This window comes from Pipistrellus kuhlii, unplaced genomic scaffold (genome assembly GCF_014108245.1).
Source record: "Pipistrellus kuhlii isolate mPipKuh1 unplaced genomic scaffold, mPipKuh1.p scaffold_m20_p_18, whole genome shotgun sequence".
Classification (NCBI taxonomy): Eukaryota; Metazoa; Chordata; class Mammalia; order Chiroptera; family Vespertilionidae; genus Pipistrellus; species Pipistrellus kuhlii.
The window spans coordinates 3927347-4037071 of NW_023425493.1; the positions used below are offsets into that span (position 1 = coordinate 3927347).

General features: G+C 48.0%; 2 protein-coding genes, 1 long non-coding RNA gene and 1 other non-coding gene across 4 annotated transcripts; 2 read left to right on the forward strand and 2 right to left on the reverse strand.

Moving 5' to 3' along the window:
• Positions 1-2620: 2620 nt before the first annotated feature.
• TRNAR-UCU lies at positions 2621-2694 on the reverse strand. The gene has a single exon. It is a non-coding gene; the product is annotated as a tRNA-Arg (tRNA).
• Positions 2695-37135: 34441 nt separating this feature from the next.
• CADM3 (cell adhesion molecule 3) lies at positions 37136-68499 on the forward strand. The gene is made up of 10 exons (XM_036442720.2): positions 37136-37456; positions 56223-56324; positions 58273-58413; positions 59163-59315; positions 60024-60161; positions 60484-60654; positions 62853-62943; positions 63310-63479; positions 66299-66424; positions 67406-68499. The coding sequence occupies exons 1-10, from the start codon at positions 37375-37377 to the stop codon at positions 67522-67524; spliced, it is 1293 nt and encodes a 430-aa protein (XP_036298613.1). The 5' UTR covers positions 37136-37374; the 3' UTR covers positions 67525-68499.
• LOC118721600 lies at positions 59807-69325 on the reverse strand. The gene is made up of 3 exons (XR_004988777.2): positions 69192-69325; positions 65309-65313; positions 59807-59818 (listed from the first exon to the last, which is right to left on the reverse strand). It is a non-coding gene; the product is annotated as an uncharacterized LOC118721600 (long non-coding RNA).
• Positions 69326-70702: 1377 nt separating this feature from the next.
• ACKR1 (atypical chemokine receptor 1 (Duffy blood group)) lies at positions 70703-72563 on the forward strand. Its single transcript, XM_036442739.2, is given in 3 exon segments — positions 70703-71060; positions 71063-71121; positions 71540-72563. Coding segments are annotated over 3 exon segments (1416 nt in total). The 3' UTR covers positions 72539-72563.
• Positions 72564-109725: the final 37162 nt, after the last annotated feature.

Sequence of the window (109725 nt, forward strand, 5' to 3'; positions counted from 1 at the left end):
GCTATCTGCTGAGATGAAGTCCCCGGCTAAGCAAGGTACAGAGGGGCCATCTGTCCTCTAGAAGAGTCCAATCCGTCCTCTTTCTTAGGGGAGCACAAGCCCACATCAGCCCCCACTGAAGGTATGCAGGCCCCCTGGGTGCTCCAGGCAGGGGCTGTCATTCAGACCCTTGTATTTCCCACCTTGTGGCCTTGTACCTTTCTCACAGGCTGAGGAGAGAGACAAAAACCACTAGAACCGTGGTCGGAAAACTGCGGCTCTTTGGCCCTTTGAGGGTGGCTCTTCCACAAAATACCTCGTCCTGGGCGAGTCTATTTTGAAGAAGTGGCATTAGAAGAAATTTAAGTTTAAAAAATGTGGCTCTCCAAAGAAATGTCAATCGTTGTACTGTTGATATTTGACTCTGTGGACTAATGAGTTTGCTGACCCACTGCACATTAGCATGGCTGGTATATCTGTACAGAGCTGCACAATGAACTTTCTCATTCATTTCATGTTTGAAGGGTAGATCATATAAAAAAGCAAAATAAAGTTTGAAAAGGTTTAGCAACTTAAACCAAGATCTTCTGATTCCTAGTTAGAAAATAAAAATGATTGACTAGAATCAGGTTTGAGGGGTTGTCTGTGGGTTTTCATTCTCACTGGTACAGAATTTCACCTAAGGAGCTGGCTACACTGCACCCTGGTCAAACATTTGAACAAATATCAGTTTGGTTCATCTAGCCAAAGACCTTGTATGTATACATGCATAACCCATGGACACAGACAATGATGTGGTGAAGGCCCGGGGTAGGGAAGAGGGTGCTGGCTAGAAGGGGCCGGGGGGTGGGGGGTGGGGGTAGAAAAGGGGAATATATGTAACACTTTCAACAATAAAGACGAAAACACATAGATCGGTTTGATGTCTATTTGGATACACATCCCCTCTCAGTTCCTAACCCCCCACTTCTAGCCTCCCCAGTGTCATGAAGTCTTTATTCCTGGAAAGCTTCTAGAATTGAGCAAAGCTTAATGTGGGCCATAATGACCCTAGACCTTTGCCCCAACCTTTAAGAGTGACGGAGGGACGGTCTCCTTACTTCTCTTTACTGTTGAGCAGCCCAGTTGCTATGGAACGATGCCAGGGGGATTTGCACGATGGAGGCTTCTGGGTGCGGTTGAAAAATGTAACAGCCCCTTCTCTGAACGCACTACCTCACCCTTATCCACACACCCACCCCACTCCCGATCCCACACACCCATTTTTCCCTTCAGGCCAAAGCTCACAGCAGAAGTTCCTAGGACAGGCCGAGCTCACAGGACTGACCGACCGGGAGTTATCTCCAAGTTTGCATTCCACCAGCGAAGCTCGAGGGAAAGCGATGTGGGCTCTTCCTGCAAGAATCATAAGTCCTGTAAAGCACCGCCCTTCAAAAGAACCGCAGGAGTTTCCATTTGCCACAAACATGCACGTGCCCCAAAGGCAAACATATCAGTCTCCCTCCAGAGTCCCCCTGTCTGCTCCATCAGCTCCCACCTCTTGGGACTGTGGCGTGTGTGGATTCTCCCCCTGCTCTTCCCACAGCGTCCTTCGGAGAGGCCGAGGCCGGCGTGTCCTCTGGCCACCCATCCAGAGCCCCAGGTGGGGAAGATGTGGACTCCCCGGCAGCGGGAGGAGAGATCTGTCTTCTCAGACTTCCTGGTTCGTGGCAGGTGGGGGTCAGCTCCTGGCCTGGGTGGCACCCTCTGGCTAACAGGCTGGTGATTGAGAGAGAGCCAGCCCAGCCCCAAATAGAAACCCACATTCCCTCCCCATCTTGCTGAAGGTGAGACAGAAAAGGGGGGCGGGGAGCAAATGCGGGGTGGGGAGATGGGAAGAAGGGGGCTTGCTGGAAACCAGGAGTTATCAAAATATTAGATACGAGCCTCAAAGCTTGCCCGGCAAACAGGACAAGCTGGAAACTTTTCACAGGAACCAGCATGGAAGTGGGACATTTGTGAGTTTCAGGAGACAAGTTCATGGGCCCCTGGCAGTGAGTGCGCCGCCCTGTAGGTCCTTCCATGGAGACAAAGAGCAGTGATTACATCTCACCCCGTGGGAGGGGGAGTGAGGGATGGGGACATTTCACCAAAAAGCCCCAGTAATGCACATGTGCAGGTGACAAAGATGGCACAGGAGATGACCTTCGCGTGACCCCATCTATTGCCTGACCTGTCTGGGTCAAAGTGGGTGTCACTTGAGAGGACAACCGGGCATGTCCCCATTGGCATAGGGGCCACTCTGCCTCTTTGTGTGTTTTCAGAGGTAAAAGGAGGGAGCCATCATGGTCCCAGAACCAGCGATTCTGGCATCTCAGTCACCATGTCCCAGGATTCTCCTCTGAAGCAAAAGATGCGAGAGCTGTGCCAGGCAGGAGGAGCAGAGAGGTGCAGCCGGCTGCTGAGCCTTTGCTGACAATGACAGCTAGGCAGGGAGAAGCAGAGAAAGAATGAAGAGGGAGGAAGGGGAGAGGGGGAGGAGGTACCAGATTCCCAGGCAAATGGGTTTCCTTTCTCCATCCCAGAGCCTCCAGGGAGGGATAAATATAATTATGAACCTAGCATGACAACATAAAAAATAAAAGAGAGCTTGCCAGGTGACCATCTCTGCCGGGACTCGAACCCGGAACCTCTGGATTAGAAGTCCAGCGCGCTCGTCCATTGCGCCACAGAGACCTCACCACATACACAGCATCAGCACCAGAACTGAAAAAGCACATACCTTCTGCATCACAGAGCCATCTCAGCATCCTGCTCTCTCGGCAGTGTGGGGACAAGGACAGCTGGAAAATCTGGAGTGGAGATCTCCCAGCCGGCTCCCTCAACGCTTTCCTCCACACTGCGGGGTCCTCCGGTCCTCGGAGGACTGGAAGAATGTGAGGGTGGCCACTTTCCCAGCACCAGAACCTCAAGCTGGGGAGGACAGTGCCAGAGCCTCCGCTGTCCTTTTCTCTCCATCCCTAAGGGCGGACAGGGGGAAAGCTTTTATCTATTCTTATGCTAACTACGCAGAGCACGCCCTGCCAGCAGCTATCTCTACCTCCACCCCTCCCTGTCACTGTCCTTTCATCCCAGGGCCACTATTCTCAGACCAAAACGCTGGGGGATTCGGGGAAACCCTGGGTCCCCGAGACAAAGGACTTGTTCCTGTAAACTAAAGAAACAGTGTGAGCAGCAGCAGCAGAAGTCAGCAGGGGAGCTGGGTTCCAGGAGGCCAGCCAAGCTCTCCGCGTGGAGAGCTGTTGTGGTCAAGCCCAAGGAAGAGGTACTGGGAGGGTGATGGGCTGTCCCTTCAGTGTCTTCACTGGAATTAAGGATGGAGGAGCAGACAGAACAGCGGTGAGTGTGCGTGTGTGTGTGTGTGTGTGTGTGTGTGTGAGATGAGAGAGTGCGAGCCAGCGCTTGCATGCAGGGAGGAGGAGGGCGAGAGTGGCAGCTAGCTCCCTAATGAAATACAGATGGCCCTCACACAGCCCTCTGTGAATACCTGCTCCCCTCCCCCGCCTTCCCTGGCTCCCAGCCACTGTCATTTTTCTCCCCAAGGCTGCCTTAAGTAAAGAACGAGGGTTTCTCAGCCGCCAGGGCTGGCCAGAGGCCTCCTGGGACATTCCAAGTGACCATCCTTTCATAACCATACACAGGGGCGGGCAAACATAGGGTTACAATCGCAACACGAATAAGTAACACAATAATGAATAAAAAAGAATAATACAAGAATAAGCCCTGTGTTTCACATGCTCACATCTGTAAGCTTAGTTTTGCCCACCCCTGTATGAAGGCCTTCATAGCAGCAGGCCAGTTGAAAAAAAAAAGAAATAGTTCCTATTTTTAAAAGCTTCCTAGAGAAGACAAACCCATAATCACTGTTGGTTTTAGGTTCCACTATGCCAGTCCTTCTGAATGCCGAATCTAAGTCCTTCTTACCTCACATCCAGCTCGGGTATTTTTTCTATTTGGTTCCCAGATGTGTCAAGAGGCAATTGGCCTCTATGTGCCAATGATCATGCCTTAATGTAAAGCCCTCGGTTCAGTATTCACCACAGCACTCCCGCTCAAACGGTTACAATAAAAGCAGAACGCAGGCTCAGGCTCCTTCCTCTTTCTCCTCAGTATGTGCTTCTATGGCCCACAGCTCTGGGCACACCAATTGACTTCCATCCTAACACAAAATAGCCCCCTCCAACCTGAGGTCAGCTGATCGCCAGGTGAAGAGCAAGAGGCAATATGAAGAGCCTCATTGGACAGATCTTTAAGGGCCTTTCTAACTCTAAGGCACATGTGTCAAACACAAGGCCCGCGGGCCAAATCCGTCCCGCCAGGCCTTGCAATGTGGCCCGCACCGCGCTGTCATCACTGCACTCCGCTGCGTTTCCATCACAATGACAGTTTATGACTGTTCAGTAAACCATTCGGCCCGCGATTTAGGCTGGATTTTAGATTTTGGCCCCTTCTCTGATTGAGTTCGACACCCCTAAGGTGATCATCACAATATCTCCCACTTCCCTGCCCATTCATATGGCCCCAAGAACGAGATCTGAGAGAGAGAACAGGACCAGCGTGGTGCGGTCAGGATGCAAGGAGAAGACTCTAACATCTGGGGAAAAGCAGAGTCCAACCAAACTTGCCTTTCACCTAGGACCTAAGGAGGCGCTCAGAAAAGCGAAACTGGCGGTGTACGTAATAAACCTACAACAAGGACGCAGAGAATAGGCCTTTCTTAGTGCCCAGGACAGCTCCAAGAACCTGACACACAAAACGCAGGGCTAGTCAGATGTTGTATTGCTTTGAGCGGCTAGTAACAGGTGTTGGGTAAAGAACTTGTGAGGAGGCCCCTGAGTCTGTAAAAAGGAAGCTCTACTCTAGAGGCTGCCATGAGCCACTCACTACGATACAAGTTCTCTGTTCACTTCCCACTGGGTGTGGTCAGTGGTCTCTTACATGCAGACACATCCCCCTCTGCTTTTCATAAATCTGTTGTCCCATGCCTAAGGAATCTATTAGACCTGAGACCAAATTTTGCCCAAAGCTTCATAGTCTCTTAAGAGATCATATGTTTGTTCTCTTGCATGTATACATGCATAAGCATAACCCATGTACACAGACAATGGGGTGGTAAGGACCTGGGGTGAAAGGGCCAGGACAGGCTGGAAGAGATTAATACGAAGAAAAGGAGGACCTATGTAATACTTTTAACAATGAAGACTTTTTTAAATGATCTTTTTTTTCTTTTTTAAAAAAATATACTTTTATTGATTTTTTTAAGGAGAAGAGAGAGTTAGAAACATTGATCAGCTGCCTCCCACACATCCCCTACTAGGGATGTGCCTGCAACCAAGGTACATGTCCTTGACCTGAATCAAATCCAGGACCCTTCAGTCCGCAGGCCAACACTCTATCCACTGAGCCAAACCGGTTAAGGCTAAAAAATAATAACTAAAAAAAAAAAAAAGAGAGAGAGATGATGTGTTCTCCACAAGCTGAATGAAGAGACCAGCTCTTCAACTCCCTCCAGCTGCTTCATTCTGTGTTTGCAGTGTTCTTACTGGACATCGGGGCTGCAATAGTAACAGATAAAAAGTGACATGGTTCCACTCTCAAAGGACCCTGTATGTAAATACCAACGTAGCAACTGCCCTGAAAGACATATGGGAGAAATGACAACATCAGTCTCACTGCCCACCAAATAAGATGTCCATTTTTCAGGTCAGCAACCAAGACCTTACCTCTGTTAGTAGAAAGATCAAGCTTCAATAGTAAGCTGGGCTCCTTGCTTTCTTGAAAAGCCTGAGAACATGACTTAACTGCTCAATCTTCCCTTTGCAAATTATAAACGGGAGCGATAGTAAGTGCTATGCATAAAGATGCCCTGAGACTTCCTGGTACTTGGTGTTGTCCCTTCCGTCCTCTGTTCCATGAGTTACAGTTCTTGATCCTACTGCCTGGGTTGCCCCTTCTTGAATGGCCTTCCTTTATCCTCCCTCACAATCCCTCCAGCACCACCATCCCTTTCCACAGCAGCAATCTCAATCGCAGCAAAAAACACTCCTCTTCCACAGGTTTTTCCTGGACCCCTAGATTAACAGCCTGTACACATACAGACACTCTGGGCTTTGTCCCAGGCTGTTCTTCTTTTTCTTAAAAAAAAAAAAAAAAAAAAAAAAAAAGTTTTTGCCGGGACCGGTTTGGCTCAGTGGTTAGAGCGTCGACCTGCGGACTGAAAGGTCCCAGGTTTGATTCCGGTCAAGGGCATGTACCTTGGTTGCGGGCACGTCCCCAGTGGGGGCTGTGCAAGAGGCAGCTGGTCCATGTTTCTCTCTCATCGATGTTTCTAACTCTCTATCCCTCTCTCTTCCTCTCTGTGAAAAATCAATAAAAAATATATTTAAAAAAAATGTATTTATTTATTTATTTATTAGAAAGAGAGAGGAAGGAGGAGGGATAGAGAGAAACATCAATGATGAGAGACAATCATTGATTGGCTGATCCTGCATGCCCCTGACTGGGAACCAAACGATGACCTCCTGGTTCATAGGTCGACACTCAACCCCTGAGCCACATTAGTTAGGCTCTAAGACTTTTCTTTCTTTCTTTCTTTCTTTCTTTCTTTCTTTCTTTCTTTCTTTCTTTCTTTCTTTCTTTCTTTCTTTCCTTCCTTCCTTCCTTCCTTCCTTCCTTCCTTCCTTCCTTCCTTCCTTCCTTCCTTCCTTCCTTCTTTCTTTCTTTCTTTCTTTCTTTCTTTCTTTCTTTCTTTCTTTCTTTCTTTCTTTCTTTCTTTCTTTCTTTCTTAAGAGGTGTCTCTCTTGTTTCACTCTACCATCCATAAATCAGATAAAGCTGCCGAAGCTGGTTTGGCTCAGTGGTAGAGCATCGATCTGCTAACTGAAGGGTCCCAGGTTCGATTCCAGTCAGGGGCATGTACCCGGTGGGGGGTGTGCAGGAGGCAGCTGGTCGATGTTTCTCTCTCATTGACGTTTCTAGCTCTCTGTCTCTCTCCCTTTCTCTCTGTAAAAAATCAATAAAAAATATTTTAAAAATCAGATAAAGCTTCTTTTTATCTTTATTGTTGAAAGTATTACTTGATAAGTGTGAATAATGTCTCTAAACTAGGTTTTCAATTAAAAGTAAGGAGGAAACAGTCAAAGAAAGTGAAAGTTTTAAAGGGACAGGAAAGTTGAAGCAAGCCATTCAAAGTGATGGAAGACAGTACATCTTTTCCTCCTTTCAAACCAGGTGTGCCCTTTGTGTTCCTGTAAACCCTTACAAAGGTGAGTACATTTCCCCTCCAAAATGTTTTTATGATTTAATTCTCCAAAGATCTGTGACTCAAACATTACTCATGTTTCTAACTGAATACAGGTCTGTGACCCCCACAGACACACTGTGATGCTGATTCATTATTTCATTCATAAAGCATTGCTGGGATACATAAAATAAATGCCAAAAATTTCTCCTGTTGTGGCCCAGAAACAAAAACAATTACATCCCACATCCGGCTGTGGTCCTACTCACAGCTTCCCTAAAGGTAACAACTAGTTCATGTTTTGTGAATTAGAGGATGAATCCTTAAGAAAAGATATATATATAATCTTTAAACTACAGTTGACATATCTTATTAGTTTTAGGCATAAAACATAATAATCAGACATTTATATAACTTACAAAGTGATCACCCATTAAATCTAGTACCCACCTGATACCATACATAGCTGCTATTGTAATCTTATTGACTACTAGAGGCCCAGTGCACAAAATTTGTGCAGGGGAGTGGGGAGGTATCCCTCAGCCCAGCCTGCACCCTCTCCAATCTGGAATGGGCAGTCGGATATCCCTCTCACAATCCAGGACTGTTGGTTTCCAACCACTCACCTGCCTGATCTGCCTGATCACCCCTAACCAATCCCCTGCCAGCCCAATTGCCCCTAACTGCCTTCCACTCCTGGCCCAGTACCCCTAACTGCCCTCCCTTGCCAGCTTGGACACCTCTAACTTCCCTCTCTTGCCAGTGTGGTCCCCCTCAACTGCTCTCCCCTGCAGGCTGGTCCCTCCCAATTGCTCTCCCCTGCTGGCCTGATGGCCCACAACTGCCCTCCCCTGCCAGTCATCTTGTGGTGGCCATCTTGTGTCCACATGAGGGCAGCCATCTTTGATCACATGGGAGTGGCCATCTTGTGTTAGAATTATGGTCAATTTGCATATTATCTCTTTATTAGATAGGATATTAAACTAATTACTCTAGTCCTGAAGCCAAAGAATTAGAAGATGAATTTTTAAGGGGTCAATGATTCTATAATTATAGATCAAGGGATTAAGAGCATTGGTTTTACCCAATATTGGAAGAAAATGGGTCCTTCTTTCTCTCTTGCCCACCTCAGCTCTACTTCCCATTCAACCTGGAAGGACACTTGAGGAGAACATAGTAAAGTAGACTCTGTAATGGCAATAGAGAAGAGGTCTTCACCTTTTAAAATGAATCCATTTAAACAAAAGATATGACTATGAAGTGCTCAATTCCAGGGACTGTACCTGTCCTTACATACCATGTTTCCCCAAAAATAAGACATCCTCCGAAAATAAGACCTAGCACATGGAAAAATAAGACATCCCCTGAAAATAAGACCTAGCGCATCTTTGGGAGCAAAAATTAATATAAGACACTGTGTTATTTTCGGAGAAACAGGGTAGGAACCTCTGACAATTTATTGCCAGGTCAACACACAATTTATCCCACACATGTCAGTCATTGTCTACACAGAACTGGGCCTTCCAAATTCTGTCCTAAAGAACATTCACTGAAAGCATGGTTAGAATGAAGAGGAGGCATTTTACCTTCAGTAAGCCAGTTGATCTCCTTCAGGCTGGCTCAGTTTCTCCTCATGTAAAAAGTGGTAGATGAATGTCAAGGTCCTTCCTCATGCTGTCTACAGTTCTGAGAAACAGTATTAACAGTAGTCATGACGATGACAAAAATATATGTTTTATTTTAATTTTTAAGTAGATTATTTTTTTAGAGCAGTTTCCAGTTCACAGCAAATTGAATGGAAGATTTAGAGATTTCCCGTGTACTTCCTGCCTCCACACATGGTTAGCCCTTTCCCCCCCTTACCAACACCTCCCACCAGAAGGAACATTTGCTTACAATTGATGAACTTATATTGATACATCATCACCCAGAACTCATAATTTACATTAGGGTTCACTCTTGGTATTGAACATTCTGTGGATTTGGACAAATGTATAATGACATGAGCCTGCCATTTCAGTATTACATAGAGTAGTTCGCCCTAAAAATCACCTATTTCTTCTCTTCCCACTCACTACTGACAACCACTGATTTTTTTTTTTTTTTTTTTTTTTTTCTGTCTCCATAGTTTCGCCTTTTTCAGAATGTATATTTTTCAGACTGGCTCTTTTCACTTATTTAGCAATATGCATTTAGATTTCTTCCATGGCTTGAACACTCATTCTTTTTAGTGCTGAACAATATTCCATTGTCTGGATGACAAAAAATATTTTCAAAATTTTCTCTCATTTTATCATCAGAACTATCCCAGCTTATAAAAAGAGTGATTATCATTATTCTCCTTTTACAAAAGTACAATAAAAACTAAAGTGGATGGGCCGAGAGGAGCCCTAGGCAGTGTTCTGACCACTGTCACAATGCAAGCAGGTGTCACACAGAAAGCGTTCATGAAGAGGTATAGGTGCCCTGGCCAGTTTGGCTCAGTGGATAGAGCATTGGCCTGTGGATTGAAGGGGACGGGGGCATGCAGGAGGCAGTTGATCAATGATTCTCTCTCATCATTGATGCTTCTATTTCTCTATCCCCTCTCCTTTCCTCTCTGAAATCATTACACACACACACACACACACACACACACACACACACACACACACTATCTAATAAAAGAGTAATATGCAAATTAACCATCACTCTGCTACACCAACAAGTCATGCCCACCAGCCAATCAGAGCTAGTATGCAAATTAATACCAACCAAGCCAGCTGTGCCTACAGAAAGTCAGGAGGGAGGCTTAGGTTTCCCTGACAATAGAAGAAGCCAAACTTTCCACACATCCTGGCAGGCCCAAGGCTCCATTCAAGGGTACAAAGTTTCAATTATAGAAGGTAAATAAATTCCAACAGAAATGGCGGCAGCCACTGAGCTGGAAGAGTAAGAGGAGAGGGTTGCCCCCGGCAATGGAAGAAGCCAAGTTCCTGCAGCCCTGGCCTACTCAGATCTTCACTCCAGGCTACAAAGTTTCAGTTGTACAAGGTAAATAAATTCCACACACCAGGATCTTCGCTTGGGTTTCTGAGGGGCATGGCTGGCCTTCAAACCACCACAGGCCCCTCACCCAGGCTGTCCCACGCCCCAAGAGAACCCCCACCCTGATCTGGGACATCCTTCAGGGCAAACCAGCTGGTCCCCACCCATGCACCAGGCCTCTATCCTATCTAATAAAAGAGTAATATGCAGATTGACCATCACTCCAACACACAAGATGGCCACCACAAGATGGCCTGCAGGGGAGGGCAGTTGGAAGGCATCAGACCTGCAAGGGAGGGCAGTTGAGGGTGATCAAACCTGCAGGGGAGAGAAGTTAGGGGTGACCAGGCTAGCAGAGGAGGGAAGTTGGGGCCAAAAAGGCTGGCAGGGGAGCAGTTAGACATCAATCAGGCTGGCATGGTAGTGGTTAGGGGGTGATCAGGCTGGCAGGCAAAAGTAATTAGGGGCAATCAGGAAGGCAGGCAGGTGAACAGTTGGGAGCCAGCAGTCCTGGATTGTGAGAGGGATCCCAGATTGGAGAGGGTGCAGGTTGGGCTGAGGGACAACCCCTCCCCCCATGCATGAATTTTGGGCACCAGGCCTCTCTCTCTCTCTCTCTCTCTCTCTCTCTCTCTCTCTCTCTCTCTATATATATATATATATATATATATATATATATATATATATATATATATATAAAGAGGTATAGGCTACCTCATTACAACTTGTCCCAAGAAGTGAGATTTTGAGACTTTTTCTTACTTCTCTTTGCAAAACATAGAAAACTGATGTCCAGATAAATAAAATGATTTGTTCAAGATCAGTCAGCTAGTTATTCCCAAAGCTGGTACTCAATTCCAGGTGTTCTGACTCTCACCCCAGTGCTCACTTATCCCACCATAGCATCACCAAACCACTCTTGAATACCCAATGTAGTCTCTATGCTCAGGGCAGGGAAGGGGAGGGAACAGGAGAGCAAAATGCTTAGCATTCAGTCTCAGCCGATAAAGAGAAAAATAAAAAAGATCAAATAACCTCTTCCTGAAGCCACTGAATGCTCAAAATGGAAAAGAAGATTCTAAAATAATTAAGTCTCTATTTTTAACCTAATGCATCAGTTGAATTTTTACCATATACTCTAATTACTTGTATAAATGAAAAAAGCACCAGTTTGAAAATTAAATTGATAATGCTAAGTGGTGAATGTTTGCACTTTACTTTCTGTATTTCTGCAGTCTATAATTTTTGTCAAGCCTCTTCATCTATAATTACATAGATTAGTAAACTCACACCCCTAGAAATTAAATTACTTATCAGTATTATAAAAATATTCAGACTGTTTTGGTCCAATTGGCAAACTACAGACTTTACAGTCAAGACTGACCACGGGTTGAATCCCAGCTCTACAACGTACTGTGTGGTAATGTACTGAAGGTTCCTAAGCAAACTCTGAGCCAGAGGCTCAGCCCTAGCCCATTTGGCCCAGTGGGTAGAGCGGTGGACTGTAGACCGAAGGATCCTGGGTTCGATTCTGGTCAAGGGCACTTATCTCAGTTGCAGGCTCCTCTCCTTCCTGGGCCCTGCTCAGGGCTCATGCAGGAGGCAACAGGTTGATGTATTTTTCTCACATTGATATTTCTGTTTTTTCCTCTATTTTCCACACTCTCTCTCTTTTAAAAAAAAATCAATGGAAAAATATTCTTGGGTGAGGAGTTAAAAAGAAAAATCACAACAGTAATAATGCCTACCTTGTAAGGCCTTTATAAGCAATAAATGAGTTAAAAGATGAAGAAAAAAAAAATCCATCGTAGATTAGTGCCTGGCAGTCTCTATTTTTAGAGAGAGTGGGTCTTGCTCAGGCTCTTTCCCTTTACCCCTCACCTGCCTCCAACCTTGCAAATGCTAAAATGGCACTAAAGTCACTAATAGCTTCCTAATCACCATATTCCGTAGTCATTCTCACCTTTCTGTGGCATTTCACACGAGCAGCCACACCTTCCCTCCCCAAAATGCTTACTCCTCTGGTTTCTGACACACACTACCCTCTTCTGACTTCTCTCCTATTTCTTGGCCCCTCGGTATCAGTCTCCACCAGCATTCCTCTTTCTTTTTAAATGTAAGTGTTGCAAAGAGCTGTATTATCAGACTGCCAGTCAGAATGCTAACAGCATTTTATGTTATTAAATAGAAAAAAAACTGCGGGTGGCTGTTTCTCTGTTTTCCTTGTCCATCACGGAAAACGACAGGTTCCTGAGTAGAGGAGCTGGGGATTAAGAAAGAAAGAGACCAGGAGGCAGAAATAGATTCATCAAGCTGGGCGCTAGGTGGGCGCCATCTCTCTGATGAAGAGGCAGCAAGGTGAACCCCCAAGCCACGCAGCAGGTTTATTTATAGGGTCAAAGGAGCTTATTTGCATTCTTAACTAGGCCCTAGCATTACTGGATTTACATATCTAGACCCACCCCTGCTGACAGAAACTGAATAACACCCCCAGCCCTTGGGCTCAGCTGACAATTTAAAGGATGTCCATGTGCCTTCTCAGGTGGTCCTCTACAAAAAAATAATAGGACAGGACAGGGTAGGATAGGATAGAATAGGTTAGGATAGAATTTTTAAAAAGAGGGAAATAACAGAAGACGTCACCCTTTAATAGTGCACACACAGTTTCATGAAATATTTGTTTCAGTTACACAGACGTATTTGTGTGGATATGTGTGCTCTTGACTGATTGCTTCGGTGGGTCAAAACATTGCCCTAAAGGGTGCATTGGTTATCTTCTGTTTTCTCCCTGGATTTGATCTTAAGTAATAACACAGCTCACACTACCAACTAGGAGCTGAAAACTCTCAGATCTGTTCCTTAAAACCAGACGTTTCACCTAAAAGCCAAGTTGCTTTATCTAGCTGCTTCTACACAGACATCCCTATATGATTTATAAACATCTCAATCACAAAATGTACAAATCTGAACTTCCATAAAACTTATTTATGACAGAATCATAAATTTTCCTTTTTATTCCCATAATTCTTCTACTTTCTGTAATACGCTAATTTAGTTAATGGTAGCACCACCCACTGATTCATTTATTAATTTGTTTATTCCACAAACCCACAGACATGTACGTGGTACATACCAAGATATGTGCTAGGCGTTTGAGACACAAAGATAATGAAGACATCATACCTGCCCTCGATAAAATCATTCAGAAACAGAAAATAAGTAGAATCATAAAACAAAGTTGCCCAACTGAAGAGACACATCCAGAAAACTATAGTAACAAAGAAAATGGGCAAACTAACCTGTCTCTAGAGCTACAGACCTAGCCAAGGTTTAAAGTGAGAACAGTTGTTAACCTGAGGGGGGAAGAGAAGAGAGATTGGGGTGGGGAGGGTGTGTGTGTGTATGTGCTGTATATGTGTGTTGGGGAAACTGAGGAAGAAGGGCACTCTACGAAGAGAGAACATCAAGAGCAAAGATGGCCTGCCGGGTGGCTCAGCGATTGAGTGTCAACCTGTGAACCACAAGATCGCTGTTCAATTCCCGTTGGGCGTGCAGAAAGCAGCCAACAATGATTCTCTCTCATCATTGATATTTCTATCTCTCTCCTCCTCTCCTTTTCTAAAATCAATAATACATATATATATAAATATTTTTAAAGCAAAGATGTAGCCCAAACCATGTTGTTTGTATAAGAAAATACAAGAAATGAGGAGCTGCTGAAGTCCAAGGTTCCAGGCAGGGAGTAACAAACAATGTGTCCAGGAAGACCAGACCACGGAGACCTTCATCTATCGTGTAAAGGCCTTGGATTTTAATCCTGCAGGCGCTGCAGAGGCAGGGAGAGATTCAGGTAAGGGAGACCTGTGACTTTATTTGCATTTTAGACAGATGGCTCCGGTGGCTGTGTGGGGAGTAATTTCAGGACGGCTCTGGGAGGCAGCTTTTGCCATGGTCAAGGTAAGTTATAATGGAGATCTGGGCTCCGGTAATAGAACTGGCCACACAACAGTAAATTGAAAGGGGATGATGGATTTGATAAAAATAGTATTAGAAAGAATTGGTCACCCAGGCTCTTAAATTGGAAACTTGAAGCTTGTCAAAGCGTCAAAGCTTCTTCCCTTACCTTTATCTTCCAAAATTAATCAACTACAGAGTTCTATCAATTCTGCTTACCACTTTCCATTTCCCTGGCTTAGGGCATAGCTCTGATGGTTCATCCTTTGTAATCGGGGCACTTGGAATATTTCAATGCCCCCTCACGTGTCTACCTGCAGGCATTCCTGCTGTCTTCCACCTGATCGGCCATACTGCACCCAGAACAATCGTGTTTTTTCTAAAAGGCATCCCCTCTCCATGCTTGTCCATCCTTTGCCCAGAGAAGAGCCTACAGGTCTGATTCATGTCCTTCTTCTCAGCTTCATTTATTATTGTCTACCACTCCCACCCCAGGTTTAATGGTTTGCAATGCCAAAGTACTTACAGTTCCATAAACAAACAAACAAACAAACAAACAAACGAAAAACTGTTCTGGTCCCATAGTAACCTGCCTTGGTATGAGACATTCCTCTTTCTGGGACGCCCTACTCTTCTCCCCACCCTCACACCTGACTGGAAGACTGCTACTCTGGGAAGTCTCAGCTCAATCACCTCATTTTTTCAATTTCCCCTGACATCCACCATCACCCTAAGCAGACTGGATCTCACCCATCTTCACACGGTTACACACCCTGGGCATGCAGCTATTGGCGTGCTGACAACACGGTATTGCAATCAGTTCTGCGCATGTCTATCTCCCCAGTTGGTGAGCGCCTTGAGTTCCTTTTACTAGAATGGATCTCTGTCTCCCAGGCACAGAGATGGATCCATAGAGCCCCAATTACTTATTTTTATGACGGGAATTTTAGATGGAAACTGTTAAAATGAGACCCGAGAAATTGAGACTTCTGCTGTCCTACCTTGGCGAGGGAGCTGAAACATTCAACTTTCTCCAGCCTGCTGAGGATGTCACGTTAGATGGGTTCCCATAAGCTTAAACTCAACATACTTCAAGCCATACTAATCTTCCTCCATCCTAAAGTACGACACCCCTCAAATTGGTTCTCCTGACTCCACTGTTTCTTTCCATGGCTCAGCATTTCCCAGTCACTCAAACCCCCAGGCTGAGAGCCACTCCACCTTCTTCTTCCCTCTGGCTTCCCATAACCAACATCACATGTTGTATCTCCTTTCTCTCCCAATGCTCCTGCCCTGGCACAAGACGTTTGACTTTGTTCCTGGATTTCTATAATCACTCTTGAACAGACCTCCTTAGGTAAGCTTTTAAAAAATATATTTTAGTCAATCCATACATAAGCATATGGTCGCTTTAAAAAATTAAGCATACAATATAAACAATTATTGCCCTCTCTTATGCCTTAAATCTTTTTTAAAAAATATATTTTATTGATTTTTTACAGAGAAGAAGAGAGATAGAGTTAAAAACATCGATGAGTCATCAATCAGCTGCCTCTTGCACGCCCCCTACTGGGGATATGCCCACAAAAAAGGTACATGCCCTTGACTGGAATCAAACCTGGGACCTATGAGTCCACAGGCTGACACTCTATCTACTGAGCCAAACCGATTTCAGCGCCTTAAATCTTTTTTTTTTAATATATATATTTTATTGATTTTTTACAGAGAGGAAGAGAGAGAGATAGAGAGTTAGAAACATCGATGAGAGAGAATCATCGATCAGCTGCCTCTTGCACACCCCCTACTGGGGATATGCCCACAAAAAAGGTACATGCCCTTGACTGGAATCAAACCTGGGACCTATGAGTCCACAGGCTGACACTCTATCTACTGAGCCAAACCGATTTCAGCGCCTTAAATCTTTTTTTTTTTAATATATATATTTTATTGATTTTTTACAGAGAGGAAGAGAGAGAGATAGAGAGTTAGAAACATCGATGAGAGAGAATCATCGATCAGCTGCCTCTTGCACACCCCCTACTGGGAATGTGCCCGCAACCAAGGTACATGCCCTTGACCAGAATCGAACCTGGGACCTTTCAGTCCACAGGCCGACACTCTATCCACTGAGCCAAACCGGTTTCGGCAAATGCCTTAAATCTTATTGTCACCACAGGAATAATAATTTCTCTGCCCAAGTTCAACATGTACCTGAATATTAGTGTTATCAGGAAAACTGGGGTATCTCTTTCCACACTGAGTGCTGGGGTTGGACACCTTATGATAGCTCAAGAAAAAGAATTTCCTGAGAATCACATGGGAAGATGAGTGATTTTTATTTTTGTGGAATTATACCCCTGGGTTCCCAGAATCCCATTTACCTTAACCCAGTCCTGGAAGAAGTGTAGCTGGGGTTTCAGTACCACCAGAAGCTAAGCCAGGGTCCAGCGTTTCCGTTCCACACTGCAGCCGGGTCCAGCTGAGCCTGAGGCCAGTTACCGTCCATGAGTCCGTTGTGTGAGGGGTCCACATGGCCGTGGGCATGTGGGCAAATGCAGGGGAGCCAAAAGAGCATGTTCCCTACAACAGGAGGCCCAAGAGAACCAAGAGCACAAGAGAGCTAACTCCTCTGTTTAGGGGATTAAAGATCCTAAATCTCACGCCCTTGCAGTGGCCACGCCTCTTCCGGTCAATGGCCTGTTCCCAGCTGTGACTGACAGACAAGCACCTTCCCTGTCACCCCAACTTGACTGGGCAAGCTTCTCTCTCCTCTCCCCTCTGTGGGATTTTTGGGGTGTGGAAAGGTGTAGCTTCTAGGCAGAGCTGCCCAAATGGCATGCTTATAATAATTGGCCTTCCCTCTGCTCCTTTCCTGTTATTGATATCTATGTTAATGACAATGGTTTCGATTGGATATTATCAAGTACCTACTATGTGCCAGGCACTACTCAAAGCACTTTTAAAAAAATTTAAATTCTTTATTGTTAAAAGTATTACATATTTCTCCTCCCCCCCCCCCCGCCATTTCAAAGCACTTTAAATAGATTAATTTATTTAAGCCCCATCATACAACCCTAGTGAATATGGACTATTATTATCTTCTCTTTCCATACAAGGAGAATAAAATACTGAGAGGTTAAGCATCTAGTCCAAGGCCATACAGCCATTGAGTAGCTATTCATTCGCTGAGACACACATTTACATTTATATGAAAGGTAACATATGCAAATGTATGTTAGAAACAGCCTCCCCCCACCCCTCCTATTCCAGGCAAAGAGAATAATAGTATGTGTATTTTCTTTGTAGTTTTACTTACCAATATATTTTTCTTGGTTATCTTTCCACGTTGGCACATAGACATTTACCTCATTATTTTTAATGGTTATTGTTATTATAAAGTCTGAGGGTGGTAATAATTTACTTAACAGATTCACTATGGAAGGATATTTAGGTTGTTTTCCTTTGCTACACTACTAGAAACAATGAGGTGAATTACCTCTTTCTACGTAAATCGCGGCATTGGTATGTGAATAGACCTAAGAACAGATTTGTGGAAATAGTGTAACTGGACACCATAGGGGCTGGGCTGCTTAATTGAGCCAATTGAGCAGAAACAGGGTTAAATCCTATATGAGTGTTCATTCCAGTACTGCGGGCAGCATGGAGGGCAGTTGGTCGCCCACAAAAATCTGCTCCACCCTCCTCTCCCTCCCCTCCCCCCCCCGGCCAGTGGGCTGGTTACACACACACACACACACACACACACACACACACACACACACAGGAGGGAGAAGACAGTTACGTGGAGCTGCAAGCTGTACACGTAACAGGGAAAGAGGAGGGCAGGGCCTGCAGTCGGCCTTGCCTTCTGGAGCTCAGTGTCCGATAACAAGGTGGCCAGTCTGTGTTGTCAGCGTCCCTGAGAAAACTCCCCGAGGGGGTCAGGGTCAACACAGCAACCAAATCAGAGCGTGGCCTGTCCTTGGTCTGTTCTCAAAATGTAGTTCCTTTCTGAGTCATGGGCCCAGCGAGGCAGGGAGGAAGCCCAGAGCCTATGCAAGTATCTGCAAGGTGGATGGCGACAAAGATAGCTGGCTAGCTGGCGCCTTCCTAGGGTCTTCCTAGACCCGGAGGCAGGAATTCCACACCTCTCATGCCCTCCACCCTCTCCTCCCTAAACAGCTGTATAAAAGAAGTACCTATGCTGCTTTTTGGCGCGAACTTCCCTGGCCCACCCTCAGACCAGTGAGCTTTGCCTGAGCTTTGCCCGTGAGCGCAAGATTAAAACCTTCCCCCTTTTTAATCGCCTGGACTCTGTGTCTTGCTTCTGCGTTGCAAACCTCTCAGCTGGAACCTTACACTTTCTACCGCCTGGCTTCATCCACCAGGGTCCCGGGTCTGTAAGAAAACTTCTTAGCTACTAGTCTAGTTAGTGAGGTGAGTAATTATCGTATTAGGCAACTGTAGCTTTTTCTCATTACATGTCCTTCCCCACTCTCAATAGCACTGCTGGTATTTTTGTATTTAACTTTAAAAAAATGTATCCTTATTGACCCCAGAGAGGAAGGGGGAGAGAGAAACATCAATGATGAGAGAGAATCGCTGATTGGCTGCCCTCTGCATGTCCCACACATGGGATTGAGCCTGCAATCCAGGCATGTGCCCCTGACTGGAATTGAACATGGGAACGTTCAGTCTTCAGGTTAACACTATCCACTGAGCCAAACCAGCCAGGACTCCATATTTAATTTTTATACATACTGTCAAAATGTCTCCAAAGATGCTTCACAGATTTACATTTTCACCAACAATAAATGAAGATGGTCATTTCGCCAAATACTTGCCAACACTGGATATTACTCATCATTTTAATTTTTAACAACCTAGGGTCTCTTAGTCGCTTTAACTTGCTTTTCTCAAAATTCAAATGCAGTTAATTGTTATGCCCAGATTTCATGATCCCCAAGGACCACCAGGGAGCCGAGTCCGATGCAATAGCAGAAAACCTGTATTCCATGCTAGCGTGGGCTCTGTTCCACTCACACCAACAGCGGCATGGCGAAAGAGAGAGAGCTTCAACAGATCAAGGGGTTTTATAGGGGTGGTGATGTCACTGCTTTGGCTGACCCCGATTGGTTGGATGAGGGCTAGGGTCCAGTTACATAATGGAGGATCAGGAGTTTGCCCCGCCCTGCCCTTTATTCATCATTTTTTCAGATGTTTATTGGACAATTTTATTTTTTTTTCTAAGAATTTCTACATATATCTTGTGTCCAATTTCCTCTTCAATTGTTTTTCTTTTTATGTGTTGTCAACATAAGAACCATTCAAACCTGTAAAAAAAAAAATTGTGAATTTATTCAAGCAAAACTGTCAACAATTGCTGGGAAACAAAATCTCAACGGATTGAGATCATGCTCCAAAGAATGGCAGTTTTGCATCTTATTTTATATATTACCATTAAAAGAGAAGGTTTCCAATCATTGGTGATAGAATGAACATGATAACAAAAACAATAAGATTTATGGTCTCCACCCTGGTGCATTGGTTATGGCCCTAGCAGTCTGGAAAAAGGGGCATTACCCTGACAATATAAAGATGATTGACTTTTGTCAGAGAAGTTTCCAGCCTCAGACATAGCTTACCCATCACAGACTGCTTTTAGTTAAAAAGTTTTCATTTCAGACCATCTCTTGTTGTTACTTTGGGCCTCTGAATTTTCAAGGTCATCACACAGGCCCTCCCTGAGCTTGTCAGCTTAGCATGTGTCCTCTCTTTATCCACAGAGTATTTATTGGCTATTCTTCATGTTATCAATTTAGTGCATTGCTATATATGCTGTAGATAAAAATTCCCCACTCTGTAATCTACTTTTAAACTTTATCTACGGTGTCTACAATATATCAATTTTAAAAACTCATGCAGTAAAACTTGTCAGCGGTTTCCTTTATGGATTCTGGGTTCTGTGTCTTGCTTAGGAAGGCTTTTCCCACTCCAAGATTAAACATTTTTCTACAGTTTTCTAAAATGTCTTTTAGCCCTAACCAGTTTGGCTCAGTGGATAGAGCATTGGCCTGAGGACTTAAAGATCCCAGGTTCAATTCTGGTCAAGGGCATGTACCTTGGTTTCGGTCGCATCCCCAGTAGGAGGTGTTCAGGAGGCATCTGATAGATGTTTCTTTCTCATCGATGTTTCTAACTCTCTATCCCTCTCCCTTCCTCTCTGTAAAAAATCAATAAAATGTATTTAAAAAAAATAAAATGCCCTTTACTTGTGTTTTGTTTATAAAATTGAACACTTCAATACATCTGAAATTTATTTTTGTATATGGTTAGAGCACATGTGTCAAACACAAGGCCCGTGGGCCAAATCCGTCCTGCCAGGCCTTGCAATGTGGCCCTCACCGCGCTGTCATCACTGCACTCTGCTGCGTTTCCATCACAATGACAGTTTATGACTGTTCAGTAAACCATTCGGCCCGCGATTTAGGCTGGATTTTAGATTTTGGCCCCTTCTCTGATTGAGTTCGACACCCCTAGGTTAGAGGGAGGGCTCAACACATGACATTCACTAACCAGTCCAAGCCCCGGTAGTATATGATGAAGGTGGCACTCTTCTTTGTACACGAAGTTCTCACGTCGATTTGTCACTATGCTCTCTCTGCTTTCCCATGCAACTACTCGTATATTCCTGTGTGATACTTCAATGATTTCCTTGCTATAATTTAAAGTAACCTAGGATAGTTGGAAAACCCTTTCTACCCCAAACCCCAAGTGTTTACAATTGTGGCTATTCTTCTGACCTTCTTTCCCACGAATGTTAGAATTGACTGGTCAAGTTTCATAAGATAAAATTATTGGGGTTTAGCATATGATTACATTGAACTTAGAGAGGAAGAGGAAGAAAAAAATTAACATCTTTCCCATCCTGATTCTGAATGTTAGAGGCAAGAAAGGAATGATGGGGACTGGCTATGGTTGTGGGAAATATTGATCATGCTCTGTTAACCATATTGCCTTGTGTTGGTTAAAGAAAGGACATTCTGACCTGGCTGGGAGTTGTATGCCCTTGAACCTGGGAGTCAACCTACCTTGAACCTTGAACCTGGGAATCCGCCTTGGATTGTGGTCCATTCTCATGGAAAGATTAACACTCTTGCTTCCCAAACAATGGAGTCCCACTGCAGCCTCCTACCTCCAGGCCTGCAATCCAGTCTCCCTGAGTGATCTCTGTCCTGCCCTATATAAGCAGCCGGCTTCTGGGGGGTGGCAGAGCAGATGTTTGTGGACAACCCGCTGCTTGCCCATGCTGCAGGCAGGATTGGAATAAACAGTCCTTTTCTGAACCCCTGAGTGTATATTGTTTGTTGCTTCCTGCCGACCTGATTTTTGCCATAAAATGAAGATTAATCTTTAAATGCCAATTCAATCACATAACATTACGTTAAAAATAAAATTCTTCAGTGTCTGGTTTCCAGTCTTTTCCTCTCAAATTTGGTTTAAGGCCACTTCACCAACTTTATTACCCTTTATTCTCATCCACAAATTTTTTCAAACTGGTGTACTTACCGTATCCTAAATAATAATAATAATAATAATAATAATAATAATGATAATAATAATAATAATAAATCCTTCATTCCCCTTGCTAACCACACTATGCAATTAGGAGAGGGACAGAGCAGATGTGTCCTTTGTCTATACATCTTCATTCTTAAGCACTGGCACGTTGGGCCATCCATGATCCACTACTACCCTTTAGCAAGACAGAGATAGCTGTGTTTCTCCGTATTAACTTAAAGAGATCTGACTTTGAGAGCAGAAATAGGGCATTTCTATGATTAAATAATCAATGGCAACATACTGCCTTTTCAGCATTCATAGGAGAGCGCGATGTTGAGTAGGGCAACAGATAATGGGATTTGAAATGTAGAAACTTACTGGCATCCACACTCTAAAAATGCATAATGTTTCCTACAGAATCTCTGGCAGATGGGATAAATATTAGAAAGAAATGAGAAAAGGTTAGGACTGAGCTAATGCTACTTGAGAGGAGGAGGCTGACATTCCAGAGATACCATCTCATACCTGTGAGAATGGCTGTTATCAATAAGACAAGTAATAACAAGTGTCGGAGAAGAGGTAGTGAAGGGAACCCTCAAACACCATTGGTTAGGATGTAAATTAGTGCAGCCACTATGGAAAACAGTATGGAGGTTCCTCAAAAAATTAAGACCAGAACTACCATATGAGTCAGCAATTCCCCTTCTGGGTATCTACCTGAGAAAATGTGGAAATAATTATTCATAAAGTATATGTACTCTTATATTCATCATGCAGCAATATTCATGGCAATATAGTAATATATAATATGATAATATATTACCAAAACATGGTAGCTAAATCCTTGGATGGATGATTAGGTAAAGATGATGTGGTACATACATACAATGGAATACTTCTCGGCCATAAGAACTGACAAAACACTGCCATTTGTGACAACATAGATAAATCCTGAGAATATCAGGATAAGTGAAATAAATCAGTTGAAAAAGGACAAAAAACATATGGTATCACTCATTTGTGGGATATAAAACAAAAAGCAACAAATGAACAAACAAACTCATAGATACAGACAACAGAAAGGTGGTTTTCAGAGAAGATGGGGTGAAGGAACGTTAATTGGGTAAAGGGCATCAAATATATGATGTCTGAAGAAAATTCAACTTTGGGTGGTGAGCACACAACAAAATACACAGATTATAATAAAGTTGCACAGCTGGAAGTTATATAATGCTATTAACCAATGTAACCCCAATACATTCAATTTAAAAATTAAAAACAGAGTCATATATTTAAAAATAATTAAATAAACTTAAACAATGTTTTATGTGCATGTTCTTTTTTAGAAAAAATGTTTTTATTAATTTCATAGATAAAGGGAGAGAATTAGAAACATCAATGAGAGAGAATCATTGATCAGTTGCCTCCTGCACACTCCACTGGGGACGAGCCCACAACCCGGGCACGTGCCCTGACCTGGAATTGAAGACTTTCTGGTTCATAGGTTAACCACTGAGCCCTCCGTCAGGTTTATGTACATATTCCTAACACAGAGGAGTTGAGAGCTAGGTAGATTGGCCAAGAAGCTGGGAAGAGGCTGCATTACAGCAAAACAACCACACTGAGGGAGCATAGGATCAGGAATGGCGAGGGATCAGCGTAGCCACCGGAGGGCAGCAGAGAGCAGGCTAAACAGAGGCGCCCTGGGTCAGAATGAAGGATTTATGGGAACTTCAAGTCTAGATCCAAGCAGTATTTTATGTCTATTCAGACAGTGGGCACAGAGCAGGATTCCGTGGCACACCCAGTAGAGCAGGGAACACCTCATACCTGTGCCCCAAAGCAAAGGGGCATTGACTAACCTGCACTGATTTCTCAACAGGGAGTTTTGCATAAATGTTCTCATTTAATCTTCACAGCATGCCTACAAAACAGACAGTAATAATGCCTGATTTTGAGCAAATGAAGAAAAAAAAGAAAACTGACCTCAAGGAAAGGAAGCAGCCCAGTTGGTATTCAAGCCCGGTGAGTCAAACTGCAGACCCACGCTCTGTCTCACGCCTGTGCTCTCTCTTCGAAGCGCTGAGTCAGGAGTGGCTCCCTGCAACTGCACCCAGACCTGCTTACTCTTCCCTGAGCAGGTCTCACAGTCACCCCAGAATGTCACAGTCCTCACCAACAGTGCCTCACAGGATGCAGCGAGAGCCCCGCCATGCACCTGCCTCCACTCTGGCCCGGCCACAGGAGCAGCAGCAGCAGCAATGGTCAGCCGGACAGGGATGTGCATGTGGGGACACGAGTCCACCAACAAGCCATGGGATTGGAAGCTCTGGTGGCAAATCGCATCAGGTGTCACCTGGCTAGGCAACACTACCCTAATAGTAGCAAGCTCTGGGCTCAGAAAGACCTTAAGACCAAAATGGACCACCAGTAACCACCAGCAAGCCAAAGAAAACAGATTTAAAAAAAAAAAATCAAGAATAACTGAAAAAACATACAAGAGGGCCTGAAATATCCTGTTTCCCCGAAAATAAGGCCGGGTCTTATATTAATTTTTGCTCCCAAAGATGCGCTAGGTCTTATTTTCAGGGGATGTCTTATTTTTCCATGAAGAAGAATACGGTACACATTTATTGTTAAATGAAAATAAAGGAAATTTATTACCTGTATACGGTACGGTAGTACGGTAGTTGTCAACACAAATTAGACAAACTGTGAATCCTAAAGTATCAAGAATTTACTCATTTATTCAATGACAATCATGTCATCATCTTCTGGAATATCATCATAACAATCCAATTCCTGAATTTCCTGGTGAATTTCTTGTGACTCCATTTCTTTCAGAATCAGTGGACCAAATCTCTCATGTTTAGCCTAGGGGGGCCTTATTTTCGGGGGGAGCCTTATATTTCACTCAGAAGGAAACCTGTAAGTAGGTCTTATTTTCGGAGGATGTCTTATTTTTGAGAAACACGGTAGCATCTCATGTTCAACCCATAACCATCAACCTTACTACCTACCAGGACCTGTTCTGAACCCAACTACCTGAGAAAAAAAGGATCAGGGAAGAGATTATGAACTGATAAGAGCATTGGCAGGAGGTGAAGACACTGCGTCTCTTACACAGGAAGTGTAATTTAATAACAGTTTTCACGCCTCTGGGGGACATTACTTAGAGGCTAGTGAAGAGAAACCGTAGGGGAAAGTCTTTTACGGCGGTAGGAGGTTTATTTTGGGGCCTAAGAAAAAAGGTCTTGATTGCAAAATCAAAATATGTGGACACACTTTTCCACACGTGCTAAGTGAGAGTGTTCTCTGTCATGCATTCCTGCAAACATTTAATAAGCACATGCTATGTGCCAGGCCTTGTACGCAATGTCCTTTTGGTTTCCGGTGATACAACTCTGGACAACACGGAGGTTACTTTTCTGCTTGAGCCTGTGTTTACTGGGAAAGGGGTACAGACGACAAATAAACGAAAGAGGAATGATTAGTCTAAAGGAAATAGCAAAACACCAGAAAGGTTTGTGAGGGAAGGCGGAGGTGACGTTTAAATCGGACGTGCTGGCAGAAGAAGCTGCCCAGAGCAGGGAGGGTGGGCCCCGGTTCCGGGGGACGGCCTGTGCAGAGGGTGAGTGTGGGCCTGAGCCCGTGTGTTAGAGATGCTGAGGGAGGACGGGTATGACTCCAAGGTCACCCAGGTCAGAGACAGGCAGGGGCCAGACTGCACAGCGTTTTATAAACAAGCGTAGCGATTGCTGGCCAGGAAGAGCCAAGGAAATTATTTGCTGAAAGACTCAGTGACACATGTTGGTTTTAAAACTTAATATAACCGTGTCCTAATGGACTATCAACACACGTGGTTCTTCCCGCAGGCAGGAGCTCTCTGGGAGGAGATACAGGCTGTGGTGTACTTATTGCTCTTTTTTTTTAAATTGATTTTTTACAGAGGGCAAGGGAGAGGAACAGAGAGTTAGAAACATCAGTGAGAGAGAAACATCGACCAGCTGCCTCCTGAACACCCCCCACTGAGGATGTGCCTGCAACCAAGGTACATGCTCTTGATCAGAATCGAACCCAGGACCTTTCAGTCCACAGGCCGACGCTCTATCCACTGAGCCAAACCTGTTTTGGCTACTTCCTGCTCTTCAGGAGTGACAGGGCCTAGGGCCCAGCTGGGAGCACTGGTTAACAGACAGCCTGGAGAGCTTCGTCCTTAACCTTTGGAGTCAGAATCTCCTGGGCACTTGTATCATTTTTAGCAGGTGCCCCATGGAATTATTATGATCAGGCAAAGGTGGACATACTGGTTTGCAGGAACAACGAGGACTTTGGAGACACACCTAAGTTAAGATCTCAGCTCCACCATTTCCGGAGCCTCATTTTCATCACCTGTAAAATGGGAATAATCCTGTTTACAAGTCATCGGACTGTGTTTGGAGACTAAGCTATAGAGCATATGTGAAGTGCTGGACACACAGTTGGACTCCCTGAATGTTGAATGAATATGCGATACCTGTGCATGAATAAAATGCCAAATATGTATAGTTCCCCTTTGGGATGGTTGCCGTTTTGAGTCTGTAATGTCCCTTCACACCGGTAGAGAGCCCCGCATCCTGGACTAGATACCAGCCTCCATCCTCTGGCTCCTCCTTAGCCTTCCTCCTTTCCTCCCTTTCAAATGGCCTAGCTTTTGTCATCACCCGTCCCTACCCCTTCCCTCTTCGACCTTCCGCTAAGACATAAATTAGCTCACTCAGTTTTCCTCCCGCCCCCTCCAGTCTGCCCTGGAGCTGACCCCCAGCTGGTTGCCAGGGAGAAGGTCTGAGGAACGGTGGCCACGGAGTGCAGGCTGTTCCTCCGGGCCCTGCCCCAGGTGACCATCAGTCCCCATTTGTCAGGGACGTCCTCAGTGTCAGCTCTTAGACCCTGGCAAACTGGGAAAGCTGGCCATCGATCCCAACCTCAACCCCACACAACTCCAGGCTGCTGCGCACTGCTGGCTGCACCTGTGGGCTCCGTCCCATGGGCCGCGCTGTGGGTTGATGTCTGGTTCTACAGCCATGTTCTAAGTGTCCTGTCCACCTTACCCGTAGGCTCAGACAAGACCACACTCAGCGGGTCCTAGGTAATGTCGTGATACTGGATTGGTGGTCCCCGGAAGGGTCAGGCTTCTTAAGCAAATGAGATGTATCCTCCGGTCCATCCACCCAGCGCTGCCAGAATTATCGCTCTAAAATGCAAATCGGGCACTGACATTTCCCAGCTTAAAACCCTTCAATGACTCCTTGTCTGCAGAATAAAGAGCAAGCTCTAGCCTAAATTCCCTTCACAGTCTAGCCACACTGACTATACTGTTTTCCCCTTTCCTGCTTTTGCCTATGCTGTTCCCTCTTTTGTAATGCCTGGTCAGCTCTTAGTCATCCTTAAGATCTCCCTACAGATGTGAAAGTCCCTGACAAACGTAATCTCATTCTGCAGCATTTATCCCAAGGTGTAATAATTATGTGTTTGCTTTGTGTCCCTACTGGACTAGAAGTTCCCTGAAGGTATTTTTCATGACTTATTGACTCATCTTTGTATTCTCAAGATTGCAGTGTTTTGTGTGTTTGTGTGTGTGTGTTATTTTTTTTTTTTTTTAACATTCACACCTATTTTATGCTGCTGAAAAGCAAAGCCATTGCTATCAGATTGGTTTTAGTAATCAAGTATTTTACATCCCTGAATATTATCTTATCCTTGACCCTTGCATTATTCTTCACAGATAAAATGAGGCTCAAAATGGTGGGAGTTGAAGTGAATAGTCTTTTTATTTTGTAATCCTATATATTAATAAAAGAGTAATATGCAAATTGACTATATCTCTGCTACACCCACAAGTCATGCCCACCAGCCAATCAGGAGAAATTATGCAAATTAACCCAATCAAGATGGCTGAGGCCACGAAGAGAGTGGGATTCTTGGGTTTCCTGGCAATGGAGTAAGCCAAGATTTCCATGCACCCTGGTAGGCCCAGGCCTCCACTCAAGGCTACAAAGTTTCAATTATAGAAGATAAATAAATCCCAACAAAAATGGCAGCAACCATGGAGCTGGAGAAAGCAGGGGGCTTGAGTTGCCCCTTGCAATGGAGGAAGCCAAGTTTCTGCAGCCCTGGCCTGCCTTGGCTTCCATTCAAGGCTACAAAGTTTTAATTATAGAAGATAAGTAAATCCCAGATACCAGGGCCTCCACTTGGGTCATCAGGGGGTGTGGCCAGCCTGCAAACCACCACAGGCCTCTTGCTCAGGCTGCTCCATGCCCCAAGGGAACCCCACCCCAATCCAGGACACCCTTCAGGACAAACCAGGTGGCCCCCACCTGTGCACCAGGCCTCTATCCTATCTAATCCTATCTAATCCTATCTAATCAAGAGAAAATATGCTAACTGACCCTCACACCATTGCAAAGATGGCGACATCCACAGCCACAAGATGGTGGCGCCCAGTCCCCTCAGCCCCGCTGGGGCAGCAGGCATGCAATAAGGCCAGGCCCACCCCCAGGTGGGTCTGGCAGCTCCACACACCTGCCTCCGGAGTCCCACAGTCCCCTCAGCCCCCCAGCTGCCCAGGGCCAGCCTGAGGTGCAGGCAAGCCTCGGATTGTGGCTGCCTAGGCACCCAGGGCTGCCCAAGGCTCAGGTAACCAGGGCTGGCTAAGGCCTGCACTGCCAGCAATGACAGTAGCAGAGGTGTGATGGGGCATTGCCTTCCCCTGATTGCTGGGTCACCTCCCACCCCTGAGGGCTCCAGGACTGTGAGAGGGGGCAGGGGAAGTTGAGGGATCCCCCTCCAGTGCATGAATTTTCATGTACTGGGCCTCTAATAAAATAATAATATGCAAATTGACCGTCACTCCAATACACAAGATGGCTACCCCCATGTGGTCAAAGATGATTGTCCCATGTGGACACAAGATGGCCAGCAGGGAAGGGCAGTTGGGAGGGACCAAGCCTGCAAGAGAGGGCAGTTGGGGCAATCAAGCCTGCAGGGGAGGACAGTTAGGGGCAAGCAGGCTTGCAGGCAAGCAGTTAGGCATCAATCAGGCTGGCATGGGAGTGGTTAGGGGGTGATCAGGCTGGCAGGCAGAAGCAGTTGGGGTAATCAGGAAGGCAGGCAGGTGAGCAGTAGGGAGCCAGCAGTCCTGGATTGTGAGAGGAATGTCCAACTGCTCATTTAGGACTGATCCAGGTAGGATTTGGCCTAAACGGGCAATCAGACATCTCTCGAGGGGTCCCAGATTGGAGAAGGTGCTGGCTGGGCTGAGGGACACACACCCTGTGCATGAATTTTGTGCACCAGGCCACTAGTGGAAGAATAAAACCTGAGAGTTTATAATTTTTTTATACACAGCAACAAAACAGCTGGGACAAAACATTCAATTTCAACTAGCATTGTGCATTTCATATAAAAATTCAATAAGCGATAAATGAATAATCAAGAGTTCTATTCTGGACACATGATGTTTTTGTGTTCTTATACATTTACCAGATGTGACTATAAAGTAATAAAACTCTTGTTTGATTTTGTTTGTATTAACAAATAGACCAGAATGACACTGTTCAGAAATAGCTAGAACTACTCTTGGGGAATTGCCTTAAGAAACAACATATTAGCCGTAACTGGTTTGGCTCAGTGGATAGAGTGTTGGTCTGCAGACTGAAAGGTCCCAGGTTCGATTCCAGTCAAGGGCATGTACCTCGGTGGCGGGCACATCCCCAGTAGGAGGTGTGCAGGAGGTAGCTGATTGATGTTTCTCTCTTATCAATGTTTCTCTCTATCCTTCTCTCTTCCTCTCTGTAATTTATCAAAAAACTATATTTTTTTAAAGAAAAAAAGAAGCAACGTATTAGTCCACCCAAAAGCCATTTCTTATTACTTTACAATCAAATCTTGTTTTTGTGTTACCCAACATGACCCTGATGTTGAGTAATACAACATTTATCCTTAAGATTTGGATCCTAAAGACATTTGACTATTTTCAAAATTAAAAGCCAGTCTGAAAGGATGAGAACTTCCCACATCTGATCAACTGATGATGAAGGCTCTAAAGTCAATTCCAAGAATTATAAAATGTTCCTTGAATAAGTAGATGATTTATCACAGGAATGTCCCTGGCTCCCACTCGTATCTGTTCTATTCCCCGACTGCTCTCTCGCCTCTTACACACACCTACCTTCTGGTGCCATGGGAGGTGGGGCTAGTGTGCTGCACAACCAACTCCCATGATGCCCCTGGGTGTGCCCAGTGGCCACATATATTACAATGATTCTCCTTATTTTGGATATATTATATCCATAAGAACATATACATACCTATAGGGGTATCCAATGAAATGTGTTATATAAATACTAGAGGCCCGGTGCATGAAAACATGCATGGGGGGGGATGGGGATTAGTGGGTAGGGGTAGTCCATCAGCCCGACCTGCACCCTCTCATAATCCAGAACCTCTCGGGGGATGTCCAACTCCCAGGTTAGGCCTGATCCCTAAACTGGCAGTCAAACATCCCTCTTGCAATCTGGGACTGCTGGCTCCTAACCACTCACCTGCCTGCCTGCCTGCCTGCCTGATCAACCCTAACCACTGTTCCTGCCTGCATGATTGCCCCTAATTTCTCACCTGCCTGCCTGATTGCCCCTAATCACTTCTGCCTCAGCCTTTGCCACTATGACTTTCTCCGGAAGGTCGTTAAGTGTTCAGTCTAATTAGCATATTATGCTTTTATTATTATAGATATGTGCTTTTGAAATGAAATTTGTACACTCTGGGGAGAGCTGTGATCCCTCAGCCTGGTCTGCACCCTGTCTCATAGTCCAAGACCCCTCAGGGGATATCCACCTGCTGGCTTAGGCCTGTGAGATCGGGCCTAAGCTGGCAGTTAGACATCCTTCTTACAGTCTGTGGCTCTCGCAGTCCTAGATCCCTAGCTCCTTACCGCCTGCCTGCAGCAGAGATGGGAGAGACTCCCACCTTGCTGCTGTGCTCACCAGCTGTGAGCCTGGCTGAGTGGTGCTCCCCCTGTGGGAATGCACTGACCACTAGGGGGCAGTTCCTGTATGAGCGTCTATCCCCTGGTGGTTAGTGTGCATCATAGCAACTGGTCATTCCGCTGTTTGGTCAATTTGCATATTAACCTTTTACTATATAGGAATATTTCAGCTTAATCTACTAGAATTAACTAAGAATCTATTCTTTTTCCATTTCTACACTAAGCAGGATTAACAAGAATCATGAATATATCACTCCTGACCTCTAAGAGCTCACAGCGAGAGAAGGAAACCACATAGACTAATTATTGCAACACAGCCAAAGATACGTAACCGTGGAAGTATATGGTCAGTGTATGGTGGTGCCCAGCAAGGAGGGACTCTCTCTGGGTAGAAGGCATCCCAGAGATGGTGGCATCTCATCCATGTTTGAATAAATAAGCACACGCACGAATTTCACCAGGCTTCACAAGGTGGACATTCCAGGTGTAGGGGACAGCATGTGCGAAGACACTGAGGCACGAAACCACATAGTGTGCTTTGGCCATTACAAGTCCTTTGATATTGCCAGAACACGAGTGCGAGGGGGGAAATGCAGAAGCTGGAGATACAGATACACATAGCTGAAAATGCGTATTTTTGTTTGCAGATAATTATGAGTGTCTACTGTCTTTCCAAAATACATCAATCAGCCCGAAATTGAAGCAATAGTAACACTCATATTTACAACACGGTTTTTATTTTCTTTTCTGAATTTATCACAGGAATGTCCTTGGCTCCCACTCGTATCTGTTCTATTCCCCGACTGCTCTCTTGCCTCTTACACACTCCTCCCTGTGCTCTGGTTCCACCGCTCCTTTCCCCTTGTAATGTTTCCTCCCACGTCGATACGAGTCCAGTCTCATAGGTAATTCTTCTTTCTATTTTTCCTTCAGAAGCAAGATCAAATAATCTGTCCTTTTATAAGCCTTCTTGGCTAAGTCTACTGGTGAAAAATGTAAGCTTTGGAGTAAGACAGATCTGTATTTGAAACCCGGTTCTCTCATTCACCGTCTTTGTGCTCTTGTGCCAATAGCTTGGCTTCTTCAGGCCTTGCTGTCCTCATGTGTAAAGTAAAGTATCCCGCTCAGAGGGTGTGTGAATATTAAAAGGCATAATATATTGAAGAGCTTAGTATACAGAACCTTGGCCCTTAACAGTCATTGCTAATCGTAAATTCAAATTGTCCGGTGATCTGCATGTCTAAGTCCTGTACATACATAGGTGTTTCCACTGGCGTTTACCTTGACTTTCCTACCTTCTGGTGCCATGGGAGGTGGGGCTAGTGTGCTGCACAACCAACTCCCATGATGCCCCTGGGTGTGCCCAGTGGCCAGGCTGGGAAGGAGAAGGAGGCTTTTACTTTCACTTTGCTTCTTTCTAGTTTGATTGTTTTAACTTTATAAATACACTAGAGGCCTGGTGCACAAAATTTGTGCAAGGGGCCCGGCCCTCGCAACTGTGGCGGCTTGCTTCAGCCCTTGTGGCCCTGGCTTCATCTGGAAGGTTGTCCAGAAGGATGTCCAGAAGGTTGTTAAGCTGTCTGGTCTAATTAGCATATTATGCTTTTATTATTATAGAGTATTTTAATGTTTTCAAGTGTCAATGGGGTTTCTGGGCAGAGAAATTTGGGCTTTGTGTTTGTTAGGTTGATTGATTGGTTGGTTGGTTGGTTTCTACTTTGTACTACTAGTTAGAAACTCAGTATGTTAGAAATCACTCCAGTCAGAATTAGGATTTTGAAAAAAGTATTTGTTGGTGGGAAAAGGAATGAATACCAGCTTTCTAGTCAAGCAAGAATTAAACAGGGGATTTGAATTTAGTATTTACAAATTGCACAATCTAGTTAAACCTTGTTTCCTCATAGTTGTAAGGCAGCTAATAGAGCCAACTGCATTAGGATGCTTTCAGGTACCTGAATGAGATCGTGCCCATGTAAAGTACCCAGGGCAAAGTCGGCACACAGTGGGCTCTCAATCAATGCTACCCGTGATCTTTTTTATTATGTGCAAGTTGCCGCCCAGGTTGCTGGCTTATAACAGGTTAGAATTAAGATACTGGTTAAAATTGACAATGAGTTTGGGTTTTGTATCAGGATTAGTTGGTTGGAGTCCCTGAAAGATGAAGGCTAAGACTGAAATTAGAACTCAATGAAGGTTAGAATGAAAACCCATACAGAGCTTACCGTTAAGGACGGGGTTCATTAAAACTGGATAGCGGAAGTAAGAAGCGGAATCGGGAGTACTGGTTTAGTTGGGTGGAAAATTAAAGTGGAAAATCCATGTAGAATTTACTGGTAAAGAACAAGTCCCACAGGGAAGGGTTAGTGTGGGAAGCAGGACTGAGCCAGGTTGCTGAGTTGTTCCCCCCTCCAGGTGCTGCCCCCCCCCCCCCGAACATGTAGTATTCACCCCCTCAGGCTGGGTCCCCCCTCTCCCTCCACAGCGGCCGGCCGCGTGGGGAGCTGAATGCCTGGGGCCCACACAGCTGTGTCCAGCCCGGCACTGGTGCCAGCTGCACATTCCACGCCCCCAGTGACCCAGGCTATTGCTGAGTGGACGGGGCACCCAGGAGCCAAAACCTGCCTTCCCTCCACTCCCCTTCTCTCCTCCCAAGCCCCCGTTTTAACTGTGGCTACCAGGTCTTTAACCCCACCGACCACCTCCTCCAGACTTTGTGCAAATCTCTGGGAAACACATATTGTAGCCACAGCATTTTCTTTCTTTCTTCCTTTCTTTCTTCCTTTCTTTCTTTCTTTCTTTCTTTCTTTCTTTCTTTCTTTCTTTCTTAATATATTTTGATTTTTTACAGAGAGGAGGAGAGAGGGATAGAGAGCTAGAAACATCAATGAGAGAGAAACATCAACCAGCTGCCTCTTGCACACCCCCTACAGGGGATGTGCCTGCAACCAAGGTACATGTCCTTGACCAGAATCGTACCTGGGATATTTCAGTCCGCAGACCAATGTTCTACCACTGAACCAAACCGGTTTTGGCGTAGCCACAGCATTTTCAAGTGGTAGGCAACTATAGAGACCACAATCCAACATGGATATTTCTACTTTACCTACTTCTACTTGTAGGCCAGTCTTCTTTGTAAAGCCCCATTCCTGGAGTCCCTGAAGAGGGCACCTGTAAGATGCTGGAGGCACAAGAATGGTTACAGATGAGGAGTTATGTCGGTGTAGACACCCACATCTGCAGGAGAAACTACCCTCTCGCTCTGAGTGAGGCGGGAGGGAGGGACAAACTCTACAGATTGGGATTGTTTCTACTTATTCCTCTTGCCTCCAAGGGTGGGGTGTGTCTCCCCTTCCCCGTGCTGGTAACCCTTCACTGTGCAGCTCCGCGAGCACAGGAAGTGACCCAGGGTCTCCGAGCTTCCTTTTCATCATCAGTTCAACAAGGGGCATTAATTAGGTAATCTTAAAGGTCTCTTACAACGCACATACTCTTTTATTCTGTGATTCTAAAAGCCAACGACTGCTTACAATTCCCAGGGCCTAACGCGCTGCCAGACTGATGCTGATGATGCAGAAAAGGGAGAGGGAGCCAGGAGGAAAAGAGCATTCCAGAGTCTCATTTGCTTGTGCTTAATACTCTCTCTCCAAAACAACGCTCCTCCTCTCCACCCACACTTGGTTCTCCTCCCAGGCGGTTCCAGTATAGGGCAGGGCTGGACCAGCAGAGCCTCGGGAGGAGGAATTAAGAGGGAACAGGCAGAGGGAGGCCACTGCAGAGCAGCAGAGGCAGAAGACCGTTAGTCAGAGGTGCTTGGAACCTAATCCCACATCCTGCCACCCCCATCCCATTGGTCCCCGGTCTCACCCCCTCACCCCCCACGCCCACACTAACCTGTTCTCTCTTCATCCCCCTTACATGATCTCTAAGGTTTCTTCTAGCTCCAAAGGCAATACCCTTTACCCATCAAGATCCTTTAACTAGGATAGCCTGGTCCTTCCCCTCCGAAGTCCCATTCTCTTTTTGAAAACATACCTGCTCCTTGCTTTTCTCTGCCAACGTGGTCTCACCTCTTTAAGATAGTCCCATTTTCCTATGATTTCCCCCTCTTTCATCCCATGGACCATCCTTTCCTCTCTCTTACACCCAGGTCTTTACATCCCTCAATCACACTACTCCCTCCATCTCTGCTTCTCAGAGATTTCAAGGGTCCAGAGCAGGGGTCCTCAAACTTTTTAAAGTGGGGGCCAGATCACAGTCCCTCAGAGAGCTGGAGGGCCAGACTATATGAACTACTAATTCCTACTGTAACACCTCGGCTGCGCTCACTGCCCAAAAAACCTGGCGGGCCGGATCAAACTCCTCTGCGGGCCGCATGTGGCCTGCGGGCTGTAGTTTGAAGACCCCTGGTCCAGAGGATCCAGGGAGGAGGACTGGTTTGGAATCACTGGCAGGTGCCAAGGCAGGTGGCCCCAGGTGGTCAGACAGGGTGCTGCCAGGGGTTCTTACCAACTGCTCAGCCTCCCAGGGAACGTCCAGAAGGCAGGCAGAGAGCTTCTCCCAGAAGCCACAGCTCAGCTCTGGGAGCAGCGAGGGGGGAACCAGGGCAACACCTGGCCATCCCGCAGGATGCCCTGGAGAGTATTCTCTCTCGGCCTCTCCATCAGTGGCTAGCATTTATAGAGAGCTTTACTGTTTACAAAGTACTTCCCACCTTCTTGTCCCTGCATCCATCATGGAGGCGGAGGAAGCCTGTCCGAGAGGGAGAAAGGACCCAGACAGGAAGGATTCGCAGGCCGAGGCCAGGCATCAGCACAGGAGAGGACGGGCCCAGGAGTTGAAAGACATGGACCCCAAACCCTCCTCTAGGGACAAAATATCGCCTCAGAGAGAGGGAAGGTGCTGTGGCTGGAGATTGTGCTGTTCCGTGTCCTAATAAACGCTTGTGTTTCCTCCTGTTAACTGTCAGAGTGCCCTTGGGTAGATCAGTTAATACCCTTTAGACCCCAGCTGTACTGGAATAAGAGGCCGGACCAAATATGTTAAAAGAATGCTTACACGTGCGAAATTATTGGGTTCAGAGATCACAAAATTTAGAAGCTCTGTTTGAGCAAATTGGCTCAGAAGGATCCCTTTCTGAGACACACCAAGGCCCTCCCAGAGGCACCCACACTCAGGAACAGCCACCCTGGGGTCTTGGCACTCCTGAGTCGAGGGGAGAACAGACTCCCCGCCTCCTTCCATACTCTGTCTGGCCTCAAAGCCCAGAGCTGCATTCGACCAAAACCGGTTTAGCTCAGTGGATAGAGCTTTGGCCTGTGGACTAAAAGGTCCTGGGTTTGATTCCGGTCAAGGGCATGTACCTTGGTTGCGGGCACATCCCCAGCAGGGGGTGTGCAGGAGGCAGCTGATTGATGTTTCTCTCACATCGATGTTTCTAACTCTCTATCTCTCTCCCTTCCTCTCTGTAAAAAATCAAATATATATATATATATATATATATATATATATATATATATATGCTGCATTCGTCACATATACATTGGTCCTTAAAGGGGCAGTTTCCTGAGGGTTTGTAGAGCAAACCATGCATTCAGGAATCTCACTCACCAAAAAAAACAGGATCCTCTGAAAGATTAAGAAAAAACGGGAAAATATTGGAGGGAAGGACTGGGAGTAAAGGGGGTCATAGGAAAGGTGAAGGGGGCACTACTGAGCTAGGCCACTGGGTTGGGTAGGAGTGGGAAGGGAAGCCACTGCTTAGGGGGAGGGGGAATGTGACAAGGATGCAGGGAAATGTGAAGTCCCATGACCTGTGGGCTTGCTGAAAGATGCCTGTCAAGGGACATGGCCTGGGGCCACCGATTGTTGCCCGGTGCTAATGGGCGCCTTTGGGTGAGAGGAACTGGGGTGCTAGTGTCTAGGAGAAGGTCAAGGTAATGGGCTACCCAATGGGATGCTGCCCCTGGGCGCACTGTTGATGGGGGACCCCCAGGGCTCTTGGGGCTCCCCTTGCCAAAGAGAAGAGGGAGGGGCTGGAAGGCCTCGGGCGAGTGGGCACACCCTGGTCCAGGCCTGCAGTGGCCGCTCCCGCCAGCTGGCCCCGGGCCATGCCAACTCCTTGCCTCCACCCCAAGCCTAAGAGGGGTGCGCACGGGGCCGCGGCGGAGCCGGCTCCCTCCCCGGGCTCCACACCCGCGCCCGTCAGGCCGGCGGGGCTCCCCCGGGAGCGGGCGGGAGGCACCACGCCGGCGCGGAAGGGGTGCGGGGGGGCGGCGGGAGCGGGGAGCGCTGCAGCCCGCGCCCCCCCGCGCCCGGCCCAGCCCCCCGCCACCCCCTCCGCCCGAATGGTTTGCTCCGAGCGAGCGTCCTATTTAATCCCCGCGACTGCAGCAGCGCCAGCTCCCTCCAGTCCAGCCTCGGCCCCGGGCTGCCGCCGCGGCTCCTGGGCGCCCTCCGGTCGGCGGCGTCGCTGTCCCCCAGCCCGGTGGGTGCCAGCCTCCGGGGACCCGCCGCCCGCGCCCCGCGGGGAGCCTCCGCCGGCGCCATGGGGGCCCCCTCGGCCCTGGCCCTGCTCCTGCTGAGCGCCTGCTGCGGGACGCCGGGCTGGGCCAACCTCTCCCAGGAAGGTGAGTGCGGGCGGGGCGCCGGGAGGGGGTGGGTGGGTGGGTGGGTGTGGGCATGGGGGTGCCCGCGGCCCCCGGGGCCGGGCGTTTGTCGGCTTTGTCTGAAACCTGTGGTTCAGGTCGCCAGCCCTTGGCAGTGCCCCTGAGTCTGTCTGAGCATCTGTGTCTCTGTGGGTCGTGGGTGTGCCGCCGGGCGGGCACCCTCCTCCTGGCACAGCCACCGGGGTGCCTGCGCGGGTGCCCCGGGTGGGGTCTGCCTGCCCCGGCGGCCCGGGTCCAGTCCGGGTGTGGGTGTGGGTGTCAGCGCGCCTGGGTGTGCGCGTCTGTCTGTGTTGGTGTCTGTGCTGCTGCGTCCCTGTGTCAGCATCTGTGTGTGTGTGTGTCAGTGTGTGTGTGTGTATGTATGTGTGTGTGTGTCAGTGTGTGTGTCAGTGTGTGCCGGGGGCGGAGGGAGACAGCCAGGGCGTGTGTGGCTTGTTTGTGTCTGTGTGTCTGGAGGGTTGGGGCGGCCAGGGCCACCCCCCCCCCCGCCCAACGGCTGTGTGCAAACAGTCCTGCCCCCCCCCCCACCCGCGGGGGCCCTGCGTGGCCGGAGAAGGGGCCTGAGCGAGGCCGGGGCGGGGGGCGTGGGCAAGAAGGGGGTTCTCCTCGGAGCAAAACAACAACACCGGGCGGACCAGGCTGGGAAGGCGGCGGCCAGAGCTGGGAGAGCGAACCGGGAGGGAGCGGGGGAGGTAGATGGGGATGAGGAAGAAGGAAGGACCAGGTTATGGGGGAAGCAGAAGCGGGGTGCATGGGAACCCCAACGCTTCCCAGAGCTAAACATTGATTCCCCCCCAAAAAAATGCGGGGTGGGGTAGCCCGCCTAACCCCCTAACCCCGCTCTGCAACTCGCGCCTCCTTGGCTGTGTGGTGATGGGCGCTGGGGGGCGGGGGGGAGTGCGGGAGGCAGGAGGCGGGGCCGGGCGAGGGGCCGGGGAAGCCCCTCCCGGGCGGGCCGGCTATGTAGGTCAGCGTCGTGTGGGCACCTCGGCTTCCTCAGAGGCGGCCGCCGGCTAATTGGGGAGCAGGGACGGTTTATGGGGAGGCAGGGAGGCGGCCAGAGCCCGGGGCCGCGGGTCCCAGCGGAGGGGGGGCAGGTCGCGGAGGGACTGAAGGAATGCATTCTCCAGGCACCAGCCCGGTGGGAGCTGGGCAAAGGGGTGGGGATGGGGGGGGGGGGGAACGGGACCTTTGAGAGGAAAGGGATCCGGGGTGAGTGAGGGGGAGGATGGTAGCTGTGCCCAGCCAGATGCCAGAGGAGGGGGGGGGGGCAGAAAGAACCAACCGCAGGGGAGGGGAAGAGGGAGGAGGTGCGTAGGTGATGGTCTGAGTGGCCAGGAGGGAGGGATGGGCATAGGGCTAGGGCGGGGTCCGGTTGGACGGTAGGGACTGAAGCCGGGGAGGATGATGTAGAGAATTTCATGTGAAGAAAACAGGCCAAGAGCCAGGGTGCTGGAGAGAGAATCACTCCACCCTGACCTCCTCCTCCCCCCTCCCCTCCCCGTCTCCAGCATGATAAAGCCCGCCCCCCCCCCCCTCTGGGGCCACTGGGATCCCCCTCCCTGCAGCGGGCTCCCTGCCTGACTCCTTCCACCCAGGATCCAGCAACACACCCCGAAGGGAGCTCCTGCCTGAGTCACCCAGGCACAGCAGCCTCCCCGCTGTGTGGATCCCGTCCCCAGAGGCCTGTAGGGCTGACCCAGCTCACTGAGGAGGTGTGGGGGGGGAGGCAGGAGGGAGGGCAAGCTAAGGGCAAGGTCAGGAGAGGCACTGGGCATGAGTACCACAGAGACAACCCTCAACAGGGCTTTGACTTTCAACTCGGCCCCTTCCCATCCTGCCAGCTGCCTTTGGGAAGGGCGGGACAGGGGTGGCCCGCATGGGGACTGTCCCACAATGGGATCCGGTGGTGCCAGGCTGGGCCCTGACCAGGAAGAAGCCATCCACCCCCTAAAGCGGTGAGCTCTTCAGTCCTGGAATGTAAACACTGGACATTAGAGTACTTCTCTCTGCTGGCTCCGGCTCCACCCACTGCCCTCTTCTTTGCTGGTCCTCAACGTGGGGACCCCGCCGCCACCCAGGCGTAAGGCTGAGAGGAAGAGAAATGCTCTCTCCGCACATTTAAAGCACAGCCTGGATGGGGAAGACAGACGGGGAAGAGGTCTGTCAACTAGGAAGAGGCAAGTCAAGCATTCTTTTCTTGGTAGAGCATTATCTGTCTGGAATGTGGGCTCCTGTCCGGTGTGCAGTGTCTCAGGATGCTTGGATGTAGGAGAGCAACAACCACTTAAGATCTTTTATCTAAATGAATTCCATCTCTTCATGTTTGGATCTAACCATGCCAGCTCTGATAGTGGGAGGTGGGCGCATAGGTGTGATGCTCACTGATGAAGCCATGAAGACCAGGATCATGTGGAAAGGATGTCTGGTACCCCTCAGTAGGTCTGGTTAGGGGTATCTGGTAGCCCTCAGTTGGTCTGGTTAGGGACATCTGGGACCCCTCATTAGGTCTGGTTAGGGGTATCTAGTACCCCTCAGTTGGTCTGGTTAGGGGTATCTAGTACCCCTCAGTAGGTCTGGTTAAGGGTATCTAGTACCCCTCAGTTGGTCTGGTTTAGGGGTATCTAGTACCAGCAGTAGTCTGGTTAAGGATCAGTCCCCTCAGTTGGTCTGGTTAGGGATATCTAGTACCCCTCAGTTGGTCTGGTTAGGGGTATCTAGTACCCCTCAGTTGGTCTGGTTAGGGGTATCTAGTACCCCTCAGTTGGTCTGGTTAGGGGTATCTAGTACCCCTCAGTTGGTCTGGTTAAGGGTATCTAGTACCCCTCAGGTGGTCTGGTTAGGGATATCTAGTATAACCCTCAGTTTGGGCCCTGGTTAAGGGTATCTAGTACCCCCTCAGTTGTCTGGTTAGGGTATCTAGACCCCTCAGTTGTGGGCTGGGTAGTGTATCTAGTACCCCCCTCAGTTTGGTCTGGTTAGGGGGTATCTATACCCCTCAGTTGGTCTGGTTAGGGGTATCTAGTACCCCTCAGTTGGTCTGGTTAGGGGTATCTAGTACCCCTCAGTTGGGCCTGTTAGGGGTACTAGTGCCCCTCATTGGCTGGTAGGGTAATCTAGTACCCCCATTGGTTCCGGTTAAGGGTATCTAGTACCCCTCAGTTGGTCTGGTTAGGGGTATCTAGTACCCCTCAGTTGGTCTGGTTAAGGGTATCTAGTACCCCTCAGTTGGTCTGGTTAGGGGTATCTAGTACCCCTCAGTTGGTCTGGTTAGGAGTATCTGGTGCCCCTCAGTAGGTCTGGGACCCCCTGGGCAGGAAGCTAGGCAGTTCAGAACACACCTGGCAATGTTCGACCAAAACATGGAGGTCTGTGGTAGGAAGGTTTGAGGAAAAGATACCTTAACGCACTGATGCTTGAGCGCTCCTGGGCATGTGGTAGAGCGGCTCGTTCCGCTTCCTGGTGGAGTAAGGAAAACAGATTTCATGTGCTGCCGAGGCTTGTTGCTCCCTGGAGGACAGCATGCATTGCTCAGTCTCCTAAGGCTGAACCAGGAGGAGAGGCTGGCGAAGGGCAGCGGTGATATCTGAGCCTGGCCATTAGCGCCGTGGCCAGAAGCGCAGGAACAGTGTAGACATTCAGAGCTTTCCACCTGCCCCTTCCTTCTCACATTTCCCCACGGGGAGTGGCGGCAGTCAGCAGCTCCAGGTGTGGGGGGAGTACAAGCCCCAGGAACTTAATTTGTCCTGTGGTTCTGTCTCTGGTGAGCATTTTGACATTCAACATTGTGACCAGCCTTCCCTGGGTTCTTCCTTCTCAAGCACCTTCTAGCACCGCGTGAGGTGATCCAGTGCAGAGAGAGGAGTGGGCAGCCTCACGTTGCTTTAGACCAGGTCATGGCAGGTTAACCTTGCACTGCGCTGCCCCACACATGCATTTCCTTTCCCTTCCCAATGACCTTCTGTCCGCTGCCATCCGTTCTGCAGCCCCCTGGCCAGGTGCCCAATGTAGAGATCATGCCCAGTGTGCCAGGGGAGTCCAGAAGGCATTCGCTCCAGAGCAGCTTCCATATCTGCTTGGCAGACCTGCTCCACCCACTTTCTGTTCCTAGTTGTGGTTGTCACTGCTCTGTCATCTCTTCCTGTTTCTGTTCTCTTCCGAGTGGCTGCTGTAACTCCTGGGAAGGGTACACATGCTCTCCCTCAGACAGATGCATTTTCTGGTGCAGAGAAATTGAGACCATCAGAGAGAAGAGAGACACTGGTCTCCAGTTTAGCTAATTCTGCGCAGAACCAGCCTGCCTGCAGTGGGGCCCGGCGGTGGACGGTCATCCATCCATCCAGCTGTTACATCAGATTCTCTCCCGGGGTTCTCGCTAGAACTAAGCACTTTGGTTTTAGCAGTTTCCTCCAGGAAAGTGGTTTTTGGACTCTTATTATTTTTTTTTAAAGATGTAAACTTCTTTCCCAAATAAATAAAACACATAAAAGGAAAATTATTCTTGTTGAAAGAGAGAAGTAAGAGTGAAAGTAGTCCTTTTACTCTTCTTCTTGGCTTCCCCACACTCCCCATGATCCTTAAGGCACAACCTGGAGTTCTGCTACATAAGGTCTGAAATCCTGGGCCAGAGACTGACAGTAAAATGAGTCAACTCACTACTCTTGGGCTCTCTCTCCCTCTCCCTCTCCCTCTCCCTCTCCCTCTCCCTCTCCCTCTCCCTCTCCTCTCCCTCTCCCTTTCCCTCTCCCTCTCCCTCTCCCTCTCCCTCTCCCTCTCCCTCCCTCTTTTTCCTTCCTTCCTCCCTCCCTCTGTCTTCTCTCCTCCTCTCTCCTTCATCTTCCAACTGAGGGAGAAAGAAGGTACAGATCTAATTTCAAGAGTACCTTGTTGGAGACATTCACTATTCACTTGGAGGGTGACTCATAGTTCTGCAGCCATCAAATTCTCTTTTATTTGGGGGGTGGGGTGGAGGCTGTTCTGGTCATTTTGAAATAGCAGATTGGGTAGTTGAGCTATTGCTCTGTAAAACTTCAGGTTTTACTTTGGCACTCCTTGCTGTCACTACTTTATTGCAGTCCAGGTAACATGTAGAATTTGATCAAAAGGTGCTTTTCCTCAAGTGACACGCTAGGGAAAAGTATCTTCTTAGTTATGGGGCTGTGACTAGTCACCTCCTTTGTTGTTTCCTCTTCTAGTAGAACTATACTGGCCCAGCCATCCCTTTTGTTATCTACTTCTCAGTAATGGAGTTTCACCTAAGGATGGTTTCTAGACTCTAGATTCTCCCTGAAAACAAAGTGTGGACTGGACCAGCTCCTTACTTACTAGTGAATGAAAAATGTTGGGTGTTAGAACGTTTTGGTGATGGTATTTCCTCCTTTAAGTTCTCCATGTTAAAACGTAATATTTTCAGTTTGACCATTGGCTGTAGGTTCCTCTATTGGAACATTTTGTTTTCTGGATGAGGTCATGTCTTAGAAGCCCATCCATAAACTCCAAAATCAGCAGCAGTGGTGATTTCTTACAAGGGCAGAAACAGTCAATGCTAAGGACTCCTATAACCCAAATAAAAACCCAGTTCAATCTTCTTTTATGACAAGGAGATCTATCTCTTCTAGCACTGAGAAACCAAGCTCTCAAGTGTCTTGAACACATGAAGCTGTTGAGGTTTTTACAAAATAGAGGCTCAGTAAAGCTACATACACTGCGTGGCCAGATTATTATGATCTCTGAATGCGTAATACTCTGGCCACTCAGAGGCCTGGTGCATGAATTCATACATGAGTGAGGTCCGGCCAGCCTGGCCAGGGGGAGGGGATATGGGCAGTTGGCCATCTGCCTGCTGGTCGAACTCCTGGTCCAGGGGGCAATTTGCATATTAGCCTTTTATTATATAGGATATACACTGAGTGGCCAAATTATTATGCGTTCAGAGATCATTATAATCTGGCCACTCAGTGTATTCTTCACTGAAGCAACAAGGATTAAAGACCAAGTAGTTTCTCTTTATCAAAATTTCCCTCAGCCCAAGAAAAGTGACCAAATGCCCCAATTAACATAGCAGCCTCAAAATCCTGAAAACAATACCCTTCTTAAGAGGCATGCTCCATTTCTCCTTTTCGTGTCTGACCAAGACTGGAATATTCACATCAATTTTGCATACCTTGGAGCACTCTAATTCAGATCGGACTCTATCTGACTGCAATACATTTTGTATTACATTTTGACTTCCTCGTGCCCCGTGTCTCTGAGGGGGCACGGGCTTTGTGGCACTGCTCACCTCATTAGATGATAACTGCAATTTCATTCCTAATTGGTTGTAGCAAATTAAAACCCTTTCCACCACTAATACTTAGGTAATTTGTCGTAATTACTGTAGCTCATGTTGACAAATTAAGTCTGGTGGTAGTCCTCATTTTAACATCCTCTTGGCTGTACGTATGACAGGTTCAAACAAAGTACTTCAAGGAGGCCTATCAGAGCGAGTGATGGGTATGGAACATGATCTTAACAGAAGCCCTGGTGTCTGTGCCTTTAGATTGATTGTTAGAAGGCTGGCTGCCTTCACCCCTGGTCCCCCTTGCTTCCCTGGTTCTTTGCGAACAAACTACCTGTGCTTTGAGCTCTCCAAGGTGCTGGCTCCTGATGGCGACACGCCAGATTCTCCTTGTTGCTGTCCACGGTCCTGCTCTCCCTCCCCGCTTTATAATCTCTGCTCTCCACAAGACACACCTCAGAACAGTGTTGGAATCTCCCTCCTCCACTACAGACATCTTGGTGATGGTCCCTGACTTGGTCCACCAGGAAAAGGGGAACAAAACCTTGAGCTATATATGTGGAGAGTCCTCACAACCATCTAGCCAACTGTAGGAGGGGACAGGAAAGACAAGCAATTCTGAGGTTGGAAAGAATTGTTGTTGGAAATGTTCAGGGCACTAAGGCCTAGAGAGTGACCTCAAAGGGCCTCAGAAGAACTGGATATTTTGTCTTCTATGGACTGATATGCTAAAAGCAGAACTACAAATAGACATGTTTTAGACGAAGACGGGATTGCTCATGTACAATAACCACACATACTCTATAAATGGGGAATGCAACATGAGCCTTACTCGGTTTATAAGCACAAACATTTTGAACTTAAAGCCACTTGAGTTTGATGACCAGTGCTAGCTGTCTTGTCATGGAGCTTCTCTTCCCTTTTCCCTCAATCTTAGAAGTAAAAGCAAAGACAACCCATAATGATGGGTTATCAGAATGGATCCTGGAGGGACTCGGCATATGACAGGCACCGAAAACAAATATCAAAACCCTGAGTCATGCCCCCTCTTATTACAACCATCTTGTACAGAACTAAATGGGCCTTAAATACATTAACCATCCCATCCATCCAGAGCACAAGTGCTTGGCCGTATCTCAGGAGATGCATCTTTAAACTGGATTCTGCTACTCTCTTGGGGTATCTGCCAATAAGTGGATGACATCAAGGGTGGCAAGGAGCCGAGAATGCTCAGCCCCTGCCAGTCTGGGACGAGGCAGCTAGTTCCTCCCATCACAGAAGAACTGCAGGAGCTTCTCTCCTTCTCAGTGCTGACATCCCTGTGTCAATGTCTGCATAATAGTTCATGTAAGAGTTAATACCAATGAACGACTTACAGCAGAGTTTGGTTTGGGAATCAGGCTTCCAGAATGAATTTTGGGGGACCCCCCTTTACATTTCCTCATTTGAACCCAGGAGAAACGCCATTCTTCAAGGACAGGTAATAGAAGTGATTTATCTCCATGAGCAAGCCTTTAGGAAGACAGAGTTAGGGTTACAGTCACAGCTGGGGTATCTCCCATCTACTCCTCTCTCTGTGCCCCTATTCTCTCGAATGGCAGATGTGTCTCAGAAAGGATTCCAGCGCAGAGGGTCCAAATTTTGTTCAACATGTGTGTCATTCTTCTGTGTGAACTCTTACCTCTGGGATCATTTAACCCCCTCATGTCTCTCCATCTTTCTCCTAGAGGTCTTCTCTAAGGATTTGTGTGCTGTTTTGTTTTGTTTTTTTCTTAGCTAGACCTACACTAATTGTGTATTGATTAATAATCATAAGTGCCTTTGGCTCATTTACTTCCAGGGTCAGAGCAGTCAGATGCACCGCCTTGTCCTATGGGACAGAAAAGGAAATGAAGGCTGGTGTCTCAGCCAGCCATGCCCAAGCTATCCATGACTTAGCTCTCCACACCTTTCATCTAGTCCCGGTTATTGGCAAGGCAGAATGAAAACTAGTGCTTCCAATACCAGGCTTCAGTGGGAATTAGCAGATCCTTGATTCACATATTCCTTTTTCTTCTGTGCCCTGGCTCTCTGCTTCTATTCTGATTCTAGAATTCGGGCCAAAGCCTCAGGCAGGATAAAGAGTTACAGAGGTAAACTGGTTTATTGAGTCCCTGGCTGAAATACCTGGTACTTCTTGCAAACCCAGCAAGACTCTAATAAATACATTGATGACAAGTAACTTGAGACTTAGTATAGCCTAGGTCAGCCTTTGAAGAGCCGAGGGCCAAGCTCTCTTCTATTATTATAAAATGCGGGGCCAGTTATACCATCTGCTCCTAATCATCTATCATCTGTTCCTCAGAAAATGCAAAAATGACAGCGGGACGACCATACTTACTCGTTCCTACCAGTTCTTAACTCTAGTTCTTAACGATGAAATCTTCCCAAACACATATGTTTCCTCTCCCCAATTTCTATCCTGTAATATCAGGCAAATATAAAAAACAAAAACCACCACAAAGCCCCTGGGCTCACATATTCTCATTTATCCTCCGTGGCTGCTTAATGCCAACGCTCTTCTGCTCTCCAAGCCCTGGAGTCCAATGTCAGTAACAGATGGACTGAGCCCCAGCCCCGGGAGGAGAGGATCTGGCCGTCTCCTGGGGAGTGTGAGCAGAAAAGAGAGCCTAGATTCTGCTTGGGGAGAAGATCTGCACTGAAGCCATATGGCTTTCTGGAAGGAAGAGGTTCTGATTATTAATGGGCTTGTGGAAATGGCTCTGTATCTGGGTCATAAGATAAGCTGCGTGTGTATGACTGAAAAAAAAAAAGAAAACTGATATAGGAATAGCGAAACTTGTAGTGTGCCATGTATGTTGAGGGACACATATGGAAGGGAAAAAAAGAACATAGCCAAGTTGGAATATATATGCACTTGGGCACAAAAGTGAGTATATCCTCATGTTGAAAAAGAGACACCCAGTGGAGATTTAAGAAGAGAGAGGAAGAGAAGGTCTTTGGGTCAGAATAGTGCCAGTTACCGCTCTGGGCGGGACTGTGAAGTCTGCAGATTTAGAAGAATGTTTCTATTTCACAGAAGAGTTAAGTCCCAGGAAGGCACAAAGTAAGGCTGATTGAACAATGTGCCCCCTCTGAAAAATACACATTTTTAAGTGGGGAAAAAAGTGAGGGGAATAGACCGAATCACAGATAGAATTGGGAGGCGAGGGGAACCTGAGTCGTGTGGGCGTGGAGCATGGAACACATTATTTCCCATGTAATGTCCTAACCACTGCCCCCAACCGGTCATCCACACCCTGACAGACTGCCCAGGGAAGGGAAACCATAAAAACAAGTCAGTAAAATCAGAACCAGCAGAGATAAATGCCTTCTTGCCTGACTTCTAACAAATTAAGCTTTTTCACAGCATAGTAACCCACCGCCCCAGGTCAACAGGCTGAGAAAGACAGAGCGTGTTGATGGAGGGGATTCATCCGTTCACGCAAACAGCCATTCGGGAGGGTCTGTGCAGGCTCCGGAGCCCAGACTGAGATCTCTCTCCCTCAGGGGGTCAGTCCATCCTTTCCTTCTCCCCGATGCCTCTGTGCTTGCATGCCCGTTTGCAGCCCCGAGTTTCCCACGGCTGCTAGGAAGCATGTTTTCCAAGGGGGCGAAACTGAATTCTGCATGACAAGTGACGCCGTTATGTTTCCTTCCCAAGTGTTTCCTAAGATGGGGAGGTGGGGATGTCCCCCCAGTTTGACTACATCCGTGTGAAAACAGCAAGATACACTGAGCGGAAGGATCTAAGTGCCTGCGCTTGGTTCAAGGGGCATCTCAAAGTCCAGATCAGCTCTGGCCTCCGGCCTCCATGGTATTAGAATGGAAATCCCAGGTCGTTCTGGTCCTGATTTCTGAGCGTGTGAGCCTGGTGGGAAGGAAATGAGGAAACGGGGCAATGGACAAAAAACGTCTCGGGACTGAGTGACTGCAAGGCCGGCCTTAGGAGCTCACCTGAGAACAACAGACTAGAATCAGACCCCGCACAGGCCCTCTCCTTCCAGAAGCAGCAGGTCCTGAGCCATCCCTCTCCTGTGTCTTGTCTCCCTGCAGGCCTTCCTTCAGTCTCAGGAGCAAGGAGCTGAGGCTTGGAAGAGGCTCCTGGGGAACAGATCTCCTTCCTTTAGTTTCCTCTCTGCAGTCTTTGGCGCAGGATTGGCTGCAGAGGGGCTTGATTTGGTTGGGGGCAAGCCCCGGGCTCCCTCCCAGCACTACCGCATGGAGAACACTGACTCAGTATCAAATCAAAGCAACAGCTGTCCCCCCTCCTCTGTGCCACCCACTTCCCCGGCTCTGCTCCGAGGAATCTTAACTGAGTGTCTCAGGGCCTCCTCAGCCTACTGCAAGCCCCCTCTGCCTCCAGCTTTTCTCCCTCTCTCTAGCTCAAGGATAAGACATGCTTTTCTGCTTTTTTTTTTTTTTTTTTTTTTTTTATCTCTTCTAGTCTCTGAAAAATCTCCTCTAGTTTCTGTCTCTCCTTTTACAGTCAGGCTAGCATTCCTCCAGCTCTCCACTATGCGGATGCCAGGACACACACACACACACACACACACACACACACGCACACACGCGGCCTGTCCTTGTTAACTCCCGAGGGCAGGGAAGTGGCTTCTGCTCCTTGACCTCATCTTTTGTGAGAACTGAAATCTACCCGTCAGGTCCTGGGTTTTGTGAAGATGCCATTCTTTGCACCTTCAGGGATTTCATCCTTAGCTCTTAGTTCGCTACAACTTCTCTAACCTGCCTGGCATTTAGTTTAATTTCCTTGGGGTCAAGGAGCCTGGGGTTTCTCACAACAATGCATAGAGAGATGGGGATCAGAAAGGGTAGATGCCACTGGAAGTGAAGTTACACTAAATGGAAACGTAACCTTTGAATTAGCTGGTGCAGAGACCTGCTTTCCAATGGCAATGAGTTCAGGAGGCCAGGCTACGACACAGCTCCCACCTGCTGCCTGTTACTGAGCTCAAGTCCGTAAGGCCCTCTGAGCCTCATTTCCTCATCTTTAAAATAAGAGGGTTACCATGGCTGGTGCGGCTCAGTTGGTTGGTGCATCTTCCCAAACACTAAGGGGTTATGGGTTCAATTCTTAGTCAGGACACATACCCAGGTGAGGGAGGCAACAACTGGAGTTTCTATCACCTGTGTGTGTGTGTGTGTGTGTGTGTGTGTATCTACCCACCCACTTCCTTCCCTTCTTCTCTCTAGAACCAATTAAAAAATAAATAAATAAGAGGGTTGCGTTAGATGCTACTTAGGATTCTAGTCAACTCTACAAGTTTATACTTCTAAGAATCACAGGAGGGAAAATACTTTGGGAAGAATTAAGTGTAACAGAAGGAGGTGAGGAATGACTGAACTGTGGTAACAGGGGTTTAAAAGGATATCAGCTCCATCCTGTCTGGCAGAATAAAAAAGATCTTAAAAATAACCACAGCTGGCCATTAGGGGTTGTAAAAAAGTGACCAGACATACAAATTGATGGCAGGGTTTTAGGAGATACACAGAATATTCATGACATAGTAAAGTTGGAATAACTGAGTTATTGTTTGTTGTTTGTTTTGTTTTGTTTCAGTGAAAAGGGGGTTAACACCTAGATGAGCTTCTTGTTTTAACCCCACCCTCAGGCCCACCACAGGCAAGCTAGCCAGCGACCTGCCAAGTTCCCTTCTGCCATCCGGCCTGGAAAAGCTTAGCCGCAGGCCAGCCCAGGCCTGGGAAACAAAGCCTCTCATTTGCAGCAACCTGCTTAGGATGGAACCAAAGGTGTCTGCCAGTGCCCAACAATAAGCCTGTTTGAGCGCCGATCAGCCCCCGGCGAACCTAAGCCTTGGATGAGCTAACCGTGCAGGTTATGTAAATCCCGGCCTCCTCGCCCATGCTCTTCCAGGCTGCAGGCTGAGCAGCAGGTGAGGGTCTTGGAGGGAAGCTTCTCTTCCCACCTGTTTTCACTTTCTCCCCAAAGCCTCCTGGGAGAGGAGAGTAAAGCTGAGCGTGGTGACTTCGGGCCCAGGAGGCTGCTGGGAGCAGAAGGAAAGTAGGTAAACAAGACTGCGGAAACACCAGACAGCAGCAGGAAGAACAATGGAGGGAGGGAACGAGGAGGGGCAGGAGCTCAGTAGTCCAGCCAGAAAGAGGGTGGCGGGACATGAGTGGGAGAGCAGGCCTGGCTCAGGGAGGCAGGCGGCCGCTGAAGCGTGTCTGAGCCCTGAGTTGTGAAGGAAATGTGACCTGGAGCATAACCGAGCTCAGCAAGGAGATCCTCAGGGATCACACAGCCCTGTCCCCGAGGAGCAGCAGAAAGAGAGGGAAATGCACAGGCAGTACCTGGAGCCACAGATAATCTCAGATGACAGCGTGACCCCCACCTCGGTGGCCCCAGCTTTTGTTCGATTGCCCTGTAATGCTGGGAATATCAGGGAGCTGGGAACTTAACCTGTTAAGGACAGACAGTTCAAAAGGAATGGAGAGCAGAGAATAAGAAATATTTCGACGCTCAGTCCCTCAAAGTCTTATACTAAGAAACTACACCATGACTTCAGAGGAGTAGTGTGATTTCTGCAGTCCGAGGGCATCTGGAGAGTTAAGGGGAGTCCTTGTTCTTGATCAGGGTATTGTGCTCTGAAGTCTCTCAAGACAAAGTGACTTCCCAAGTTTTTTTTTTTTGCCTAAATCAGGACTCAGATGGGATTGGCTTCTGGGCATAAAGAAAAGCTCCAAGGCTAGCTCTGATTCTGATTTTGCCATGGCTGTTCTCTTCAGTGTGTGGCATAAGATTTTGCTATGTGTCTGAGGTCAGAGAAGAATCAGGGCCCCAGCATGGGAGTGAGTAAACCTTTCTAAAAGTGCCTCTCGTGCCCTAGCCGGTTTGGCTCAATGGGTAGAGCATCAGTTTGATTCAGGTCACGGGCACATATCTGGGTTGCGGGCTCAATCCCCAGTAGGGAGCATCCAGGAGGCAGCCTATCAATGAGTCTTTCTCATCATTGATGTTTCTCTCTTTCTTTCTTTCTCTCTCTCTCTCCCCCCATCCCTCTCCCTTCTTCTCTGAAATCAATAAAAATATATTGAAAAAAAAATAAAAGAGTGTTCCTTAGTATTCTGGGCCACAGCTCTAAGCATATTTTCCCCTTGGAGATAGCACTCCTCCACCCACCTGTCACAGTACTCATGAGAAATAAGTAGGCTGAGATGAAGATTATTTTTAACTCAGCGGTTAGAGAAATGCTGACTCATCATCACCATCACCATCACCATCAACTCTTACTCAGGGAGCTGATTTTCTCTGGTCTGTGAAGTGGGGGTCTGGATCCAAGCACAGTCAAGGACAGCAACAGTTATGTGGGAGAGTCCTGTCCCCTTGTCCCACCATCCTAAATGTGCACCTGTGCACACTGACCCTCTGTGCACCTGTGCACACTGGCCAATGTACCTTAGATTCCCAAGACAGGGCAAGGAAGATATAAGACCCAAGCAATCAGAGATTGTACTGGCTCAGAGCCTTCCCTACTAGCATCATCTAAATTGGAGAAATAATACATTCTTATTCATTGGAGTCACTTATTTACTTATTCAACAAACATTTATTGAGCACTTACTATGGGCGAGGTGAAAACCTCATCCACAGGTGCCAGTGTATGTTTAAGGAGGCATATTAGTAAGTTTCCAATTCTACCTCTGATACTCTTAATATGAACAATCAGTCAGGGCTCTGTTGTCCTTTAAAATGGTGGGAATCCTAAAGACACTTGAACCCATGGGAAAATCAACCAAGAATTCAGAACCTCCAAGGCAACTGAGGGAAACAGGAAGATGATGTTAGCTGTTAGCATAGGTGTTAGAGTGCTATGAAAACATGGGACCATAGTTTTAACTGGACACATCGTAGCTTTGATAACTGAAGAGGCCCACCATGCAGGGCTCTTACAAAATAGCCCCCAAAGGTATAGGTGAAGATATGTTCAGAGACCCAATAAAAAATACAACCAGTGGGCACAGATTGTGCCACCATCACCACAGGCACTCATTTCCAACTTGCTTTCCTGTTGTTGTTTGTTTTTTTAAAAAATTTTATTGATTTTTTACAGAGAGGAAGAGAGAGGGATAGAAAGTTAGAAACATTGATGAGAGAGAATAATCGATCAGCTGCTTCCTGCACGCCCCCCCACTGGGGACGTGCCTGCAACCAAGGCACATGCCCCTGACCGTAATCGAACCCGGGACCCTTCAGTCCGCAGGCTGACGCTCTATCCACTGAGCCAAACCGGTTTCGGCCCGGTGGTTGTTTTTTAATCACATTGCAGGTGAGGATGTGAATACTGTTTGGGCGAGCCACCCTTGGCCAACAGTCTTCCCTCTGTAACCCTTGCCCCACAACCACAGATATTATACAAAGGCACGCTCTGTGAAAGAAGGCAGTGCCATGAAGATGTGAAGGAAGTCTGGGCTTCCTGGTCAGAGAGATCTATCTAAGTTGAAAGCCTGTCCCACCTCAACACTTTTGAGTCCATCATCTAGATGAGTTACTTAGCTTCTCTTAGTCTTAGTTAGTCTGAGTCCTAGTTAACTCATCCTTAATGTGTAGAAGACCAACTAAAGGGGTCATCCTGGAGTAATGAATATAGAACAACTAACTTGGATCTTGAGACACAGAGAGTGACCGATGAATATTGATCCCCATTACCTTGTGTACTTTCAGAACTTCACCTCTAGATAGGGGACCCTCTTGGATGGCCTATTCGTTTTTACTGTGTTTTGTTTGCTATTGCCTCTTTGCTGGCAGATGTTGAGCCTAGTTCTTTCAGTAGAAAATGCTCACTCAGCCTCTCTGTTTCATTTATTAAATACATAATTTTCAAGCACCCTCTATGTGTGACATGCTGTATTAGGTCCAGTGCTGGATACAAAAATGAATCAGATATCAACCCTACCTGCACGATCTGAATAATTTTGGAGGGAACCCAAACATGCAGTACAAAGTAGAGTGATGCATAATTTAAGGAAGGCAGATAACGGGTTGTAACTCCGGGAAATGAGAAATTATTTTCACCGGGGACAATCGGGGGAGACGTTTTGAAAGTGATGCCACAGAAAATAGGCCTCAAGAATGAATAGTGCTTAGATGTGTGGAGATGGGTGAAGGGCATTATCAACAGCTATTGTAGAAATAGGGATGTATGCAAGAAAGCAAAGCGGTTACAAAAAGGATTCAAATAGAGTCATCTGTCTGGGATATGGGTGAGTGAAGTAAAGGAAATACAGCTGAGAGGCACATTGGCATCAGCCCATACAGGATCTTAAAGGCTAGGCTATCAAATCTGGATATGATCTGTAGACAATGGAAGTCAGTGCATGGAAACTATATGATCAATATGACCACCTATTTTTCTATGAGAGGGTCCTCCCCTCACTGACAGTTTTGTGGTTTCAATCTCTTCATTCCTTCCAAAGCCCCTGCCTGAGGAGAATTCTCACGGTTTCCACTTCCAAGTCCTCGGGGCCCTTTCAGAGTTCTCTCAAGTTTTCCTTTCCAGCCTGACTCTATGGGTGGAATTGTGTTGATGTCATAAATAATTGGCACGATCTAAATTCAAAGAAGGCACTAGCCTTTCACAACCCAGGCAATAATTTCTCCTACTTATCCTGTTGATAGAATTATAATTACCCCTCTGCTCCCACGGAGTGGCCATTCATCATTATCATTACAGGTGTACAATTTTGCACGAAGAGAAAGAAAACTTAAGTATTTCTCAAAATTAGAGGAAGAACCGTTACCCCAGGTGCGCAAATAAGACATCTAGCTCTTCAGCAGTTTCTTAAAACACATACAAACCAGTTTCTGTTAGCCTACAGGGGATGATACATCAAGCATATCACAAATATTGCCATTTATTGGAGATCATTTGTTTAGTTATCAGTCCCGTCACCTGAACAATTTAGTTAAATTTGAATGACCCAATCACCATTTCATTTATACATCCTAAGCAAAAAAAAAAAAAAAAAAAAAAAAAAAAAAGCCAACAAAATGCAGGAGGAGGGAAGGAGCAGAAGTGAGAATGCAGGGGGAAAAGGAGCAGAATGCCCACTCTGCCTGATTAAGAACATGCATAGCACCGTGCCAGCTGTGACAGAATGAGTGACCAGACCAATTAAATATGCCAGGGCCCGCTATGAGCTAAATTTCAAAGATACAGACATGAATAAGGTAAGCCCCCTGCTCTCAAGCAACTCAAGGCTTAAATGAGAAGACTGAGAATTAAACAAGTAAATTGCATGACAATGGCCGAAATGCTATGAGGAAAAGGAGCTGTTGAAAGGCTTGGAGAGTACCAGCAGAGAGAGAAGGAGGGTCCTTGAGAGTTGTTATGTGTTCGCTTTGAGGTGAGTCCCTGAACCTCTTTAAACCTCGTCTCTAAAAAGCGATTATGTCTAGTTGCTTATCTTTCAAGGTTGTTTTGACATTCAGTGAATTCACGGTTGAAAAAATCCACTCTGCAAACTGCAAGCCCTACGCCGGGGTCTGAGATGGCTATTTTCTCTGTTCTTTTGAGCAGAGGCCTACTCGGGGCTTATTTTGTGCCCCTGGTTCTCATACCGTGGGCTGAGCACTGACCCTCCCCGCTGCCTCCCTTCCCTCCACCACCCCAAATTTTAGCACAACCTCTTGGCTTCCTACGGGGTGTAGAAGCAGCACACGCGCAAACACACAAGCCACTGAAAAATAAGAGGAAACACTCACCGACCTCCAGCTGCCTCTATCCTTGATGTCCACAGAAGGCAGCAGGGTGAGGGCCCGACACCCAGGGAGGGTCTCTGCTGGGTGGGAGGGCCCTGTCCTCCCTCCCCAGGCCCCCTTTCTCTCTCTGGTCCTCATCTTGGCTGCCTTTTCCACCAACATGTGCCCTGTCCCTTTCTGCCTGCTTCTCTCTACCTGTAACAGACTCTTGTTTTCTCTGCTTTCCTCCCCCTCTCATTTGCGCATTAACACGTCTGTCTGAGAACAGAGTAATTCCTAAATCTCCAAGAGCATGTCTGTGAGGAACTCAGGAGAGGGGGTGCTTCCATGAAGGCCTGCGAACCCTGAAACTATCTCTTAGAGCCCCCATCCAAACGCAGAAAATCTCTTTATCTCCCCTTTCTTCCCCTCTTTCCCTGTCTCCTTTCCCTTCCCCCCACCTTCCCTCTGATACATCAGTCCTCTGTCCCCTTTCTTCTCCAAGGACCCTAAGCCCCTCTGCCACTACTCTTTTTAGTGCCATTCTGTCCCTCCCCAGGCCTCCCCTACGCATCTCCTAGGTGCCAGCTCCCCCTTCTCCTCTCACCCTTTCCTCTCCCACCACCCTCCCCAGGTTCTCTACCGAGCAGGCTGCCCCAACTGAAGTAGTGCAGAAACTCCAGGTCTGGACAAGCAGCCAGCAGCTCAGAACTCTGCTCAGCAGCTGATGACCTCACTGAGTTCTGCGCACGTGATTGGCTACTTCTGGGCTTATGGAAGGAGACTGAAAAGATCCCCTTGTTTCTTTGTCTCTCCGCCCCTTCAGGTTGGATTGGGGAAATAGGCCCTGGGCACAGTGTAGGTACAAAATGGTTTGTGGGCTGCATTCTAGGAAGAGAGGGATTTGTTGTGCCTGAGCAGTGAGCAGAGTCGGTGATATAAGTGGGCAACTGGACTGAGGAGGAAGGAGGCAAACTTGAGAATTTGAGCACCCGACAGAGAGGTGAGACTCTGGGAAGGCTGTGGGCAGCTTCTGCCCTCACTGTGGTGTCTGTCTTTAGAGGCAGGGTCTTAACGGAAGCAAGCAGAACTTTGAATTTGGATCAGGCATTTAATTTCCGGTCTTTGTGTTCTGTTTATATGACCTTGGGCAAGTCACTTCATTCTGTTTCCACCCTGTAAAGTACAATAGTAATAATGCCGGAGGGCTGCTCTGACAGGCCATTTAAAAGGAGTAATGCAAAAGCATTTTCTAATTATTAAACCTCTCATTATTTTAGTAGATAACAGAGTGAAGCAGAGAGAATCCTGGATGAGGAAAGAGAAGTCTTTGGTTTTCTGTAATTGTCACTGTAGTGACCTCCCCCAGGTCACATTTAACCTTTACACGCTGTGAAGTGGGAGAACTGGACCAGTGACCTTTGGGAGCTCTTTTGGCACTAACGTGATCTGATTGGCTGTAAACCTTAGCGTCCTCCTTGAGCTCACCCTTGGAAGGAAGGACTTGCTTCCTTTTTCAATACTTTAGTTAATGTCACTTTTTTTGGTGAGAAACCCGCCTTTTCTTGGGCTATCTGGTGGACCTACTTTTCACAGGGGCCTAGCTCTCTCCCACCTCCACCAACGAGAGTATAGATCCCACACGACAGCAGCACATCTGTAGGGCTCATCCTTGATGGAGATTCTCTCCCCAGGCTACTGGCAGGAGCAGGATTTGGAGCTGGGAACTCTGGCTCCACTCGACGAGGCCATCAGCTCCACACTCTGGAGCACTCCTGACATGCTGGTCAGTCAAGGTGAGAATCCAGGCCTCCTCATCTCGGTGTCTCTCAGTGCCCGCGACCATCCTCATGTCACCTCCCGCTCATGTGGCCTTCACCCTGTGTTCTCCTCGACTTTCCACCGGACATTGTAGTTCTTAGTTCTACACCAACATCCCTAGCACCCACTCCTTCTTCCTGTAGACCTCTGTGTCCCCTCACTCCCCCCCCCCCTAAAAATAGAATGATTTCAGGAGGAGTGTACTGCTCAGAATAAAGAGGTCTGTAAGACATAGTCAGTGTAGACATTTTCATAAGGAACCAGGGGCAATGGAATTACTAGTCAAACATTGATATATAGCTAGCTGTAAGTGAAAGGCTTCCCAAATCTTTCACTGAGATACTTAAGGAATATACCACTCCCAAATTTACTCCGCCAGCTCCGTCTATGGGCCATTAATCTCATAGTCATAGCGTTAATTCTAATTAGATGATTACTTGAGGGGCATTCCAATGACATAAGCACTGCATCGAGTGTCAGAAGAAAGAAGTTCAAGTCCTAACTGGAATCACTGATAAGTAGAATGAGCTTAGGCCCTCACCGCACCGCCATGGTCTCATTGTCTACATGTAAAATGAGGGAATTGGATTCCATGGTCCTTACGATCCCTTTCTAATTCAGATTCTAAACACTGAAACAGTGGCCAGGCTCCGTGCTTCAGTGTATAGACAGCTATCCTGAAGTCTGAGAGCAACTTCAGCACGTGCACCTTCTGTACCGGGAGCGCTCGTTGTAGGTGGAGCTGGAGCTGTGGTGGCCAAGGAAGAAAGGAATAGCAGACAGGGGAGGGGTATGGTCGGTGCCATAGGGCGCATAGGGATGGTCTGAGTTACTGCATTAGGGAACATAGGAATGATGTTTCTTGGCTTCCTAGTCAGAGGAGAGTTATGCCGGTTAAGTGATTTTGCACCATAGAAGGAATGCTATAGATGTTTCTGAATCAGCTGGGAGGTGTTTATTTTATATCTTTGAAGGTCAATGCTATTGGGTCCCAGAGTCAGTCCTGGAGATGAGGGAATCAATCATGGGAATCAGAGGCAATGCTGCGGGGGAAACGGAGCAATGACACCTGGAGGAGGAGCAAGAGTCACGGAGTCCAAGGGGCTCACAGTTGATGCCTGACTAGAAGGCACATTTGGGATTAAAACGGCTCGTCCATATCATATCTGATTAGTCCTTGTTTGTTTGTGTAACATGACCAGGGAGAGAGGGATTCCACCACATCAGGGAAAACCAATGCTCTAACACCAGGATGTTGACGGGGTTTGTACGTTGGGAGGCGGGTAGCCCTAACACTGCAGAAATATGTTAAGGGAGCTGATGAATGAAGGGCAACCATTGTTGGAGGAATTGAAAAGTCGGTGTCAACTGTTTCCGTTTTTATAAAGCTGTTTTGTTTGTGTGGCTTGAAGTTGTATCTGCTGCTGCTTATGTAAGTGAACGCACCAGCCTAGGGCTGGCCCGGCCTTTTGTTCGCTGTCAGTGTGGGGATTATTAGTCACAACTGCTTCTCCCGTTCTTGCTTCCATAGGCAGGTGGTGGCAGGAAGGCGAATCCTAGAATGACAGCTACATAGGCGAATGCGTAGACCTTTCAAAGGTGAATGGTAGACCTCTATCAGAAACGATACATGTAGAGTGGCATGTGTAGACTTGGAGGGCTTTTATTTCTCCAAATGTGTGTGGCCATGCCAGTTTGTTAAGCAAATATTCAAAAGATAACTGTTTTCCTGTGCATTCCAAACAAGAAAATAAGGTTCCCATCACCACCACCACCTCTATTTCTTCCCCTTGTTCCTTCCTCCGTGATGCCCTAAGAGACACAGAGACCTGGACCTTGGCTGGTCTGGATTAGACGTTGGCCCAGAAATGGGTGGAGAGACTAGGGCTTGCTCCGGAAACTAACCCTCTTCTACTCCTGCAGACAGTCAGCCCTGGACATCTGATGAGACAGTGGTGGCTGGTGGCATGGTGAAGCTCAGGTGCCAAGTGAAAGACCATGAGGACTCCTCCCTGCAGTGGTCTAACCCTGCCCAGCAGACGCTGTACTTCGGGGAGAAGAGAGGTAGAGCCGTCTCTCTCTGAGGGAACCCTGGGCTAGGGAGGGGGTGGCAGCACTGAGGGGAACGGTCCCTGTAGCCCGGAGGCTGAGGCAGGGGATGGTATGGTTGTTTGAGGGAACAAGAAGCCATGGGCTCCCCAGCTGGTTTCAGAGAAACTTGGCTATTACAGCTCTGACTTGAGCCTTCCGTGGTCTCATGGGGTCTTGGGTGGACTTGACCCCAAAGGAGCAGGAAGAGACGGCCTAATCTAAGTGTTGACCTGTGAGTCTCACAAGGAGGCCCTTGAGATCCAACATGCTCTTTTTTTTTTTTTTTTAAGCTGTTTTTTTATTTAAAAAATATTTTATTGATTTTTTACAGAGAGGAAGAGAGAGGGATAGAGAGTTAGAAACATCAATGAGAGAGAATCATCGATCAGCTGCCTCTTGCACACCCCCTACTGGGGATGTGCCCGTAACCAAGGTACATGCCCTTGACCGGAATCGAACCTGGGACCCTTCAGTCTGCAGGCTGATGCTCTATCCACTGAGCCAAACTGGTTTCGGCACCAACATACTCTTCTGAGTAGATCTGAGGCTGCTGTGACAGTGGTCCAGGAAAACAGCCTAAAGACTGTTGAAACTCAGGAGCAGGATTTTGCCCCCCCCCCCCCAAATCACACTATACCCCTTCTCCCCAAAAAGCTGGTGGGAGATAAACATGAAAGGTGCCAGTAAAAGCCTTGCTTCCCACTCCCCCGATTCCCCGCCAGCCCTGCGAGATAATCGGATTCAGCTGGTGAAGTCCACGCCCCATGAGCTCAGCATTAGCATCAGCAACGTGGCCCTGGCGGACGAGGGCGAGTACACCTGCTCCATCTTCACTATGCCTGTGAGAACTGCCAAGTCCCTCATCACTGTGCTGGGTGAGGTTCCCCGACCCCAGAGTCACTGCCGCATACTCTAGTGCAAACAGACCTCTAGGTGCGTCCCCAAAGGAGTCTACAGCCAGGCAGGACTCCGAGCCCTTTGGAAAAGTTCAGCCCAGGTTCCCTTCGCAACGGAGAAAAATAGAAAGAGCACTGACTTCTAATAATTTCTCCTCTACTTACCGTTTGCTCTGGGACAGACCTCTTACTCTCTCTGAGCCTGAACTTCCTAACCGGTAGCAGCAGGATGATGATGTCTGTTCCACCTAGCTCCCAAGATTATGTGAGGGAAACATGGGAGGTGCGTGCAGCCTGTGATTATAGTGTCCAGGTTGAATATCACAGTTGCTTACCTGCTTTCCTCCTATATTTTACCCTATATTTCAATTCCCTTATTTGCTTCCTTGAGCTTCATACTTATTCTGTGGCCACCCCATTGGCCTCTGGGTTACCAGGTCACATATCTCCATACTATTATACCATGCCTCCTCTCCCCTCCCCTTCACCTCCCTGCCCAGATATTTCTTCCAGGTTCTTAGGTAGGAGATCAAAGAGTAAGATACCTAGTTTTCTACCCATCATAAAGCACATTAGGACTGAGATATCCTCTCCCCGCACCCCCCCAAGAGACCATCTTAGCAGGGAGAGCCCAGGGTAACCTCCTGGCCTCTCCTTCACATCCTGCCCATCCCCTGTGCCTGGTAGGAATCCCACAGAAGCCCATCATCACTGGTTACAAGTCACCGTTACGGGAAAAGGATACGACCACCCTACACTGTCAGTCTTCTGGGAGCAAACCCGCAGCCCAGCTCACCTGGCGGAAGGGGGATCAAGAGCTTAATGGTAAGCCCCTCCTGCCTCGGAGTTACAGGAAGAGGTGTGCTGGGAGGCAGAGAGAATGAGAGAGGGAGTGGTGCGTGTCTGCATGTCTGTGTGCACACAAAGCATGATGGAAAAGGAAAAAGTGGGAGTGACAAATATTCTGTGTACACTCATGGGTGTATGTGTGTACATATCTGTTTCACAACTTTCTAAGTTTGTCAAAGTTGAAACTCACCATCTGTATGTCTACAGTGGGGCCCACACACTATCTGTGTGTTAGGGCTCACTCTGTTTCTGTGTGTGTGTGTGTGTGTGTGTGTGTGTGTGTGTGTGTCTACTCCAGGAGAACCAACCCGAATACAGGAGGACTCCAATGGCAAAACCTTCACCGTGAGCAGCTCAGTGACGTTCACGGTAACTCGGGAGGATGATGGGACCGACATCACATGCTCTGTGAACCACGAATCTCTAGATGGAGCTGACAGATCCACCTCTCAGCGCATTGAAGTTTTATGTATGTCATGGGCTTGTGGGTGAAGATGAGTCCGGTATGAGGTGGGGTGTGGGGAAAAGGAAAGTGGTGATGGCTGTACGTGAAAAAATAGGCACAGATACCTGGGTAGGTAAAAACAAAATGAGACTAAATGTGGTGGCATAGGCCAAGGGTTAGCAAAAGGCCCAATAGCAAACATTTTAGGCTTTGCGGGTCATATGATCTCTCTCTCTCAACTACTTACCTTTGCTGTTTTTGCAGGAAAGTAGCAAAGATAATATGTAAACAAACAAACAAAGTGTGTGTTCCAACAACATTTTATTTACAAAACCATGTAGCAGGCAGGATTGGACCCAATGGATAAGCTTGCCAAGCCCTGGTGTAGGCCTGTCCCATGCAACCAGCTTGTAAGCTGTTGTGGCAACTCTAGCAAACCAGTAGTCAGAAGATGTGCGCTCTAGTCTGCCCTCCGTTACTTCTGAACCATGTGATGCTAAGAAAATTGCTTCACCTCCCTGAGTTTGATACTTTACTTGCCAAATGAGAAGATGAACATGGGGATTACTGAGGCTTCTTCTTGATCTAGCTTTTGATGGTTTCAAGAAAATGCAGGCCGTAGGAAGCACAATTGCTCCGGCATCATTATTCCTAGATCTTTTCCTAAGTACTCCTCTATTTACCACAGCTCTTTGATTTTTCCTGGGATTCTGACCGAACATGTCCACGATTATCATCACTACTCTTAACCTTTCCCAGGATCCTCCTTCCTCCAAGGAATCTGCCTTGAGAATGGACAGTGAACTCTCCTCCTCTCCTGAGGAAATTTGGACATTTTCAAATACAGCTTTTCTGAGTGGTGGAACCAAGGGGGACGGAAAATAAAGCCCAAAGCTGGAAGATGAAGAGTTGTAAAATAATGTATTCTTTTTCTTCTAATTCATCTAAAGGCTGGGTGTTTCCCCAAAATAATTAAAACCCTGAATCTCTTTCTTTTGGGAGATACCGGCCTGACTTGAGGGCCATTTAAGTCATTGCTAAACTTGTTGCTGAAACTTGAACATGAGGTAGGTCTGGGGTGGCATTACTTCCCATTCAGCAGACTCTCAATTTGGAAGCTGACGACCTGGATTCTGGCCTCTACTTCTGTGCTATTTCCACCAAAGCATGGCATCGCTTAGTGCTTTCTGCTTACTTCCCTGGACTTTCTTGAGGATAAATGAAACAATATCGAAAGAAGAGTTTGGTAAACTTGAGTTGTAGGTTGCTATGATTTGTTTCTCTGACTGTTAGTTCTGAGGGCGAGGCCCCTGGCGTTGGGTTTCTTCCTCTGAGTCTGGGCCCAGGCCAGGGCGAAGGAAGCGCTCCGCTGTCGGGGTCCCAGAGACTTCTGTCAGGAACCGGCCATCTGGCGATTCCTCTCCAGGGAGCTTTCTGGCCCACCTGTGATCAGTGGTCAGTGGACAAATGCTACACTCCAGGCGCTACGCTGGAGGTTCCTGTGGGGCCTGCTTCTCTTTGTCCCGATTGATTTGACTGAAAACCACTAATTAGCTGGTTAAGCTTGGTTCTGTCTTAGGGGAAGCTCGGCCTCTTTACCCATTCTTCCGAGCCAGCATCTGGTTGTGCTGTTCTCCGCAGCTGCCTGGACCTCGCCTCCTCAGCAGCCCTTGGGTGTCAGTGGCAGATGCCATATCCCTTTGCAGAGCCCGTCTCTATGGTGTCAGTGCCTTTTTGCAGCCAAACTGTCTCTTGCTGTTTCAATGCTCTCACTTCATTTTTGGACTGACCATTAAAAATTCTGTTTTATTGTCTTCAACTGGTCTAAGTCCCCCTCCAGAACAGAGAGGACTGAGAAGTTGTGAGCTCAACAGGCAAGTTCAAGTGTATTTATTCTGTCACAACTGTGCATGAAGTTCTGTTTATGCGCTGGGCAGCGTGCAAGGCTCAGATGAACCGGTGGCACGCCTTCTCAGCTCTCTGCTAGACATGTCTTAGGTCCTCACCAAGGACAGACCCTCCAGAGCCCTACCTCTACCAGGTGGCAGCACCAGTCCCCCCCACGTTCAATGGCAATAGTGCTCTCTGCTCACAAGACCAGGGGGAGCCAAGTCTTGATTCACAGCCGCGTGGCCTCCCGAGGCATCCGGTGTGGAAGCTGTGGTGTGTGACAGGATGCTTTGGAAATCAAGGCGATCTGAACACCATGTCCTTCTCCACAGACACACCAACTGCGAAGATCAGGCCGGACCCTCCGCATCCCCGAGAGGGCCAGAAGCTGCTGCTGCACTGCGAGGGGCGAGGAAACCCCGTGTAAGAGGAGTCGTTTCCCGGCCGCCAACACAACTCCACCCTCTCAGATCCAGACCTTCACATAACGTCTTCCTATCTTCCTGTCGCCTCTGTACTGTCTGAGCCTCTCGTTTTCCCTGACGCCAACAGCCATGCTCTGCTTCTACTGCCAAGCAGCGGAAGGGGGGAGGGGCTCTCCACCCCACGGGGTCCCTGCGGTTCCCATAAGGAACCCCAAACGGTCCCCCTCCCCCTGCCTCTGAGCAGCTCTGTGTCTCTGGCCCCTAGACCCTCTCGAGCTTTCATCGAACAGCCCCCGACTTCCCTGCTCCGTTATTTCTGTTTCCCTTTAGCTCCCTGACCTATTCTCTCCTGACCTCTCCGCAGCCCCCAGAAGTACATGTGGGAGAAGGAGGGCAGCGGGCCGCCCCTGAAGATCACCCAGGAGAGCGCCCTGATCTTCCCTTTCCTCAACAAGAGCGACAGCGGCACGTACGGCTGCACGGCCATCAGCAACCTGGGCAGCTACAAGGCCTACTACACTCTCAACGTGAACGGTGAGCCGCCTCCATTCCCCCCGCACCCTCTCTCCCCTTCTCTGTCCACCCTCTCCCCTCTCAGACCACTCTCTCCCCTTCTCTGTCCACCCTGAGAGCACCCCAGATGGTGCTTTGGGGTGGACTAAAGGGACAACAGCCCCCCACTGAGGGCCTGAAGACTCAGCTGCAGATCCCCCCTGAAATGAGCACTAAGGAAAGTTCAACAGGGTGTAGGGCTGGCCGAGGCCTTGTTTAGCCACAAGGACTCAGTGGCACCGTCTCCAGCCCCACACACTCTGGCGGCAGGAATGGTCATCCTGTGTTTACCCCCGAACCTCTCGCGTATGGCTGTCGATGTCTGTCCTTTGCAACAGGCCATTTGCAGACTTGCTTCGGGGATGGGGACAGAATGCAGACTCCTGCAGACCTGGGTCAAGGCCGCATGTGGAGATAAGTTTGTACTCTGTTGAGAAATAGTTGGAATCTTTCCCCAGATGCCATATCTTCTAGAGGAACTGGGCGATGCCTCTTCTCTGACGTTCTTACCAAAAGGTGCAACCGTAAAACCCAGGTCAGGGGAAGAGACAAGCTGACGCAGAATTCCCTTATGGAAAGTGGGCAGGTGATTGGAAAAAAAAAGTACATGTTTTTATTGATTTCAGAGAGGAAGGGAGAGGGAGGGATAGGAACATCAATGATGAAAGAGAACCATTGATTGGCTGCCTCCTGCATGCCCCCTACCGGGGACGCAGCCTGTAACCTGGGCCAGTGCCCTGACTGGGAATCGAACCCTGACCTCCTGGTTCATAGGTGGATGCTCAACCACTGAGCCATGCTGGCTGGGCTAGGCAGGAGAATTTTTTGCAGAACCCAATAGCAGTGGAGTGGGGTCGTGCCAGAAAGTCTTACAAGCCTTTCCCGAGAAGAGGGAAATGCATTGTCAGGGGAACATCGAGGCTCCCTTGAGTGAAACATCCATTAAAGCCGACCTAATCAAGCCTGAGGAGACAAAGTAGGAAAGAAAAAATATATAATAAGGAGTTAATGAGGCGTCAAGACAAGCTGAGTCAGTGGAAAAACAGCAGTTCTCCCACGGACAGGCTCCCAGGGACAAGGGCCCCGAGTGTCTGGCTGGGGCGGATCTGACCCCGGCCAGATCTCAGCATGGGGGGACAGTCTCAGCACAACAAATAGAGCCAGAAGCCTGGAGCAAGGACGGGCCCTGAGGTTCGGTGTCCACCCCCATATCTCCCCGCAGTCAGGCTGGATGATGATTGGCAGCCAGAGCAAGATCTTGTGCCCGTGGTTGGCCTCTTGCTGGTCCTCTGTGCCCTGTGCTGGAAAGTGGGTCTTGTTCAAACTGCTCCCAGTGCTGACCCCTGATGGCAGAATGAGTTACTGCACCTTCTTGCAGGAATAGCCTAAGCAGTGCTGACTCCACCTGCCTGGAATGAAATTAAATGTCGTGGAGGACCCAGGAGGTCATGTTGCTATGGGAACCCGTTTGTCTAAGGAATTTCCGTTTCCCTAATCGCTAGAAAAATTACCCAGGGTTTGTGTTTATTGTGGACTGGGTCTCACGGACTCCCCAGGAGAAGGGCTGCTTCCTGTCACTTGCACCATCACACGCCCCCATCAGATCATGGAGCCCTGGGGTCACCCTTTCCTTCCCTCCTGAGTGGAACATGAAAAACCAGAGCATCAACATTTTCTTTTTAAATAAGGCACAAGCAGGCACGGCTCTTAAAGCCGGCCTGATCAAGCCTGAGGAGACAAGGTGGCAGAGACAAAATATAGACTAAGGAGTCAATGAGGCATCCAGATGCAAGCTGAGACTGTGGAAAAACAGCAGCTCTCCCATGGGTGGGAGTCACATGGATGCTGAGGGTAATGTTGGACTCATCAGCCTGGGCCCTGTGTTCCCGGGCATTTGGGACTCTGCCCTGGCTGGGGCTGTCCTGGGCGTGCCTGGCCCCTCTGCATGGTGGGCATCGATCCTCCATGGATGCTGCTTTGGAGGACAGGTCTGCTCTCTGACGGCAGAGACATCGGCCATCCTTGGAGGCATCAGGGCGGAAATCTTCAACTTCCCCAGACCTCTGCATGGTGGGAAGGAACGCAGTCGCAGACTCTCCTGCTGAGACTTGCTGGAGGGTTGGGTTTGGCTGGAACTCAAACTCCTCCGTCGGGGTGGGGGGTGAGGGGGGAAGCTCTGGTCTTCAGGACAGGGGTGGCCGTCTGTCACTTTTGTAAGGCGCATCTTACAAAGTGCCCAGTTCTGGGGTCTGTCAGTCTTTTTCTGCTCCTTTTCTAATGATCTCAGGGCAAAGGGTGAACAGGCTGAGAAGCCCCTGTGGAGAATCCATCTCAGAATATCACACGGACAGAAGAGTATGAGGGATGGAGGATAGGGAAGGAATACTCTGAAAGCCCAGAGATTAGAAGAAAGAAATAGAGAAAGAGAAGCAGCCAGGGAGAGAGAGAGAGAGAGAGAGAGAGAGAGAGAGAGAGAGAGAGAGAGAGAGAGAATCTAAACATTCAAGTGATGAACTTGGACTTTGTGAAGGTCAAACTTCAGGGTCATGAATTCAACTTCAAGGTTAATTGGAGGAGATGTCTCTATTTATTCATGAGCACATTAATGCCTGTAGACATGGCTATGTCCCACACACTGTGTGAGAAACATAATGAGGCCCATCCCCTTGCTGAGCGACCCCACTCCGTGGTCCCGGCCTCAGCCTGTGTTCTCTGCCATGGGAGACTGCGTGTGGCCAGGTCGGAGATGCTGGGATACGGGGTTTCTCATGCTGACTGTGTGCATTGCCCCTACTCTCCAGACCCCAGTCCGGTGCCCTCCTCCACCAGCACCTACCACGCCATCATTGGTGGGATCGTGGCGTTCATTGTCTTTCTGCTGCTCATCCTGTTCATCTTCCTGGGCCACTACTTGATTCGGCACAAAGGTCAGATATGGGGGAGCAGGAGGAGGGGTGGGCACGGGGAGGGAGGCGGGAGCTGGCTGCAGGGAGGGCCTTCGGGGACCAGGCGGCCCCTCCGAGGTCTGAGGAGGACGAACGCAGGCACCTTGGCAGAACTGGGGCCCCCTGGCCCCTCGGCGGAGCTGCACTGCCTTTTCATCACCCACAGAACCGAACTTCCCACTCAGCCAGCTGCTGCGCCCACGCGCTCCGCCACCACAGCTCTCTGCCTTCAGCAGGGACAGCGAATCTGCATCTTCGAACCATGTCTTTCCTTCCCTGTCTTTCTGCTGTCTGGCCTCCTGTTTCTTGACCTTTGACCTCCTTCCCCCCCCCACCCGTCTCCACAACATCCTCTTCTTGTTTCCTCTCTCCTATCTGCAAAAGGAAACATCTCACTACCTCTCTTCACATGCCTTCCTCTCAGATGTTCCCCTTGTAACTTCTAGCGGCAGCCAGACTACCCAGTCTAGCCAGCTCTCTACTGCATTGCACAGGGAGCCGACATGCCAATTCCCCTAGCACCACCATACAAACAGAGATACACACAAGCACACACATTATGCATGCATGTAAATATGTATGCACACATGCAAATACTAGCATATGCACACAATCTACATATAGATACACAGACACATACATGTGCACGCATACACACACATAGACACACACAGGCACACATAGATGCACATGCACATCTACACACACACACACACACACACATGTTTTTGCCAGTATTGTTGAGGTCCTCTATGTAAAGGCAGCACTCACTAATTCACAGGGGTGGGGTGGGTGAGGGATGTTGGCAGCACGTGCACGCTAGGTCTGTTGGGATGGAATAAAGCTCTGACCAGGAGAAGCGGGCCAGGCCTGGGGTGGCCGGTGGGTCGGTGGGTGGGTGGGCAAGGGGGCTCGGAGGTTTGGAAGCCGCTCCTGGAAAGAGGAGCCTCTGTGCCTCCCCAGGAACGTACCTGACACACGAAGCGAAAGGCTCCGACGACGCGCCAGACGCGGACACAGCCATCATCAACGCGGAAGGCGGGCAGTCGGGCGGGGATGACAAGAAGGAGTATTTCATCTAGCGCCGCTCGCCCTGCGCCCGCCGGGGCCCCACGGGGACTTCTGGGGCCACGACCAACTCGGACTTGTACAGAGCCACCCGGGGCGCCCTCCCGCTTGCTCCCCAGCCCCCACCCCTGTACAGAATGTCTGCTTTGGGTGCGGTTTTGTACTCGGTTTGGAATGGGGAGGGAGGGGTGGGGAGGGAGGGCTGTCCTCAGCCCTTTCCTTGGCTTCTCTGCATTTGGGTTATTATTATTTTTGTAACAACCCCAAATCAAACCTGTCTCCGGGCTGGAGGGGCAGGGGCCCTGGGGCAAGAGGAGCAAAGCCCCTGAGCTTTAGGAGGAGGAGGAGGAGGAGGGCGGGGAAGAGGTAAGGACAGGATGGGGCAGGCTGGTTTATGGGGGGCAGGGGGCTGGCACCAGCCCTCGGTCCTCTGCACAGAGCAGCTGCCTGGACTTCCCTGGGCCGGGAGGTTGTGAGCAGAGCGGGAGGTGGACGGAGACAGTGCTCCCTGCTCTCCGGTCCCTGAGGAGGGCGGCCTGCAGGTGGCAGGCAGAGGCCCAGGGCGTCCACACGGGGAGGACGTGGTCCCCGTCCGGGAGGATGGGTTTGGAGAGACAGGATGTGAGATGGCCCACCTCCCCTTGCCCCCCGGATGTAGGAAGCAGGCCCTTTGCACAGGAGCCGCCCGTGGAGTCGCAGGGCCAGGCGGCCCCTCGTGGCTCCAGCAGCCGTGGGAAGGCCCCTGCCTGCTCCCCTTGCCCAAGGGCCCTCACTGCCCCAGCCCTGGGCTATTGCTGGGCAACCACTCCTCCTATGGCATTGTTTACCATCCCCTCCTCCCGCCCTGCCCTGCCCCTCCCAGGCCTACACTGCCCCTCAGCCCGTCCCCCCTCCCAGCAGCCAGGCAGATATAACCACACAAGCACTAAGAGGAGCTTCGCTGCACTGAGCTGTTTCCTGCCCAAACAAAGAAGATAATGTGAACTTTGTGAGTGTGTGGATGTGTGTGTTGTGTGCACATCTGTGTGTGAGAGAGGCAGCGAGCGGGCCCCGGCAGGTGGCGGCCCTGGGACCCGGGAAGGAGGGCCTTCGAGGAGAGGACTCCCAGCCAGCGGGGTGTCTCCCGGGCGAGGCTGTTTCATCCTGGCACCTCCATGCCACCCCCAGTGCGCACCTGTCACGGAGACAGCAGTCCGGGGACGTGTTCGTGCTCAGCTGTCCATCGGTCTCGCCCTACAACACGGAGCGTGGACCTCGGCCCCGTCTCCCTTCTCGGAGCTGTGGAGTCAGGCCCACACCTTGCTGTGTGCCCTCGGCCTGTCCCTGGCCCCAACCCTAATACCACCCCTGGCACCTCCGTGCCCGCTGAGCTGAGGGCTGGAGAGAGAGAAACGTCCCTTCTTCCCACCTCCACCCCTCCTTTCGATTGTCTGTCTTCCTCTGAGGCCTGAGCTGGTTGCCATAGAGATGAGTTGCTCAGGCTCCCGGTCCAGCCAGCCGCCCGGCCTCAGATCCTGGATGCCCCCTGGCGCCGCTGTCACCCTCACCCGGCATGTCCTCCCCGCTGACACCCAGGGGTGTGCTCAGGGGGGGCGGCTGCACCCGCAGGCCTGCCCCCACCCCTCCCCAGTTCAGGTCACAGTGAGCGGCTTTCCCAGCAGTGGGTGAGGGCCCTGGGCACCGGGCAGCCCCTCCAAGCCCAGGCTCCTGTCTCCTAGCACCGCTTCGGGGAAGTTGACTTTGCCTCTCTGAGCTCAATCACTCTGTCCATATTACACAGAAGCCATATTTGTACCGGGAGTGCGGGGAGAGGGACCATTGTGTTTGTGCGTCTGTCGGGGCGGGGGCGGGGCCGGGGGCCGGGAGGGGACCGTGTATCTTTATAACCTTTCTAACTCTCCTATGCTAATCTCCGAGGGCCACCCTCAATATATCGATCACCGTGTCGCTCGCTGGCTCGGCTGCCTGCTTCTTGCCGCTTTTGCTCCCGTGGGGATGCGTGGCTAAGGGCTGCTGGCCGGTACCCCATTTCCAGAGGGGAGGGAGGGGGCATGGGCCTGGCCGGGCCCCTCTCCCCAGGAAACTCTGTATGGGAACAATACAGCTCTCCTAGGGAGAGAAGCGCGCTCACTCCCTCCGGCTGAGGCCTTGCTTTCCGAGTGTCTGGGGCAGGGCTCCCCCTGCCTTCCACCAGACAGGAGGGGGGGAGGTGCAGGTGACGGTGAAGATGCCATGACATCATTCCAGAACAGCTTCAACAGGTCCCCCAACCCGTTTCTCCCCCTCCCCCCTCCCCAGGGGAATCCTGAGCTAGTGTTGGTGGGGGAAGAGGGGAAGGAAGGGAGAGGAGGGGACGTCTCTGTATGGTCTCTCGCCCCCGGGCTTCCCTGCTCCACCGCGGCGCCCCGTGGGGACCGGAAGGAGGCCGCTGGCAGGACTGGAGTTAGAACACCACCTGCCTCCATGGACGTCCGACCCAGTGTCGCTAAGCAGCCCCTCTGCGTCCCCAGTCAGACTGCGCCATTGCTCATCGCTTCCAATGTCCAGACTGCGGCTCCCGCACGGAAGAAGTAGAACGTGGGGGTGAAGGGGGGTGGAAAGAATCAGCAGAGACCTGGGAAAACATGGGGGGCGGGTACCTAAGGGTCGGAGTGTCGGCTTAGGGGTTCTGGCTCGGGAGACACGGTCACCACCTGGAGAGAAAGGGGCTCTCCCCCCGCGCAGAGCCTGGCAGGCCTGAGGCCCCCCGTGCAGAGCTGCACAGCCGCTGGGTCCCCCACGGACACGAGTAGAGGCTCCCCCAGAGGCCACAGGCCCCTGGAAAGAGGCTCTGCCTTTCAGCCCACGTGCTCTGCTTGTCCCGACAGGGGCTTCCCCGCACCCCTCGGGGATGAGGCACCCTCAGGAGCTTCCGTGGGCCCTCCCTCCTCTAACAGGGAAGCAGCCAGAGCCTCACACCTGGGTCAGGTGTGTGCCCGGTGCACAGCACACGCCACCCCACAGGCCAACGAGCCCTTCTCACCCCGGACTCCTTCCTACACAGAGAGCCCGGCCCTCAGCACCACAGGGCCCAGCCCAGCACCACCGACTCCTCTCGCCAGCGTGGCTTTTGAACCCTCTCTCCCTGGCTCAGGTTCAAGGGGCGGAGGAGCAGCGAGCGTCACCGGCCGCCTTTCCCTCCAACTTCCCAGCATGCCTCTTATCTCTGCCTCACACTTCACCCCTGGCCCCTCTTCCTTCCTCGAACCCAAGGAGCCCTCCTTGCTGGAAAGCCCTTGGCTTCTCAGCCTCCCTCCACCTTCGGGGAAGGACCCACCTCCTGGTCCCCACCTTCTTCCTTTGCCAAGCCCGGGACCCCACCAGCGGGATCCGACCTCAAAACAGGAAAAGCCCGGGGCCAATGCCCTGCTCGGGCCTCAGGCTCAGACAGGCAGTGGGCGTGGGGCCGAGGCTTCCTGCGTGCCCCCACCCCTGCCACCCAAGGGCCCTGCCCAGAACCGATGGCCCTTCATTAGCCCGGCGCTTATCTGGGGACCGCAGCAGGTGACAGCCGCGGCCTCCCTCTCTGCCTGCGGGAGCCCAGCAGTGGCATGGGGAACTGCCTGCGCCCGGTGAGTGTGGGGCGGCACCCGCAGCTCTGCCCCTCCTACCCTCTGCCCACCCACCCCGGCTTTTTCTTTTTCATTCTTCTTTTCTTCCCTCCTCATCTCGTATCCCTTCCCTCGTCTCCCCTCGCTTCTTACCTCAGAGCCCCAGGTCTCTATGGCTTTCCTGCTCATTTGTCTTCCAATCAGTACCATCCAGGCCCCTGGCCGCCCTTCCTGGGACTCCCCTGCCCTCCAGCCCTGCCCCCATGCCCTCCCCTGGCTGTCCATGCCTCTGCTGGCTCCTCAGTCTCCACTGTGATGGCCTTTCCCACTGCACCCCCACTGCTCCGCTCGGCCCCTCCGCCCCCTGTCAGGTGGCCTTCCCCAGAGGCCAGCGGGGTAACTACAAGTGTGATTGTCCCTCCGGGGACCCCCCCCCCAGGTGAATTCCTTCCCCGACGACGACAACTCGAGTCACCTTTTCCTCGAAGATGAGCAACTGGAGGGTTTGGATGATTACCCCGACTACAACTACTCGGGCATGGACGCGGCGGCCCCCTGCCACTCCTGCACCCTGCTGGACCCGTCCTCGCTGCCCTTCTACGTCCTCGCCAGCGTCCTGGGCATCCTGGCCAGCGTGGTCATCCTCTTCGCTCTGCTCAGTCCCCGCTCTCCCCGGCAGCTCTGTCCCGGCCGGCGGCTCCTCCTCACCCAGCTGGCCGCGGGCAGCGCCCTCTGCAGCGTCGCGGTGCCCATCCTGGCCCCGGGGCTCCAGGGCGCCCACAACACCTACCTGTGCCACCTGGCCCACCTGGTCTGGAACGGCTCCGCCTTCGCCCAAGCCCTGCTGATCGGCTGCCACGCCTGCCTGGGCCCCACCCTGGGGCCAGGCCCGGTCCCACGCCTCGTCCTGGGGCTCTCTGTGGGGCTTTGGAAACTGGCCGTCCTCCTGGCGGTGCCCATCACCCTGGCCAGCGACACCTCCAATGGACTCTGCTCCTTGGCATCCAGCCAGGGCGTTCTGAAGCTTCTGCACAGTGCCAGCCTTTGGGCCATCTTTGTCTTGTTGCCCCTGGGCTTACTGGGAGCCAAGGGGCTGACAAGGGCACTGGGCAGGGGGCCGTGTCCCTGGGTGGATGTGCTGTGGCTCTGGTTCCTTTTCTGGTGGCCCCATGGGGTGCTCTGGGGACTGGACGCCCTCGTGAGATCCAGGATCTTGGTGCTGTCGTCCTGCCCGACCCAGCAGGCGCTGGACCTGCTGCTGTCCCTGGCGGAAGTGCTGGCGATCCTGCACTGTGTGGCCGGGCCCCTGCTCCTGGCCGCCTTGTGCCGCCGGGCGGCCCGCGGGGCCCTGCCCTCCTTGCCCCTCCCGGCCAGTCAGCCCTCTCCTCCGGATGCCCTGGGAGGTAAATCTCCACTCCCTTCCTCCCTGCCGGCCTGAATTAAAGTCTGTGCTGCCTCTGTGACGCTGCTGGTTTCTTATTTTGTCTGGGGCTGGAGAGGAGAGGAAGGGACATGAAGAGAGAGACCGAAGAGGGGAGTTGGGTTTCATGCCAGGCCGGCCTGCTGGCTTCTGCTTCCCTGGCTGGCGTGGGGAGTACGTGGCTGATGTGCCGACATCCTCAGGGCACACAGGTGTTTGCTCCTGGTGTGCGGATGCTGCCATCTCTCCATGGGGGAGGAGAAGGGGGACCAGAACAGGAGGGGAGCAGCTAACCCTGAACAACCAGAAGAGATGGCTTAGCAGGTAAGGAAAGGAGAGAAACTGCCACAGAGAATGAAGACCAGAAACTGGAGAAAACAAAGCAGAGAAGATCGGAGCTGAGCCCAGAGCACGGCTTCCCCTCCCGGCTGGCCTGTCCTGCAGTCCTCTGGGCCTTTGTCTCCCTGACACCTGCTGGCTTTGTTTAGAGATCAGGGCGGCGGTGGGTAAAGTGGAGAGAAGCAGCCTGGAACCTCACAGAGTCCAGGGAACAAGATAATCTAGAAGCCACCACTTAGAAGTCATTCTTCCGAGGTGGATTCCTCAGCATGACCTGAACCCTCACGCGTGTGAGCATGTGCGTCTATCTGTCTCAATCTGTTAAAAACTCACATCCATGTTAGATGCATACTTATAATAATATGTTGACATGTCTGCTTACTTCCCATTAGTATGTGAATTGCACACACCCGTGTGTGTGTGTGTGTGTGTGTGTGTGTGTCTGTGTGCTCACCCACCTCAGCCTTCCCCCCACCCCACTCTCCATCCCTGTTCTTAGGACATAGAATTGGCAATTATGACACACTTCCTACACATATGTTTTCTTTATCCCTGTTTCTGTGCTGAATCTTTTCTGTAGAGGTTGTGTGTAGGGAACTAAAAATCTAGAAGTTGTGCAACAGGAGAAACTTAAAGGAGCAGAGGCCTGAGCGGAATAATTTCTGCTTAGAATGCACCACACTTCTCTTCCAAACCTCAGCTCTTGGAATAAACCTGTTCTCCCCACACAAGTCTTTCCTTCCACCTTTCACACCGTCCCTGTGCCCTGGGCACCTCTTTCTTAGATGCCCCTGAGTTTTTGGCTGCTAAGCTTGATCCTGGAGGCTTTTCTCAACCTCTGTGCAGCCACATCTAGGTGATGAGTGTAAGAATAATGAATCGGCCCCTCTATATAAAGGGAATGACTTATACTGCCACCAACAAATTCACCCTCTACCCAAAATCTCTCTCTCTCTCTCTCTCTCTCTCTCTCACACACACACACACACACACACACACACACACACTCACAGAATTCCTCTCTAGCTCAGTTATAAGCTGGGGAAACTTGAGAGGGTACCTTGCATTGGAATCCAAATGTGGACTTTCCATTTTTCAAAGGTGAGCATACCTGGCTCCTGCCCCACACCCACTGCCTGCCTCTAGGCTTGGAGAGCCCTGGCCGAGTGCAGGAGGCAGATGCGCCTCAAACTTTTTAAAGTGGGGGCCAGATCACGGTCCCTCAGAGAGCTGGAGGGCCGGACTATATGAACTACTAATTCCTACTGTAACACCTCGGCTGCGCTCACTGCCCAAAAAACCTGGCGGGCCGGATCAGACTCCTCTGCGGGCCGCATGTGGCCCGCGGGCCGTAGTTTGAAGACGCCTGCGCTACAGCATTCTGGGCAGACAGCGTGAGAGGCCTGGGAAGTGTCCCGGGTGGGTGCGGTGACACACCCTCCAAAGCCCCCCCCCCCGCCTCCTGTCTCTCAGTAGCTACCAGGTTAGCTGCTGTTGGGTGCGTGCTATGTGGAAGGGTGGGATGTAGGGATGATGGAGATGCGGAGGCATTCTGAAAGAGAAAGGACGGGAAGGAAGTGAAGAAGAACAATAACTCACAAACCTAAATGACGTTCACACGGTTCCTGAGTGCTCCAGTGTTCTTTTCCCCTTATTTCCCATTCAGCTTTCTCTCAGGATCGCCCCTTCGACCCGTGGCCACCCGCTCAGTCCTACAGACATCGCCCAGCTCCCTCCCCCGGGGGAGGACGGCCTCATTGAGGGGGAGGGTGACTTTGACTTGCAGACTCGCTCAGTATCAACCCCCTGCGAGGGAAACTTACTGGAGACCACTGGCCTTGTCTTAATCATTAGGCTGTCCACCCGGGTTCAGTTTCCAGGTGAAAACCTCTCCTTGCTCCGTCCAACGAGCAAGAATCCCAGGTGATCCAGCGGCCAGCCCATCCCTCAGGAAGGAAAAGCAGAAGTTTGAGCCTGCCGCCGATCAGAGGTCAGGGCTGGTCAGATGCCCTTCCTTCCCTAAAGCTACCTCCTCCCCATTCTGCCCCTGCCCGCTTTGCCGGGTCCCTTCAGGGGCCCGCTTCTCCGCGTCATCATCTCGGCTGCATCCAGGCAGTCTGAAAAGTCTGAGCCAGGGAGCCTGACCTCAGGCCCTTCTCTGAAGGCATTCCTCAGAATCCCGCTACCCAGCCCACTTAACCCACTGTGTGCAGCACACACTCCACCCTTCTCCTGGATCTTGTATGCAACCCTCCAGGAATACAGATCCTGTTTTCTTAGAGCCCTTAAGCCTTTAATCTCAGGGTTGGCAGGGATGTCAGCTGCATGAGAGCTATTGGGCCTCCTGACTTAAAAAAAAAAAAAAAAAAAACTCTATGCGAGATGAAACCCAGAGGGCAGGCTCCTGGGAGCACACAACCCGGGGAAGGGTCGACCTGCGTTTGCTCCTTTAAGGAGAGAGACTTGTTTTCCGGGGAAGGTTGGAGATCACATGGACGCCACTGTTCGCCACTGTTCGCCACTGTTCGTTGTTTATCCCAAGCTCAGGCCCCTGCCAGGGGATTTAGGAAACAAAGAGCCTGTCCTCACACCCTTTTCCTTTCATCCCTCCATCCTCCCGGCCTCACCCTCACCTTCCTTCAGAAGCCACCCTCTGAGGAATCCTAATTGAAAACTTCACTGGGAGTTTAAACCTAATTCATCGCCAACTCTAATTGCTGGGGATTTGCAAGAAAACCATTATAGACTATCTAATTATTCTGACATCAGCAGCCCTCTGCCTGGGCACACGGAGAATCGCAGTTTTAATTAACAATGCATCTTGCAGATGAATGTGACTGTTTAGGTTAATTAACAAGTTCAAGTCCCTCTAAATCATCTCGGCACATCGTCTCTGTCTCTGCGGTTTGGGCAGGAAGGGCGTTTAAAAATAAGTTCCGCAGGAAGGCACGTTAGCTTTTATCTTTCCTGTAATTACTCGGGGAAAGGAGGGACTCTCCAGGAGGGACTCTCCAGGAGGGAGGACGGCACTTGAAAACGGGCTTGGGGAATTTGGGGGCAGAGCGTTAGGGGGTTTCGGGCATCCTGGTGTCACACTCCGAAGTCGGAAAGTTCTCAGACGTGTTGGTATTAACGCGAGGGAGGAGCCCTTGTGACTTTCAGATCCCTCTAACGGACGGACCAGGTGTTTGCGGGCTTGGTTTCTGGCACGAGAACCCCAGCTTCCCCCTCACTGCCCATTTTGCCTCACTTTTCTGTGTGCGTTTCTCCCACCGTGTGGGGACACTGTAGGCTGCCTACTCCCTGAGATTTCACAGATACTGTCCCGAGGGCCACCGGCCCTTCTCTGGGGCGACTGCGTGTTCTGTTTTCCTAAGCAGTTCTCTGGATTCCAGAAGGAGGCGCTGCGCGTGGCTCCAAGCAGCACCCTCCTGAAGGACTTCTGGTCCTAGGTCCTCTGTGCACTTTGGGGAGGAGGGGCGATAAGTCTTGGGAAATAGGATGAAGTTGTGAAGTCTCTCTTTAGGAAGATATAGCGTTACTAATGCCCCACGTTTGGCATTGGGTCCTTCCCTTGGTACTCAGAGTTCGACTCTGGCTTTCAGCTGCCTCGTGGGACTTCCAGGACCAAGTGCGGCTTTGTCTCCCTTTGCTCAGCAAGCCTGAGGGGCCCCGCGTCTGAAGAACTGTCTGTTCTCTGAATGGGCTCAGCCTGCTTCCCTGCTAAGAGTCTCTGCGCTGGACATCTCATCTATGTGGCATGCGCATTCCTGTGTCGTTCACACCGCTGTCCTGGGGATCTCAGTGCAAATCGCCTTCTTCAAAAGAGACCTTCCCTGCCCTAGGCAGTCTGGCTCAGTGGATAGAACAGCAGCCTGCAGACTGAAGGGTCCCAGGTTTGATTCTGGTCAAGGGCACATGCCTGGATTGTGGGCTTGATCCCCAGTGGGGGGCATGTAGGAGGCAGCTGATCAATGATTCTCTCTCATCATTGATGCTTCTCTCTCTCTCTCTCTCTCTCTCTCTCTCTCTCTCTCTCTCTCTTTCTCTTCCTCTCAGAAATCAATTTTTTTTAAATGACCTTCCCTGACATCCAATGGGGTGTAGCCCTAACTACTTTCCCATGATTCTTTCAATATATATATATATATATATATATATATATATATATATATATAATATTGATTATTTTACAGAGAGGAAGGGAGAGGGATAGTCAGAAACATCGATGAGAGAGAAACTTTGATCATCTGCCTCTTGCACACCCCCTACTAGGGTATGTGTCCCCAACCAAGGTACATGCCCTTGACTGGAATCAAACCTGGGACCCTTTAGTCCACAGGCCGAAGCTCTATCCACTGAGCCAACCCGGTCAGGGCTCCCCATGATTCTTCATCAACACACCTGGGACGTTGTCAGCGTGGCCTTCATCGCGCCCTGAGATTCTGTTGGCGCTTCATTTGCTTCCTTACCAGTTTGTTGCTCATCTACCACTGCCTCCCCCCGCTGGAAAACAAGTGTCCCGGGTGCAAGAACTTGCTTCGTGACTGGAGCACAGTGAGAGGTCAGGAAACATGTGCTGAGTATGGGAATTAATGAATTCTGTGGAAATCACATGTTGCCCCCTCCCCCCCCAACGGTTTCAAGTCTCCTGGAGAAGAGGAACAAATAAGCAAAGAATCAGTGCAGACTAACTGCCCCCAAACATGCTCTTCCCAGGCCTCTGGGTGCCTCTCCCAGGCCGGCCAATCACGTGGGGACCAAAGAGACTGAAGGGTTGTCGTACACAACTCCCGGTGTGTGCACCTATTTTGTGTGTCCACTTTTGGCCGGCTGACGCCGGAGGACTTGGCTGTGTTTCTTGAGCAGCACGTTGGAGGGGCTTTGGGCACTGAGGCTTTGGACGGTAGGGAGAGCTGAAAAGGGATTTTTAAAAAATATATGTATTTTGTTGATTTTTTTTTACAGAGAGGAAGAGAGAGAGAGAGAGAGAGAGAGCTAGAAATATCGATGAGAGAGAGACATCAACCAGCTGCGTCCTGCACACCCCTACAGGAGATGTGCCTGCAACCAAGGTACATACCCTTGACCAGAATCGAACCTGGGACCCTTAAGTCCACAGGCCAATGCTCTATCCACTGAGCCAAACCAGTTTCGGTGGGGCTGTGGTTCTCACCTAACCTGAGGAAAGGTGAGTCCCAGCCACTGCCCTAGAGTTCCAGCCGACAGTCATCATTGGCTCAGAACCAACCGTGGTGTCGGCCATCTTTCTAGATGTTATCACACACAGCCAGAGCAAGCACACACCCTCCCAGGGCCTGAAGGTCATTGCAGTCTCCAGGACTGGTGTTTATTTTTCCTGATCACGTCTCCCTGCGACTCTTCAGTTCCTGCTTGGCACCCGTGTCCCCTCCACCACCTCCCTGCTTCCTGCAGCTTCCTTTCCGTGTGCAGTTTGGGGTAACCCTCAGGCACCCGGGGTGTAGAGCTCATTTCATTGACCGCATGTACTGAGTGCCTGCCAAGTTCAAGGTGCTGTGAGGGAGAGGTGTCTGCCAGCTTGCTTCCTTGGTTCTCAGGATGTCCCAGCCCTCTCCTGAGCAACCCTGAGCATACTTGGATTCCAGGACCCACCAGCCTTGCTGAAACCAGTTTGGCTCAGTGGATAGAGCGTCGGCCTGCAAACAGGGATCCCAGGTTTGATTCCTGTCAAGGGCATTCCTTGGTTCCGGGCACATCCCCAGTGAGGGGTGTGCAGGAGGTAGCTGATTGATGTTTCTCTCTCATCGATGTTTCTAACTCTCTATCCCTCTCTCTTCCTCTCTGTAAAAAAATCAATATAACATTTAAAGAGCAAACAAACAAAAACAAAAAACAGCACAAAATAAAAAACCCCACCAGTCTTCAGTTGCCTAGACTTCCCAGCCCAGGCCTCGACCACACAGAGACCCTTAGCTCAGTGCAGAGCCCCTTGTAGGTGGTGGTCCTGCAGTGCCGGCATATTCTGGAATGTTCTTAGACATTCGTACAGGTGGGTGGGTGGGTTCTGGAAGCCAGGACAAGGAGGCTGATTACCCAGAGGAGAAGCCAGGGGCGTGGGACATTGGAAAAGAAAACGCATTACAAATGAGTGGGCCCTTTTCTGTCTGTGACCCGAAAAAGCAGGGAGAGAGAAGTGGACTCTCTGCTATCAGCCTGGAAGCTTCCAAGAATATGACATATTTCTCCTCCTTCACATGACCCAGAGTGGGGCTGCTCACGCCGCTTTGATGGAAAGCACTGGCAATGTGAGAGGAGCCGACTGGCAGGAAGCTCACCGAGATTGCAAAAAACGCAGAAATTAAATAAAATGAAATAGGTGTAACGCAAAAAATTAACATTTATTGCAAGACAAAACAAACAAACAAACAAACAAAAACCCAAACAGGATGGAAGAGGCCTGACTCAACAGAAGTTCTCATGAGAGAAGAACACAGAGTTCCACTTGGCCAGGGGCTGAAGATGATTCAATAGCACATGTGGTGGCCAAAAAGCGAATCAGACTCCAAGTGCATTAAGAGACTCGGTGTGCTCGCACAGGGCGGGGAAGCTGGGGACCAGGGGGAGGAGGACTACATCACTCACTCCCGCCCTGGACAGGCCGTTTTTGGAACTGAGAGCGCAGGTCTGGTCACCACATGTTGGAAGTGACATTAACAGATTATCACTTTCAAAAGGAACGTGGACTACACAAAGACAGCCGGGGGCCGTGGCACTTCTCTAAGGAGGGGCTGAGGAGCAGGAATGAGAGGGGATGGGATGCTGACACTGGAAAACTATAGAAAATAGATAGCTGTCTTCGTATGGCTGAGTGGCCGCCCTGTGAATGAGCATTACCCATGTAGGTAGTTGCAGCTTTACAACTAGACACATTGGACGGGAAGAAATCACGGAGGTGGATTTTGACCGCATGTGAGGAAAGGCTTTCCACAGTTGGATCACAGATTACAGGGAGGGGCTGTGGCATTCTTGGTAATGTAAACACATGCACCCAAACACTCCCCACACACTGTGCTCCGCTCTGCTCAGGGCTCTTGTTCTGCAGTGGTGAGTGCATGAGGTGAGGGTCTTACTCTTGTGCAGTTTGCAGACAAGTAGGAGGGGCAGGCATTAGACACAAAGCGAACACATAAATTATAAATGCAGTTATAAGAGGAAAGGCCTGGTGCCACAGCAGAGAAGGCGAGGGCAGAGCTAAGCGGAGGTCTGAGTTCACAATTATAGAAGGTCTCAGTCTGAGACTGGGAAGTAACCCATAGCAAAACAGAACAGGGGCCCACCCATGCATGGGACATACTCAGACCAATCCAGCAGCTTTCCCCCAAATTGGCAATGGGTCAGAATCGCCTGAGGAGAAATTTTCAATAGGTTTTTTTTTGGTTTTTTGTTTTTTTGTTTTTACTCAATTTACGATATTCTGAATCAGGTCCCGGTTGGTGTGGCTCAGTTGATTGGTCTCCTCCCTCCCATACACCAAAAGGTCGCCAGCTCAGTTCCAGGTCAGGGCACATATACAGGTTGTGGGTTCGATTCCCAGTTGGGGTGCATATGGGAGGCAACTGATCGATGTTTCTCTCTCTCCCTCTCCATTTCTCTCTCTCTCCCTAAAATCAACATGTAAAAAAAATTGATCCTCAGGTGAGGATTAAAAACGAAAAAGCTTTTCTGAATCAGAATATTTGGGACTAGAAGACTCTGAAAACTCTATGATAACATGTTAAAGGATAATATGCTAAATAAAATGCATATCCTTTGCCGGGACCGGTTTGGCTCAGTGGATAGAGCGTCAGCCTGCGGACTGAAGGGTCCCAGGTTCGATTCCGGTCTAGGGCATGTACCTTGGTTGCAGACACATCCCCAGTAGGGGGTGTGCAAGAGGCAGCTGATCGATGATTCTCTCTCATCGATGTTTCTGACTCTCTATTCCTCTCTCTTCCTCTCTGTGAAAAATCAATAAAATATATTTTAAAAAAACGCATATTCTTTGATTCTGGTATCTGGTCCTACTTACGGTGACTTTAATCTCTGCTTGGATCCTAATTAAAGTTCTTTTGTTCAGCGCTGACATACTTTGGTCTCTTATGGACCTGGTTTGTTTAAACAATGAAGGGATTCTTTGCCAGATATACATCTGACCTAAATTTTCCCAGGAGATGGGTACCATTCCCAGCACCAGTTGCTGCAGAAAAAAAATTGTAGCTGGTGCCTGGGGTCCCTCTAGTGGTCAGAAGCTGTCACTTCCGCTCCACTTCTCTCCAGACCTGGGTTTGGCCTGAGAATCATTTGATGATATTGGCTCTATGAGGACGCAGGTGTCCTCTGAAGAGAAAGCAGAGAAGCCTAAATACGTATTTTAGAAAAGTTCTTAACCAGAATTAATGTTAATAAATAGCGGCTGTAGAGCGAAGGGGATTGCTTACCAACTATGCCCTGCCCCTTGTTGCCAGGTCTTGAGTGATCTTAATTTAAATAACTTTTTTTTTTTTTTTAAACAAACCAACATAGACGGCTCCCAGGAAACCCAGCCATCAGTCAGGGATTCTAAGGTCATTTCTGTTCCCTGCGTGTTTGAAGAGAGCACCGGGTGGAGCTGGGGTCATGGGCATGGCCTTGTGAGCTGCAGCCACCTACCAGCTTTCATTTTCCCACCTGGGAAATCAGGTAAGGACACCTGTCCTGCCTCGCTCACCGACCTGACTAAAGACTAAATGAGCCGGCAGATGTGGAAGCCGGAAAATGAGTTACAGCTGGGAGGAAACATACTGCAATTAATCTTAAAGAAGCGTTTGCCCTACAGGCAGTTGGAAAATCTCCCTTGCCTTCCCGGACCATTCCACCTAAATGTGCATTCTCACCAAGGTGGTGACTTAGCAGAAGGCGCTGGAGGGCTGAGAGTTACCCTCCCACCTCTGTCCTTGGGTCTCCCCTAGGCTTGGTGGCCAAAGGGCTAACAGAGCCTGCCCCAGAGAGCTTGGTAGAAAGTTCCCAGAAAATGTTCTTCTAAAATAGCAGCCCATCAGGGGGAGTGACGGTAATGATGACAATGGGGGCTGTTGGCAGGCATCTTGCAAGCATTTGGGCTGGCTTTTGCTGCATTCCTTTTTTTTTTTTTTTTTTTTTTTTTTTTTCTCCAGTATTATTTAGGGCAGAGCTTACAATGTTCTCCGCCTGCCAAAACGCAGTGCCATTTATTATACCTTCCTTGCTCCGGGGACCCTGCAAAGACCACATTCAGCTCTTCTCACACTTCCTCTCGGGTGATTTCTGTCCCTGGGAACACTACATCTTCCGGGTGCTCTTCCCGGGAAGGTAGGAGAGGGGGGAGAAATGGTCTGCTCAGCAGCCTCCCAGCTTCCCCCAGCTCTTAGGAAATACAGGGTGTCCCCAAAAATGCATATGCACTTTGAATGATCATAATCAGTATTTGTTAACACACAGTTCATTTTCGAAATGTGAAAGAATCTTCAGAAATGAGTAATTACTTTTGTCAATGCCTGTTTTCAAACGGATGACCGTTCTGGTCCAGAAACTGCTGCTAACACGAAGCAATGGGATGGAAAACATCAAGAATCATTCTGTTCGGTATTGGTGCACCCTCAATTCGTCAATGGTTACTGGGTTTGTACTGTAAACTTTATCTTTTGTGTATCCCTATAAAGAAAAGTCTACTGGATAAATTTTCTTTGTTCAAAGCTTAGTCTGACTTCACCCATTATTTCAAATCAGTTAAACCTGAAAAGATGTGACAATTAAATGAATTATCAGCTGTTAAAAGTGTGAATACATTTTGGGGGGCACACCCTGTGTCTCAAAAAAACCCACAAAAATGTATCCACACTTAATTTTTCTGTTTTGTTTTTGTATACACTTTTTTAATAATTATAAAGGCAGTGTTCATACTTAAACTGTGTTTTCAAACTTCCAGTATCATTTTAGGATGAGTTTCCTTTGCTCGAAGCTTAGTCTGAACAAAGAAAATGTTAGGTCACCGGAGGAGGAACGCAGGCGGCCAAGGTGTGAGGGATCACATTATTCGACCATCCGCACGCCAGGTGGCTGAGCCTGGTTGGCTCCAGCCCCAGTGACGGGAGTCAGCGGCTTTTTTCTGGGCAGAGACTTCTTCGTCAGACCCGGAGGGGTTAATGGAATGTGGTCTCAGCAAGTGAAATGTGGTCTCAGCAAAGGGAATGTCCATAGTGAAATGGCCCGAAAAGCCAGTTCCTGGGGAAGGAGTATTGATTCAATCGGCCGATCAACCTGACAGAAACATCAGTTGAGCTGTCACCTGTTACAGTGTGCATACATGTTTAGGGGACACCCTGTAGATCAATGCCACCTATTCCACAGCCTTGCCGCTCGAAGTGTGAGCTATGGGTCACAAGAATGGTATGACCTGGAGCTTACACAATGCAGACTCTCAGAAAGACCTGCACTTGAACAAGACCGCAGGGGATGTGTTTGCACATGGAATCTGCACTGCACACTATTCAGGGGGGCTCTGTCTTTACCCAGGGCCCCACCCCTTCCCTGGCCCCCAGCAAAGGAGGGCCCTGGCTCCCCAAACTCCCCCTCCTCCAGTCTCCCCGCCTCCCAGACTCCACTCCACAGTTCAGGGGTCACCAGCAGCAGGAGCAGGCCCTGCACACACTTGGTCCCCATGCTTCAGACTTAGAGAAAATGAAAACATCTCTCTCTTTGCTGCCAGGCTCTCTCCCCCCCTACCCCCCAAAGTGTAGACTTCCCTCAAATATTCCCCCAAAGGCAGAGGCCTGGGGCTGTGGGCAATGGGAACACAGCCCGCCTACCTTTCCTTCTCCTCTTGCTCTGGGTGGTCTCTAGGAAGGTGGCTGCAGGGGTGTCAGTAAGTCAGAGGTGAGGTGAGGGCAGGATCGGAAGCAACCGTGTATCTGGTGAGTACCAAGGCGCTGGCCACAAGTCACGGGATGGCAAAGTGTCACTCCCTCCAGGCAGTGGACACAGCACACGTGGCCTCACCCTGTCCGCCCACAGGCCCTGGGCAGGCACGGGTGCGAAGCCACACACGGTCCCCTTATCTAGACTCCGTGTCCCAGCGCCATGCTTTTTAAGGCAGAAGCCAGGCTGCCCCATCCCCAGGGGCCAGGCCTCGTCTGCATTTGGTGCCACAAACTTAACCCCAGGAACTTTCTCAGACCCACCTCTCCCGAGATCTGGATGCGGCAGGGCTGGCCTCATAGTTTAGTCCAGTGGTCGGCAAACTCATTAGCCAACAGAGCCAAATATCAACAGCACAACGATCGAAATTTCTTTGGAGAGCCAGATTTTTTTTAAACTTAAACTTCTAACACCACTTTTTCAAAACAGACTCACCCAGGCCGTGGTATTTTGTGGAAGAGCCACACTCAAGGGGCCAAAGAGCCACAGTTTGCCAACCACGGGTTTAGTCTCTACTCAGCCATTCTCCTCCGTCGAGTCCTCCAGTGGAAGCTGTCAGAGATGTCTCTCTCGCGGGAAAACCTTGCCCTGGCCTGTGTTTCTCTGTTAACACAGAGTCCCTCTGAGTGGCAAGGAATTAAATAATGGACACTAAGTACAGGTTCATTTATCAGAAATGTTGCCCAACGGGGGGTGCAGGGTGTGTGTGTGTGTGTGTCAAGGTCAACAGGAGGAAACCAGGCAGCTGAGGAGGAACAAGGAGACAAATGAAGGAAGAGCAGAGAGGGAGGGAGCCCAGCGGTAAACTTGACCGCCTCGCAACTGCGCCCAGGAGGAGCTGCGTTCACAGGGCAGGGTGTGGGCTCGGATTGCTCAGCTCACTTTTCTGGGGCCCGAGGGGGAATTAGCTTTTCTAGCCTCCGGATGGGCCTCTCCGGCTCCAGCCTGGTCCTCCCCACACACGTCCATCTGCAGCAGAGACGTTCCGACCACAAGCCCCTCCCGCCCACTTCACTCCTCCAAGTGTCACCGGCCCCTGTCCTGGAGGAAAGCCAGACCTTAGCCTGGCACCTCCCTGCCCCTCTAGCCTGGCCAGTTATGGGAAGTTCCAGATACAGGGCAGGGCCAGCTGCTCCCCTAAAGCAAGCTTCTTCTCTTGGGCCTCCGTGCCTTTGCTCGGAGCTGCTCCGTGGCCTGGGAAGCATGGCCTGTCTTCTCTCACAGAGCCAATGCCCAAGGACTCAGGTGCCCCCTGACCGACAGCCATCCTCCTCGTCCCCGCAGGCCGCACTGGTGAGTTGGTGCACCTGTTCCGTGTTCCCAACTCATCTCTGGTATAACCATGATCACCTGTGCTACTGAGCCTCCGTTCTTGCCTGTCACTCCTGCTAGACTAAATGTCTTAAGAAGAGAGTCTAGCCTGAGCTGGTTTGGCTCAGTGGATAAAGAGTCAGCCTGTGTATTGAAGGGTCTCAGGTTCTATTCCAGTTAAGGGCATGTGCCCGGGTTGTGGGCTCGGTCCCCAGTGGGAGACTTGCAAGAGGCAGCCGATCCATGATTCTCTCTCATCATGGATGTTTCTGTCTGTCTCTCTTCCTTCCTCTCTGAAATCAATAAAAATATATTTTAAAACAAAACATAAAACCACAAATGTATTTAAAAAAACAAGAAAGGACAGAGTCTATGGCTTTCTTACCTTTCAATTTCTAGAGCTGAGCCCAGTGCTGGCACAAAGTTCGAATTCTGATTGCCTGTTGTATATATTAATGCCTATAATGGAGGACAGAGATTAAGAAGCAAAAGGAGAAAATGAGGTCCTCCAGTCAGAAATGATGCAATTCGTCCAGGTAAAAATAGAAACCAGAAGAATCGAAAAGTGGAGCCCAGTTCTGTGTTCCAGAAGGACTTCCACGCCTGCTGCGCGCGTGCTCTTTCTCTCTCTCTCTCTCTCTCTCTCTCTCTCTCTCTCTCTCTCTCTCTCTCTCTCTCTCTTTCTCTCTCTCTCTCTCTCTCTCTCTCTCTCTCACCAGCTGGCAGTGAGTCACACAGCACAGGCCTATTGCTTATGTTTTTCGTTGTGGATTCGACATTCAGGTGTGGATTCTGGGAGGGGCCTTACAGCGAGTCTGGCTCAGCCTTCTTGTTTCCAGCTGATGGCTGAGGCTCAGGGTGTGGAAGGTTCCTGTTTCCTGGGATGCCCAGACCAATGTGACAATGCTGTCACCTCGTGGTCTGGGCAGGAGGGAGGTGGAAGGGGCTGAGGATGAGGAAGGGGACAGGAGACAGAAAGCCTTCTTTGTCCAGATTAGAACAAGATGGATTACAGCAATATGTATTGATGGACCACGAGCCAACCTAGGTGGTTGGCAAACTGCGGCTCGCAAGCCACATGCAGCTCTTTGAGTGTGGCTCTTCCACAAAATACCACGGCCTGGGCGAGTCTATTTTGAAGAAGTGGCGTTAGAAGAACTTTAAGTTTAAAAAATGTGGCTCAAAAGAAATGTCAATCATTGTACTGTTGATGTTTGGCTCTGTTGACTCATAAGTTTGCCGACCACTGCCTTAGCCCCCTCCGCAGACCCGAGCTGTCTGAAAAAGGCCTGGAGAATGAAGGCTGACCCCAGAGCCACCCCTCAGCCTGAAGGGAGAACCAGGCAGAACCATCACGGAGAGCCCACTTTCTCCTGGCCTCACCCCGTGGGGCCACATCCAGATGGAGAACATGGTTAAGAGAGTCACATGGTTGAATATATTTGCATGTGTTTGCATATCCACACAAGAGCACATAGCTCATTCCCAGGCAATTTTCAACGAAATGTGATTATTGTCACCTTCAGGTTGTCATGGATAGATTTTGCTCCTCTCGCTTTCCTTCTCACCCACACACAGACCCCGAGCCCAGACAGCGGCGAGTGTGTGCCAGTGCCGTGGGGAGGGCAGAGCTGGAAGGGCACGGGGGTGTGCAGCACCTGGACAGACCTGCTCTAGGCCAGGTTCCCTGTCTGGTAACACTGGTACCTCGGGACTCAGAGACTGTAATTTGATATTTAAGATATTTATTAGCAGGGCAGAGACAGGGGCAGCAGCGCAGCTCTGCAGCCTGGCCTTAACCCCTCCTCTCCAAATGCTGTGCTCAGACTAAGATAACGACTACACTGATTGGACGAGAACATGCAAAACAGACCTTTTCATGTGAAGGTGGCAGGCGATACAAACCCTCTCTGCACACAGGGCAGAGGGCGCACGGTGAGCATGATGGGAGTATGAACTGTGAAGTCAAGCAGCAGGCTCTCAGTCCTTTCACAGACTTTTCCTCTTGACCCTATGACCCCAAATCCTCTCACCTATTCTCCTAGACCCACTTTTCCTACTTTTTGTCTCACAGTAGGTTCTTCCCAACATCCTTTACACGGTGCAGAGGCTCAGAAAGGTCCAGAGGGGAATCTATGCCGTCTTTCAGGCTGTAAGACCATCCGCAGGCACAGGATGGAGGTGGAGAACATGAAGGACGGGGTCGCTGATGTTCTCCCCAGTGTGGAGACAAGAGTCTGAAGTAGTAGAACATCAGTGTTTCTCTTCTTCTGGCTGTTAAGTCAGAAAAAAGACCCTCCTTGCTGGTGATTCTTGATAGTTTGAATACTCAGCAAGTAAGTTAAAGGAGAGAAAAACTATTTTAGCAATTTTATCTATTCCTATTTTCCTATACAAATTTGTCAATCAACTAATGAACCAATAAATATCTTCTGGGTGCCCCAGTTAGCCCTGAGTCTACTAGCAAGACCATAGCAGGCATTCAATAAATACTTGCTAATTTTGTGCATGTAGTAGAGGTGCCATACTAATTGCGATCATGGGATTCAGGCATGAAACATGTACTGGCCCTTCTGAGATATTTTAGTAATAAGACAGGAAAATCCCTTGGAAAGTAGAGTGTGGGAACGGAGACAGGTAGCTGAACTCACTGGCTGAGCAATTACAGCAGATGGAGAAGGTCACCTACCTAGAGACAACATCTAGGCCTCAGTTCTGTTTCAGCTCCGGGCCGAGAAAGGCAGCAAAATCGAGTGGGTGACGCCCAGACCAGCTGCCATGACTAATGACCCCCTTGGCACTGACCGATCCTTGGATACCACAGGATGAAAGGGGCACACCTGGGAAACTGACAGATATCTTCCTAAAGCCCTCCCGGGAGACCTCCCCTAAGATCCCTGCCTGCAAGAAAGAGATGAAAAAATAAAAAATAATAAAAAAATAAAATAAAAACCTGCCACACACACACACACAAAACACCCTGTCTCCCAACTTTCCCTTCTCCCTCTTCTTCCTCCGCAGGTGTGCACCTCCTAAACTCTAAGGGTCCCCACAGACTCACAACCAGGGGAGCAATGGGCAGCAGCAGCTCGTCTTGGGCTCACCTGAACCTGTCACTGGGCTCACCTTGTGAAATGTTTCCTGCAGGAAGCCAAGAGCCCACACATGACTGGCCGGTCCTGGGCAGACCTGGCCAGGTCCCCTGTCTGGTAACTCTGGTACCTCGGGACTCAGAGACCTTAAAAAGATTTGAGATATTTTATTATCATTTAATAACTTAAGGAATGTAATACAATTGTTGAGAGCACAGGCATTGAAGTTAAAGATCAAAGATGAATTCCCAGCTGTGTGACCAGGGACAAGTCACAGAACTTCACTGAGTCTTAGTTTCCACGGAAACTGAGTTAGTAAGCACCTGTTCACAGGGCTATTAGGAAGATTAAATTGGCTCACATGCAAAGAACTTAACACATTGCTGAGGAAGATGTCAAGATGTAACTAAAATACATGGAAGGCATAATTAGGTACCAAAATATATGATTTAGAGTTGCACAGCTTTTAGAACTGGATAGAACCTCAGACACCCTCTAATCCAATGTTTCCCAAATAACGCTCTCTGGATTATTGCCAGTTGGCGCGGATTTTAAAAAAAATTTTTTTTTTTTATCAGTTTGTAGCAAAATGTAGAAAGAAAAATACAGTGTAGTAGTCGGCTATTTTTTCTTTGGTTTCCAGTCTCCCTTCTTCAATGGGCTCATAAAAGACAGACAGTAATAGTGTTAATCCTGCCAGAACCAGTTTGGCTCAGTGGATAGAGCATCCACCTATAGGGTCCCGGGTTTGATTCCAGTCAAGGGCATTATGGGCACATTCCCAGTGGGGAGGTGTGCAGGAGGCAGCTGATTGATGTTTCTCTCTCATCGATGTTTCTAACTCTCTTTCCCTCTCCCTTCCTCTCTGTAAAAAATCAACTCTCTCTCTCTCTCTCTCTCTCTCTCTCTCTCTCTCTGTGTGTGTGTGTGTGTGTGTGTGTGTGTATATATATATATATATATATTAATATATATATCAATATATATATCAATATATATATATATATATATATATATATATATATATTTTTTTTTTAAAGAGTGTTAATGCCTTGACTGGTTTGGCTCAATGGATAGAGAGTTGGCCTGCAGACTGAAGGGTCCCCAGTTCGATTCCGGTAACGGGCATGTACCTTAGTTGAGAGAACATCTCCAGTGGGGTGTGTGCAGGAGGCAGCTGACCAATGTTTCTAGCTCTGTATCCCTCTCCCTTTCTCTCTATGAAAAATCAACAACAACAACAACAACAATATATATTAAAAACAGTGTTAATCCTACGCCAGTCCTCCAATTATTACTGTTCTGTTCATGCCCTTGAAGTCTGAGGACCGCTGTCTTATCAGACCAACCTCCTGTCAGCAGAGCATCCTCACATGCCCATCTCTCCATCCCACTGGAACACTTTCAGGGCCGTGGAACTGACCTGCTGGGACGCCCCCCCCCCCCCCAACCCCCACTTTAGACCCAGCTAGAGTGAATAGAATGAATCTAATCCCTGATCTACACCATTGCACTTGAGAAGGCGGAGGCAGGAACCACGCAGGAGCCTGGGACAGCTCGCAGAGCTTTTGCCTTATACTCTGTTCCAGTTCTGAGCATGTTGGTTTTCGCCTCTCAACAGCAGACAAACAGGCTCAGGAGCACCCCCTGCTGACGAGGACTGTGGGGATCCAGGAGCATAATCCAGAACTGAGAACAATGCAGGCAACTCTGTGAGGGAAAAAGGCAAAGCTGGTCTGGATGGCCTTTAGGCCTTTGGGTTCCCTGATCCTCACTTCTTTACCTCCGCACCCCCCCACCCCCCTCCAAATGGCACAATCGTGTGGTGTTTCTCTCTGGCCACTTAGCATTGCCAGAATCCTAGGGCAGCTATTATTTTGGAACAGCTAGAAGCTTTTTCTTTCATTTTGGCTTCAGTAATACAGCAGTGTTTATAATTTATTCTCTTAAACTAAACAATCTTCTCCTTGGAGAAAATGGCACCAAAATGAGATATTAAAAGGACTGCCTTTTCTTTGACATCTGTTCCCATTTTATTACCTCTGTTACGCCATTTTACCTCCTTCTTCTTGTTTCATGGAATATTCACTTTAAAAGCCACGTGCGGACCTGTGCATTCTGCTCGTTAACCTGCGGATAGAGTGGAGCACGGAGGTTAAGCGCATCCACTCTGGAGCCAGCTTGCTTAAATTCAGATACTGACTGTGCTACTTGCTGGAGTTTTTTTTGTTGTGGTTTTTTTTTTTGAACCTGGGTCAGTACTGAACCAGTTTGTTTCTTAGATTCTTCATCTGTATAAACCATGTTATACTTACTTCATAGTGTCCTTCTGAGGAATCAATGAATTAACGTGTATAAAGTGCTGAGAACAGTGCCTGGCACACAGTGAGTCCTCGATAAATGTGGGCATTAATGTTATGACTGTTCCTATAAAACCATGTGAGCTTTTGGGTTTGTTGTGAGTTACATTTTTCTCATATCTCTTATGCATGTCTTTATTCCATCTAAGCTCATCAAAGAGCTCTTTATGAAGTCCCATAGGTTTTGTTTGCTGCCTTCTCTCTCTCTCTCTCTCTCTCTCTCTCTCTCTCTCTCTCTCTCTCTCTCTCTCCCTCTCTCTCTCTCTCTCCCTCTCTCTCTCTCTCTCTCTCTCTCTCTCTCTCTCTCTCTCTCTCTCTCTCTTTTAAATCAGGATGACTTTTAATTATTTTTTTTGAATTTCATTTTTTGAAGAAATGCCCAGTCCACTGAAGATGGAGCTCCATCACTATTTTGCATCATGGGTCACAAGATCATAATCCTTTTCTCTGAACTTGTGGAAATCTGCTCATCTGGTGTATGAAGTACCCTGATCTAAATATTTTATTTATTCATACATTACCTGTTTTCCAAACAGAATTGAGATGGTTGTCATATCTATACTAATAAAAGGGTAATATGCTAATTAGATAGGGAGACCTTATGGACAAAGCCATGATGGGGGGAGGGGAGGGCTGAGAGGCCAAGGCAGTTAGGGGCGATCAGGCCAGGAGGGGGGGGCAGTTGGGGGTGATCAGGCCAGTTGTGGGAAGACGTTGGGGGCAAGCAGGCCAGCAGGCAGAGCGGTTAGGTGCAATCAGGCAAGCAGGCAGGTGAGTGGTCCTGGATTTTGAGAGGGGGTGTCTGACTGCCGGTTTAGCTGCCAGTCAGACATCTTCTGGGGGGTCCCAGGCCGGGCTGAGGAACAACCCTACCCACCCTTTCCCCCTATACCCCCACCCCCATGCACAAATTTTAGGCACCGGCCCACTAGTTTTATTATAATAAGAGGCCACCCTATCATTTGTTAATAGTTTTTAGCCCAGCCAGTGTGGCTCAGTGGTTGAGTGTCAACCTATAAACCAGGAGGTCATGATTTGATTCCCGGTCAGGGCACATGCTCAGGTTGTGGGGCGTGCAGGAGGCAGCCAATCAATAACTCTCTCTTCTCATTGATGTTTCTATCTCTTGCACTCCCTCTCCCTTCCTCTCTGAAACCAATAAAAAATATACTTCAAAAGATAATTTTCAGAAATGCCATGGTCACTTTCTTTTTCCTGTCTCCCTCACTGGTCATAATTAAGTCCTGATTAGCAGTTCCCCTCATTGCTTTTCCTACCTACTGAGAGATTAAGTTGTCAGCGAGGCAAGGCAAGAAGTCACCAGATGCGAGAGACTTCCAGCCAAGTGTCCTGCTGGTTAAGGCCCTCGTCACCTCTAGGGCTTGCCTCTCTGCCAAATGCTGCAATTTGGAGAAAAGAGGTTACAAATATCCGCATGCCAGTTGCACATGTGCCCACCTCATCTCCTCCGTAAGAATGGCGTTCTCAAAGCCTCTACTCAAAACACCCTTTATGCATTCCTAAGACTCTGACAGATTTTTAAAAACTAATGCTTCTCTAGATTTTAGGATCTTCCCTCAGCATGAAGCCACTTTGAAAGATGTGCCTGTCAAACACTCCTTTGGTATCTCACTCTGTGCTCTGTGGGTCACAGTATGGGCCACCCCTCCACAAACTGTGTACCTCATGTAGAACCCTGAAAAAATGTATAACACCTGCGCTCCTGGTGGATGTTCTAGCACAGGTCTCTGACCAGCGCTGAATCATCACAGCTGGCCGATCAGTTGATCTGAGCTATTGGTTGTTGGTTTGCTCAATGTATTTCTATATGTCTTCCTTCTGGGTAGGAATTCTTGGTGCCTCATCTACCCCTCTTATCAGGAAAAGACCACACTCTTCATAGTAGTAACACTCAAGGTTGAACTTGGTATAAGTTCCTTGAGGGCAGATGTGAGCTCTCGCGTTTACTTCAGACATCAAAGATCTGTGAAATGCAGTAAAACAACAATAATCCTTTATTGAGTATCTGCTCTGTGTCAGACACCGTTGTCGGGATGAAAAATACAAAAGTTAATAAGACACAGCCCCTGCTCTCAGAAACACATAAGCATGGTGGAGATAGCAATATAAACAGATCTTTGCAATGCAGTGCAGTGAGCGTGGGGACAGAGCTGTTGTCCTGCCTGTTACAGGGCACAGGGGAGTGGCTCCCGGCCCAGCCTGAGTGGAGTGGGAGGGATGCTGCTTGTACTAGTAAGAGTGGCTTCTGATCAGCAGTGATGCTAATCTAAGTCTTAAAGCTTAAGCAAAACTCCCTCGTGTAAATGCCATCGATATCTTTTTAATCAGAGAGAGATACAGATGTAGCATGAAATAAACCCCTTTGCGTTTGAAGGCTGAACAAGAGACATTGCCAGGTATCTGTAGATGGCCCATAGGCTTCGGGGGCAATGTTTGGGGCAATCTTCACAGGCCAATATTTCTATTCTGTAAGGAAGATGGAATCAGACCTTGTTGGAGAAGATTTGAGAGCAGAGATGAGAGAACCTGAGAGAGAAACAAGCAAGAGAAGTGTCGAGCTTCCAAGTCCCTGATAGAATAGTTTCCAGAACCTGGATATGAGGCCAGAAAAAGGTAAGGTTAGGGGGCAAGAGAGCAGGCATCCTGGAAGTAGTGCCTGCTGGGGACATTCTTCCAAGAAGGGAAGCTGGCCCATCCTCTCTGAAACCCTGACTGACTATTCTTGTTCCCCGAGGATTCAGAGTCACTGCGTGCACTCTGGTCTCTGCCTCAGAGATGTCACCCACAGTTCCTCTGTCACTGCAACGGATCCAGCAGTGCTGTGGACTTCCTGATGTCACTCACGTAAGCAATGCTACTGGAGAAGTCAAACATTTAGAAACTCTGCTTACCCAATGAGGTAGTGGTAGGTTGTTTGTTCTATGGCCCTCCATTGGGTAAGGAGCTCAAGAACCTATACTCAAGGGATGGACTGACACAACGTGGAGACAGAGTGGAATGAATCTCTGTTACCAAAGGACAGATAGAGAGACCCACCAGGTGAGAGAAGGGTGGTGGGGGCTGCAGGCAGAGAGTAGAATGTGAGCCTGCACAAGGAGGAAGGACATCAAGGCCTGAACAGAAAATGGAGAGTAGGTGTGCATTGCTGTAGCACAAAGTGGGAGGCAGGGAGTGACCAAAAAATGAGGAGGAGGAGTTAGATCACGGAGAACTTTGTAGAACAAGTTAGAGAGCTTTCATTGTACCTGGTAGACAATGTGGACTCATGGGTACAGTTTAAGCAGAGAAATGTGATGAACTGGCTTGTTTTTTAGATATTGCAGGGAAATCACCTTGAAGGGGGTAGGAAGCAGCTCTAACCAGCTAGATAAGAGCTGAGCTAGCCTGAGCTCAGAAAGTGATGGAAGGGGTGAGAAGAAGGGGAAGGGCCTGAGGAGTATCTGGGCAGTAAAGTCAGTGGGACGCAATGGGAAAGGGAGCAGAAGGAGGAGGCTGAGCAGAGGACGCCTGAGTCTGTAGCTTGGGTGAAAAGTCGTTTTCACGGTGTCTGCCACACAGTGGGTGTTTGGTAAATATTTACATAAATACAGCTCACCGTTATGATGATTGCTGTTTCTATCATTAGTACTATTAAAAATGTACTCTTAATAGGAAATCAGGTGATTAAGATTCCAGTCTCAGTTCACTCACTATGTAATGTTGGGAAAGTCACACTGTGTATCCTATAAAACGAAAGGGTTTGACCAGATAAATTCTGAAGTCCTTTTCATCTATGAAACTTCTAGCAAAATATAGTGGACAAATATTGGAAACAGACCATATTTTATATAATAAAAGCCCAGCAACCGAAACAGTGGAACAACCAGAATGACCAGAGACCAGAACAACTGATGCCCCTTGCCCCAGCTGGCCCCGCTCCCCAGCAGGTACCCCTACCCTAATCGGGGTCATGGCTGGCCTGAAAACCACCTGTGGTCCCTCACCCCAGTTGGCCCTGCCCCCCAGTGGGGACCCCCACCCGATCTGGGGCTCCTGTCAGGGCAGGCCAGCCAGCCCCCACCCATGCACTGGGCCTCTATCTTATATAATAAAAGGGTAATATGCAAATTGACCCTACCAGCTGAATGACCAGAAAAACTACTTGATCAGTTCACTATGAGGTGCACTGACTACCCCTTGGTTCCTTTCTCTGGCCAGCAGGCTCCAATCACCCAATGGTGAACAGGAAACCATGGGTGGGTGGTCGGGGATGTGGGTGGTGCCAGGCCAAGGCTCCCGCCCCACCAGTTGCTCTACACACAGAGGGCAACCCGAGGCAGGGGCAGGGATGGTAAGCAGGCGGAACAGCTGACCTCTTATTTCCTCCCCAGTCAGCAGGCTTGGATCACCTGATGGCAAATGGGGAACTGGGGGTGGGTGGTGGCAGGGTGTGGGGCCAGTTGCGGGCATCCAGGGAAGATGCCCTGATCGCAGGCCAGGGCTAGGGACTGTACCGGTGCACGAATTTTGTGATAATGTTTTCATGCATAAATGTACTCCAAATTTCAAATAACCAACTTAAAATGAATTTTTGGAAACCCCTTCTAATTTAAGGACTGCCAGTACTCTTTTATATCATTTTCCTCCCCCCCCCCGAGGTGTAATTTCTTCATGAATATATGTCTTGCCTGTCCAAAAGTGTTTAAGAGACTATGACATATGTTTTAGATCACCTATTATGTATGGCTCAGTGCCATGTACATTTTTACCATGCAAACTTTACTTGAGTAGAATTAAATCATGTTTCTCTGAAGGGGCTTGCTTCTGATCTTAAATACTTTACTACTTCAAATATTACATTCATTCATTCATCCATCTAGTCATCAACAAATACAGAGTATATAATCAAATGCAAAAAAGAACAAGATAGCAATCATTTATTCAAGGAGCGAGCATGTAGCAGAGTAGATAAGATATTTGTGCAGGATTCCACAACTGTGCTGGGAAGTGAATGATGCTCTATGGAGGAGGTACATGCAAACTGATATGACGATTTAAAAGAAGAGACTGATTTCTTCCACTGAAAACAGAGTAAAAGCAGCTGTCTGGGAGGTACCACACTAGCTTGGTACACAGAAAATTATATAGCTATTTGTCCTGGTTGCAGGTCCTCAAGTGAGAGCTTTGAGATGGCTGGTGGGGGCTGGCTGTGCCTTCAGACCTGGTAGGCAGATTCTGTTGGAATGAAGCTCATAAGAGCAGCCAAAGGTCAGACTCTAGCCCTTGGTTCCACCTGGAAGGCAGAGTATATAGAGAGATTGCAAGACTGGAAACTAGAATGCTAGGTCGTCTCTCGTTGCCAGACACTTCTGAATTGGGTCACCTTTGGCAATTTCCTCTAGTTGTCTCATCTTGAGGAGTCACTGGAAATGTCTGTTTACTCTCGTGAAAATAAATGGACATGATGGTAGTAATTAGCATTTATAGCGGTTGGTCACTGAGTGCTTCCTATGGCTGTGCAACTGTCTGAAGCGTCTTAAAGTATTCATTCACTTAATCCAGTAGTAACCCATTCAGTGAGTATTCCTGCATTCCTTTTTATACAGTGACACCTCGGAGGCACCAGTAACTGTCCTGAGAAGATACAACTATGAAGGTACAAATCCAGGCACTATGACTCCTGAGTTCACACTCTGATCAAGCACTCTGTCAACTATGATATGACAATCATTGTGAATGCTAATACTGTGCTAGTGACGTAGGCTAGTGAGCCCAGAGTAAAGAGATAAACAGAGGCAGTAACTTGGTTAAACGTGTCACAGGCACATTACATAAACCTTGATATTTGGAACTAGTGTTCTTATACTCTCTTCTTGATGGGTTGCTGTCTTAGGAGGTAAAATTACAAATGGTATTAATTTACATAAAGGCTTAGCACTTGAAAGTGCTATAGTGATTATCTAGTCTAGCCTTTTCACCGAATGTTTAAAGATATGCCCAGAAATTTAAGTGACTTGGCTGAGGTCACACAGTTGGCAAAGTGGAGAATTTTCAAACTACTTGGTGATTATAGAATTTAAAATGAAAAGAGTGGGACGTTCTTATGTGCTAATGCTACAGCATTTCTGGTGATTGGTGAACTGACCTCTTGTGAAGGCTATTTCTCAAGAATTGAATAACCCAACTGTTTCTCTAAGCCGATGTTCGTGACATATACCCTCTCTTGTGATGCTTCTTGTAGAAGATAACCTAAAGTAGAAACTGTATTTGTATTATATCACTTGCCTTATGACTTGTATAGTCTACAAATTTATCTTCTTTTACATTCAGAGCATTTAAAGATGCTACTTCTTCCAAGTTATAAGAAGAAATTCCCTATCCTATGGGTAAATTGTTGTTTTCTTATTACAGTCATTCAAGGGATTTGTCTTTTTTAAAAACTAGGGAATTTGAGCCTCTTGCAACCAACTCTTTGAATGCTCTTCACTTTAGGAGCTAGGAAAGCATTTCCTATTTGCTGGGTTCCTCTGTTCTGCTCCTTTGGTCTTCATTAGGCGATTAGAACCAATCTGATAAACTAATCTAAACTGTGTTCTTGAGAATGGCTTCTGTGTGATTTTGATAACGTGAGCTTCCACAGGAGCTTTCACCAAAGGAAGGGAGTGTCCCGGGACAGACCCTGCAGAAATGGGGATCTGGGGAAGGGGTTGTAAAAGAAAACAATCAAAAATGAAAAATAGTAAGATAAACATGGGCAAAACTGCTGTTTATGAAATGCTTGATCTGTGCCAGGAATATGGATTCTGAAGAGGATTTCCTTAAAGAACTAAAAAGAGAGTACAATAAAGATCAGACATTTTTTTTCCTCTGACTTTCATTATTTTCTGTTGTTAGAGTATTTTTATACTTGACCTGGAGATAAGACTGGGCCCCCGAGGCTCCAGGATTTGTACATATCATTTTCAATTTCTCAAAAAGAGTTTGGGAGGAAAGGGAACTTGAATTTTGGGTGGGCCAGAGTTAACCTAGACCTAAGTCTTACAAAAGCCGAAAGTTAGGTTTAGTAGCAATCTTTTAATTAACTACCTAATCAAGGAGTCAACTCTTTCAACAAATACTTCTTATGCATTTTCAAGATACCAGCCCCTGAGAAAGATTTGTTCTAAAGAAGGCTAAGTCCATTTTCCAGATTGGAGGCTATACTGGTTCAGCCCAGATAGATCTCAAAATAGGTAGGGATTGGTTTACAAGTGCCTGAGCTGAGGCCCATCTCCACACAGAGAGAGCAGAGTCAAGGGCTTGGAAAAATGCTTCTAGTTCAATGGCAGGGCTCAAACCCACAGCTATGCGTTAGTCAGGACATAACTCTTCAGCAACTGCTCAGAGCCAACAAATGTAGGACGTTGGCACAGAACATCCATCTGGGCTGGTAGCATCCATTTGTGCTGGTGAAAGTACATGATCCCTTGAGCATGTGATAAAGCAGGTGCCCAGAGCGGCTCCCAGGCAGCAGGCTCTTGTGGCCACTTTTGCTGCCAAGTTCATTTCCACTTACTGACACCACAAAAGGCGAGAGGGCGTTGCTTCTGCAAAGGTCAGACCCCAGAACCCACATCCTTTCCCCTTTACTCCCCCTGCCTGCTCCTCCCCCAAGGCTGTTCCAGAGTACATATACTTTGATGCAATATACAAAGCTCTCAGGATGCAAATGACATCTGAGAGAATAATTAGAAGTATGGTTTTATGACGTTTTTTTTTTTTTTAGCTTGGCATTTGCTGAAACATAAAGTCTTCATTGTCATCTCCATTCTGCTTTCTAATTTTACCCGTAGTTCTCCCCGCATGTCTTCCCTCTGGCCCCATGCTCCAATCCCACAATTCCAGAGTCATTTTCCTTGCTTCCCAGGATCACTGAAGAAATAATGGTCAATGGCCTTTCCATCTTTCCCTCAGGTCCGCACCTCAGGGTGGAGCCAAAGCTTTCATCCTAATTTATAGATTCCAACCTAGTAAGTCCATCCTTTCTACCCTCAGATTCCCTAGGAAACGTTGCTAAATGGCACATTTGGTAAAGCTTTAGGGGGTCTGGCAAACACAATATGAGTAAGTCCTGATTAGATGACAAAAATAACCATGCAAAAAAGAGGTGGCCAGTCTTTATAATATCCCATTGATTGTCTCTTATTTTAAATGTTGGTTAACTGTGGGGAACAATAAAACTGGTATGTATGGAGAGTAAGGGACCGGAATAGTGAGGGTCTGGAACCATATACTTAAAAAAATACTTATTCAAGGCCTCTCGGTTAATAACAACTGATAGCAATAGGCATTTCTGAGTGCTTAATGTGTGCCAGTCATTATGCTAAACACTTTCTATGTTTAGATCATCTAATTTGATCTTCACAATGACCATATGAGAGAGGAATTAGTCTCATTTTTATTAAAAATTAAGGACATCAAGAGTTATGGAAATTAGGTGGCTTTCCAAGATCAGAGAGCTCCAGTTGTGTGGCATTAGAATCGGTGTATGTACTTAATACCAGGTACAAGGTTAGTGCTGGGCATTAAAAAGTAAATTAGCAAACAAGACAGGTAGTGTTTCTGCTTCCATGGAGTTTACAGCCTAATTGTGCATATAAACAAATAAATTGATGCTGCACATCATGGTAAGGGCCTGTGAGGGAACATGGCTCGTCTTTTTGCTCTCTGCTTCCTTCCCCTCTTCGCCATTATGTAAGTGAATACCAAAATAACCTTCCTGAGGAACTGCACCTTCAAACTTATCAGACTACAGTAGCCTAAACCCTCATCAACTGGAACATGTGTTGGTAAGAACTAAAAAGGTGCCTCTATGAAAGAGAACTCTCAAGGAGACCACAGTAGCTATGTTTACTTGCTGAAGGAGCTAGCTTATGGAGAAGCAGGAATCAATGGCCAAACAATTCTCAACACGAGTCCTTAGCCTAGAGTGCCTACCGTGGGCCAGGGATTATGCGAGGCTCTGAGGATACTGAAAAGAACCCTAAAAAGGTATAAGAAGTATGAAAGGCACACCTGAAAACTATTCACTATTAAACTAAATGGTTTTCACACACTAGGGAGAGATCAATAATCTCATTGAGAAAGTGAATTGGGAGATACGGTGGGTACAAAGAATCATGGAACCGTGAAGAGAAAGGCACCCAGGAAATAACTGGATCTAGGGCATCTGAAACAAACAAACAAACAAACAAACAAACAAATACTATTTTGTTGTTTGGGGATCCCCCGACCCTCCGAAAGTTAGGTTTTGGACTCAGTCCTTCCAGGCTTCAGAATCTGCTTCAGCTGCTCGCTAGCTGTGTGATCTCGCACAAGAGACTTCAACTCTGTGAGCAGACATTTTCTCATTCATAACTATGAGGATAATAATTCACATCTCCAATGGATTAATTAAACAACAAAGGATGTGATAAAACTTTTATATTTGGGGGGGGGGACCCTCAGACTATCATTGTTAGCTTTATTTCCTCAGTATATCATTGTTAGCTTTATTCACTCTTTTATTCAATGTCACAGAGGCTTGTATGAGGAAGACATGTTGAAATGCTGAAGTAAATTTACATAAAAGAACAAGACCGGAGCCAGGTGGGAGAAAAAAAGTGTATTATTGGAAGCATTTTGGTTATAAATGACAAAAGCCTTACCTGAATTAGATACAAGAACAAACAAATAAAACAAGAATGAAATTGTTCAGGTAACTCAAAATTCCATAGTCTCTGAGCCTAGACCGAGGGGCTCAAATGACATCCTTAGATGCCTTCCTCTTCATCTCCTGGCTCTTATTCTTCTGTGTTTCCTTTTTGTCTTAGTCATTCTCTCTTTTGTAGCAAAAGTATCTGAGAGCATCTCTATGCTTATATGGTCCCTCTTGCCTACAATTTAAAGTAGGATTATCTCAGAGATCATATGCTCTCTGAAAAGCCCTCTCTGCTGCGGCCACATGCCCACCTCTGAACTCGTCATCATGTCTGCAGTAAGGACGGGAACTCTGGTAGATCTATGTGATCAGCATGCTCAGCATGGCTGTAGGATCCCATCTCTCCCAAGACTGTGTTGGGCAGATAATGCAGGTTGAGCAACCAGAATATTTAGCCCCTGAGCACAGCCCAGAGCTGGGGTTGTATGGTTCCTAGGAAAGTAGAATTTTATTACCACAGGCAGAGAAAAAGGTAAAGAAAACAAGCTTAAAAAGAAAACAACTAATGTGTACAACTGGAAAGGAGATTGAAATTCAAGATATATAATAAGAATGTTCATGTTTTAGCTGTCAGTTGAGGTAAAAACCAAAAGAGCTTGTCTTCTCATCACTAATACCCGGGCTAATAAGCTAAACCAAAGTGTCAGTAACACTTTGATTCTGGCAAAGGGATTTTGTCCTAGCTCCCACATTTTAGAGGGACTCATCTCAGAAACACAGCAAAAATAAATTTACTTAAAAACGCAATGGTTTATTTAAAAACCCTGGAGAGCCAGTGTCCAGTGATAGACAAAGGACATGCAATCTGAAATCTGCTCTTATAACTAACGAGGGGCCATTGCAAGAAGAATCCTGCAAGTGGCTGCCGTGACTCGGTGTGTCGCAACTGCCACCACCACTGCACACCCCTCCTTCCCTGCTGCCTGCCCAGCTCATACTGCCCTCCGCAGCCACTGCCACTGCCACCCACCCCACCAGTGCTTTCCCTCTGGCAGCTGCCTTGCTTTCCCTTTTCCTTTCTTCTTCTTTCTATGCTATCTTCAGTCTTCACTCTTCCCTCCCTCAGTGTATGCAAATTAACCTCCATCTTTGTTGGGCTAATTTGCATACTTGCTCTGATTGGCTGTGGATGTAGCAAAGGTACGGTCAATTAGCATTTACTCTTTTATTAGTGTAGATAACTTTTACTCTCCCAGAGAAATGTTTTTCTATATCTCTTGTCCTTTGTACTCAGAATTAAAAGCAATTATGTCTTAACGTTGCCAGTGGAAATGGGGTCCTTTCATGGAGTCATAATAAAAGCATTTCTGGGGACCCACCCATGGGAAGATGAGGTTTGGTGGTAAGATTTATGGGAGTTAAAACAAAGAGCTGGGCCCAGATTCCCAATGCCTCCTTTCTGTCCATACTGCGGTGGGAAAAGTCCAACCTTGTCTTCATCAGGCCCAGAACAAAGACCAGTGTCTAAAAATTCCATGTCATGCCAAAGGTTAGTCCAGGTTAGCCTCTGTCCTTGTCCGGCTAGCATGGTCTCTGTTCCCAGCTGGGCTCTGGCTGGCACTGCCTCACTGTACCCAGGCTCACACTTGGAGCCTGGCTTGGAGTCTGTCTGTACAGCTGCCAGGCTCCAGGTGGTTGCCAGGCCCCATGGATATTGTGGGTGAGTGTGTGTTACTAGGCAAGAGGGAGAGCGAGATTTGTTAAGCTTGAATTATATTATCTCGGGTTTGGGAAGGACCAGGTGTCCTTTCACACTAACCAATCAACTACCCAATCTTTTGCTGGCTTGTGATGGGTACTCCTCCTAACCTATCAATTTCCTAGGTATTCTGGGGTTCTGTGTCCCTTATCAAATCTGAGCCTTTTCCCTGGCCTGGCTCCACCTCTTATAGTTGCCGTCTTAGTTCCTGCTGCTTATTGTCTGACTCAGCTCCCTCGTTTACTATATATATGTGTGTGTGTGTGTGTGTGTGTATATATATTAATATATATATTAATATATATATATGTATATATATATGTATGTGTATATATATATATATATATATATATATATATATATATATATATATGTATATATATATGCTAATTGTCCCCATGGAAGTTTGACCAGGAGACTGGGAGTTATATTGTTTGCTATGACATGCACTGACCACCAGGGGGCAATGTGGAATGAAAGAAGTCCCTGGACGGCAGCCAGAAGGAAGATCCTGATCGGCCCTGTGCACCAATTTTGTGCACTGGGGACCCTACCTGTGCAAGAATTTCGTGTGCTAGGCCTCTGGTGTTTAATAATGTTTGACTTCCTTTGCCTCCTTCCTTTACTAATATATAGCCACCGATACTAACATCAATACATTAAATTGGTGGATTGTGTCACTTTGAGGTAGATACTGGATATCATAAGAAGAGGTTTCAGTGGCAGACCTCTTGGGACAGAAAACAACAAAACTAATTAATTTGTAAAATCTGTCACCTCTAATGAAATGAATGCAATCAGTTCTTGTATAAAAGATTATCACTTCCCAATTGTGTCAATTGTCCATTTTCTTGCTCCTCTTTGCATTTCAATTTGGATTCCACAGAGACTCAGCAACTAGCACAGGCTCCACAGGACAGATGAGAAATGTTTTGCTGTGTTAAACAATACACATTATTCTTAAGTTCAGATACATGTAGCTAACATAACATGCATAATATTCAAATAGCCTGGCATCGATTCCTTACACTGGCAAGTAAACACACATTGAACTTTAGAATTGTAGATACCTTAATTTTTATAAAAATTCTCAGTGTGATTTAAATAAAGTTTCAAATATTTATTAAAATTTTCAGCTTAAAATATTTAAATTACATTTTTATATTCATTAATTATAATTTGTATTTGCCTTATAATTTTTAACACGTATAAATGCTTTAGAAGAAAAACAAAAAGTATACACTTTGATTTTATATACCCAGGCACCCACACATGCACAATGAAATATTATGCAGCCATGAGAAAGACAGGAATCCTGCTGTTTGCAACAATTAAATGCAATTTAAGAGGATTATGCTAAATAAAATACATCAGGCAGAGAAAGACAGATACTGTATAAAACATTTTTCAAAACTGAATTCACACAAACAGAACAGGTTGGAAATTGGCAAGGACTGGGGCAGGTTGTGGGGGCGGGAATAAGGAGATGGTCAAAGGGTACAAACTTGCAGTTGTAAGATGAATAAGTTCTAGGATCTAATGTATGTCATGGTAATTATAGTTAATAATGCTTTATTATATGTTTGAGAGTTGCTAAGAGAGTAGATGTTAATGTTCTCATCACACACACACACACACAAAAAGATAATTATTGGTGTCAATGTAAGAAACATTCAAACCTGTAAGAATTTTTATGAGTTGATTAGATCCAAACTGACAACAATTGCTGGGAAGCAAAATCTCAGGAGATTGAGAAAATGTTTATAAAAATGGCAGTTTATCACTTATTTTATGCATCCAAATCAAAGGGGCAGAGTAAGGGTGTTTAATAAACTCTATTGGTGATAGATTGGGCAGGCAGGAGAAAGCAAAGTGGGGGGTGGGGGTGGGGAGAATCTCTAGGATTAAATCAAGGTAAGATGAATAGTCATTATCAGAACATAGTTATCTCAACCAATCCTGCCCAGCCCATATGTACCCCATTCTCAAGAAGAAACTTTCCCTTAATCCTTTGTGTTTGGCATCAACCCCAGCCATCCTCAGCTCTTCCATAAAATTCTGGATCCTTTAGCCAATTTTTTTTCTATTTCCTACTCTGTAAAGCTCTTGTTAGGATATTCCAGCAAGAAAATTATATTCCTTTTCTAAATCTGTTGTAACAAACATCATAAGCTGAGTGGCTTAAAACGACAGGGATATAGTCTGCCGTAGTTGTGGCGGCTAGAAATCGCATGTCAAGGTGCTGCGTGCGAAGCCACACTCCAACAGAAAGCTCTGTGGGGCCACTCCCCTTTCCCTCTGCTCCGGGGGACCCTGGTCTGCCCTGACTGTGGCAGCAAACATCCAATCTGCACCTTTCCCTTCATATAGCCTTCTTCTCCTGAGTGTAACTCGTCTGTCCTTTCTATTTATTTACTTATTTACTTACTTATTTATTTATTTATTTATTTATTTATTTTTATTTGTTAATCCTCACCCAAAGATATTTTTCCATTGATTTGTGGGGAGAGTGAAAGAGAAAGAGAAAGAGAGAGAAACATCCATATGAGAGAAACATATTGATTGGTTGCCTCCTGCACGAGCCTCGACCAGAGACTGGGGCCAGGGAAGAGCCTGCAACCGAGGTTCATGCCCTTGACCTGAATTGCAGGTCTGCAGGCCAACAACACTCTATCCACTGAGCCAAACCAGCTAGGGCTATAATTTTATTTATTAAATTGATTGGGGTGACGTTGGTCCACATAAACATATAGGTTTCATGTGTGAGTTTCTTGTCCTTTTCTGACTATTGTAATGACACATCATTAGATTTACCTTTATGGTGGGATAAATCCCACTCCATGATCCTCACCTTAATTATACTGGAAAAAACCCTTATTCTAAATAAGCATATTTTGAGATTCTGGGTGGCCGTATCTTTTGGGTGAGCACCATTCAATTCACTATAGTAATCAGTATAAGTTCTGTCTCTGAGCTTACAATCATTTTGCCTGCAGAAGACCAATATTCATTATTTTATATATCTCAAATGTCCTAAAAATTGTATTTTTACCTTCTGTAAAGTTGTATAGGTTTATGACATATCAATGTTCATTGTTTTTGCTTAGAATTGTTTGGTAGCACTTTTTTTTGAAGCCTTTGATTTCTTTTTAATGATAATGAGTTATTTTAAAAAGAAAACTTATTTGACAAAAGAAACTCATTTCCTATAGGAAATAATAAAACTGGCCCTTTCTAAAGGTAATAAATTGAATATCTTAATCTGATAAATGTTCTATCTATCTACCTATCCATCATCTATCTATAATATCACCAACTCTTAACATCTAATGCTTTTTATAAGTGTGCTATCTATATTATACTCTTCTGATAAGCATTAATTAATATACTTTTCTTAAAAACATGTTATTTATTTTATACTCTTGTGATAATCTTTCCTATAACCATGCAGTATTTATTTTATTATCAACACTTAACATCTAGCTCTTTTTATTAATATAAATAAACAGAATGGACCTTCCCCTAAATAAATTAACCACCTCACACAATTGGAGCTGCTTTATCGTAACTGCAAACCTGAATGGGAAAAGATTTGTTTAATCATAAATTCCTAGAAATTTTGTTCAAACAAATGGAAAGCCATCAGTAGTGTGCTTGCCTCCTATATTGAATAGTTTCGGATCCTTCCCCCCTTCACCCTCTGCCAATAAAATCATTTGAAACAAATGACAAATGGGTAGGAGTTTCTGGATAATTAGAGAAGTAGTGATCTCAAGTTTGGTAGCTTCGCCACCAATGGGAGTTGGTGGCAACAGGCATCATCCATTAGGACTTAATTAGGGTGAAGAATCAGGAAGACCCTGGTGCATTGTTATTCTGTCTAGATAGCAGAGAAAGTCATACTGAGGGTAATCAAGGAGAATTCTTTAGGGGAAGAAAAAAGGGCAATGCTTCTTGAATGGCAATGGAAACCAGGGCATGAAGTACAGTTAACAAGCCATGATCAAGAGCATTTGTTGATGGCTCAGATAATAAACCATATGCCCCAAACAAAATAAAACAAACAAACAAAAAAATGGGTGTCCTGTAAGAAGGAGAAATAGAAGGGTTTAGTCCTTGAATTAGTCCAATGAATAGAATTCATTGAAGAGCAGACATGTGAGCCAAAGCTCCCCGCCCCAGCTCTACACATGGAATGTCATTCACTGCTGTAGGTTTACATGCTGTAGGTCTATTTCTGACTTTCTTAAAAGGGAAACTAATTGGAGGCATACATGGATTAAGGATTCAAGTTTTCCCCTCCCCTTAATGGTCATCGAACCTCACCCCTATTACTCCAAGGAAGGTAATCTAAATATTGACTAAAATATATTCTGTTTATCAAAAGTGTGCTGATTTTTTCACATACATAATTATCCCAGATGTCAGTTAAGATCAACCTGTCTTTTGACATATCTTATCTAATAATAGACAAACATGTAAACGACTGTACCTCCGCAATGCCACCAGCCAATCAGGAGTGATATGCAAATTAACACAACAAAGTTAGAAGCTAATTTGCATACATAGGCACCAAGTGACAGGGGCGAGTGGCTTGCAATGCCCCATCCCTGGCCTTTCAGAGCCTCTGGGCAGCATAGGAAGGCAGGGCCAGAGCAGAAAGAGGCAGCTCCAGGGCCTGACCAGAAAAGAGCTGGGCTGGAGTGGAAAGGCAGTGCCAGCATCCAGGGAAAGAAAGGCCTATTTTAGCATGAATCTTTGTGCATCAGGCTTCTAATATATATAGCTTGAATTTGATTCAAAACCATCATCCTATATTTGATAGGAAATCTAAAACGCTCTTATAATTTCTGCAAATTCCCCAGGATTTTTATTTTCATACGTGTTCCTAATTCTAATTTCTTGATTCCATTTGGTCTTCTTGCCCTTACTTACTGTGGCTATTGTCTTTTCTTGATCCCACACCAACACAGAAGGGGAATCCAGCTGCAAAGTAGTAATCAGCCAGATATTTGTGCTTGAAGCAGAACTAATAGCTAGAGGGAATGGAGACAGGTTACATTATAGCACTTCATTGCAATGGCTACAATTTCAATATCTTATCATTTTTCTTAAAATTCTTCAACAATCTCCATTCCAAACAATCTTTCATTGCGTTATATTTCCCTTTAAAAATCCTTACCTAAGGATATGTTTATTGATTTTAGAGAGAGGAAAAGGGTGTGTGTGTGGGGGGGGGGAGAGATGAAATAAGATAGAAACATGCTTGGTTGCCTCTTGGACTCACCTCAACCAGGGACTGAACTGGGAATCAAACCCAAAACCTTTTCATGTACAGGACAACACCTCAACCACTGAGCCACACTAACCAGGGCTCATAGGTCATCATCTATGCTGTATTGATTACTCATCTCTCCCTACACCTTCTCTCTGTTCTCTCTGTTTTCAGAGAGCCACAAGGCAGGTCATTTCTCATACACAGCAGCTTATTGCCCTGCTCCAGACAATGCCCTGCAGTGTCCAGGAAGAAAGAAAAAGTTGGAGTTCAACACCATGGCACAAAGTGGCCTAAGAAGTTTTTAAAATATTTTTATCGAAAAGAACACCTCTGCTTTAGATAGAAGGGAACAAGCGCATAAAGAAAGTGTTGATAGTCTTTGTAGGTATTTGAGGACTTTGAAAGACTTTTATTCCCCACCTGGCACAGTGTCTCCAATCTTTACACCACCACATAAAGAAAGGTCACATATGAGAAAGGGAATCAGGGTAACAAGCCTCCTTTGAGAAGGCAAATGCTCGGGAAGTGGATTAAAGCTATGGGCATCTTCCAAACAGGACTACCATTGGATTTAGGTGTGTCTGTGGCTCCAGAAGGCATGTGGTGGGGACTGTGGCAGAGACAACAGAAGAAGAGATTTGGGGCTCAGCTCTGGAAGGAAACAGACACCCAAAATGCCCACATGGCAACAGCTCCTGGCAGTGCACACAGAGCTCCTTCAGGGAGAGCTTCTCCTGAGGAACAGCAAAGCATGGTAAGAACTTTTCTTGTCATCAAAGAACGGGTTGAAAACAATCTCCCACTGCCCTAACGGGTTTGGCTCAGTGGATAGAGCGTCAGCCTGCGGACTGAAGGGTCCCGAGTTCGATTCCAGTCAAGGGCACATGCTGTGGTTGTGGGCTCGATCACCAGTAGGGGGAGTGCAGGAGGAAGCCAATCAATGATTCTCTCTCTCTCCCTTCCTCTCTGAAATCAATAAAAACATATTAAGAAAAGAAAAGAAAACCATCTTCCACCCACCCACCTCTGCCATGGTTCATCTCCTCTACTGAATGCCCACTCGCTGCACAGGAGCACAGTTCATCAGCTCACTCTGTCTGAACATGCAGGTGCTGCTGGGCTCAGTAGTATATGTAGATCCTTCAAATTCCCCACTCCTATTTTTTTTTCTTTTTTTAAAAAAAATTTTAATTGATTTTTTACAGAGAGGAAAGGAGAGGGATAGAGAGTCAGAAACATCAATGAGAGAGAAAGATGGATGAACTGCCTCCTGCACACCCCCTACTGGGGATGTGCCCGCAATCAAGGTATTGATACATGCCCTTGGTTGTACCTAGGACCTTTCAGTCCGCAGGCCAACCCTCTCCCACTGAGCCAAACCGGCTAGGGCCCCACTCCTATTCTTGTAGCAATCCCTGGGACCTGTAGAGAGGGAGTGGGGAACATTCCTGTTGATGCCTCCAGTTCAGATTCCTGGGAACAGGATGAACTGCATCAGCCAGCGGGCGGAATTCAGTGCCCTGCACTTGGGACTGTTAGGCTGGTAATTAATTACTCACGAGCCCTGGCACACAGTCATGCTGGGAGCAAGGAGGTGGAAAACTTTTCCATGTCAAGCTTTCGGGTTAGTAATGGGAGTCCCTGAGACTCGAGCCCCCCTGAGCCTCCTTCCTGCCATGTCAGGACCCATAACCTGGGTGCCCTGAGGTTTTATTTAAAAAAAAACAAAACTATAAATTTCATCTCTGGGCTGTTGTATTTCATGGACCAACGAGACCATTAGGGAACACTGTGTGTGTTTCCTGTTCAGTGTGTGTGGTCAGGGCAAAGAGGGCCTCTGTGTGACAGCCTCTTTTGTTTTCTTTAATGAATGAGATTCTTAAAAGGCCGAAGGACTACCCCTGCTGAGTAACTCAAACAATGCACTTTCATTATTTCCTTGCTGGGAAGTCCAAATTGAGAGATGCGAAAGTATACAGTTTTCAAACTACCCACCATTTTAGTCAAAGCCAAACCATTTTACATGTAAGATGTTTTACTTAGTCAATATCAAAGGCACACGATCTCAGTCTTCAGCTATCTGCCAGGCATCCTGGGAGCCCAGGCCTGGTTCCTAGATCTGCTGCTCAAATACATTTATCTCAAGTTCCATTTGCTCTAACCACTCTCTGGCATAAGCTTCAAGTCATAAATGTAACCAACACAAGCAGAATGCCCATAGACTTAACTGTGGGGTGGTGATTTCCGTTAGCTTGGCATGGTAGAGAGGTGGGAATATTCAGCAAATTGACAACCCTCAACACCACTGTGTGTCTTCCTTTCCCTCCCAGCTTTCTGGACAAGATTGATATCATCAAGCAGCAGGTTGACTATGTCTCCAGAGATCAGGTACATAGAAGTCCTCAAGCTTGTCAAGAGTTTTATTCCAGATTGG

Coding starts and splice junctions, on each gene's coding strand:
- CADM3 (XM_036442720.2), top strand. CDS start 37,375: ATGGGGGCCCCCTCGGCCCTGGCCCTGCTCCTGCTGAGCGCCTGCTGC. Junction 37,457..56,222: donor GGCCAACCTCTCCCAGGAAG/GTGAGTGCGGGC, acceptor TTCTCTCCCCAG/GCTACTGGCAGGAGCAGGAT. Junction 59,316..60,023: donor GTCCCTCATCACTGTGCTGG/GTGAGGTTCCCC, acceptor TGTGCCTGGTAG/GAATCCCACAGAAGCCCATC.